At 40.3% G+C, this 120293-nt stretch overlaps 2 protein-coding genes across 3 annotated transcripts; one reads left to right on the top strand and one right to left on the bottom strand.

The window, feature by feature from the left end:
- The first annotated feature begins 22102 nt into the window (after nucleotides 1-22102).
- LOC310988322 (TOX high mobility group box family member 2-like) lies at nucleotides 22103-98280 on the top strand. Of its 2 annotated transcripts, XM_083974871.1 has the most exons (9): nucleotides 22103-22694; nucleotides 50587-50679; nucleotides 59367-59426; nucleotides 74172-74432; nucleotides 90197-90427; nucleotides 92915-92995; nucleotides 94655-95041; nucleotides 95526-95665; nucleotides 96582-98280. In XM_083974871.1, the coding sequence occupies exons 1-9, from the start codon at nucleotides 22590-22592 to the stop codon at nucleotides 96622-96624; spliced, it is 1401 nt and encodes a 466-aa protein (XP_083830997.1). In that variant the 5' UTR covers nucleotides 22103-22589; the 3' UTR covers nucleotides 96625-98280. The 2 variants fall into 2 exon arrangements, with proteins under 2 accessions (XP_083830997.1, XP_083830998.1); XM_083974872.1 differs by lacking the exon at nucleotides 50587-50679.
- Nucleotides 98281-102574: 4294 nt separating this feature from the next.
- On the bottom strand, nucleotides 102575-109058 carry LOC310989076 (large neutral amino acids transporter small subunit 1-like; the record flags this gene model as incomplete). The annotated part of the gene is made up of 11 exons (XM_083975968.1): nucleotides 102575-102651; nucleotides 102905-103079; nucleotides 104056-104205; nucleotides 104403-104499; nucleotides 104793-104896; nucleotides 104978-105101; nucleotides 105618-105662; nucleotides 105774-105879; nucleotides 107618-107743; nucleotides 107876-108409; nucleotides 108986-109058. The coding sequence occupies 11 exons, from the start codon at nucleotides 109056-109058 to the stop codon at nucleotides 102575-102577; spliced, it is 1611 nt and encodes a 536-aa protein (XP_083832094.1).
- Nucleotides 109059-120293: the final 11235 nt, after the last annotated feature.

Raw genomic sequence — 120293 nt, 5'->3', positions numbered from 1 at the left:
CGCTGCAGAGCGCGAGCCTGGCACAGAGGTGCGCGCTCTGGCGCATCTGGCACAATCTGTTAACGGCGCAGAAAGGAAACTGGCTCCACTGCGCCGCTATTTCACTTCCGACGTCTATGTTAAACTCACGTTTTTATTGACATTGTCGTGTCCGATCCGACGTAACTATAACAACATAACACACATTTATCTGACAGCTCTCACTTCGTCATCTGCTCCTCCTCACTAACTCACCTACACACACACAGGACTCTGTCTCCCTCACCCCGGCCCCTCATCCAACCATACCCTACCTGCCCGTACTGTACCGTACACATTCACAGTCAGTCAGAAATCACAGAACTTAAACATAACAAGAACGTTACTGCGGGGTCGCTACAATATTTACAGTTTTTCAGTTGTGCAATAGGCTCTTATTAATAATCCAATCCCATTGCTACGTGGCATGATGCGCACCAGTGTTTGTAGAGCCCGGTTCAGGGGAGCACAACCCCCCCAACCCCCTCGCAAAAAAGACCTAAAATGACAGTAATTTTGTGTTGTGTTTTGTGTGTTGCCCGGTGTTGTTATGTGCGTAATGGGAAGAGCGCCTTTGCGCGCACACTGTTTGCATGTGTAGGCAGGGGCCCGTGGCGAGTTTGTGTCCAGGGCCCGTGGTCATGATAATCCGTCTATGGGTAGCTGATGTGTTTTGCATAATGTACAGTAGTAGCCTATACGAGCCAGAAATGTGGCGACTGGGTCCACACAGATGTGCTTCATGAAGTTTGATGTTTAGTTGTTTGAGTAGTTTTGGGCTGTGTTTGGGTCATATAAACATGGTTTTTACACGTTGTGGGCCAGCTTCTGCTGTTTAATTTGACATAGTCTAATCTTTCATAATTAGTGCAGTGGTGGTGGCTCTGTGATTAACGTTATTCTGCATGTCTTCAAGTCCTCCAAATGAGGGACTTTGGGGTATAGCAGGTAGCTTGCTGCTGCTTGCTTTGTAGTTCAACTCTTCAAACTCAGCTCATGTTTATTATTAGTCTTTGTAGCTATTTTCATGGTAATTGTCAGTTTAGCTATAAGCTAGTGACTAGTCCATGGTTGCAAGACCATTTCACTTCTATTATGTTGAAACATCTTGTCACTGTTTTAACAAACAGTAGCCTAACTAGGATGTCATAAAACACACCCGGACTATGGGCTGAAATTCAGCATTTCACTCCTTGTGTCAGAGACTAAACTTAAATGTCATGTTTGTGTTGCAGAGATAACAGCTACACCATTTACAGTTTTTTTTTTTTTTTTTTTTTACAATCACTATGACCCATTTTTCAATACTTGTTTGTAATTTATTTATTTAAAAGTCAGGACAATGCACATTAATAAAACATGTACCGTAGTACGTGCAAATGTGCCAGATTGTAGCCCGTGGGCTAATTTCCATCTGGAGTCCTCTAGGCAGGTTGGTGTTACAATACAAAAGGTTAAAATACATTTTAAGTAGAAAATAGACAATATTACAACACATTACTAGTACTAATATATGTTAGGACAGGTCAGTACATTAGAGACAGACAGATCAGTACATTAGAAGCATGCAGTTAGAACATTAAAGGTGATTACATGTTTGGTTGGCTCTAAGCCATACCTTCAGGTGGCTCTTAAAAGTAGTCAGAGTAGGGCATTCCTTTATGGGTAAGGGTAGTGTGTTCCAGATTGCAGTTCCTTTAGTAGACAGGGCATTTTGACTGAAAGAGGTTTTCCTGTATGGAACCACACAGTCCCTATTAGTAATTGATCTGGTGGTCCTCGTTTGTTTAAATGCAATAAACTCTTTAAGTGGAGATGGCGCCAGGCCATTAAGTACTTTATATATTAAGCATACAGAGGAGAATTTACAAAAATTAGGAAAACTCAGCAAATTATATTTCACTAGAATGTTACAATGATGGTAAGAAAACGTTTTTTTGTCTAAGATTTTGAGTGCTTTTTTATACAGAAGCTCTACTGGTTTCACGATAGTAGAGCCGGTCATGGACCAGCTGGTAATACAGTAGCTGTATTAGCTACAGTATTTGCAAACGAAAATTACTTTGGAGTAAAGAGAGAAAATTCAACATAGCTTTATGGAAAGCCGTTTTAGTCATAATGAAATAAAATAATAAATGCATAAATAAATAAATATAGCCATGAAATGAGTCCCGAATTAAATAAATAGAATGATAAATGAAATATAAATACATATATTTTTATTTTAAAAACAACATTTTTATTTTTTCAGGAGACTTTTATTTTTTTTACGCCTCATTTATTTATTTCCAGATACTTTTATTTCCTAATGTCACATTTATTTATTTCCGGCGACTTTTATTTCATAACGTCGCATTTATTTATTTCTGGGGACTTTTATTTCATAACATCACATTTATTTATTTCTGGCGACTTTTATTTCATAACATCACATTTATTTCACTCCTCTTTTATTTCATGCTGCAATATTCAAATGAGGGGGCGGGGTTATCTGGACCCTTTCAGAGTAAAACATCACACGACGGCCTATTCACCTTATTTTGCGCTGGATCTAGTGTGCGGAAGTGCTGTGGTTGTGAATTGTTGAACAATCCACTTCGCTATGTGTTAGTACTGGTACTCTGGTTGAGAAGAACAAGTACTACGTTTACGTGTCTGCTCTGCTCTTTCCCAGAGAAGCAGTAGCTTACATGAATTTGTCATACCGGTCCTGTTGCTGTCGGACCGCAGTAGCCGTCATTGTTGCCGCCGGTAGCGGTGCGTAGCAGCTCCAGAGCTCGGGTGATTGATAGCGTCATCACTGGTGGATATAGGCTATCGACGATCGATATCAACTATCGATATTAGGGGTGTCAACGTTTACAATTTTTTCTACACGTGTAACCTGGGCTTCTAACAGACGTGTACACAGTTACACGGGAGATTATGGTCTCTTTCTATCGCGGGGGGGGGGGGGGGGGGGGGGGGGGGGTCGCTGTCTGGACTGTGTCAAAGATTGTCAGCGACTCTGTTAGATCTCTGCTACGACCGTCACTGGGTTAGCGAGGTATGTAGAGTCTAAAGCCAGGCTCTCCTGTACTACAAAGGTGGCTCTCTTTTAACCCGGCTAGATCACCATGGTAACTTCTGCTAGCTCATAACCTGGTCCCGACCAGGTTATGTTCAGAGTTTAATCATAAAATCGGCTATAAAAGCGCCGCTGTTTCACTATTTAACTCATTTTCAGCTGGCGTCATCTTTAGGCTACTTTGTGGATCTGGATCAGAACGGAGCGTTTGTACGGAGGGAGAGATCGCGCTGATCCGCTGCTGTTGACTTTCTCTCTGAGCGTCTCCGCCTGCAGATGTTCACACACACACACACAAAATACTGCTGCGACGGGTATCACACCGGAGCGGTTCGTCTCCCCCTTCAATCTGGGCTCTGGTGTCAATACAATACAATATTCCTGCCTCCACTTTGTGTTCAAGACATACTACCGTCTGCTCTTTACCCAGTTGCTGTGGCAGGGACATAATGCTAGACATAGCTAGCTGGTTAGCTACGCAGCACATAACATTAGCCGTTAAACGACATGACCTCATAAGGCAGAGAGATGGTGTAACAACCATAGACTGTATAAAAAACAACAACAGAAACTAGAAAAAACGAAATATGTTTAAAACACTATTCTCCTCCCCAAGTTATTGATCAAGTTGCTGAGTAGCGGTCAACAACAGCACTTTCGCATGTGATGTTTTACTCTGAAAGGGTCCAGATAACCCCGCCCCCTCATTTGAATATTGCAGCATGAAATAAAAGAGCAGTGAAATAAATGTGACGTTATGAAATAAAAGTCCCCAGAAATAAATAAATGTGACGTTATGAAATAAAAGTCGCCGGAAATAAATAAATGTGACATTAGGAAATAAAAGTAGGCTATCTGGAAATAAATAAATGAGGCGTTAGAAAATAAAAGTCTCCTGAAAAAATAAAAATGTTGTTTTTAAAATAGAAATATATGTATTTATATTTCATTTATATCTATTTATCATCCTATTTATTTAATTTGGGACTCATTTCATGGCTATATTTAGGCTATTTATTTATTTATGCATTTATTAATTTATTAATTTATTTCATTATGACTAAAACGGCTTTCCATAGTCATTCACTATTGTCAAAAAGAAAAAGGAGCAGAAGAAATTACTGTTACTGAAAAACACCTTGTTTGTTTTTTCAAAAGCAATGAAATAAAATACAGGAATGCATTTGTTTCAGTCTACAATGTGAACTGCTGTTCACTGTGGCCTTTAGGTTTGGCTTTGAACATGAGGTTTTCTGTTTTGACAGTGTGAAAGCAATTGAAAATGTACTAGTTAACATACTGTTTTGGTCTTAGTTGAGCTTGCGTGTGTACAGTAAAAGGAGTTTAAACCAATTGTAAATGTGTTAAATCTATGTATTTGTGTCAAAAGGACAAGAAATGTGTTAATTGTATAGCCCACGGGCTGATGTTGTGCCAACTGTGTGAAGAGTTTAGAAAAAGTGTTTTAAGTATTGAAAAACGGGTCATAACGATCGTAAAAAACTGTAATCGCAAACATGTAGCCTAACTAGTTTGTGTTAAATTTTGAAAGCACTATCTTATAAGATACGAAGAGCTGCTAACATAGCCTCATTCTCTTAGTTTTACTTAGTGACAGCTAAATTTCAGTTAAATGTTCTGTGTTCATCTACAAAGAAATCCACTTAAAAGATGTTGGTTTCACCTTCAGCTGGCTGTGCTTGTTAACGTTTGCTCACACCTCTGGCTGAAATGCAACAAATGAATAGAACTATTAGATGGAAAAATAGCAGGCGGCAGACATTAACAAAACTTTCCCTTTGACCGCCCTCTCTGACATTGTTTCTCGGTAAGAAATGGGGAAAACCACACAAGGCGGTTTCATTCATCCTACAGTATATATGCAGGACTCTCTCCGCGTGGGTGTTCACCCAACAGATGGACATCCTGATCTAAATTATAATCAGGTTATCCAGTGAGAAGAGGGACAGCTCATCATTGATGGGCATGTAATTTGCATAAAAGTACACAATGCAGTAAACCCCCACCATTGCTTGTGACATGTACCTTCAGTTCACTTTATGTAGGAATGCAGTGTGTCATAATCAAAAGACAAGACATGGCCAAAAGACAACAGGCTTCTTTTTTTTTTAAAAGAAATTCATGAGCATTGTAGAGTCACTCCTCTTGTGCCATTCGTTTTTGAAGAACTGCAGCTCTGAGTGCTGTTAATACTTTGTGTATCAGTTTGTTCTTGTTTTCCAGACAGTGTTCAGCAGGAGCCTCTGGGGCTTGTCTACAGTCAAACAGGCTTCCTCCTCTCTTTCTCTGTTTTCTGTCAGTTTTAAGTGATAGAAGACAAGGGTGAGGGATGTCAGCAACAAGCAGCTGTACAGGAGTGTTGTCTGTTGACGCCGGTCTATCCTGGCACATGTGAGAGCTGTCACATTTCCTCTCAATCACAAAATCTCGAGTGTCAAAACACAGAGGCAGAAATGTTATTCAAAATCTCTGACCGACCATCTGCATGAATTTCAATTTGTTAATATTTTTTCAGATCTAAAGGAAAATAAATAATACAAAAAAAAATAATGCCAGAACTTGTTAGTTGCATGTACTTCATTAATACCATGTACCAGAATTAAAATGTAAAAACAAAAAAAGAGGGATAAAAAAAGAAAAATCTTGCAGTATTTATTTTCTCAGTTTTCTGTGCTTACTCTTTTGTATCGTAATGGCAATATTTTCACAATGTTCCCCACCATCTGTGGGAATGTGATACCTTTCTATGGCTGAGTGAAAGAAGGGGTGGGGGGAGGAAGTGGTGTTCTCTAATCCCAGAATCCCTCACATCGAATCATGCAAATTTGGTGCACTTTGAAGCGAATCCAGCTCCTACCATATGCAGAGTGAAAACAACAATCTATTATGCATGCATTGCACCAAGCTTATGGTAATGTTTTTTCACTGCTATTCCTATAAAGTCAAATTTGCAGATGCACAACATATCTAAAGTTTCTTTCAAAATAATATTTGTCTCATTGTTGTGTGTATTTGTGAATAACAAGCAAAGCGTTTGGAGGTAGTGGCTGAGATCTGTTTGTGTCTCGCTATGGAAGTGATGCTTGAAACATTGGATGGGTGATATTTTCTTCTTCCAATCTGTGTTTGAGAGGTTGTATTTTTCCTGTATTCACACTGAGTATGTTCTCATGATTCAAGTTCTGCTCTTCAAACACAGCAACACAATCGAAAAACGTCCTGTGGTACAATGCTATTTGTTTTCCATGGTGTATGGCTCTACTCAGCACCAAGGAGCTTAGCATTCATGATGTCTTTGTCATATTATTCAGTAACAGACTACGTTATCTCACCAGAGAAACATGACGCACCAGCCACAAATAACCTTTTAATGACCAGGTACGTGTTTGAGCACTCAGGCTGCTCTTCATAACAAAACTGCTGGTTTCTCTCACATCATATTTCTCAAGCCAAAAAGCTGTCAGTGCGCTTTGTTGCTCTTCGTCTATGGGTGGATTAAGAACACAACATCAACGATATTTCCATTTGTTCAATGGATAATTAGGGCCCACGACATGCCAAGAATCATTTTCCATCTTGGCTCATCCTAATTTGGGGGAGGAATCATGCAAAGTGTAATTGGCAAGACGAGATGTGACTGGTGTCTCCCAAGCGGATCTGTGCTTTTGTTACAACAGGCAGTTTTTAATGAAAAGACGGGCAGATTACTTTATTATGTTGTGTTGTGATATAAAATCATATGTGTAAGCAAGTGCACAAGTAAACTAAACTAACTGATCTATCTATCTATCTATCTATCTATCTATCTATCTATCTATCTATCTATCTATCTATCTATCTATCTATCTATCTATCTATCTATCTATCTATCTATCTATCTATCTATCTATCTATCTATCTATCTATCTATCTATCTATCTATTTCTCTGCTTATGAGCTAAGAAGAAACTTTACTGAAAGCAACCTCAGCAGGTTTGAAACTGTCTGGGTCAGTGTGGGTGGTGTTGAAGAAGGGATGGCAAACCATTGAAATGGTACACACACACACACACACACATGCAGACAAGCACACACACACACACACACAGACACACACACATGCAGACAAGCACAAGCACACTTTGTGGTGTACCTGTGACAGTACTGTTATGAAAGATGACAGTGTGTCAACCAGTTTCTTGTTGATTATGAAACCTATTTCACACACTGAAGTACTGTTTTCCTGCAATGCTGCATGTGCCTAAACCTTGAACATACATACTGTTTACTTTTTCTGCCTCCTTGTGTCTAGGTGTCAGTCTACACCCATGATGGTGGATTCTGATATGGGTTATTTCAGTTAGATACACTGAGAATCCTTTCGATGACCCTTGACACCTTGAACACTCCGTGTCCTTTATTTTCCTTTGAGTTTATTTACAGCAAGACTGAAAAATGTCTGCATACAGTATAGCACACTCCTGACTCTCACTGTCTGACATGCTGGCTTGTTTTAGCTTTTTATATCCATATGCAGAGAGAAATATTCAAACCTCAAACGTATTATAATGTTGTTGTTTTTTTTTATTTGCACCACTCCATGAAATGGAAATATTCTTAATATTTTGTGCATCATTTTATCCAAATTCCTCAAAAGTCTGACCCACTTGGCATCTCTGGAAACTGGAATTTAAAATAAAGCTCAGTGCTGAACAATGCTTGACTGCACATCATGACTGGGTCACCCACAGGTCAGAGTGGTTTACATGTCAGAAGTTTTTTTGTGTGGTGCATACATACAGTACAGCGGGCCTACATATGCAGTTCAGATTAATGCACCCATTATGCATGTGAAGCCACTAGCACGAACCTGCACCTTATAAATCCACAGGATTTGGGGAATTAAACTGTTGAGCTACTGTTGCGAGTGAGTGTGGCACTGTAGGGGCAGCTGCATATCATGCAGGATGAGAGATGGGAAGTGGGGTGGCTTTATCACTCAAACTGGCCTCATGGAGCCCAGTGCTCTCTGCCAGCCAGACTCCAAGTTATTCTGTGCCAGTGGAGCATTGATTTTCCACACTGTTAGCTCACATTATTCCCCCTTTCCTCAGAGGAAAATTGCTGGGATGAAAAAAAAGGACTCCCTGTGATCGATTGGTCCACTGCACTACTGAATTCAGGTTACAAGCTGAGGGAGATGAGGAGAGAGGGAGAGCAGTGATGGAGGGAGAGTGAGGATGAAGACAGTGCACAGCAGGGGGGGTTGCATGTTGCAAGTCTCATTGAGGTAAATGGACTTGTAAAACTGGGGCTGAGGAGAAACAGGCATTGTTGTAAAACAACAGTGACGCAGTAGTCCATATGTATTTTACACCCATTTAACATCTCAACAGAAATCACTACTTTGCACATTCATATGTGATAATTAACTTCTTGCTGTGTGTTTTGCCACAATTCTTTCAGAGGCCTTGCACAAGACTAGCAATACAACAGTGTTTTCACTGATATATAGGCCTATATATATTGTTGTTGTTTTTTTTTAATTGTGGCCTATTAATCTTTATATAAAAAAATCAAATATTGCCAGGCTACTCAGATAATGATTCTAAAGTATATATAATGTGTGATAAAAACCTACTCATCATTTTGTGTTGATCACTTTTGTTGATGCAACGGCATTTATAGTCTCTAGACTTTCTTCTCACATCAGGCTAAATAATTAGTTATTATCCAGAAGTACTGGGTACGAAGGCAACAGCAGCAACGAAATACATTGTTGTACAAAATATATTGTTTTGTCTCAGGAAAAAAACCGGCAACAAAAAGAGAACATCAAGTATGAGGACGGTATGAAAATAGCCCATGCCATCAACAGCCAGTCACTTAGCCATTTACTATTAATAAATAATGCTCCATCTTCCTCTCAGCCACTGCTTCAACTAGTTTTGAATGGTATACGTTTTCATTAATGTCAGTGGGTTCTTCTTTATTGTGCCATCCTGCATGTTAGGTGAGCCTCTCCCTGAGCCTCTTAAGACCATTATGTTAGCAGTGATGCATATGAACTCATTTTCACATGATGGATGTGGAGGACGAGGAGAGGCACAATGGCTCATACAGCTGCTCATTTCTGAGTGTGAAAACAGCAGCTTCCTGTGTCTTTTACTCTGAAACACCAGTTCATTGCGTTCACTGTATTAGACATTAAGGGTACGACTTTCAGCTATGCTATTGGCCAGATACAGTTTGTTGGTTGGACCCGAATGAAATATCTTTACAAATATTGGAAGGATTGTCATGAAATGCACAATGCTCAGAGAATGACTCATAATCACACATTCACCATGACAATACATCCCTCAAGGGATGTTTCTGTTTGATTTTTTAAAATATAAATGTTGAATGCAGTGAGCACCACAAATAAAACTCCACTCACTTTTAGTGTATAGACATATATGAGTAAAACATGTTTTACTCATATATGTCTATCCATATAAATAAGGCATACATTTGTATGGATAGACAGCACTCTAGTCAAATAGACTGTACATTTTTAGCTCTGTAACAGTTAGGCTACCTATTTGTGTTTCCACACAGTAGCCCAGCAGGTAAACATTAGTTCCCATGAGTAAGGCCCATAAGTGTGTACTTTCATACAACAGAAAATAATTTTTAATGGAAATGTGTCCTTCATATTTCTTATTTTAATACTATGGTGTTGCCTACATTTGCATATGTAGAGATGAACCGGCCATACACTGCTGAGGGTCTTGTTTGGGTTAAGAGACTTACATAAACCTTTGATGTTGTTTGATTGAGTTTCCCTGTTGCCATGAATAAATCAAATCACACTATTTCTGACAATGATAAGGCAGCCCCTCCATTTCTGACTGAGCAGGAGGTCAAGATAATTACAGTTATAATATTAAATACTGCTTTTATTCACTTCTGAAAATTTGATTCACCTCTCAGAAAATATAGTACTGTTCATTGTTGCATGATGGTTATAAATGAATGGGACTGTATAGAGTTCTGATATTTACATACAGGTTATCAAAGGGTTTAACATTATAATGAGCATTTTGTATGGGTTTAATTGAAGATCAAGTTTTTACAATCCTTACTGATAAAACAAACATTGAAGAGCGCAAAAAAAGTAAATTAGTTAGGTTTGACTGTTATTTTGCAAAGTTTGTGTTTGTGTTTTCTTATTCGTGTGATTTGGACGAGATTCATTTATTTTAGATTTAAATTTAAATAGTTAAATACATTTAAAATAAAAATATGTTTATGTGTCACAAACTGTGCAAACTGATAAAGTTCCTCACAAAGCAAGAAAATTAAAAAAGAATTGTTCTAATTAAGTTATTTAGATATCATTTAGTTTACTAGTAGTTTGCCTAATTAAGTGGTATAGGTTCATAAAACAATAGTTTGCCTTAACTCCGTAAGTAACCTTGTAATTTCTTTGTGTATATAAAAGTTCAAAATTAGCACTTATCATAACACTATTGTCATCATACCCTGATATAACCAGCACTAAATGTACATCTCATCCTAAAGGGCCAACGATCCATGTTTTCATATTTATCTAAACAGGGCAATTCCTTTTTTAGAGGAGGGGGCAAAACGGGTGATAAGCATTGTCACTTTAATTACATCAAAGTAAATATTTCATATTGGCCAAATCAGATCTTGTGGCTGCAACATTCTTGTAAATGGAATTTTATCTGTAGCTCGGGACCATTAGTGGCACTGAGTTCTGTGGCAGCCTAGAGGACGGTAATTAAGTCCACTCAGCCGTGACTAAACATTTTTGACATTTTTCCTAGTCTGGAATGAACTGTCAGTGTGCAGAGAGAGTAACCATCTTGTCACTTTGTGTTTGTGTAAGAAAAGCTGAAAGCTGGGTGCTGCGCTGCAAGTCCAGAGTTTCATATCAGACATTTTTCATTATCCAAAAAAAAGGGGGAAAAAAGAAAGAAAATGAAAATGCAGAAAAAGTGAAAACGGTGGTGGCTTAAACATGTGTTTTTCTGTCTATCATGCAGCATGATGTGTGAGTGTGTGAAACTGTGTGTGTGTGTGTGTGTGTGTGATGGAGTGAGAGGAAGAAAGACACAGACTGTAACCCATTTCTAATTCTAAGTTATTTCATTTCACCACAGAACTGAGAGGAGGGAGGCCCAAAATACAGTATGTGTGTAAAAATACAGAAGATGTTTTTCGAGCTCAGTTAATGCAAAGAAAAGTAGGACACATTTGACTTTGCTCTGCATTATGGTTTGCTGATGGATCAAAGCTGTCAGAATAGCCCAGTTTCTCATGGGTGCTTTTGTTAGATTTTCTCTGTATTTGTTTGGACCTTCAACCAAGGTGTGTGTGTTTGTGCATAATGTCTGCACATGTGTGTGTGCGTGCACATTCATTAGTAAAAACTAAGGTCGATTTCAGCAAAGTTGCTGCATATTGTGATACATTTTGCATCTCATTCCAGTGAGGCACCAGGGTACTAATATGTTTCTCCTCTTGTGTGCGCAGATATAATGAGTTACAGTGGTATCGAAGACAAAATCCAGAGATAACAAGGTGACTTTGAACTTGCCTCTGAAGATATTCCACTGGCATCCTTAAGAAGAAGAAAACAACCAATGCTTTAATAGCCAATACAAGCATTCCATCAACTTTGGTATGCTTGAGTAAATTGAATACCCCTGCTTTGCCTTTTGTTCTAGAAAATGCATCAAATTGATTGAAAGAAGCAATTACGGTACCAGGGAGCAGTATTGATTTTATGAAAGTGTGCAATTACTTTAATTGGAATAACCGAGTCTCGATTAGATGTTCGTAGTAGACGATGTTCAAAAAAAAAGAGAAAAAAAGTCTGCATTTTACATAGTTGTTTTGATTTTGAGCAAATTCCATTTCCAGTGCAGCCCAACCTTTGTAGCTGATTAGCCTGTTCATTTTCTTCTGTAACCATTTTCTCTTGGGATTCAAAAGACATTCAATCAACCTGGGTCTATAGGTACTGAAAAAACGTCAATGGGAACATTACTGAAAATTCTTTTCAGTGCAATGTGTTTCAACAATTCTTGTGCACAATACTGGATTGGATTTGTGCATCTCTGCAGAAGGACACAGTGCCGTGAAAGCCCCATTATGAGCAAATGAGACCTCTGTTTTAGCCCTGAATGTGTTGGTTGCCAGGTACGATTGAAATGCATCTTCTGTTCCAGCAATACTGAGTTAGAACCAGTAAGAAAAAAAAAAGATGGGGTTGGGGAGGGGGGGACAGTGAAGTCAAGCTTTAAATCTGGCAGCATACCATGTGACTTGACATGGAGCAACCAAATGAAAGAGAGAGAGAGATAGAAAGAGAGGAGAGAGTGAGAGAGAAGAGAGAGTGAGAGAGAGGAGGGAGAGAGAGAGAGAGCAATACCCCCATAAAACCATCTCTGCTTTCAGTTCAAATAGGTCCTATCATCTCCATGACAACAGTCGTAATGGTAACATGGAAATATATTAATGTAAAACCATGGCAACGTTCTCCAATTGAATTAAGCAGCACCTGTGCACATTACAGAAGAAGATAAAAGACAAAAGGAGCCAGCTTCTGCTTGCCAAGCAGCTGTGGCTTTCAGACCTTAAAAACCCATCTACATTTCCTGAACGCATTTGTTTTCCAATGTTTCTGTGCGGCAAATTACCGTAGCGTTGAGCGGTTTTTGAGGGGTTTTCTGTCGTATTTGTGCAAACAGATGAGAAGCTGGTTAATTATGTTCTTTTTTCCCCCCTGACGACTATAAGCCCAGCTCCTCTGCTGGAGCAGTGTAGCCGGATTAAGAGTATGTGTGTTTTACCATTAAATCACATAATGGTGGGGCAATCATTCTGATCGGTAAAAGGGCACAGTGTTTGTGCACAAAGAGACATGTTAGACACACAAACTCGGTACATTGTGCTCCCGTTCATTCAAAACAGAGGATGTGAGAGAGTGAAAGTGGTTGTGTTCTGCCTTCTTTTCTCTGAGCTGAGCTGAAAAGAGAAAACATTATCTACATCACCATGCCATCAAATCTGATGGATTTTATCCCATCCCTCTCCACTCCCTCTTTCTTCTCTCTCCCCCCAGCCTCTGTGTTCACTGGTAATGGCAATATAGCATTCTCTCACCCTTGAAAATGTGAGTCTGTGTGTGTTTGTTTGTGTCTGCAAAAGAGAAAGAAAGAAGGGGCTTGGGCTGGCGAGGACACACAGCCTAAGTGAAATTACTCTTAAAAGGATATTGTTGTTCCCAAAGAGTGTTGAACAGCATGTTCAACTGCCATATTTTATTCATGCGGGCAGTCATGTCCAACACAAAGACCCATACAGTACATCTACTTCAGCTCAACTCTGCCTGTCTCTGGGAGAAAATCCTCATCCTGTTGCAAGGTAGCGTCGATAAAACTCTAATCTTCAATCTCTCAAGGGATCCGATGAGAAACTATTTTCTCCATCTTGCAACAATGCCACTCCTCCCAGGCTGATACAGGTCCAAACCATCAGTGCTAAGTGTGCTTATGCCACTCAGACCTCCCTACAGGCACCATCTCTACAATAGGTCAAAATTGCATAAAAATTGCATCCCTTTCAACTCTTCTGCCCGGTTAATGCCAGGAAAGAGGGAAGGTGGAGATTAGCAAGAAACCTGTAGTGAGGGAAAATATAAAGATTGGCTCTCTATTGAAAATAGGCTTCTTGTACTGCACAGGAAGAGTGTGCACTACACAGATCCTTGTTTGACTTAACTTGATGCACAATGACATTGATGTTAACTATAGTGAAAATTTGCAGCAACAAAAAAATGTCCAACATATCACAAGCTCCAGAAAGAGCAGTTAAGTTTTCATAGAAATTTGACCATGAAAGACATTTTTTCACATTTCTCATATCAAAGATATTTTTCACCAAATGAATCCACTTGTAGAGTGAGATGGCACTTTGTCCCTTTATAGAGGTCAGATGAGATCGCACAAAGAACATAACCTTGACTTGTGAGTTCATTCATGCCACATTCATTCTGTATACTGCCTGTGGGACGAAAGGTTTAATTCGCTTCACGTCAGTGAAGAAAAAAAATTGAAATATTTACAGTGGCGTTTTAGCTTTTGGTCTTTACTTTTACTGGTTTTTTTTGACAAACTAATGATTTGTTCCCGGAACAAGGCCTTGTGACATTTAATTTTTCAGACCAGGGAATATTTCATGCAAGAATTGAATCATTTTTTTTTATCAGTTTCTCAGTGCATTCAATATCCTGTACAGCCAGTATGACAATTGATCACATTTAATGGAACTGTTTCTTTATTAATTTGGTGTGACGTCCATAAATGGTGGTATCTGGTGGCTCTGTTGCTGGCACAATTTATTAGCTTTAACTAGCTACCTGGAGCCAACTTGTTAGCTTTAAAGAGGAACTAAACAGAATTTCTCCCGTGGCTATGCTACATTTTTACCTTACTGTAATTAAAAAGCTCTGGAGTAATTGTGATCATTAACTACATGACTTGTGACTTGTTACGAGTGAGAACGGTGGCTCTCTGTCTTCACATCTCACAGCTGAAAACCAACCTTGCAATATCAGTGTAGTATCTGGCCGCCGCCCCGGTGTCCCAGCACTCGTCTCTGCACACCGCAACACAAACGCGCTCCGTAACCCGTAATCTTTTGTTCATGACGGTTAAGACTACACAAACACACGCGCCATAACATTGTATATGTTATGTAACGTTATCCACTGCTCCATTTATTGATTTTTCGCAGGCTTCGTTGTAAACAGATGCACATGGGCGAGAGGAGCGTAACCAAAAGTTCCCCTTTAAAAGTATGATTTGACCTTTTTCCGTACATCATTTATAGGCTAAACCTGTTTGGATGTTTAACACAAGGCAAAACAGAGGATACATTTTTACTTTCATACCCAGGTAGTCAGTATCTTTAAGTTTTAACAATACAAAAATAATTTTATGGTAACTGTGTACAGAGAGCAGGGCTGGGCAGGACTCTGCCATGTCTGTTGCAGTTGTTAAAGGGGTATGTAATCAATAATTCACTGATTTTCTACTCACCGTCATGCTAAGGAAGGGTTCAGAGAACTTTCTGATTTATCAAAACACTTTTGGAGTTCCAGGGGGGTCTGGCTGGCAACGGATTTTCATATAATGGCAGCGGATAGTGCTAATTTTTGAATCGTATCAAATGTTCCGTCATTCTGACCAATTGTCGGAATGACGGTATTTTTTTAAATTTTTTAAACATCCTGCCTTTCCGACAAATAGTGTATTTTTTCCCCAAAATATTTTGCACTGGTTGGGCTTAGGCAATGAAGAAAGGAGTTGGTTAAGTTTAGTAAAAAGACTGGGGTGGTGCGTGGCGCAGTGGTTGGAGCGGCCGCCCCGTGTCGAGGCTGCAGTCCTCGGCGCAGGCGTCCCCGGTTCGAGTCCCGCGTCGGGCAGACCTTTCCTGCGTGTCGTTCCCCCTCTCTCTGCCTCCCCCTTTCCTGTCTATCTCACTGTGCTATCGAATAAAGGCAAAAAAGCCTAAAAATATACTAAAAAAAAAAAAAAAGTTTAGTAAAAAGACCAGGTAGAGCCTACACAGGCAGACCAGTCCCTGTCTGCACTCTGCTGCGTAATTACGCACAACCATGTGGGTATTCAACTATCAGCAGGGAGTCACCTGTTGAGTAATGCACATTGCCTTATATTGAAAGCCTTGTCGGAATGGTGGGACGTTCGCATGTCGAAATAGCGGTATGTCGGAATGGTGGTATGTCTAAATTGTGGTATGTCGGAATGACAACGTGTAACCCTGCTCGTCCGTACTGACCCAAGTGTCCTGAAGCTGCGACATGAAAAAGTTGTTTTGGAAAAAATTAATTTTATCTCTGTTTTTTGCCTTCATAGTGTGTGTTTTGGACAATCCAAAAATGAGCACTATCCGCCGCTGGAGTGCCAGCCGGACCCCCGCTGGAACTCCAAAAGCACACCGAATGTTCTCCGAACCCTTTCTTGGCATGGCGGTGAGTAGAAAATTGGTGAATTATCGATTTTGGGTGAAATATCCCTTTAAGCTATGATTGGTCAGTTGCTGCTAGCAGTGGGTTTAACTAGATATTGATATTATCTGTGAGGTATGAGGTCACATGATGTTTGTTAAGTGATCATATGATGATGAAATTTGTCTTTATTGAACAGTAAATAATATATATATATATATATAATTTTTTTTTTTAAACTTTATTATTACTTTATTTGAAAGATATAATCCTTCGTACCCCAATAAGAATATGTATAATGTCCAGAATGTTTTGATTAAATACAACTTTCAAAGTTCATCTCCAGATTTGAGGCCAAATCATTTCAATGTCTCTAATAAATTTATCGTGTTTGTCTTCTTTCTTCACAGCCTACAGGACTTGGATAGAGGCCAGTGCAGGAATCATCCTTCAGCCCAGATAAAGATCAAGTATGCTTCATTTAATCAGTGGATGGAACATGAGAAGCAAAAGCATTGTTTCACCACCATGCATGATAGAGATTACATAGAATCTGCATGTCTTGACTTCAGCAGAGAGTGAAAAGGAAGAGTTTTTACAGAGAATAATGCTCCAATCATATCTGCAGAAGTTCAGATCTGCATAAACATAGGAATTTAGGATCAGTTTTCTGCAAGGCTGCGAAGGTTAACAGCTCCTGAAAAATAAAAGCAATAAAATGTTGACATTTGACCGAATAAATTCCAAAAATGTGCAGCCACTGGAAAATAAAATGTATTTAATGGTTGTTATTGCCGTAATGTCAAATTAAAAAAGATGCCTGCATTGAAATTAGCCTCCTTTTTTTTCTTTTCTTTTTTCCTCACTCGGTAAAAATCATCTATAATTTGAGCTACTCAAAAAGAATCCTAATTGCTCATCTGAAAGGGACCATGATTGGATGCTTGAATATCTCTATATAGGAATGACTCCCCCGCTTGAATGACAATTTTCACCAACAAATGATGCCATGTGCCTCGCCAAGTAGAAATAAGAATAGCTCCTGTTTTCCTACACGTGCACAAAACATGCACTCCGTCATATCCATGAGACAAACTGTGTCTAAAATAAGTTGAAAAAAAAGAAGCATAAAAGAAAAACGGAGCAAATGTCACAGACTTGTTTTGATCACCCACCAAACACTGGCTATCAAAACACAACTCTTTCTTTCTTTGGTTTTACACAAACAGTCCACAAAAACAAAACTTTAACTCACTTGACATTATCACCATGTGCAAATGTTGGCCTTTTTAATGATATGAAAACACTAAGTGAAGCTCCTGCAGACTCCAATACATTCCTCCCCAAATGAGAGCAGAAATGCTATAGGCAATTAGAAGAGTCTCTTGAATTTCCTTGAAATGAAGTGCTAAATGAAACGTGGTCAGACTGACAAGCCTGCTCTCTTTTTCACTGAGCTTCTCTGTCTTTCCTCAGCCCGTCATGCAGAGGGGAAAGGTATACACGTCTCTTTTACCAAATCAAGAGTCAATGCATGTAAGCCCTGTGGTGATTTTCCTTAATTATGCTTCAGGGTGATTTGCTAGGTGGATGACACAATGAGGACATGATGTCAGTCATATAATATCCTGGCAGTTTTCTTCAGTGCTTGCTCGGATTCACAGGCACACTATACCCTTCTGTCGGGGAGTCAGCATTTTCCATGTATGGAATAAATCAAGAAAAAAACACACATGAACATAATCTTTCAGTGGTTCAGATGTCAGAGGCTTAAAGTCCTGCAACAGAGTGTGGGAGTTGACCTGTGGGGAAACTAGGTCGTGACCTCCTTGTCTGCAGAGCTGCACTGAGGGTATTCTACATCTACTCCAACAGGGATCTGGACAGAACAAGTGACTGGATTATGTTTTATACTCTGCATTACCACAGTTATAATTACAGGCACAACAGATGGAATGGAAAGTTACAACTCCTTCGTTTGTCCTCGAGTAAATGAATGATCCCAGAAATATTATCTTAATTGCTGTTTGTGGTCTTGGTCCAGACTGTTGACACACTCAGGACACACTGCAGGTTCCCATGCCCTGCTCAAACAAGTAGGGTCACTGCAACCGGGTCCAGGGGTCAAAGGTCAGCAAGCTAGGCCAGAATGCTGTCCTTAGGCTTTCCTCAGGTGATTTATTTATTTATTGTTTTTTGTCTCTGTTTTTGTTTTTAACTCGCCTACTTAAGCTATAAATACGTAATTTTTTTTTTTTTTTAATGATTCCCAAAATTTTACAGTTGTATCTTGGCCCGGTGACAAATGTTGCTCCTAATTGCCTGGGGTCTCTGGATGTATAGCCATAATGTAGCACTCATTATTGGTAGACAGGTACAGGTAGCATGTGATTAGTCATAAAGAGAACTCGCTGACTGTGTAATGGTGAAACATTTTGCCTTGTGTGTGCTTCTGAGCTAAACAGCAAACAAATATATAAGTAAATGTGGCACTGCAGTCTCATACAGTATATTGTCGCATACGTGGACAAATAGATGACAGAATAATCCTGCTGTGTTTACATGCTGTGATGTGTTCTGAGAACTTGTGTGAGAGCAACATAGACAGAGTAAGTTAACCATAATGGTATGATTTGCATGTACCTCACCACAGCTGCCCTTAGGAATACAGTTTGCATGAACAGATCATATTATGCTAAATGCCAGACGGTAAAAAGCACAACATTGCCTGCACCTCTGTGGGTGTGTCAAGTGTACATGGAGAATAAAAACTTGTTTGGCAGAATTTGAGAAAGATTGTGTTTATGTTTCGTGAGTGAGGACAAAGGAAGTGAACTACTGTTGTTTAAATTTATCATCAACAACATAATTCACAGTATAGAATGTACATTTTCTTTAAATCCTCTTCATCCTATAGTCCTTTAAGCACAATAATTCACTCAGTAACATTGAACTGGATATCCTAACCATTTAACGCTGGCAACCAGAAACTAGAAAGATGAATAAGTTCAGCCCAACCGTTAGACAGGAGAAACTTGTTGGAGGTTTTTCATAGGAAGAAATTATATAATTATAACACTTTCTTTTAAATGTGACATAGACAGTACATTTCAGCCACTTTCTGCCAGACAATATGATGCAATTTCCTTCTTTCTTTCTTTTTTTGTGTTTTGTGTGCAGTGGTAGACTAAGAAGTCTCGATATTTAAAATAAATAAATAAAGTATTGAAGCTGTAGAGTCACTTTCCACTTCCACTTGAACTATTAATAAAGTATGTCATGTAATTGTTTAACCATAAACAAGTGAAGGGGGTGAAGATAAACACATCAAAAATAGTCTTTCATTCACATTTGCTTAATGCATTTCATTATTATTTTCTGTGTTCTTTATTGCTGAGCTGCTGCCACTAGGTTCTTGTTTTGAAATGTCTTCATCAAGACAAACTTTGCCTCCCACAAACAAATATATATGTTACAAGCACACATTAAAAACATGTCAAACATTTCAATTTATTTCACTCATACACTGTGTAACTGTAAACACCGAGGCTGAAATGAAAATGACTGATACTGATAATGAAAGCAAACCTGTAACTTAATCCCCAAAACACGTTAATGGACACACGTAACTCAAAGCCACTGTAGCCTATGGTTGTTTTGAAGAATATTTAATACAGTAATACATAAATCATGACTGATGCTGTTTTATAAAGGTCATGATACTTTTAAAGCGGTGAAAAGTTTGAAGTGAAAACAGACGCTGCTCTGACAGGATGCTAACAAAGGAAGGAAGGCTGTGCTTTGTTGTTGTCTGTATGGCAGATATTACTATCCTGTACTGTTACCTCAGTTGTTAAATATCAGTGCACCTAAGAATCGATCAGTGTAGCACAGGCGAACATAAAATGTACATTTGTAAGCCTCACTGACAATAGATACTGTGTATGTAATAGCATTCATTTCCCCGTCTACACCATACGAAACCTCATGCAGGTGTCAAACAGTCACACTATTTGTCAACACAATCACTGTAAAGTCATCACTAAAAGATATCACAAACTGCAGGCTGGGACAACAGTTTTTAATTTTTTTTTGGTGGTGGTGGGTGGGGGGGGTTATTGGCTACCCAAGGTCAGAGAAATATCACGTGCCAATTCTGTTTTGAGATGATTTTCAGTTTAAATTAGCAGAACCCTTAGCAGTCCTTTTGTTCTCCCACGCTTTACTCAAATCAGCCTTCATTTCTGCAGAACAAACCGAAAGCCAAATTATCTTATCTACCTTTCATCTTCCAAATTTTTTCATCTGCATCACATTTTATTTCAGATTAAAGTAGGGCTGCATCTTTGTGCGGCACTAATTGCCATAGAGCTTCAGTAATTAAAGGACAATAAAGCCTTAGTAGTAATTAGTTTCTCTTGTTTGGTTGCTAGCCCATCAATTGTGCTTCAATAATACTGATCATTAGCATGCGCCTGGGCAGTGAGGGATGCTGGGAAAGGAGCCCTGCACACACAGCACTCCACATTCCATTCCCATGAAGCCATGGCACTGAGCCATGCGGTTAACCCTCTGTGAGCTGTGCCGGGGGAGAGTGGCAGGACGTGCCTACCGGTGAAGGCCTGCATTGTAAAGTACAGAGGTTGCGCTGTAACATAATAGACCTGCTGAAATAATGACCAGCTTTTTACATTTTCTGAAGGTTGGGAACATCAGAGCTGCAGCAGTGGGCAGATGCTGCTGTCACGGTTTGAGTAAAAACAATTGTACCCTTCTCAAGAGTTACAAGCTCCTCTATTCACACCCAGGTTCACCTAATGAAAGCCTGTCTGCAACACTGTTGAGGAGTGATAAAGAGGTAATATTATCACTGTTTTAATGACGATGCATCCAAAAAAAGCTGTTTAAATTAGGTCTCTCTTAAACAAAACGGCTTCAAGAGAATGAAGAACATTTCTTTGCAGGCACGGTGTATGGATTGTGCTGTAAACTGTGGCATAGTAATAACGCCAGGCAGCAGAAAATGTGCTCTGTTCTGTACTTTGCCTTGACATGATTGAAAGACAATGGTCCCATGGATAGGCCATTTCAACATCAAATGTGCATGCACATCACAGGGCAAGGGTGTGCTATCCATCACATTCAGTGAGCTGTCAGAGGCAGCTCTCACAGCCCCTGTCCCCCCCTCACACACACACAGGCACACATTTGCAACTGTATAGCAATACAAGATTAAACCGCCTTGTACATATTCCTCCCTGAGCCCACTATACACACACTTTGAAAAGTGTGCCGGCCTGCATTGTTGTGTGAGGTTAATATCAGGGCTTTGGTTTTACATTTTCTGGTATTTTTGCTCTATTTTTAAATAATGAAAATAACACTGAAGTAAAAGTACCACAGGACACAACAACAACTTTGAGATAACTGTCATTGGATTTAGTAAAAATCATCAACAACGCTATAAATTAATGGGCTTTTATTGTAAATAGAATCTGAGAGTGGTGTCCTTTGTTTTTAACCTGTTCACAAACATAATTAAAATGGGAAGAGTGCAGAGGCCTTTCCACGTGAATTTGGCTCATTGCTTCAGACTGTTAGACTATGGTAGATTTTGTATTATCAGGAGGTATCGACATAATACTGCAAGTTCAGGTTGTAGTCATGTAAATACAAAACAAAATACATTTTAAAAAACAAAAACATTGTGGAACTACAGAGACAGACTCTGTGCAACCTCCTCCCATCCGCCTTGGCACAATAACCCAAATGGAAGCCTTTATGAAGCACTGATGGAAGCAGAGTGCGCTTTATAATGCACAGCCGTGCACACTACTACATTTCCAGCTAATCAGAAGCGCGCAGTTGCAGAAAGGAGAGCGGTTGCCAAGGCAGCCACCAATCTCCCCTCCCCCTTCTCCCTCCGTTCCCCTTTTTTTCCCGTTTATTATCGGCAGAGGTCGCATGGCAGAGGAAAGTCCAACCACTTCTGTACTGGAACCAATGCAAGAATATGCACCTCCATAACAAAGCCTGTATGGAGTCCTGAGAGCAGTGGGAAAGCAGTGGGGGAAAGCACGTTTGTGAAGCTGCTGTTCAGTTGCTCTAATATATTCTTAAATAAGAGAGGATCTAAGTTGGAGGTTTTGCTTTTATTTGTTCGGGAACAAGGGGATAGTTTTGCCAACACGTGCGTATCCATGAAATTTCTACTCTTCGCTTTGAGAGAGTGAGTGAGTGAGTGTTTCGCATCCTGGTGCGGGGCTCTGAGGAGGACTGCGCATCACCAGAGTTGGTGCCGAAGTTCGGCCGCGAACGGATGTGAGGGAAGAGTGTACCGAGTAAAACTCCCCCACTTCTTCTCTGTCTCTCCTGCTTTGGCGTTGTGTGTTTGCTGAGACAATAGTGAGTCAAAGACGCTGAAAGTGATTTCATGCCTTCAGTCTCGCACAACCAGAGATGGACGTGAGATTTTATCCTGCGCCCCCGGCAAATGTGGGTTCATGCTCCCTACCGACTGATCCAAGTTGTCTGAGCTCGTTGGACTATTACCACTCGAACAAGGTAAATAACACACCGCGTAGCCTCGTGCAATGAAATGCTTAATGTCTCACCTGTGTCTCTAGGCTATAGGAGCTACCGTCTGTCCACGCAGTGCTAACGCATGCGTTTTTTGTTTTTTTTATCCACGGACTCTCACTTGCTCCAAACACAGTTACACACTTGACAAAAAAATGTCAAGTGTCAGCAAGTAAAGTGACCTGTGCTCGGATGGGCTGGTTTTAATTTAGTCACAGAGAATCAGAGAGAGAATCACAATGGGCTATTACTTTACAGTGAAGGGTGCAATCTTTGTATTTTGTTGAAGGCAATTGTGTAGTCCAACTTTTTTTTCTTTTTCTTCTGTAAACCGACATGGTGTTATTGTGTTATTTCCACTGTGAGATTGTGCAGTTGTGTTTTTGCACAAAGCTGGCATTAAGTGTCCCACCCGATGTGGAATACCAGGGGCTGTATAGAATCCATACTGTCCCACTCTGCTCTCTGCTCCAACACGAGCTTCCCTCTCTATGATTTCTTTAAGCTTACATGGTCCTCCGCTGGGAGCTGAACGATTGAATGGATGTGTGCCAGTAATGTACTGTTAATTGCTTTGTAACGAGAAACCACAGAGTGTGTCTGGTACAAGTATCACTCTTTTCTCCCCCTCAGCTTTGACACCCCGCGGCTTTTGCCTTGTGACCTGCACCGACTCCTTTTTTTTTTTTTTTGCGCAGACATTCAGAGCATTCAGAGCAACATCATGAATATTGTGTAGTTTGACATTTTCCAATATAAAAAAAAACACATATAGCCTAATAAATGGTGAATCCTCGCGAAAAACACCCAGTTTCTGCCCTGTTCTAAATAGCTTATAGCAGAAGGATGGGGCAACATTTGAAATCTAACACTGAAAACCTGTCACAAGCGTTCAGCACAGTACAAAGTAAGATAAGATGACAGAAAAAGTACTAATGAGTACCACAAACACTGCATACACCCTGTGGAAATACTAGGAAACCTATTTTAAACTGTTTAATTAACAGTCTTGCAGCTTCCACCAGTGTTTCCAGCATCTCAGCCATCTGTATACCCTAAATGAGACTTTGTTGTTGTCACCTACCGGAGATACATCAACAGGCTCTGGGTTGTTGACCTGCTGCCGTGGTTAGATGAAGCTGTCCTCATAAAGCGATGGCGTGGAGTTCTTTGGCTTGCTTTCTTAGACAATGAGGACTTTCAGGTATGACAGTGAGGGAAATGATACAAAACACTGTTGGGGATGTTTGTCTTTCACTGTGTGGGCAATGGAAAATCTTTGTAACTGAGGAGAAAATTCCAGTAATTAAAAGAGACGATAATTTCCCACTCTCAAAATGAGTGTTATACATATATGATCTTTGCTCAGGTTTGCACATAGCTTGCTCAAAGCAGGAAAGACAGTAAAAAAAAAAGGACATATACTCCTATTCGATCGCAGATGAAATCATGTCCGTATAAAACATTTACCGATAAGACAGGGTTTACTCTTGTGACACAAATGGGCTCATATAACTGTCCGGCTATCTGTCTTGTAGGTCAGATGAATTAGGCCCATCCACCATCCACATAATCCCAAGAATATGCTGATATCCAGGCGCTGCATGAATCCCGGAAACAAAGCCACGAGATATGAATTGATATGGTGCTTTCACAAGAAAGAAAGTAACACTAACTAACTGTCTTAAGTGCGGCTCCCCTCAAAATTACAAGTGTTCATTTGAATTATTGAAATGCCTCCAGTCCCTTCACTCTGGGTTTCTTTCCACAAGGGGACATATAATTTACTATCATCACGTATGTAACACTAACTACCTTCACTAGCGATGCAAATGAGGCCGGACCAGCGGGGATCACTGGGTGTCCTGTTAACACACTGCACGAGGTCAAGTTCCTCTCCTCAAATGCATGTCAAAACGCCGGTGGCATTAGAGAGACATCTGATTTGTTATGTTGGTTGTGTATCTACAGATCAAATCGGCCTGCTGCTAATCACCTCTGGCAGCCCTGGTTGGCCAATTTCAAATTCAGCCCAGGTCTCTTACTTAAGCGGAGTGGAGGCAAAAGGCTAATCATACCATTAAGGTCAATTGTTTTTTTATAGGCTACTTTGCATATTCATCTAGATATGTTTCTGCTTGTAGCAGAATTTGTTGGCTTCCTGTTTAGCTTGAGAATATTCTTTTGGGATAATGCTATTGGAAAACATTCAAATATTTTGAATAAAAAGAAGCTCTTGCTTAGATAGTTGCAATTTGGCAACCATATTGAGATTCAGCGCTATTACTGGCAGCTCTTGTAATCTTTTTTTTTTTTATAGAAACAAATAGAAAAAGACAAATTGCAGCATTAGAAAACATTACTCCTTTTATTGCTGTGAAATTAGTAGTGTTAATCTGAGTCACACACCAGCTGAATTGGGTAAAATGAGCATGTGCTTGTATTGTAGCTTTATAGTCTGTTTATTGGCAAACTTGTTCTGTGTGTGCCACTGACTCACTCTGGATGCTGTGAGCAGACATGAGCCTAGTTTGAGTAATTAGCAAGTTTATGCGACTACCAGGGAGCATGTGCAGCAGTCATGCTTTCAGCCTTTGTCACACACTGCTCATTTGGAGCTGCAGCTCATTTCATTCATAATATTTCACGTGTGCAAAAGCTTCGGGATGCATTCTCTCTTTAACCTTAGTCAGTGCGCTGATCATTTATGTTGTCGTCGAGTTACAAAAAGATGTGCGAAAGGAGGATGTGCGAATCCTCTGTCATCGGCTGGTCTTTAAGAAACCTGCAGTAACAAGAACGCAGAGGAGGAGATGCATAAAATGAGCAGAAGAGGAGGTTCAAGTGCAGACCGAGATGAATCAGAAAGATCCATAAATAACCCTGAAGATGTTCACTTCAATACTTTCAGTGCTCACTTTGTTTCACTGTGACTGTGTGTGTCTTTTATTACTGTGGTCCTCTCCCACAGCTGAGGAGATATTGCACAGAATAATACCATTACAACAGCTTTGTGCGCTGATGGTAATATGAAACTGTGCTGTGTTCTGATGCTGCCAAGGCTACACACATTACTTATACGTAGTATACAGATACAGTGTAAATTTGCACTTCATGGTTTTCATAAACTATAAAGATGCACCTTGTCTTATACAAGTGAGCTGTAAAAATTACATCGTGGCTGTTTGTTTGTCTTGCACTTTTAGTTTACTCTGTGAAATGGGAACACAGTGTCTGCTCCTTTATTTGAATAACTTAATCAAACAGTGCTGACTGCTGCTGCTGAGGTGAGGTGCTGCCTACAGTATAACACCAGCATGGAGGGCAGAGAGAGAGAGGGAGAGAGAGAGAGAGAGAGAGAGAGAGAGAGAGAGAGAGAGAGAGAGAGTAGGCCCTGTGTTTATACACCCAGGCCCCACCCAGCTCATATATCCTCCAACAACTGATATCTGCTTAGATAGGCCATGATTGAAGAGCTGGCTATGTTAGCTGGTGGTCTCTTCTGCCTCAGATAAGCTGGGGAATGATGCGCTCCATTTGAATGCACTTATCTCAGTTTTATTTTTTAATACAGGACTGCCTTGTGTATGCCGGGCAAAGGTTTGAGTTCTCTGGATTAACATATTCAGTCATTTTCCAACAACTCATCATTCTCAAGTGAAATAAGCTCTTGAATAAACACAGACGTATTTATTGTTGGTTCTGGCTTAGCGTACAAGTGTTATTTTTAACTCCTTTAATACTTAGACACGGCCGACAAGTGAACCATCCCTTGTAAACCAGGCTGTGGTATATGTTTATGTTGAGTGATGCTGCTGCTATTAGCTAATGACACACTCTGTGCAATGTGACAGAGAGGCAGAGAGGGAGAATCAAAAGATGAGTGAGAGTCAAATGGGTTGAAGTAATCACTGGCCCAGTATGGGAACACAGTGAATGTGTGCGTGTGTGTGGCAGCGCATGCTAACTCGAGGCCATTCAAGCATTTTGCTGACTACGGAATCACAATCACAATTGCTTTCATAGTCCCGTGCAGAGGAAGGCCATGCATACCACAGTAAGGGCTGGTGACACACAGTGAGCAGGGCCACAGCAAAAACAGCCACTAAATCATATTATCTGTGCGCTGACACACACACACACGCACACACAGGAGATTTCTAATAGGGATTCCGACCATTTAAAATAATTTCAATAAAACTGAAATAGGCTCTGACAGTGGAGTCTGCATATGGCACACAGATTTCTTGCTTAAAATATTTTTTTACCCAGGTGACACTATGTGAGAAGTTCTTCTCCCAGCCATTTTTATTTTTTACTTTGTTTTGGAGCATTTTTACATGTGGACAGGTATGAATATTTAAGTCAGGACTCAGGAAGTAAGACAACATGATGCTGTAATAACATTTAGGATTTTTAAAAAATCTGTGTGTTTTTGCTTGGTGACAGTGTGGCAGTATGAATGTGTGTGTGGTAGTGTTATAGTGGTGGTGGTGGTGGAGGGGGCTCTGCAAGTGCTGAGCTATTTGCTCGTTGGTGGGTATAGTGCATCCCCCTCAGCGTCTGTTACCATAATGAAGACCCCACCGCCCCACTGTAGTGTGCTTACATTAGTCAGCCCCGGCCTTCCCATGGGGCAGTGCGATGGCATCCTCATTCTTATTGCAGAAGAAGACAGAAAGAAACAGAGGCAGCAGCTGCCACAGACTAGGGCCCCGAGTGTTCAGTTAAATTTTGATTACATTTGTTAATGAGGGTAAACACTCAGAGAATACAGTTTGTCTGTCTATCTGTCTATCTATCTATCTATCTATCTATCTATCTATCTATCTATCTATCTATCTATCTATCTATCTATCTATCTATCTATCTATCTATCTATCTATCTATCTATCTATCTATCTATCTATCTATCTATCTATTTCTCTGCTTATGAGCTAAGAAGAAACTTTACTGAAAGCAACCTCAGCAGGTTTGAAACTGTCTGGGTCAGTGTGGGTGGTGTTGAAGATGGGATGGCAAACAATTGAATCAACCATCTATCTATCTATCTATCTATTGTTTTGTTTTTTGTAGCTTTGAGTTGTCTAGTTGTATTTTGTTTAGAAGCAGAATACAGAGGTAAAGCCTCCAGAGGATGATTGAGAGGGCTACAATATACAATTTACCTCAGATGTCATACAGTTAAGCTCAGGAAGAACTCAGAAGGCAGAAGGTAAACAAAAGTACAAGACAAATGGGAAGAAGTGCATGGGTGCCAAGAGTGACTGTATCTATAGGCCTCTATAGAAACGAATCCCAGTTACTCAGTTATTTAAATTCAAATTGATTTACAAACAAATTTTCTTATTTCCTGTTAAATATCTGTAAATTGTTAACTCCAGTCTCATCTGTCCACATGTCCAGTGTCCTTGGACAAAGAATCCCGTATTGCTCCATCATCAATTCGGACACCTCACCTCGGTCTCTTAATTGTGACTTCTTTTTTTTCTAACTATTTTCCGATATCACATAGAGGACCCAGTGCATTGATTTATATGCATAGTACATTCGTACAGTAGATACAGTATTCATCTATATGTATGATTGTGTGTGCATATGTGCTGTATGCATGCACTATGCTGTATGTACTGCATGTATGTATGCATGGAAGAGGCTGGAAGCTGGACAAACATTCCCAGTTGTCTCAGCTTCCTGTGGTATGTCCTGTGCAAACACCATGGGCCATGGTATAAGCTCCTTGCCAGGGATTTAAGGCTCTTTCCCACCCTTGTTTTCACTGAATATCCTTTACAAATATTATCGGCCTGGTGTCAGTGCCATGTTTGCGCTGCAGCCTGAAGGGACAGTACCCATATGAAATTTCAGTTAATGGTCCGAGCGCAGACTAACATAGATGCATGTACATAGATGGTACAATGATCTAAGATCTTCCAGATTGGAAAAAAACCCTGAACATTTGGTGCCTCATCTGTATAGATTCATCTCCTTCTTTTGGGATGTAAAATTGTCAATCACTGTTTTTAGGATGCCATTCTTCATCAGATTGTTTGACTTCTAATTTTGGTTCATTCACTGAGATGCATTGATTCAGACAGCGAGAGGTTTCCTTTTGAGGAAGATAGAGTTGATAAATCCATACGACCGTGGATTTGCTCTCTTTCCTTTTTTCCCCAACTGTGACTGTCTCGCCTCGTCCCTTGTCTGTCAAGAGCATGTGTTTATTATGTGTGACATATTTAGCAGGCAGATATAATTGCCTGTGCAAGGCTGTAATCGTCTGCATCCAATTCAGTCAGCAGAGACTGCGTGAGCCCGCAGAGCCACCGAGGTAATCAAACTCGCTCATTCTTCCTCTTTGATAGCTAATGATGAGCTCCATGATCGTTTACAGTGGGCAGAAAGAGAAGTGTGACAGAAAGTACAGTGGTAATAACCTTGGTTTTACTTCTCGTAATGCTACTGCCTTTGGTTCAAGACCAATCAGTTAAAGAAGAGAAAAGGGAAAAGTTTCTGCAGAGTTTAGAAGAACTGAGATAGATGTTAAAGAAAAGGGGAGGTAGAGAGGTCAGAAGAGGCTTGTGGGTTGAGAAGAGGGAGGGAAAGCGAAAGAAAGAGGCCCTCTCTTTGTGTTGTCGACCTATTTAGTCTCAAGCTGGCTATGAGCCATGCTGATGAGTGATGTCGCTAAGAAAAACAAACAGAGGAAAGAGAAGAAGGATTTTGGAAATTATGACATACGGTCAATGGTGTTATGTTATCGAAGACTCTGTCTCTCTCCTATAACTAGACTTCTACGATCTCGTAGCAGCTTGGTCGGGTTGTTAACACACAGGAAAGGGAAACTTGAGCAGATCTTTTTATAGAATTGTTAATAACACAGTAGACAGTAGTGAAAAACCGTAGCCTAAAGCAGCACTTACTGGCACAACCCACGTGAACCAAGAGAGCATATGTGTATGCATGTGTGTGTGTGTGTGTGTGTGTGTGTGTGTAGCTGGCACCTTTGCAGTGGTTGAAGAAGTTTTCAGATCCTTTATTTAAGTAAAACTATTCCACAGTGAAAATAAATAATCTTTTAGGTAAAAGTCCTCAACTTTTAGCGTAGCAATATGTACAAAACATACTTTCAGTGTCAACAGAAAAAATACTCCGAGCTCCTGTTACACCACAACTCACCAAATCAAAGTTGTGAATAACCACCTCAGTGCTTTAAAAGAGTAGCAGGAGCTATGAGAGGTTCTGTTTGTGAAATGGAGGGACACTTGGAGAGTTTGAGGTTTTTCTTAAAATTGAAAGCAGTGACTGAAAGTGTCAGGTCACCGAAAATTAAAAAAGGGGGGGGGGGGGTGTTGTCACTTATCAGTAATCCATCTCTGACAAGTTTTCCTGCAAGAGCAAAGCAGTGGAGATGTATGGGATCAGCACTGAAAAATGATACTGAAAAAGAAGACTCAGCAACATGTCTTTCTTAGAAACATTGTTCTCTGGATAATGTAACACGCTAACAGCTGTGGAACTCTAATGAAAACTGTTCACAGATAACTCAAAGTAATGGGGGCATTGTTTCTGATAGTTTAAATGCTGTGAGTATGTCAAATAAAATGACATACACCTCTACAGTAATTTGGTAAAAGCAAATCTCTAAAAGGCAAAATGTCCTCATAGAGAATTCTCTTTATATTCTATAAGCTGACCCTTTAGTCTGAATGTTGTTAACCAGGACATGCTAATACCTTGTATTGTCCTGTACCTGTAGCTGCAGTTTCACAGTGACAGGTGTAATTTTAGACCTGTCAAGACATTGCAAGTGTCATAACCAGAGAAAAAAATGTTTGTGGCAGCAGGGCAGGGAGAGGGAGTGAAACTGAGAGATGGTCATGTTTTATTAAGCCTGATAATGCAGCCTAATCTGTGGCTTGGGTTACACAGTGCTTTGTGGGTAATTAGAGATCACGTCGTATGCCTGGCCTACTGAAAAATTGCACTCCGCCCTAATCCCCGCCTATCCGCCTTTCACCCGCCACCTCCCTTCTTCTCTCCCCTTCACCCTATCCCTCGCTCACTAAAAACAACAACAACAACAAAAGTCCTACATGCTTCCAAATGAGCCAGCTTCCTGTCAGGGACCTATGCAAATAAATAAACATGGCAGCCATCCTCCAGGTGGCTAGTGATCAGAAAGTTTATACCTTGCTGTAAGATACTTGGAAATGTGCTTATGTGCTCAGAATTCAATAAGAGGAAGTCGACAGTGGAGCACTTTGTGGTTTGCTTTGTGGAGCTTGTTAGATGAATGACTAATGCCTCCTGGCAAGTGCCCCAGGTTTACTATTACCAAAACAATGGCACTTGATACAGAGCACCGTAGCCTTGGTTTTCACACAGACAGGAGCTCAAGCTGCTGTTTTCTTTTGAACCCTAAATGCTGACTGCCCATTCATGCAACATCCCCCGAACACAGAGACACACACAAAGGAAATTCTCAACTGACACGGTGACTTGTTGAAAAAAAACCAACAGTTTCTTTCATCACTCATTGTCCCCAATTTTTCCATTGTTAAGAATCAAGAAATGTTTCCCTTTTTTCCTGTATGTTCATTTGTTTAAAACACTTTCCATGTTTACACATTGAGTTGTATAATTAGCGGCCTCTCTACAGATTTTGATGGAAACTCCATTAAACTGTATACATTTCAGAGGGAGAGTAATGATGCACTCTGGTATAGTCTGGTATAGTATAATCTGCATAAGCATCAGCTGCTTCACACTGTGGTCTTAGGAAACTGGAAAGGTGCAATCGCTGGATAAAAAAGTGGTTTAAACTGTAACTCATTCAGTTTAATGCCTTGCAGTGTTTCCCCTAGAATTTTTTTTTTCACGCCTTGTGGTTTGAGCCAAAAATCCCCTTTACATAAAAGGAAACATGAAAGCAACAATAAAGCCAACCATATAGAAATGGTATCTCCTCTGTATCTTAATGACAACTCATAAAACCTCAACCTACAGTATGCGCCATATGAGTCACCGAAGAAAGTGCACTAATAAACTGTTTGAATCTTATCACTGTGAATGCACATGATAACGGTATGTCATAGACACCAACCACAAATAACAAACAGAACCTCTGTAATGTGTGGTTATTCACACGTGGCACCGAACTCATTAGCCGCTTCAACCTCTTCACATGCAGCCACCAGTCGGGGGCTTATGAATTATCATTTATTCAGACACAGAGGAGATAAAGGCACAGTATTATAGGGGTAGGTGTGTTCATATTACTGCTATGCAGGAAACAAGGATTCAGACCGCTCACATACCATCAGGCGCTGACTACATTTGCATAGAAATGTGTCAAAATGCAAAACTGAGCTATATTCAAAGTGTTTAAGTAGCATGCTGATTATTGGCAGAACTAGAAGGCTTTTGAGAGCTGAGGTCGCTTATACTGTAGCTACCAGTGGCACACACTATCTCACTCTGCTGTCTGGTGTTTTTGTGGCCACGGGTGAGTTAGAAACCATGAAACAAAGGAAGAACGAAACAATAGCACTTTTGAAATCAACTCTATCTTCTCATGTTTCTGCTGGTCTCATTGGCTGCAAATTGTTGTCAAACAGATGTTTTTTAGCCACTGTCAAATCTGTTCATCACCAAACACAACTAGTTCAATTTAAGTATAGAAAGGCTTTAAACCCTGAACTACATTTGCAAGGTGATCCGCACTCTCACTTGCAGACTCTCACTTGTTAAAAGAGAAACACTGGCCCTGTGGACGACTTGTGCAGATGCATGGGTGTAACAATTCTCCAAATCCATTGTTCGGTTCAGACCTTGGTCCGTGTCACGGTTCAGTTCATTTTGTTTTGTTTATGGGGGGAGGGGGTCAGTGGGTGGTGGTAGGGAAATAACCACAATGTTCCCACACTGCTGACTTCAATGTGCCCGTTGGGTCTTCACTCTAAGGGTTGTTATCCATCTTGAGCTAATTAAACTAGACAAAGTTTTACCTCAGGCATGATCACTTGATCGTCATTGGACGAATATAGTCATGTGACAATGCAATAGGTTGAATGACTAATATTTAGAAAATAAAAATCAATCTTTAAATAGAATAAAAATGTTGCGATTTATACTATTGTTACACCCACGCTGGATACATTCATACCATCAAGACTGTATTCTCATCATTGCATGAAGGTGACATTGTTCAAATCGACGTTGTAAATGTAATTTATTGTCAGGCTAACAGTTTAAAATGTGGGTTACATGTGGCAGGCTCAGAGTGGGATTGCACAGTTGTGTTATACTGCAGAAATATTTGGTCATGTTTGTTCTTAGTCATTTTTTCGCATTGAACAAACAGTGTATCCACAAAGGCGAGGCAACTCTTTGAACCACTAGGTGCAATGATTAGACAGAGATAATAACAAATAAATCCCAAGTTGACCAATTAGAAACTCATGAGGTTTTGGACAAATTTTGAACTCTACAGGGCTACACACACACACACACACACACACACACACACACACACACACACACACACACACACACACACACACACACACACACACAGGGTCATATACATTCACTCTGTTTTACACCTCCCCATCATCTAACCACATACACACACACACACACACACACATATATCCATACACATCCCATATAGCTTCAAGGCATTTCATTTCCTCTCCTCCTATGACAACATCACAATATAATGGGACATGGTGTCACGTGACAAGAGCTAGTACATGGAACGATCAAATCACTCTTTCTGCCTCTCTCTAGCTTGAAGGGCAGAACGGTCAGTCGTTACATAAACTAGAGTTGGTTCAATTACAGAAAAATGTGCTTTGTGTCCTTGTCATAAGTTGAGTGATGAAGCAGATAAAAAATAAGTTATTTGTCCATGTACATTCAGGATTTTGATAAAAAGCTTTGCTTTGTGTGGTCATCATGTCCATGGAGAGGCGCCTGAGATACTTCATTCAGCTTTAAGTTCACCACTTAAGACCTTGGGTAAAGGAAAAATATGTACACCTGCATCTATAGCTTAAAGAGCCCATTTCTGACCAGCAGAAACAGATTTAGAGATTGTGCACAGATAAAAGACTTAACAGGTTCATAAAAGACTTTATCCAACCAACAAGTGCTTTCTCCAGAGAGATCTGAACATGCCAACATTTGACCTTTGACCTCTCCCATTCTCTTTGGTATTCTTTTGTTGAAATTATCAGTAGTAGTGTCATGTAGCTTCTAATTTCTCAGGACTGAAGTTTTCATTTACTAAAGTTACTTCTATGAAGAACAAGAAAGGCTGAGAGTATAGTCTGGCAGGTTTTTTTTCTTCTTCTTTTCCTCAGTATTTGGAGCTATTTCTGGCTGTTAATTCTTCATCTGTTCAGTTTAATGTGGCTGCCCCCTGCTCCAGGTATTCACTGTGTGCTCCAGCACAGTACCATCACACAGTTTTCAGATGAGCCTGTAATTAAGTCATCTTGGTGCCTTGAGAGCGCGACTATAGCGCACTGAGCTGAGACCAATCTGCCACTAATTGTCCCGAGTTTTAATTTCTAATGGAATAAGGGCCAGAGGGAATGTAGTTTAATGAGATGCAGTGTGTGAAAGTGTGTGTTTGAGCGTGTGTGTGTGTGCTCTTTTATCTGTTTACTGTAACTGCTATTGCCCCTGAGAGTAGCTAAACAAGAGAGAGAGTAAAGCAAGATGTTCCGTTTTGATTTCGTTACCTAGTTTTGGTTTATTCTACAAAGCACTTAAAGATGTCTCTTTAATTCCAGACTGTGACTGCACACATTATGAATGGTAAACGTACCTTAAAATAAGAAACATAATTGATTGTGCAGTGACAGTAGAATCAAAATAAGCCTTTTACTGATACCTACTCCCTTTTACACAAACTGAGGAGCACCCTTTCTTATTAATAACTCTGTGACAGTGGAGACCTTTCCAAAAGTGAGAAGTGCTTTTACCCTTGGCACTCAACTTACTGCTCAGAAAGCGTGGTTGTAGACTGGAACTTAAAATCTTGTTTACATAGCCTTGGGAGTGTTTGTGTCATGATTTAGATTCCAGGCTTTTCAACATCCAAATAAATCAGTTTAGACTTCTGAGGATAAGTAAACCTCCAAAGGAAAAAATGGACCAGCTGTGCTTAACATCTGTAAGGTAGTGTTATCTCTATAGCTTGAGCAATTTTGTTTATAATTAATACAAGCAGAGGAAGTTGAAGTCAGTGTTTACAGACGATAAAGATGTTTATCTTTTATTTACAGTCTAAGATTGATTTGACCAATAATTCATGTGTTGCATTACTAGTATTTTTTTTCCTAAGATATGTTTTCCATCGGGTCTGTGATTTTAAAGACAGAGAACACACACACATACAAGTGACAACTCTGGCACCATGAAGATAACAAAACACTACATGAGCACCCCTGACGACACATGACTACATGAATCTTTGGTGACTTCTCTGTAATTTCTCTACCTTATCGCTTTTGAGTGGAGTTTGCTTTTGCAACTGACTCAAGGCCCTTCCTCTTATTGTTTCAATATGTCAAAGCATTGTTTGAATGAGGTCACCCATTACCGATCTGGCCTGGGGCCAGGTTGACTTCAGCTGATTTAATTGAATCTACGACATGAGTCAAACTCAAACAAGCAGAGACTGCTTTGCCATGACAGCCTCATTACTCCACATTAAGAACTCATTTCACAATGCATTGTGACTTCGAGCTTGACAAATGGTGAAAAGGGATGAAATCAAATAAGTGAGTACATTTTGGAAGACTATTCTTGAAATGCTGTGGCTGAAAATACTCAAGACTGTACATATACGTATTTTAGCCAAAAGACACCAAAAACTGTCTTTCTGCTGTTTTTTATGGAAGTTAATATGAATGCCTTCTGGGTTAAAGTGTTCCCATGTTTGCCGTCTGCAGTAATGGAATGACATTCACTGCCATTTTCCCTCTTAAATGGAATTTTTGTCAAAGCGTTATGAATTCAACCTGCCTTGTCACTCAAGCCACAGACAGAGCAGAGAGGGGAGATAATATGCGAATGAAACCTTTCACTGCAGTTTTTTACTGTTAGCTGTGAGCAGAGCAAATAATGATGCCTTTATCACATTAGCGGCACAACAAACAAAGAGGGCTTTCTTGTGACATACCACAAGATGTGATATCAGGCAGTATAATGACATACATTATGTATGTAACACATACACAACATTCACAGCATCTCAGCAGTGTGCGAGCTGCATTTCATCAGCTCAAACCACAACTAAATTTCTCAATTAAGCACGCATTCTTTGAGAGCCACTGGCAGCTCGGCCAGAGCTTGCGGGAGAAAAAACGTACGGCAGGTTCAACATGCCAGTGCTTCTCTCCACAATAGGGAAGGAAATGTTGAGTCTGTGAGGGCTGTGGAGTGGAGATATGGTGGTGTTTGCTTAGGGCTAGGTATCGGGCACAAAAACAAACATGGCCGCCCTTAATGAGCCTGTTTGCCTGCCAAAGGTAAAGACAGCTGTTGTCTCTCGCCACAGTGGAGCAGGCCTCAGTGCCACAGAGCACAGAGGAGCACTCAACATCCCCATAGTAACGCTCACCTTGTGTGTACTCAAGAGAGAACTTATTAAGTCCCCCTTACAGATAAATAGTGAGTAAAATGTAAATTGTGAGGCTATACGGCACTTTCATGAGGCCTGACTGAAAAATGAAAAGGTTTATTAAGTCTTGTCGGTAGAGTGCTAAAAGAGAAATTGCTTGTGGGAGTGTGAAATGGCTGTGCACTGAGGGTAGACATCTGACTTACTCATAACATTAGCGAGTGAGAGTTGAGAAACTGTGGCTTTCTCTGTTTGACAAAGCAGAACACATGTTATTGGGCTGTTTGAGAGGCTGTACTTACTTTGCTTTTTTGCATCTGTCTTTTGGGAAAGAAAAATCTCTCAAAAAATCTCTTCTGCTAAAAAAAAAGTGGCTTCTCAAAACGACTAATGCACAGGAACACAGGTAAAGTGACTGGAAGTGAAACCTCAAAAAGCACTTTTCCCCTGTATGAGAAAATTAATACATTTTAGCTGTAGCTGTCCAAGTGAATCAGCACTGACAGCTTGCTGCACTCCACAGCTAATTTTAGAGTTAAGATGATGAGTGAGATGAATGCACAGGGATTTTGTTGAGAGTGGAACAGCCAGTAAGAAAATATGAACATTAAAGTCCAACTCGTCAATTGCGTAGGGTGGAAACAAACCCTCCCAGACCCCGCCGCTTTCCTGGCATTGTTTACAGTACATTTTGAGCCACTGAATGGATGACATATTTTTCCATTATTATCCTGGCTTATAACCAAAGGATAGTGTCATAGATATATCTATAAGTTTCGTATTTCCTATTTATGTCAAGAAAATAGAAACAAAAATAACAGCTTTGTCAATTATAATACATTATTTCTACTGTCTGTGGTTGTATTTACAATCATAAATGTCTGACATTTACTTTTGGGGAAAAAAAAGCCTAAATAATGCTGGTATTTATGACAAATCTTATTAAATATGCTAGGCAATACTACATTTCTTTGTTACTTCACTGTTTGATTTATTTGGATTGAATGTGCATTATACTGTTGAGAATTGACACTATACAAATAAGATAAATTAAATTGAATTCTCTGATAATGCATTACCAAATACTGTAAATCATGCTCTTGAATTATGTGTTAATCTTTAAACAAAACTAAAACGTTTATCATTCATCACTAAGATGTAGTGAGATATTATAATTTTTCCAGGTGATTTGCACACAGGCCCACCGTGTATTTATATCTTCCTCTGAGAAAAAACATTTACATTACATGTAGATTGCGGTTGCCAGATAAGTCTCATTGTGGTGCTATAAAAGCTGAAAAATACATTTCCTGTGTGACTGTTTCAAAGAAATGCTGCATAACTTAACCGCTGCAGTATTGTGACTGGTTTGAAAATGTCCCTGACCACATGTTTGACACCAAGTGGTTCCCACATTGTGAAGGGACCATTTTGGCATATTTGTCCTTGCATGGCAGCACATGTTGCATGTGACCACACATCGCTGGCAAAGGTGCTGATTCAGATATCAGGTGACACAATCGACATTTGCTGCTCTGCAAGGCAGCATCACATACCTTCTTTGACAAGGTTTGATACTAGATAATAGAGTAAATTTTACTGTAACAATAGCTTTTAAATCCAGAGATAGATATGTAAATGAGTGTTATTTCAGCAGAAACAATACTTTGGTAATTTAACCCTCCTCAGGTGGAGCTGAGAAACCTCTAAGACTTGGATATGAAATTCAGAGAGGTAAGAGATTGTTAATGGGTTATCACAGATCTTGGTGTTGCAGGTTTGGTGGTTGCCATTGATGATTTCCCAAACATAAACAAAAGGTGCTAACATAAGATACTAAAGCAATCTGTATAGCTTCATAAATTCTGCGTTGAATTTTTGTTTTAGATAATACTGTGGAGCTAACCTTCAAAGCTGCTCTGCCTCTAAGAAACATCAGTATAACTCGGTGATTTTTGCAGATGTGGTTAGTTTTGTAGGACCGTGCATGGTTAAGATTATGTCGGCTATTTTCACTCACAACATCATCATCTTTTTGTCAGAGATGTCGGGCTAACTGCATGCCTCTTCTGACTGTCATTTGTAAGCACTTCCCCTATTTGTTTGCAGCAGTGTCTTTCAATTAAACAGCAGGGCCGGTTTCTTCAGAGGTTTCGTTTGTAAAGTGACTCCCCAGAGAGGGAGAAGAGGAAATGGCTGAACACATCGGACACATTCGTCTTCTCTGCTTAGTTACCTTGCAGGGGGAAGATGGTGATACCCATTTCCTCCGTCTAATGTGTTTGCTGTACACCCTATGCCAAGTGTCAACATGCAGCTTCTTAACAGTCATTTTTCATTTGGAGCAAGCAGCCAGGTTGAATCAGCCAGTGCTTTTTTTCCTTTTCTTTTTTTGTATTTTCCCATCTTTCATCAGCTCGTTGTTTATTTTAAGGTTGTAAACTTCTAACATGTTTAAGGTTAAAAGTACACTAGTCAGAGATTATTACTTAATAGCCATGTCTGGTTGTTGATTGAGAATAAAAAGCCAATTATCATAATAGGATATGGGACATAATGACAGAATTAAATGAGTGTGACAGACACACAATAGGCCTGCTCTGTCATCGCCTTAGCCCAGCTCGCTCATTAGAATTAATCTTGCCTGATTAAAAATGCAAATGGCTCAAAGTCATTGATGGAGTTTACATGTTTTTATACTATTTAACTGATTTAATTACATGAAAAATGAAATGGTGGGATGTGCGATTAAATTTTTCCCTTTTTTTTGTGATCATGCTGTTGCCGGTTGCCACATAGAAAAGAATATTCTCTCATGCCAGGAAGAGAAGGTAATGAGATTAGTGCTCTCCCTCTCTCTCTTTCTCTCCATCTTTGCCTTTCAGAGGCTGATGGTTTGGTTCATCGAACCAAGAAGAGTAGAAGAGCTGTTTTATTGTTATCACTGAAAACACTTTATCTTGGTCTAGAAGTACCTACTGTATTGTGTGGGCTGAGAGCTTCACAAAATTTTAAGAGTTTCCTCCTACAATGTATCTTTAAAAAAAGACCGCCACAGGATTTATAGCTGAAAAAACAATATTCTGATTCTTCCTGGTGTTGTTTTTCATACATTCATGCAGAGGAAGAGGTCTTAATGGACTGATTTAATCAATTAGTTAATAAAAAAGTTGTTTTGACATGCTGTATCGCCTGCAGCATGTTGTCACGACGTACACAGCATGCTTTGACATTTTTCTTGTGAAATCCAGGAAGATGTTTCTACCTTAATAGAATAAGAAAAGCAAAAATAGCTCTGACTTGTTTCTAAAATTACATCTGTTGTGCATTTTCTGCAGCCTTAAGCATTAGCATTAAAACTGTCCCTTAAATCAGTGATCTCTCATTAGGTAGTCACATGGTATGTTGCACCCAATGACCTGTTTGAATAAGACCAGCCAGTTCCTGTTTTTGGCCTTCATGCCCATAAAGGTTTCAAACTATAACTTGTGAGCTTGTTAGGCGTGCAGATTGACAGTTTTGCTTACTTGAAACCTGCTTGGTGTTTTTGCACTTTTCAATCATGGTCATGAAACCTGCTAGTATGTGGTGGACATCCTGTGGGGGAGGAAATTGATTTTGCTGGGTTTGTTTGTTCTGGGCTGACAGGGCCAACATGCATTGTTATGTTTTTGTTTTTTCTTACATTTCAAACCAATCATTTCATTGGTGTATTAACATGTTTTATGGTTGTTATGACTTTACAGCTGTTTCAGAATAGTTTCATTTTAGGCCATGTGTGATTTTTCTTCTAATCATATCTACAATGTGCAAGAGAAGGCATTAGGAAGTGACACAATGTTTTTAAATTGATTCATGTGAACGGGCCAGATGTTCTGTAGATGTGTAGTGTCTATTTCTTTGTTGCAATGTTTCCCACCCACCTTGCCTTGCATCATCATCAGTAAAGCAGCTATTCAGAGTGTAATATAGAGATGTCAGCATCGAGCCATACACAGTGGAAGTTGTTTTTTTTTATTTAAAGCCCATTTATTTTGCAGTGGGGAGAAAAGATGTGCAGACCTAAAACTTTGTGTTGACAGGACAGGATCAATTCCAACTGTGTCCGCACATCAGCTCAATGTGTTGAAATGGAAAGTATGCTATCGATCTGTGTGCATTAGTGCTCTACAGTAACATAAGCAATGAGTGGCAGAACAAAAGAGGTACTGTGTGTCACGCTAGAGGAGAGGTGCAGTGCAAAGAGGACGGTTAACTTCATGCAGTCCATAGGCATTCCATTGTTTATCATTTTAACTCCAAACGTATATTTGTCTTTCATAAAAGAATTTGACTCACTCATATACATCTGGAACGGATTTAGGTTAGTTTGAAATGTATAGGCCTAATATACTGTTTAGCCCTGCAGAGAGGAAAGGTTATTGAAGTTTATTGTAGTAAAGAGCCACAAAAAAAAACATGATACAGCCTGGAATTAAAAAGCTCAAAAACTCACCAAAGCCTGTTATATAGAGGTCAGGCAACACGGTTACATCCTAGAAATCAAGTTGCTCATTTATTTCTACATGAGATGCCCTCACTCACTTCTGGATTGTCTTATGAGGCTGGAGAACATACATCCTGCACTGATGTTTCTCCTCTCCCAACTCATACTTTCCCTCAAGGGCTAAAAAACAATTACTCCATTGTGCCACACAGTACAGTATATCACATTCTGCACATTTCAACCAGAGAAAAGACGCAGTGTTGGGTCAGGGCATATGGCATCATGATGAATATGCTTTAGAGAAGGAGGGTCTGAGCTGGAGGAGGGGGGTTGCTGTCAGGGCACGAATTGAATGATGGTAAGCGTGGCGATTGGATTAGTCTATTGAAAACAAAGTGGTATTTCTGTAAATATTCTAAAGCCGGGCGTCTTTGACTAAAGGCAGATAAAACTGAAGAAAATGAAGCATAAAGCGTTTCCATTACTTACTGTATATACAATATTGCCACTTCACCCGATGTACCAAACGCACCTTAGAGGTGAAATTATGTTTTAATTTATGACCTGTAAGGTGTAAAAGGCAAGGCTTCACTTCTTTGGATCTGTGACCACATCTGAGAGAGACAGTTAGAGGTAGTGTCAGGGCCTTTTCAGTAACTGCACTGTTCAACTGTACGTACACACTGATGACAGGAAACGTGGTGGTGACAAGGAAAACCCTGACATTGCCACACAGAGAGGTAAAAATAGGCCACTTGGCACGAGAGACAGCAAAAGAGGAGGAGGAGGAGAAGAATGAGAAGGAGGGGAAAATTGGTGCACAGTGTCTTCTTGTAGGGGCTTTCTTCTGCAGGCCTGAGATAAGAAACTTCACTCTTTAATGTTGGCAAGTTGTTAGATCAATCTCATTTTCGCTTGCTCGTTGTCTGAGAGAGGCAGAGGAAGAAAAAAACATTAGGGTTTTTTTCCCCCTCGTTAAACAACAAAGGAACAATGTAGGCCCCTCACTTTAGAGTTTACGGTCTGCACCTCCTACACGTTCACATTTAGAAAAGCTGCACACTTTAACACAGCACAACCTTAAATCCTCAACAGTGGCAGTAATGTTTCTTCTGAATGTTCGATCAGGAGAAATCCACATCTGTTTTGTCTGCCAGGATCATCACATCCTGTTTGACTCAAGTCCGTGACAGGTTAGGTGTGTCACAAACTACAGTCTCTGTGCACTGTGGTGCTCTGATATAGCAAACAATATTGGACATGGCTTGTGTGAGTTAACTATCACATGACATTTTCATACCGTTACCAAACTGCAGCTTTAGATGTGTTCAGTGCATTTAAGCAGCAAACCACTATTATTGACCAATCCTGTTGATTTCACATAATGTTCAACAGTGAAACTAAAATGAAACTATTCTAAAGCACTGTTTAGCTACAGAAATATAGATTCACTTTTAGACTTTTCTAATCATTTTTGTTGTTGTGGCAGCTTAAAAATGGCAGGGAAACAATCTGAGAAGTTCTTGCAACCTCCCAGTCAAATACCGGCTGAGAGCAGACTGTTTTACATGAAGTAACGTCTGTCAAGAACAGCTGACATACAGGGTCTTCTATATTTCAGTGGCTGGTTGTTGCTTATTTTATAAAGAGCTGAAGTTGCTGGCCCAGGCTCTGTTCAAATAAAGACATTTCAGTACACACCTGTCTGGTTCAAATGGTAAAATAACCCATATTTAGTCGGTCTACCTTCCATCATATAGGAGAAGTTTCAGAGTTGCTCCAAAACAGAATTCAGTCTTTCTACTATATTGGAAATCAAGTGGAAATAAAGTGCGCTTATAAGTGATGTGGAAGCCGGCAGAGTGAAAGGCTGGCCATCAGCAGTGGAGACATGATATTGTTTTAATACAGTGAGACATTGTTGCATTCAGCACTTCTCATAAAAAGAATATTTAGAGAAGTTCAAACTGCCCCTTCCCTGCACAGGTGATCAACCATGGCGTGAAATGGAAGGTTTACAGGAATGGTCAAACCCACCCCCACCTGAGATGTGACCGGCATTTTTGGAGCTATTTGACTGTCTGACAGACACTTCTGGAAAAACCTGCATTCTGCACAGAGCCTATTGCAGCTCAGCCATCATACGGTATATAATGGTCAGCTGTAAGGCTGGGTCAGTGTCCGCTCGTGCCCCTTGAGGAATGAAAAACGTCGTGTCCTCAGGCCTAACCTCTCCTCGGCGTATCTGCTCATTCATCTGGGCTGCTCATTAAAGGGTAATTACCTGCAATTAGTGAATCATGTCGCTTTAATGAAGATGTTGAAAGCTGTTGGAGCCAGAAGGGCTGGCCTTAATTCTGAGTGATGTTCAAGATTAGTGGCAGACAGGAATTCAATAAAGGCAGACAGATTAATGAAGTATTAGCATTATTTTTGTCGGTGCTAAAGTTAGCTTGTATTATGTTTATATTTTGTGTTAATTTTCAATTCTAGCAGCGTCAACACCTTGCCCTGGGGGGCAGGTACTTGTTACTGTATCAGAGAAGCTAACAGATACAATGATGATAAAACTGTGTGTGTCTGAGTACATCTGTGTGAACGTGGTGCCTGTGCGAGTGAGTCTGATGCTTTCTCTAGTGTGTGTGTGTGTGTACGTGCGTGCATGTGTGTGTACGTGCGTGCGTGTGTGTGTGTCTGTGTTCCCTGGCGGCGTGGTGAGTGTTTAATCTGGCCCGGTGGCGTGCCGTTGGCCCGGCTAATCACAGTGTGTCTGTAGGAGTGCGCCGAGCCAGGGGAGCACGCCGTCGCTAACAGCGCCTGACAGACTCATTAGAGAGACCTGGCACTGAGCTAGCAAGGCACACACACACAGACACACACACACACACACACACACACACACACACTCAAACACTTTGAAACACACAGTGGGAAAGGCACGCAGGCTCAACTGCACAGACATTGGGAAAAATTCACACACTTACGCAGTTCTTTTTTTGACATTATTACACGTGCACACAAACTCATTCATATAATCATCTCTTGATGAGTGTGTGCTGTCTCTCTCTCTCTTTCACACACACACACACACACAAACACAAACACACCCAGTGTTCCACGTGTGAGAACAAGGCAGGCGGTGACCCCTCACAGTCGCAGCCCAAACACAGACAAGAGCCGAGAGAGCATCTGGGAAAAGAGGAGGGAGGAGGGGAACAGAGGGTGAGAAAAGAACCAGAGGAGGCAAAGAGGAGGAGTGGAACAGAGAGAGGGGGAAGCATATGACACAGCAGTACTTTCTGCCATTCAAATGTGTGTTTAGACAGGCAAATGCCATTTTCAGAGGCTAATTATCTGCAGTCAGATTACCTGCTCTGAAAGTTTATGAAAAAAGTATATTATGCTTTGTGAATGTGGACTGTATTTACAGCTACTGTAAATGTGAGAAGGGTTACTTACAAGTCTGTCTTCATGCAAATTCTCAAAGAGTGAAAATTAAAGTTAAAATCTATTGATTTGGGAGAGTGACATTTAACAAAGTTCGACAAACTACTTTGACAAATTACTTAAGACTTGCTTGCCTTGCACTCACAGCGAGGTTAATTGCAGCTCAGCTGCTGCAGAGCCGAGTGGAAACATTAGGTTCGGCTGAATAACAGGTGAATGCAAAGCAGGTCAATACGTAGTCAAGTGTGGGCCTGCCAGCTGTTCACTCCCTCTGCTCTGTGACCACACAATGGTGACACACACACACACACACACACACACACACACACACACACACACACACACACACACACCCGCTCATGCTTTGCACACAACAAATAACAGGGGCAGAGTTAAACATATAAACAAACCAAGTAGCAATCTTTTCTATTTTTATGCGTTTTTCTTGTTAAAACTCAGTTCAGTGACGTGTGCTAGGAAGGGAAGTAAATAATGCATAGAGATGCGATCCAAACGATGTTGGGATAGTAACTGTATAACGCTGGTAACTGGCTGGATGAGTTGTTTTATATTTACCCTACTGTCAACAAAAGCCTGTTAAAGCTTATTCCTCTGTGCCATCGAGCTCCGCTGCTGTCCAAAAACTGTTTAAACTGTTAATCCACATCGTCTTAGTGCTGAAAGTCAAATTTTCATTCACTTTGGGATTTTTTCCCTCGTTTATGCTCTCCACTAACCTCTGAGAAAAATACTCATCTATTTAGATGCTAAGCACTCAACATTGTTCACCAGCTACCTGCTAACTTTGGCTTCTGGCAGTTTTATTTTTTATCTTTTTTTTTTTTTTTTTGCTGCCTGCTGAAGCCGAAAATGAGGCTGAGGAGAGGAGTAAGATTGAATAGTTGAGCCAAAACAGTGAGCTAAAGCGGGCTAAATGACCACAGATCTGTTGGGTAATAATTCTCAGTTGGGGTAAGTGACAGTGACTAAGCCCTTTCATACCCAAGATGTTGAGCACTTAAACAATAAAACTACACATTTTCCCTTAAGAATGAATGAGTGGTTGTGTCGTCATGAGATTTGTTTGCAGTCAAATAGTGCCAGCCTGATCCTTTATCACTTGTTCACAATGATGACAGTTCTGAAAAGATAAAGAAAAGAAAGAGAGGTCCTTCTCAGAGGAACACTCTGCTCTCTAACCAAAAGTTATATCTTCCTGCCAATTCTGCTAGCTCTCTCTCCCTCAATGTCTCTCTCTCTTTGTCTCTGTCTGTTATACTGTTACTCTCTCGCTCAGTCACTGTTATCCTTTACTTTCATTAACTCCTTGTCTGGGCTTCTAATCTAGCCTGGTAGCTGTAACTGGAACACGTTTTGCTGACAACCCGGTTTCACCTAAAAGCCAAATCAAACTGTCTTTAATTTCCCCTACCACTGTACCATGTAACACACCAGCTCTCTCCTCTCTCTCTCTCTTTCTCTCCGTCTGTCTCTTCAGAATACAATAGATGTTTTGCTCTGCGCGATCCTCCATTCTCTCTCTCTCACTCCTCTCCAGCACAAGGCTATGACATTGAGGGAATGTGATGTGATGTATTGTAGTGAATAATGTATTCTGCGAGGATTGTACAGAGCGCGTGGAGCAGATGGCAGCAGGCTGATCTCGATGTGTGTGTGTGTGTGTGTGTGTGTGCGTGTGTGTGTGTTTAATGATGACAGTGTGTATATGTGTGACATGCGTATGAGCGTGTGCCTGTGTGTGTGGGTGTGTGCTCACCCAGAATGGGGGAGGGGAAGGAGAAGAAGAAGGGAGGGAGAGTGGGGGTTGGTGTGTATGTGTGTCTATGTGAGCTTCCTTTGTGAGATAAAACATGCAAATGGTGGATTATTTTAATGCAGTTTTTTCTAGAGCCCCGAGCCTTAATCCCTAAAGCAGTTGAAATGAAAATAGTATATGTTTTCTTTCAAACTCTTTCCCTCCCTCCCTGCTTTTTTATTCCCTGATAGGAACTTACAACTACCAGCTGTCTAGGAATGGGATCCTTTGCACTTTAATTTCTCTCTGGTCTAGTTACAGCCAAAGACTGATGATTACATCCAGAGAGCATGGAATTGACTAAAGCTAGTCAGGCCTTAACTGCTCTGTTAAGCAGACGAAGGATCATTCATGTGAATTTTTTTTGTGATTGAATGGCGATAACAGTGTTCACTCTTAGAATAAAGCTCAAAGATTAGTATTTTCTGGACTATAAAGTGCATTACGTTTAAGCATTGGGCTGACTGTTTACCGATTGTTAATATAGCTTTAGAATAACATACATAACATGTTTACATTACAAAAACATAATTCCACCAACTCTTAAAAAAGTGAGTTTGCTATATTTTCACAAAAAACACACGTGCCTGTTGTGTAACCCACATATGATGCAGTTAATATGTGAAATTCTATGGTGACCACCTGATAAATTCTTTCTTTCTTCCATTTTCTTTCTCTTTTTTATATTTATATCTTTTTAAGCTATGAGTGCATGATGTGTCTAAGGCACACTTAGTAAACTAAAGCACACAACCACACAGATGCACACCTCTCCCCTAGTATGAAGTTGTCCCCTATAGATGAAGGTAACAGATGGTAGAATCTATTTACATTCACTCAGGTGATGAGTTTAGACACCGAAGGTTATCCTACAGTTACTACAGCGACTGCACTCACTCTGTTAGATGTATAAAGTAGAGGATAGTAATCTTCATCACTTGCTCAGTTATGCCTCAGTGATATTGAGTAACTTGACTGTAATACCATACTGTGCTTATTCACATCCTCTTTCTACCTGTTGGTTACCTGTGGTGGCTTTATGCCCCCCACTCTGCTCTAATGCGCCCTCAGACCCCCTGGAGACTCATCAGCTATGTGGCACCAGCAAGATATTTCAGGTGGCATGTTGGGCTGCAAAGTGCAAAGTCTGGTGGATGCCTGGCAACTGGCTAACATCCTTTTATTGTATCCTCCCACACCACAGATGCAGCAACAGAGAAAAAGCCATTGCTTTTTCAATGAAAACATTTTTATCAATTAATAATTTTGTTGTGAATATAAGGGATTTTCCTGAACTATCAAGGCTGAATCTCAGCATGTGGAAACAGAGGGAAGAAGAAAGCTTGCAGATCCTTGTCTGCTTCATATTAGGCACATTGAGCATAATTGAGTAAATGTATTTAAGTATTTGAGCGAGCTGATTCAGCCTCTCTGGGATGGTTGATATTGTACTTAAGAGGAATATTGCTTGAGGCAATTCATTAGTGGTAAATAATTGAGAGGCTCAGATAGTGCTAAGGTGAAATGCCTGTTATTATTTTATGGAGTTTGTGTTCTTAGGGCTCTTCAGTTTAAGAATATTAAAAATGTACAAGGCTGCTAACAAATTACTCACCCAAAAGATTCACAATGGGCCCTAATGACTAACTATCCATCTTCCATTGTTTTCAAGCTGTGTGAAAGTGTTTTTCTGCATCATTATCAATTCTGTTTCTGCTTTTAGTTAATGTTCTTTTATTTTATGAAGAATGTGATTTTACCCTCATGCTTCTTACATTATTTACTTATTTTAATAGGGGTAATTAGGGCCCATCAGCTATTACAGCAGGATGATTGTTGGTACTACACAAACTGGTTTAAGTATTTCTGAAACTGTAGATTTTAGGGCACCTTATCCTACAACAGTCTCTAGAGTTTACATAGAACGGAATGAAAAACAAACAAAAAGAAAGAAACAATCAATGAGAAGCAACTCTGTGAAAAGTGTGTTGGAACTAAAAAAAAAAAAGGCTATGCTAACTCAGATGCTAAGATGCTATTCTAACTCTTTGTGACTGCAGTGAGTAGAAACACATCAAATTACACATTATAACACCACCTTAAGGCCAGTGGGGCACAACAAGCAGATAATAGGACCGTGGACCCAACCTGCATTGTGCCGTCAGTCCAGGCCTCTGGTGGTTTAATAGTGAGAAGAAAGTTTTCTTGGCACACTTGTCACCTAAAACCAATAAATCGTGCTTTGTATGCCACAGCCTATCAAGCTTCTTCCAGGATGGTAATGCATCATGTCACAGAGTTGTCTCAAACTGGTTTCATGAGCATGACAATGACTTCAGCGACTTCACTGGCCTCCCCAGTCACCAAATCTGAATCCAGTAGAACACCTCTGGGATGTGGCAGAACAGGGGTTTCGCAGCCTAAATGTGTAGCCGACAAATCTGCAGAAATGATGATGCAATCATGTCAACATGGAGCAGAATCTCTGAGGAAAGTTTCTAACATCTCATGAAATTTGTGCCAAGAATAGAGGCTGTTTTGAAAGCAAAGAGAGGCCTCAAGTACTTGCATAGTGTGCCCATTAAAGTGCTTAGTGAGTGCATATAGAGCAGCCTTGGAACTAATGAATATACCTCATGTTAGTGAGTCCTCTGGATCTGATTATTTAATTTCAAATAGGCTCATGCAAAGGTAACTTGGTTATATGAACTTACTCTAAACCCGTTTCTTCCATATATGTCTGTTCATACTTCAGCTCAGATGAGCCCTTATATGTTAAAAACTGTCACCTTTACATGTCGGTTTTCCGGTGATGCAACTTAAAGGCCATTGAGGTTTTATTTAACATCTTGTACACCCACACATCACCACGTGAGAACCAAGAAATGGGGGAACATTTGAAGGTCTAGTTGGTTATTCACAGCTATATAGACTAAAACAGCATCTTCTGTGTGGTCTGTGGTATGGAGACAATAGTTGTTTGTCCCCAGTTGTGTATACTTGTGTAGTGTTTGGTCAACTGCTGATACGCGTGGTTAAACTGTTTTTAGTCATGCTAGTAGCTTAGTGTTAGCTGGTTCTCTTTGTCAGTCCATCTGCCACTTGTGCATACAAGTTGTCCCTGTGTAAAATATTAAATGGATACACATATTTGTGGTCCCCAGAAGATTAATCCAAATATTTTGGAGATTCTCAAATGTGTCAACTCGGGCCAGCAGCATGTTAATAGTTCCACTGATGTTTTAATTGTTGACAAAAAAATCATTCAGCCAAGGCAATGACCTGAAAATGCCTATTTCGTCTCATCAAGTAAATTATACTTCCGTTGGTGGTAGAAGACATTATTGGAGGCTGGGTGTGTTGTGGGGACTGGTTTATCGCATAGCCTTACAAAGTACAGTTTTCTAATTAGGGATGTCCTACCCAAACCACATGCATTCAGAAAAGGTATTCTTTCTTTTTAGATATAGCTACTTGCTTGGAGTCCCTCTCCTGTTTGGAATTGTCCCATCCTGTGTCGCTTTCACTCACCTTGGTCTTTGTTTGTGGTGTCGTCAATGCAAATTTCCTCCCTGCATCCATGCCAAGTGGGACAATGTAAAGGGTCATCCAGTTGACAAAAAGATGTTGCAGTAAAAAGTATGATTTGCAACAAAATTAAATGAGCAATATAGAGCAGTACATGTTTTCCTGTAATCATGATTTATTGTCATGTCCCACAACCCTAATTCATGTGTAGCATCCTAAAATCCCTGAGCCAAGGTAATAACATGGTGCCCCCCCCAGGCCTTGTTAGGCACGTTTTCAAACTATCGAAAAGTCAGATTTTCTTTGTTGAATGAGCTTCGCAGCCTCACTGGACTGTAGTCCTGTAGTCCTGTAGTCATTGACATTAACCACATAATGCACCTTTAATCACATTAGCTGATGTTTGCTAGTCATGTTTATAATGCATGTCCTATTAGATTACTCTGACAGTTGTTCATAACCCAGAGCTGCATTGTACATGGAGAAAAAGCAAACCCACTCGTTGCTCCATGATACTCCTTTAGTCTCCAGATCCTTGGCTCTTTGCCAGTGTTCAGCCCCACCTTCTTGTGGGGGGTTTGTGTATATGCTTGTCAGTGTGTGAGAGAAGAGAGAAGGGAGGTGGGCATGGGGAGGAGGCGTGTTCAGGGTGGAGGCAATGTCAGCTCATTAACCTCCATTCTTCCCCATGCAGGGTGCTGCGTAGAGTCACTGTGTAAGTCTCATGTCATTACTCCACCCCCTGCACGTGTGTGCTGGGCATAAGGGGGAAGAGGAGAGCAATAAGAGGAAGGGAGAAGGAGGGAAAGGTTCACTAGGGAGGGGGGCCCTTGACATGTTCCTTTACAAATGCCCTGCTTGTACCTCGCAAACTAAAGCCCCGCCATCTCGTTTCCTTCCCCACTTTTGTCTTCTCTGTCTCTTCTCTTTCTCTCCCCGCTGTCTCTCTCTCTAACCACAGGCCCGGTACAGTGTGGGTGAACGAGCGGTTAGGCTCCACACTGCCCCCCCTCCAGGCATCAATCCAGCTAGGAAAAGACTGCCCACTGCTGTGGTGAGATACAGTAGCCAAGCCCCCCATTTCTTAAACCTCCTCTATTGAACCTCTGTTTGTTCTAGATAATTTAATTGAAAAGGTGTACCACAAGGTACTGACCTGGGCCCAGGGTTGTGTAGAGGCTCTAAACTGAGGATAATTTAAATTGTGATGAAATTACTTGTCATAGAGAGACTTAATCTCTCCCTGCAAGAAAACACGCATGCACACCATATTTCACATATAGGTGAACAAATGTTACATCTATTTCCAGTCAGAAACAGACATACTTACTTGAAATTACAGATGATTTCAGGAGTGTTATATTTACAGTAATAAATGTGTGAAAATATGCAAAGGCGTGAAATACGCCCTATAGTTGGGTCACACTACGTGGGAATCCATGTCTGACTCTTAATGCACCATAGACATATTTAGGTTTAACTATAAATTATTATTATTAAGGTATAATATTTGATTCATTGACTGAAAAAAGTTCCTTATTTTACAAAGAGGAAACACATAAAGCTCTAAATATGAAACACAAGCCCTTCTTTGGGCAGCCTGTTATCAGAATAAGATGTTGCAATTTTGCTTCCTGTGAATTTTATATCTTTTGTTGAAACTGCATTGATAATCTTTTGGATGGTGAGATATTGCCTGTGTGTTTGTGTTAATATTTGTGCATGTTTAACTTGTGATATAATTACATACTGTTAGAGAGTGAACACACCACAACCTGATTATCAGCATCAGTTGTTCAACAATTGCATCACTTCCTCCCCATCTTCTTTAACTCTATACTCTATGCTGTCCATCTCTTGTTGGTTTATAAAGGACCCCCATAATAAACGTACAGCCGAAACCTTTTGTGTTTCTCCTGACAAAGCCATGGAAATATCTTTATGTGTATTGATGTGTGCTCATAATGATTTATTTTAGTCACTGCCAGAACAGTCAAACTTTAGCCTATTTTTCTTCCTCTCCCTTTGCTCTTTCATACTTTATTCTGTGCAGAGGCAAGAGAGCAGTAGATTGCAATAAGATAACCAATTATATGCTAGAGGAAACCAGACTTTTTTTCCTGCTGCAGTTATCTGATTCTGCGGTGAGCAGAGGCAAAGGGCTGGGGTAATGTGACATTCACTCTGCCCTTTATCTTCTCTCATTGCTGTTCACCCCAGTCAGTTAAAAGTGGCTTGTACTCTGCATCCTCTCCTGCTGCCAGAGAAACCTCATTGACATAGACGTAGAGACATGCACACGCTATATGGACACACGTGCTGTGCACGCAGACACACATTTGAGCGAGTACACACACGGAGGCGCACATACATATCGTCACCTACGACACTGTGTCAGGTAGACACGTGGGATAACTCTTCTCCTCTTAGTAGCACCTTTATTAAGAATAGCGCCAACACAACTACTGGTGCTACCTCTTAATTGCATGTGATGTTACTGGGCCTGATGTGAAGAACGTATTTCCCTGCGCTGGTTAGCAGGTGGCCGTTGAAGGCCAGCATGGCAGGATGAGGAAGGCCATGTGGGTGGCACTTTGGTCTGACACATTTTTTTTCTGTTATACCTTTGTACATATGGCACACGTGGCACACTGTGGTTTTGACCTGTTTTTCAAACTGCTCTACTTAACTGCCCGAGCAGACAGATTTTTGTGATGACAATCAAACTACAACTACATGTAAACCTACCTGCATGGTTTGACACTGCAGTCATATTTTATCCAACAAGTCCAATGAGCTTTTACCTAAAACTGTATTCATAGTCTATACAAAAGTACGTTGGACTGCTGAACTAAACATTTTTTTGGTTTTGTACAGTATAAACAAGCTAAAACCTCAATTATTACCTATACCAACATATCCGCATCAATGAAATTCATTTGTGAGTCATGTTTCTGTCCACCTAATGAATGTCAAAGGGATAGTTCAGGTTATCTTTCATGGGGTTGTGAGATGTAGTCATGCATAGACAGTGTTTTACCTGCAGTAGATTTGAATCAGTGCGCTGCCAGTTAGTAGAGGCAGCAGCAAAAAAAAAAAAAATCCAGTGCACTCTACGTATATGTGCACTTAAGTAGTTTAGTGGATAGAAAAACGTAGTGCCAAAGGAAAATGCTGTTTTGACGTGAAGATGAACCACCGAAGATATTTGACATGAGGTGACCATTTAAACAGACATTGGATTGTTTCAGTGTGTTTCTTTTACAAGAGTCTAAAACACTTATTTTTTCTGCTGGTCCCATTGACAGTAACATAGCCTATAGCTTTGCTAGTGTGCCTTGTTCCCTGTTGCCTCCACTAACACACTAACAGGCAACACACTGATCAGAATCTACAGCAGGTAACACACTGGCTAAGCCTGACTACCTCACACAACTCCACATCAAATGATCCAAACTATTAAACCTAATATTTATACTTCTGTTAGGTCTGTTTTTGTCTTTACCAACTCCAGAGGGAAATATGTGGCTCTTTAGCGGCTAAATGCTCCACTATGTTGCTGCAGCCTGTCAACAGTGTGTAATGCAGTTTGAAGTTGAGGACTGCCAGACCATAGCTGAGTATTCCCCCATATCCCAGTCTTTTATGCTTTATCATAATATCCAACTATTGGATGATGGATATTCTTTCATCTGCCACAATGTCATTTGGTATGAAACAATCATAGACTTGGCAGATTTGGTAAACATGAGTCAACTGTCTGCTGTTTACTGTGATTTTTGTGTTTGAGTTCTAATTTTTGGGGCCATTGTTTGTTTCTGCCTTTTGCAACCACAATATGAAGTTATGATAAGCTTATGATAAGTTTTGGTGGTCTGTGTTTGCTTTGACTGCAGAAATTATTCCATTGTAAGACATGTTTTTTTGAAATGATGTAAATGAAAGATACATCAAAAGCTAAATCAGACTGGAACATAAATATTAGAACTAATGTAAGACATGCTCGAAACTACAAAGCAGTGGTTGCTGTAAAAACGTGTGACCTGACGCGTGTCACCAATTCACTCGCTGTGAATTTACGAACTTGCAGTGAACCTGTATTCACAGTGGAAACAAAGCCTTATTTAGCACAACCCCACCTGGCCTCTACACACACGCACACACAAACACAGTCTTTCTCCTAAATCTCTCCTCCCATCTCTCACCACCTCTGCTGTTGACTGTTGGTTCTGTTTTGTGGTTTCTCCTGTGCAACAGAAAGTGGATGAATGAGAGCGTCAGCCTGCCTTGTTCATATTTACACGTCACAAGGTATAGGTGGAGCCGGAAGCGGTTGGAACCTATATTATGCCTTTTGTGAAATAGTTTTTTTTTCTTTTCAAGCTGCTGCTCATAGGAAGGGCGCTGTGTGTTTGTGTGTTTCTATTGTTTCTCCGTGGAATGCTTCAGAGCAAATCACAACAAACAGAGCTGATGCTCATTAGATGTGAGGTGATGGATCGCAACGTCTCTGACGATATAACAGAATACTTCAAACAAAATTGTTTCTTTAAAATCAGCAGCTGCAGAGGTAATGCAAACTGTCTGTTAACACTTTTGAACCAAACCTTAGAGGAAACATGGCACCAAACAGATTCATGTATCTAAATCCTAAGTAGAAAATACTTTCTAGGATGGCAAGAGGCCAGCTGATTCCCAACTGAATTCCATCAAAATCCCACTGAGAGATACAGGAAGCTGCTCCGTGTATCTTGTCAGTATCTGATCGTCTATAAGGTCCGCTGACCGGAGCACAGTGTGTCCAAGTAAACATGGCCCGGGTTTTGCATATGAAAATGAACCATGCAGTCGATAAAGGTGAGGATACATAAGATGCTGGGTGTTTGTGGATGTGACCCCAGTGCTGCTGCAGCTGTGTGGTGTGTGCAGTTTGTGTGTGTGCAGGATCAAACTCTCACACCCAGGAAGAGGCCCTGTTTCCCTTATCTAACGACAACAGAGCATGTGTCGCCATGGCCACAGGCTGCGCTTTTTATGGGCTTTGTGTGCGTGTGTGTCTGTGTGTGTGTGTGTGTTTCATGTTCATTGTTTGCCCATGTTCATTGTTTGCTTGGGGCGTGGTGCAACACCAGAATTTTTACTATAGACTCTCTTCTCTCCCTCTTTCTCTCTCCTCCTCTCATACAACTCTGGAAATCTATCTACTGTAGATGGATCTTTTTCCCCTCACTTTCTTTCTGACTGTCTGTCTGTCTGTCTGTCTCATCCTCTCGTCTGTCTTTGAACCAGCAGTGACAAGTTGAGCAGCATCAGGATTCAGTGGCACATTGTCTCAGGTTCAGGTTTGTTAGGTTGCTCCTACAGCTTAATTGAACAGAGGGCAAGGGAGAGAGGGAGAGAGAGAGAGAGAGATGTAAAGAGAGAAATAAAGAGAAGAGGGGGAAGATGAGGAAGAAGGGTGCTCAAACAGGCATACATATTGCATGAGCACCCCACCACCACCACCACCACCACCACACCCCTTTCTTCACAGAATGGCTGTGTACTGTTCTGGGCTTATTAATTCCGCTTGGTGAGAGAATTATTTTTAGAGACTTGGTGTACTGGCAAAGGCTTTTAAAGTCACAAGTATTATACATTCTGCTTATAGGTTCCCCTTTTATACATTGAAAAGTTAGAAAAGTTTTTTTTGTGGTTGTTCTTCAGTCTGCTACTGTATGGTTTTTCTTTCTTTTTCTTTTTTACTTTAAAAGACGTTGCAATGGTCTACTTGAATGTTGATGGAGTAAAAGTACAATTGTTGCCTTTTTTAATTGCCAGCTTCTCAAATCATGTGTGATACTACAGTTTGTGTGTATTGTAAAGGCTGTACCTGCAGTAAAGGATTTTCCCTTTTTCATAGCATGTATTATTTATCTTTTTTTTTTTCAAGATAGACTATTCACCAGTATTTTAATCTTAAGTAGTGCATCATAATCTATGATCATATACTTCCATGTAAAACCTTAACCTGCAATAAGTGACCCCTTTTTGAGTACTTGCTTTTAAATACTGTGAAGTAAAATTAAACTTTACTTGAAGTATAAGTACTTGAGGAAATGTACTTGTTTACTTTAAAGCCCTGACAAACTTCAGTGTACAGTTGATCTTCCACGGTCTGATTCAATGTTTGTGTGTGTCATTAGTTTACATCACATACTAAGTCACATGTTTCCTACATAATTGGTTCCTTTGCTTTCAAGAAGAAGTTTTTTTTAATTCATCATCACCAGATCATTCTTCTCTCTAATGACTGGACAGTTATGACATTACACAGGCAAACAAGCAGTTTATCTCCCCCCAACCCCCTCCACAAACAGATGTTGCCTTGAAGGCTTTATGAGGAGCTTATACGAAGTGTCCATCAATCAAAAACTATCTTCAATGGAGTCTGTAATTTTGCCTCCAATGCTGCCATCAACTGTCTCCCTGGAACACTGCAAAGATGAAAAGATTCAAGCATTGTATTGCACCATTAGCACTGTGTAAATATTACATGTTTTCCCTGGATATGCTAGTTAGCATTACTTCCACCTTGTGGCTTCATTATTTTTGAAACGCTCAGCTTTGTCGATGATTGCAAGGCATGACCTAGTTCTGGGAATGAGTCTCCCCCTCTCCTTCTCTCTCTCTCTCTCTCTCTCTCTCTCTCTCTCTCTCTCTCTGTCACTGTCTTTACTTTCTAACTCCTCTTCCTCATATCCTCACTCTGCGTCTTTTTCATTCTCTCTCAACCTCATTTTTATCTCATCCGGAGTCGATCCTCTTCGGTCTTTGTCATTTATTCATTCTCTGTCTCTGTTTACTACACAGCATAGTCTTCATCATTTTAGTCTCTCTTCTATGCCTCTCTCATGTATGCATTCTTTATTTCTCAATTTGTCTCTTTATCACCCTCATGCCTTTCTCTCTGCCCCTCCATCTCTTTCCTATCCTGCTTTCCCATGTTTTTATTCCTTCTCTCAGCACCACGTGTGTCACGGAGGGAAACATCGCGAGCAGTGGTCCCTGCTGAACAATTACCATGCAAAGCAATCCAAATAGAGATGTTTGCCGAAAACAACATGTGTGTAATTACTGCTTAATGAGGCCCTTGTCTCAGGCAGAATGCCCAATTAGACTGCCGATGAGAAAGCGATGCCAAGGCCCACTAAAGAAAGAGAGGAAAGAGGGGGAAAAGATGGGTTGGGAGGGAGGTGGAGAAGTAGAGGGAGGTTGTAACACAGAAAGAGGTGGGGAAGATGAGAACATAGAAAAGGGAGCAAAGGAGATGGAAGAGGCAAGGTGGGGGTGAGAAAGAGTGCAGAGAAGGAGAGATGGAGAGAGTGAGAGAAAAGAGTAAGAGGGAGAAAATGAAGAGAGAGGGAACAACAGAGAAAGAGAAGATGATTTCTGCAGTAAATGTGGAGTAATGGCAGAGCTGATAGCATTGAGCCGAGGATAAATTGGCATTTTAAGTGGGAGAGCGAGAGCAGTGCAAAGGAGAGCTATGGAGAGAAGAGCAGGGGAAAACAGCTTTACATTGCAATATATGGGCAGCCATGTTGAAGCACAAAATGGCTGACCTTTCTAAGCTGTCTTTGGCCTTTATGCTGAATATTATATTACAGATGTAATTGGTGAAAATGAGCATTGTCTGACTTCATTTCTTCCTGCAGTGCTGAAAGAAACATAATAAGGCTTTGCGCTGCACTCAAAGAATTCAGTATTCAAAATGAGCTAAGATCTGGCAGCTTTTTGTGGCTAAAAATGGCATTTCCCAGTGACTGTGGTCTCTTTTCACACGAGTGAATCTTATCCTAAAGAAGCTCTCACAATGGCTTTACGTCACTGGTGGTATCAAAGTGGATTTCAATAGAATGAAATTGCTCAGTTAGGAGTGGACAAGAGGCTTTCATGTGAGGAGCAAAGAGTTTATTACAGATATGTCACCGAGGTCAACATCACTTTGGCCCTCTATGTGCGCCACAGTCACTTCTCACCGCAGATTAGTCAGGTGATAGATGCTGCATTGCTTCATTAAGTGCATTAGCATCTCTATCTCCAGCATATAGCATCAAACAATTAGTCAGCATTCAGTTTCACTGGACGTCATCACCGCTGCTCTGTTGGTTGGCTTTGGTGTGATCATGTGAGGTGTGAATGGGGCTTAAATGCAGTGCAAATGCAGCACTTGTCTCAGTTTCGTGTTTGCGCATGAGCTTGAATGTAAATGTAATCATTAGAATAACCAAGTGAATCCTCACAAGGGCTTCCATGATATGCACCGTTAACCAACCGTTGCCCCAAGGCAGGAGCTCATTCCCCCGGCCTTTCTCCTGCAATAATGAACAGTAATTTCTCTTTCTCAACACTCACACGCTCATTTAGGCACTTCGACTTTTTTTTCCTGTCTACCAGTGTAGATATTAGATTTCACCCCCCAGGAATCCTGCCCATTTCCGTCCATTAGTCTCCCTTAGTTGGGCATTGTTTTGAGCAGGTAGATCTTATGATCCACTCCGCTCACATACAGCGTATGTTTATCTCTCAAGTCTTTGGTCGCTTTCTACATAGGCTCAAAGCAGATCACCCTAAATGAAAAGTCCCCTCCCCCCCTCCTCACCACCACCATCACTACCACCCCCTATATCTTCACATCTGAGGAATTTGACAAGGAATGCTGTCTAGTTTGATCATGTTGTGTCTGCTGTCTGTTCTCGAGGTTTGAGAGCATTGATATCACAAAGAATGACCTCAGTCAACAAACAAAGAGGAGGCTTTAGTGACACGTTTCAGTGTGTGTGTGTGTGTGTGTGTGTGTGCGCGCGTGCGCTGTGTTTATGACTGTTATTATCCAGTCCAGTCAAGGTTTGTTCCATTTGCTTCAAGTGTGGTATGACAAAGCTTGATGCCTTTGGAAACCAAGGGCGTTTCACAATACAGCTCCTCTTAACGTGGTAGCAATTTCTCAGTCACCTTGACATTGCACAGGTTTAGTTACTGAGCTGTTAGTGGGCCAATATCTAATTTTCTGTAGAGCTACAGTAGAAGCAGAATCTGTGTTTTTTTTTTTCTTCTTCATTTGTAGTCCATTCAGCGCTGATCTCAGTGGGGAATTCCACAGGGATTTAGCTTACCAGCGCACGAGACATCAGAGCTAGCATGTTGCATGTAGCGCTCAACTGGTGACCCGGAGTTGTTACCCAGCACACAAGAGGGTCAGGGGTGTTGTGTCATTACATGAATCCTAACCCAGTGTCAAACATTGTTTTGGCACCTGCAGCAAGTGATCTTTCAATGTCTGATTAGCTCAGTCCTGAAGACACGGCACATCCTTGCTGAGTGGCACACACACACACTGCCACAGCTTCAAAGACAAGCACACACTACTGTATGCACTCGCAGATTCATTCAAATTCATTCTCTCTCTCTGTCACACACACACACACACACACTCTCACATACAGAGCAGAGCCTACAGGGAAAAGCCCATCTCTCGTCACTTTGCTCATGTAGCCTAATTACCGACCCGCTGACGAACAGTAATTACCCACGCTGCCATGCCACCACGAGGTTTAACCAAAGTGACAAAGTCATTAGTCTCACACTTCAGGCCACCCGTAAAGAGCTTTTCCTCTTTGCACCTCCTCTTAGACAACCAATTTTTTTAAAACCGCCTTAAATAAAATATTTATTTCTTCCTTCTCTTTCTGTCCACAGTTTGATGGTGACAACATGTACATGAATGACAATAACCAAGAGTTTCGGTCGCCAAACCAGGTAAGGCACACACCTACATTATCTTATTAACAAATGTCATGTTAGCAACTTCAGCAAGTGTCAGCATTTGGCAACATTAGTTTACATAATTATCATGGTTTAAGCGTTGGAAAATTACTAGTAAACATTAATTGAAGCTGGTTTTGGTTGTTAAAGATGACAGTGCCAGTTAAACTGAGGTATGTGAACATCTCAGATTACATCACTCGCACACTGGCATTTATGAAATTTCTTCTTGCTTCTACAAACTAAATTGTTACATTTTGATGTACAAATGTAAACGCATCACCAAAATGTGGTGATTAACTATTAAATGGACCCTTATAGCAATTCCTGGTCTGCGGACTTTGTTTGATTAGATATGTGAAATTAATTGCTATATGAATATTTGAATCAACAACATATGTTTAAAGATCCTCCATCAGGTGCAATGTTGTCTTTATCCACATTAGAAAACATGTGAGGAGCTACAGAAAGAAATACCCATTAACCGCCAAACAATAGAGTGGAACTGCAGCATGCTAATCCCTCAATTCGACTTACCTTTAAACTGCAAAACTTTATTGATTTTATAATGACAAAAAATGGCTCTGTAGTGGTCTGCAAATGTACGGGAAAAAAATTCACATAATTGAAAACGTGCTTTCACTACCTGATCCATCATGGTAGCCTCCATGCTACTGAGGCTGTTTGTGTCAGAGTCTAGCTAGACATGTGGGATCGACAGAAGATTTTTAGCCATGCTACCAGCATGGTTCTAGGCATGACAGTGTCGTCCTGTCAGTCTGGATTTGGGTCAGTTTGTCAGACCACTACTTTGGTTGAGATGAAAGATCTCAACAACTGAATGGATTGCATTGACACTGACATTCGTCGTCCCCAGAGGATGAAGCCTACAGATTTTGGTGGTCCTCTGGCTTTAGTGCCACTTCTAGGTTGACATTTTTGTTTACAGTACCACCACCAAGTCAAAAACTTTATTTATCCTGCACTAGGATTTAAAACATAGCATCCCAACATGTCAAACAAAATGTTAAACATGCTAGAAATGAGCAAGATAGCGTGCTGACCTTTTCCTGAAGCTGAAAGCACCACTATGCATAAGTACACACTAACAGAGTCGCTAACATGTCTGTGGACACTTAGTCTTGTGTTTTTAATGTATCACTTTCACAAATCCACAGATTAAGTCAGTATGTTAGAATCGGTTTAAAACAGCTGTCTTGTTGCCTCACAGCATCCAATCCAGTTTTACAGTCCACTATAATGAAGTATAGCCAGATGTATTTATGGTAGTTTCACCTGGTGTCTGAAATGTGTGAGAAAATGGCAGTGTGTCCTTGGATCTCCGAAGCTTTATGCAAGTTAATGGTAAACATTTGAAAAGAAAAACTTGGCTGTTGGAGCAAATTGAAGTCTTTATAACAGCAATCAACTGATTTAAAGGCCATGAGATCAAACCCTGATCACAGCATTACTCTAAATAAAAAGCATCCATGGATATGACCCTCTCTCACTAAGTAGGAAAACACATTTAATTCCTCATAAGCTGAAGTATCCCTTTAACCTCCACAATACAAGTGCTGTTTGATAGATGATTTTCATCCAAAGTACATTGACTTAACATATATCTTTAACATCAGAGGGATTAAACCATCCACCGTGACAGTGTTAGTGCCATGTGAACCCACAGGGTGAGACAGGTCACTCAGAGTTAGACTAGCAGGCAACATTTCACCGTTCCAGACTCATTGAAGTACTGGTCTCAGACTGGAGCGCTGTGCTGTCCAAGTCACAGTCAATGAGTTAGACAGGCGCAATGCTGAGTGCTCCCAGCTGGTACATGGGAACACATGGCTGGACATATGGCAGAATTTGGAGCTCCAGGTTTTGTCGATCCAGCAGCGAGGCCTTCATGTTCTGACAAAACAGGACGAAGTGGAGGCTCCTCATCAATTAGTTCCCCGCCAAATACTGACAGAGAGTCACAGGACAAGGCCAGCAGGCCAAGGACACACACACACACACACACACACTGATTCACACCAAACACACACACTGGCACATTGCTGTATAAAGAAGTGACACAAAGTTATGCGTGTGTAGCGTGTGTAAGTAGATGTCCTCACTTTCAGCATACACACACACACACACACACACACACACACACACACACACACACACACACTGTGTTGATACCTCTTTACTTAATGTCCACACTGACATAATGCATGCTGTAAACAATGGCCTTCAATATAACAAGTCCTAATACCTGACCGCAATTGCAATATTTAAGGGTAATTTCACTCATTTTGACAAAAAAACAACAACGTTTGTTTCCAGAAACAGTTGACTGGTTGCTCTTGATAATCTACAGATCCCACAACTGTTTCTACTGGAGCTACATTCTACCAGCGTGGATTGTCTTTTCAATCTGCCTAAACTGACGCTTTAAAATACATTTTGTTATGACATTAACCCCAAAAGTATGTCTTAACTCTCACACCACCCAAGCCAAAATGTCCTCACTTTCCAAAAATGTGCTTACTCACAGGTGTGTAAAACTTAAATAGGCCCCCACAAAAACTGATTAACAAGAACATATGTGCACATAAACACACACAAACTCAAACATGCATACATATGCTCATAAACGCGCTTGAACACACACACACTTGCCTTCCTAATAGCTGAAAGGTTTTTTTTCCTTTGATGTTGGGATAGAATGACTACAACTAGGGGTCGAGCGGGAGCTTTAGCAGCTTATTGTCTACTTATAGCACATATCACAGACTATGAGGTCCATCATTGTTGCCCTAATTATGTCACTTTGAATGCATACACAGGTGTGTTCTAATTGGGATGAATGCACAGCCCTTGTAGTTTCTCTGCTGTAGCGGTCATGTGTCAATCATCAACACCCACTCCAGGTTTGCTGTGTTGTGTCAACAAATACCGTCTTAGTGGATAAGGCAATTTGGGCTTTTCAAAACACGTCAGCTGCAGTTGATGCTCTGTCAGTGCCGTCAAATAGCAGCTTACACACCAGTTGTGAAGGGAACACACTTCACCACACAGTTCACTGTTTGGCTTTCAACCCTTTAATACAGCAGATTTAATTTGAAATTTGAAAGAGGGACGGTGTGTGCCTTCGTTCTAAAGTTGAAGGTTACATAAAGTGTTGAGCACAAGTTTGAGTCATGAAGAAAATATGAATATACAGGAATTGGCCAACGGATTAAAATGAAATCAATGAGCGACTATGCCAGATTTTAAAAAATTGAATGACTTAATACAATGATTGACTGGAAAAAAAATCTCTAGCCACAGCTTCAGTGGTTTGTGTCTCAATAACCAAGGACTTCTTCTTGTTACGTTTGACAACAGCACAATGACAAACCAGCTGTGGGCTATGAAGGGGTTAATTTGTAAATACCTTCAAAGCCACCACATCCAAGCATGTCTGCATTTTCTGTGTGCATCATACAAAATTCATAACACTGACTTCTTGCAGTACATGTGAGTCAATCATTTCTTAATTGGCATTTAATTGTATGCATTAGCTGTGCAGTGGTTTGATACATATGGGTTGCTTTTGACATTACAGTGAATCAGACAAATTAGAGGTTCAAATATGGAATCATTTTCTGCATCAATTTGAGATGGTGATTACTGTCTCATGAATATGCTGAGTACATGACTACGTGCAGCAATTCCCCTGTATATATATTTATAAAAGAAAATATCATAAACGTATACATATATTTGAGTGTGTTTCTGTTTTTTCTCCCAGCATTCCCCAGCTGTGTTTGTAAAACATGTTAAGATGCAAGGCAATAATATTTTTACTGTGTCTCGTCTGTCTATCCTGTTTAAATACCGCTTGGGTCAGATTTTTATTCTCTGGTTCTGAAAGAAAATGCTCAAAGGCAAAATGAGGAAGGAGCCTTGATTTAACACTGCGTTAATATGCCCACCCAAGCCTTTACATGATGTGTGCCTGTTAAAATGGTGCATGCAGCCAGAACAGAGACTCCTTTGTTTGCATGTCTGGGGTCTTCCACTGCGTACGCACTGAGGTAGCAGTTTGACACTGCCAGGAGATTGCATTACACATAACATCTCTGAGCTTTTAAAAAGAGAAAACCGCTAATAAGAAACAGCTTTAAAGGAGAACGTTTACTGTATGCTTGGACACAATCTGTCCATTCAAACAAGATGTTTTCAAGGCTTTGAATACTGTATGGTTTCTGTACAAGATATGCACATATGGAACTACCAGACATTTTGGTGATATTGATGTTTTCCATTCGGTTCATCTGTTGAGTTTTCAGCCTATATGAACAGGCGTTAGTGGGTTATTTTGTCGAACAGCCTTGTTTATATCAGCCCACACACAAAGATGCTGAGGGGTTACTTTGTCAAATTAAAGATTATTAAACATCTCAATTATCCAGATTGACAAAAAATGTTCCTTGGATGCCTGAAACGCTGCCGGCATGCAGATATTTTTTTTCAGCAGTTCAATTACATGCAGGTCTGAGGTTGGTCTCACTGGCTGCCGATTCCCCTGATGCAAAAGCACCTGAGGAAATCAGGGCCATCTCTCCGCTGGATTGAGAATAGAGTATAAATCTTTCTGTGATGTTGTAATTCCACTAAAATAAGAATCAACATCTCTTAATAACATTTTGCATTTTTCTACCAAAAATGTTAACAAGAAATTTTAACTGCAGCTTTTGTGTTGACTGGAATAGACGGATGGGATGGGATGTCAACCACTACTGAAGGCAAAATAAACTCTCCTCCCAAAGAGACTGCTCATTTAAACATGGTTTCAGATTGAATAATACAGTGAAAATGGCAGTTGAGTCTGATCCTATCAAGCTATCACTCACATGCATGCCAAATAATGCTGACTGCGGTTGATATTTTTTACGGCACCGTTATAGCCGCATGAGAATGATCACAGCCAAACCAAATGGCTGCCTCCAACCACGCCCACGCAAATTCTAATTTTGTGTAATCGACAATGAGTGTTCTTCATTTGGATTCATATCAGGCCCGAACTGTTTAAGTGGTCGTGCAGACTTGTACGTCCATATATACTTTGGCTCAGTTCTCCTCAACCTATAATCAGTCTATGTGGATGCATGACCATGTGTGGACATGTGTATACGTTAGATTAAGGAAAATTAGAGACAAAAATGTGAAGATTTAGAGAAATAACTGGTTAGAGATGGAGTTTCAAAGAGAAAACAAGCCTGTGGCAGGAAGAGGGAGGGTCATTTTGTGCGTCTCTTCCTCTCTTGTGTTGTACTTGTTGCGTTGTGTTCCTGTGCACAATGGGAGGAACGAGGGCCAATGGTCGCCGGAGAAGCAGTGAATTTCAGCCTGTTTGTGCCTCTGTGTTTTCTGCTTCCAGATGTCTTGCTGAGCCATGTGTCTCTATCGATTTGGCCGGCTGCAAGAGAACAGTGGCTGATGGTTGAGATTAGAATAGAAACCTCACTTGTTGGATACATATGCTCTCTCTCTCTCTCTCTCTCTCTCTCTCTCTCTCTCTCTCTCTCTCTCTCTCTCTCTCTCTCTCTCTCTCTCTTTCTTTATTTTTCCATCTTTCTGTTCCTGTCTCTTTCAGTCTGCAGCTCTGTCTGTTTATTTTTGTGTATGTCTTAACTCTGGCACTCTCATTCTCTGTCTTTCTCCTTCTTTCGGTGCTTTTTCACCCACGTTCATCAACCAGCTCCATTCTCATAAGAAATCAGTCAAACTTCATACACACATACACTTTCCCTCTTACTCACACACTTCACATCGAGCATTCATGGTTTTATGTTTTATCAAAAAAGATATTATCATAGTATACAAACAAACAAGTAATGATGTGCAGTAACACTTTACAAATATGAGTGACTATTTTTCCATTTTATCAATTCATATGTCATTTTATGCAACTGAATCAGGTCACCTAAACTTAAGAAATTTAATTAATTCAACAACTTTCAAGTTATACAGGTTTGATATCCAGTCATGTTGATTTTTATCAGTTTAAAATCATCAAAGTCTTATCCACCGCATCTGTTTTCTTATTGCAGCAGCCACAAACATATCTAGATCAATGCTGATCAATGATAATCTGTGGCTGAAGTAAAAGAGAGAGTATGTGGGGAGTGGTTGAGGTGGACATTTTTTACAATTATGATTAGTTGAGACTTTTCTGAGATGTATGCATTAATTTGATTGAAATACTTTATTGTCATTCACATTGCACATTGAATGAAATTTTGTTGTATATGTTTCTCTCACGGCAGTTTGAAATAGAGTAAAACGCTATAACTGTCAGAGGAATGTTTCCATATAATTAGCCCAAATAATTAATGAGAGCTTGTAAGTATGCTACGGAATTAACATTTTTCAACAGCTCAAAGTAGTAGTTAAATGTTATGGAGATGACACCACTGTAATGTCTGTAAGGTAAATATTAACCTAAAGGCCAGGGATGATTAGTTGGGTATAAATAATCGAATAACACTATTCTATACATACAATTTTAATTGATCTAATGTTAAATAAAAATTTTAAAAAATGATAAAAGATGTCCCAAATTTTGTGGTTAAATAAATTGTGGTTATGTGTAGAGAAAATGAGAAATAAGTAAAGGCACGAGGGCTGCCCCCAAATATTCGACGGGTCAACTATTCGACTAATCGCCACAAATGACGACTACTGGTCGACCAAGAAAATCTTTGGTCGGAGGCAGCCCTAAAAGGCACTTTGGCATTCTGGGTAATATGCTTGTTTATATTCTTGCCAAGAGAGTTGAATGAGAAAACTGATACCACTCTCATCTGTGTTTAAAAATGCAGCCAGAGCCAGGAGACAGTTGGCTCAGTGTAGCTTAGCTTAGCATACAGACTGGAGGCTAAGCTAACCCTGTTGGCTGTTAAAGAAAAACAATTAAATCAGTTACAAGCAGCTGACATGATGATGTTCTGTAAAGTAATCATTAACAGAAGTCCAGATGTTGTTTGGCCAGCATGACCAGCCACTTCTCTCCGTCTCCCTCTCCCTCTCCCTCTCTCTGACTCAGAGACACCTCAGTACACCCTGGCACCGCACACCCGACGTGGGCGATGCTGATGTGAAAAGGCACCGTTACTTAATAGTGACTCACAGCGTACCATCATACCCCCACCACCACAACTGCAACACTCTCTTCACTTCACAACACTCCCTCTCCTCACCCCCCATCTCTTACCCACTCATCCCCCCCATGCCTCAGTGAATGTGTTTCTTTTTCTTTCCTCTATCCTTCCTTGCATCCTTATCCTGTAAGAAATGTTAGGGGGACTTTTGAGACAATGGATGAAAAATGAAAATTGAGGGTCTGAAAACGCCAACACACAGCTCACTCTCTCTTTGAGGCTGCACAGAGCCACTGGCAAGGTCGCTAGAATGAAGTAGAGATACATATTGTACGCCATGTATTTAAATTTCAAGAGGGCGTACAGTTGCGAATTCAGGCTGGAATCAGTTTTTTCAGCCCCAAACCAGCACAGGAACATCGATATTTGAAAACAATGCTGGAGCAACATCAGAGGAACATCCACACCCAGGCTACGAGGGATGGTAAGTTACAGTTGTAACCAGGGATCGGTAGTTCTTAATGTAGGTCAGTCCATGTCAGCCAATAAGTCCAATTACCATCAACCTCTGAAATAGAACAAGCGTCGACCTCTGCTCTGTTTTCATGGCAGTGAGATGGATGGAGATCCTACTGTGCTGCAGAGTAAGGATTTTTATACAAAAAAAAATATACAACATTTACAAGGACTTGAGGAATATTGGTGAGTCAGGATAAACAGCAGGATGAGAAAATGTTAAAGGGAAATGTTCAAAGACAGGGATCCGTGGTAGTGAGAAGTCAACGTTTTCCTCGTTCAAAGAGGATGAACAGATTCATCTTTCTGTTGATATCTGAAGCTTTTAAGAACATCAAACAGTCCACTGTCCCTCTTCTTTTGACACACTCCCCTGGTCCCTCCCGAGATACATACCCCGCAGAAAAGCAGCACTCCCCCAAAAACAGAAAAAAATCCAACTTATCAGCAGTGAGAGTGCACTCAATGATTCATACACTCTTTTAAGAGAACTTGAAACCTTTGCTCTATTTTGGTCCCAGCTTCTCTCTGTATATGCTGCACGACGAAGCAGAGGGATTTAGTGAGACTAAGTAGTTTGATATTTCTATTGGTTTTTTGCATGTATTTTCACTCCCTCTTTCCCTCTCTCCAAGTGATCTTTCTCATCATATGGAGACCAAGGTCATGGCTGATTGAAATATAATAGAAGTGTAGACATCTGGCCTAATACTGTGGGAAGTTAAATCTATTTTAATGGCCCCTGCCGCAGTGGATTCTCTCTGATGCACTCTTGCGCTTCACTGACAGTAAATCACAATGTTCTCTTATTACCCTGACTGGAATGAGGGCATAGAGAAAGAACAATGAGGGATCCACATCATTTGTTTTCACCCCTCCCTTGGTTTTTCCTCTCCTCACTGCTCCTCCTCTCCTCCCCTCACCACTCCGTTTGCGACTCATAAAGCAAGGGGCTTAAAGAGAGTGACATCATGAAAATAAAAATAAAGGGGATTATGGGCGAGCTATTGTGCCATATGTGATTACTGGGGCTTCCATGTTCCCTTGGGGGGGATGAGTGACTACGAGACAACATATTTTATTTATTTATACGATTCTCCCTAATGAATAAGAATAGGAAATGTGGCTGAGACCACAGTATTACACCCCTTGTCAAAAAAAAAAAGTAAAAACAGCCTTTGGCCGAAGCATTAAAGAAGTTTCTATTTCTCTCTATTTTGGTGCAGAGATCACAGATATTTTTCACCCTTCATCTTTGATCTATAACTGTGATGTTTTTCTTTTTCTTTTTTTTTTAATTGAACTGACATAAATGTTTGGCACATGGATCTTTTTCCACACCTTTTCAAAATACCTCCTTTGCAGCAGTGTTTTCAGAGTTCAGGTGCAATCCACCGTAGGTCCACCCACATCTGCAATGGAGAGTCAGGTTCTTTTTTACCCACCTAAATGAGATCCATTTTGATGTGACATTTGAGAGAATTACCAGTGCATGGGGGAGCAGGGAAGAGGTTAGCTCCCTGCTTCGCTATTGGCTGACGCTCACCACAGCCCACCTGTCCTTTAGTGACGGACGCTAGCTATGACCCTGAGCTACTATCAGACCCCACCCGCCCCCCACCCTTACGCACTTCACTTATCCTAGTTCTGTCTTGCTGTCAGTCAGCCTGGTGGTGCTGCTTTTCCATTCTCCTTCTATTGTACTACACTCTCTGCTTCTCTTGATACATCGCCCAAATGGAGTTCCTTGTCGTTTCAAAGCCAGGTCAGATAACCTTTGTGGACCCTGCAGACCGTTGCTGTAATGGTCACTTTTGCAGCACACATCAGCAACGTCCAACACGCGCTAAGTGATGAGTTTGATTTTTGCCCTTCCTCTGCTCTGGCAAGGTTGATCTGTGAAGGTGAATTTTGAAATTCCTCATAAGATGTTTTAAAGATTTACTGTTGCTGTCCGTCTCTCTGGAATACACAGAGTGGACCTTTATATATGCATGGCCAGCTGTTGTTTGTCTCCAAAACCATGCTGCTCTGTCATTTTTTTTCACAAAGTAGCATATGGCTGGATGACTTTTCATAGGACACTGTACACTCATTCAAAGTTATGTGATTTTATGACGCAGAAGAGTTGTTGTTGTTTTTTTCTGATTAGTTATTTTAAAGTCTTATCAGTGTAATGTATCACCAGAAACAGTGTGACAGTCACTGAAGCGGTTATAACCAAATGCATCAAAGACGGCTCTTGTCTTTGGACAATTTGCCTTTCATCAGCCATGACAGGCTCTCTGGTGTGCTGTGCAACATTTTCATTTTGCTCCCTTTGACGAACACATCATTGTTCCCAGATGTGCTGTCTTCCACTTAACACCTCATAGGCCACAGATGACTCCATCACCAAGCTAACGACTTCATCTCATCATTTGTGTCAAGAAAGCTCTTAACTAAGCTGATTCATTTGTTCCCATAAAAAAAAAAAAACTCCTGTCACTGATGAACTTTACATCTGAGGATGGGTGTTGTCAGAGGTGCACCTGTAAACACACATTTGCATCAGCAAGGCAAAAGGAGTGAAATGAGTGGAGGTTCTTGCACTTCAAAGTTAACAATTATGTGCTCTATAGTGAATTGACAAGTTAAGTTTTAGTAACAAGTATCAATTAACAAGATTAAGAATCTTACAAAGCATTGGTGCCAACTTAATTGCTGCTACCATGCAGGTAGTGGATATAAATTCACAATGTGAATTTGGTACTCATCGATAAGTTATTATTGTGGAGGAAACACACAGATTTACAAATAGATGGAAAGTGTCTGACCATTTTGTTGCCAAATGTCACAAACTCAAACAAAATGTTCTAATGTTTTGAAATATTATGAGCCTGTTATGAGACAGCTACATCTAGTTAGCTACTTTCCTATGTCATGTCTGTATGACAGTGAACAACTGTTCATTAGATCAGCTTCACCTGCATAGTTTCACATTTCAACTGTGCAAATTTAATCCTAAACTCAAATCAAACAAAAATATGTTTCAACTTGATCTTAAGATCTTAAATGTGGAACATCAGATGCCATGCACACTTTGTCAGACTGGATCTTCCATAGATAAAAATCTCAACACTCTTCCCATGGGGTGAATCATCTTCCCATTTTTTTCAAAGACACAGTGGCTGCTTTGTGTAAGATAATAGACAATATGCCTGGGAGCAACATCTCACATCTATAAAGAATGTTTAAGATTGTGAGCAATATGGAGTTTTCATGTGGAAATAACAACAGATGTACAAAAGAGGGTTGGTGCCACTGTGTTAAGGTGAGAGAGAGAAAATAAGCAGAATTGATATGTAGATATAAGGTCCAAAGCGTTGTCCTTGTCCAGGAAAAATGACAGATTTGCTGAAATTTCACCTCTGGGGTAGCGGGGTGAAGGTTATAGCACGAGAAGGCTGAATCAACATTTGGCATTTCTTTCTGACCCCTCTCTCTTTTATCCACTCTCCTCCATGTCTGTAAAAGACAGGATATTTATGAATTATTTATCTATGTTTGAAAATATTAAACTTGTGATGTCCTTGTCCTGTGTCTTATCTCCAAGGGCATCATGAGAGGCTGTAACGGAAAAAAGAAAAAGAAAAACATAGACAAAAACGATGGGAGCTGCGGCCGTAAAATTGCCTCTGACAGCATTTAAATCTTAGTACATATGTATGACAACAGTTATGTTTCATCTTGGTTAGAAGAGGTGTCCAAAATACATCATGTGTGTCTTCCTGTATCACTGGATAAATTCTAAATTGTTTACATACCACAAAAACCGTCATTGAGGCTGTAAGAGATGTATCAGCATTGTTACAATTGAAGGACAACTCTGCATCAACTCATCATCCAACACGACTTAGGTAGATTTTTATTTTTAAATGAGGTCCTGTGCAAATGTTGCACATTTTTATTCTAAAATGTGATCCAGGGTCAGATGAATCCTCAGGTCAATTTCTGCCCTCGCAGTGCATTCATTGGTGGATTACATTTTCTCTCCCTGCCTCTCATACCCACTTTTTCATTCCTTTTTTTGATCCCGGTGTTTAATTACTCATGCTTATCAAATAAGATACTCTTCAGTGTTCATTTCCTCCTCATTTCCTCTTACTTGCTCCGTTCACAAAGGATTGTACCATAACCTACTTATTCTGGCTGGTGACCATTTCATAACCAAGCAATGCCTCTGGTATGTCTGTAAATTGTGAGCAGTTCGACCACAGTGTGTTCATGGTCTCCAGAGTGCTGCAAAGGTAAACCTTACCAACACACAGGGGAAAACTAAAGGATTAGTTATTTGATCAAATGCTTAAAATCAGACTTCTGTTAAAGTTTCACTTGTTTCTTGTAACTGACTGAAACAGTATACAGCGTTTGCACCAGATTTTGTTTTCAGAGTAGTTTCAGCTAAATGTTGGGAAACACTGCAGAAATATGATGTTGAGTTACAGCCACTTATGCTGAGACCGGTCTGTTTTATCCTCTCAGTTATCTGTAGACTTATTCTTAGCATTTAGCTGCTCTTTTCTTTGGCGTCTTTCAGCAGGAGATGACTATTAAGAGGACACAAGCTGCTGATCAAGAGAAAAACTGTCACTTTCCAGTTACCCGTCTCAGCTCAGTAATATTTAATGTTTGAATATGCCTGGGAAACAGCCATACTTTCTGTAGCTAAGAAAAGCATGCACAAACCAGCAAGATTTAAAAAAAAAAATTCTTATTAAATTTAATCTGTAGTGCATGCTTGTTAACATAAATGACAACAATAATAAATGTCAGACAACAAGGAATCAAACATTTGCAAAACCTTTACCATGGGAAAAAGAATTGTCAGTGATAATATTTCTCAGCGAGCACCAAGCGAGGAAGAGTGAGTGTTATGGGAAAAGAAAATAGCACATCACACCCTGATAGTAAACATACTCCCTTTTATTATTATTATTTTTTCCCTAATGATAGTGCACATTATGATACTTTTATCCTATCTTTCAAGCACCAGTTCTGCTTGTGGGGACGTTGTAGCTGTTCCTCCACGTTTCTTGCCATTTGTTTGCTAAAAGTATTTGTTTGCAAGATGAATTGCTGCACTGGCAGGCGAGATGACAGCCTACGAAGATGATATTGAATTGATTTCTGAAATGTTGCAGAACGGACTAGTTGATGTGTACCACGAGACATGAATAATAAAAATTCTATTAAAACGCTCTTGAATGGCTGACACTGGAATATTATTTGTGATGATTAATTTTCTTCAGTCATTATAAAGGGGAGTTGGCATCAGATTGCCTCTGACAAAATTGCTTTTCATTCCCTGGTGAATACCCTCAGTATGCTTTTTGAGAGCACAAAACCATATTTCTCAGTGTAATATTATGTCAAGATAGTCGCTGGAAAAGACAACCACAGGCTCTGCTTATGTATCATGTTATTAGTGCCATCAAATCTCTGTTGTCTTAGTGGTAGCCATCTGAACACACTGGATACATTTCATAATGAGGAATGTGAGGTTTGTTTGGTCCGGTTTTACTATTCCTTAACAAAGAGGATTGGCGTTACAGCGGTGACATTATAAAACAGACTGTCAGTGTTTTTTTCCATGGAATGAATTTGATTATCTTCATTTTATAGGTGTGCAGGCTGACAGTGTGTTGCTTTAAAGCTGTCAAGATTTCTGAAGCAAATTATTCTGTACAGCAGCTGTTGTTGTCTAACTCTAATTAATTTGCTGTGTATGAATGAATTCTTTACACTTTTTTTTAAGCACAGCAATTTACATTTCTAATTATTTTTATTTTTCAGCAAAACTGTCTGAATTGACTGCTGCAGTTCTGTGTCTGCTACAAACACAAATCCTCCCCCCAAAAAACAAACAAACAAACAAACATCACAACAGGTGCATTTAAAAGCCAGTTATGAAGCAGTTTAATTACCCTGGAACATCCTTTGTTAGCTGTTTCTCTCCTGGATTGTTACTGAAGTCAGTTTGCCATGAAAATGTTGAACACAGGTTCAGCTCTAGGCCTGGGCACATGCAGGGAAGGAGGGGTGTCAATGTCTGCACCAAATGCTCCAACTGTCTCCCCAAATCACCCTACTTCATACCAAAAATAGTATAGCATTTTATATTCTCAGTTTGACCAATCATAAACATGCCACATTCAATCTATCAGAGTTTATTTATAACTGATTTGTTGATGTGGCCATAGGAAACTTAATATAGCGAAGAGCTTTTTCTTTTACTACCTTCTACTACTTATGGTTTTATTTTTAGTTAATTTGATCCCCAGATCAGATGAATAAATTTATTTTGCTACTTTCAAATTGTGATTTTAGTAATCGCCTTGTAGTGTAGCAATTAACTGGTTAGCTATTAGCTATATTCAGTTTTACACAGCATAGTAGTGGCACATTTGCTATCAAAGACAATACAGTTTTCAGTTGTTCACTCAAAAATATCTCTCTCTTTGGTTCACCCTCTCTTTCTACTCGTCTCTTTCTGTGTCACCATGCACCGATCTCTGGTTGATAACCTGGCAACACGGCTGTTACTACTTGACCCAACGCCGACCCAGTTGCACAAGTACTGCACCCCCAGACAGCACTCCTGGGTGCAGCAGTGGGTGATAATCACCAGAAAATCTGAAATTGCCAATTACATTGTAGTAGTCTAATTTAAATAGAAAATACATTAGATAAGGACAGATATAAATAAATTGTCTCCCAATGAGTGGGAGTTGAGGTGGGTTTAAGATTGAATAATAATTGAGTTGTGTATTTTTGGATTCTGTGACTTTAGTTTTATATAAAACAGCACATACAGTATTATAGCTCACAGTCCAAAGAGAAGAGTGTCAGTCTAATGCCAGGCCGGGTTGTGCAGCAGTGTCCCCATAGGGATTCAAATGTTGAACATAAGAGTGTTGCCATCATTGACGTTCTCCTTTGTTTTTCTAATAAACAGTGACAAATTATCCTCTTGAAAATCTGAATATGAAGCAGAAATGAATAAATATAATGTATTCCTTATTTTTCTCTGTCTCTCCAGAGCTACTCCAGTCAGGGCAGAGGCAGCAATGGTGGTGGCGGAGGAGGAGGTGATGAAGACTATGAGATTCCTCCCATCACACCACCGAACCACGCTGACCCATCTCTGCTGCACCTCATGGAGCACGAGTCTGGTTACCCCTTCCATTCCCTGCCTCACAACGGCCTGCTCAACGCCTACTCCTACCCCGAGCTGCCCACACTCATGATGTCCAACATGCTGGGTCAGGACACCCACCTCCTCTCAGGGCCTATGCACTCAGTAAGTACACTTTTTTTTTTTTTTTTTGTCTGCGTCCATTTTGCTGCAGCCCTTTGCGATAGAAGTCAAACGCTTTGGTGGGTTATTAGTGTTCAAGTCAGAGAGCATTTCCTTCTCCCTCCTTCCTGCTTCATTCTTTAATGTCATAATATGGCATCAGAGCTCAGGGTAAAAAAAAAAAAAAAAAAGAGCAACGAAACAGTAAAATGACTAGTTCCTCTGTCTGCTATTCTTGATATTCTCAGATCTGTTTTCTCATAATGGTTGTTACACTGATAATTAGCCCAGAGAGAGGTCAAGGAGAGTGCAGTCTAAGCGAGGCCTGATTCTATGCATGCAACATTTATAAACACAGATAGCCGTGTCTTCTTATAATGCAGACCTTTGCCACAGAGCTCATTTAATATCTATTCAACTGCACAACTCAATGATTTAATCGCCTCACAGTGAGCCAAGACAGAGAGCAAGAAACTTAGTGCTGCACATTTTCATTCCTTATAATCGGCAAAAAAAAAATTGCAGAAAAAATGCAAAAAAGGGACGGTGGAGGGATGGAGGTATGGAGGGTCATGCAGGAAAGGTTCTGAATCGAAATCTTGAATGTAAGGGGGGATATCCCGTGTCAGCTGCTTTTTTCTTTTCAGAAGGATTTTGAGGACCCCACTCGCTCCTTCAGCAAAGGGACTTTTTCTTGTGTTAAACATGCTTCAGACTGAACCTGTAAACACCCCTGGCGAACGCATTCAGATGCTTTAATCATAGGATCGAACCAGATGAATTATAGATGGGCTGTGTGGTGAATTATTCAACGTTATATACTTTCATCTGACATAAATATTACTTTTTTCTCTCTGCCCTCCATCATGAATATTTATGCTTTAATGTGAGCATCCGTGGCGTTTATCCTCCGTTAATCAGGTCTTATGTGATTTTCAGAATCAAACTGCATAAGTTGCAGGCTCCATTTTTTCCGTGGGTGGTAGCTAAGGCCTCCATTAAAGCCAGTTTTCAGGATTAGGTCACAATCCACTGGCTATTCTGCTGAATATGCTCAGTGCCGAAGAAAGATGCAGTTGACTGGAACGTTCACAATCTGCTTTTTGGTGTTGACAAAAGCTATGTAATCATCTCTAATCATATAATCATTATCATAGCAAGTTAATTTTAGTAGATTGAACATATAAAGTGTGTCTTGCTCTGTCTGCATGTAGGCTACTATGCAGTATTTATGTATATGTTAATACACACATTTATGATGTGATGTCTATTCAGGAGTATGTGTAACAAAGCAGCCCTATTTGGCCAATAGCATTTTAGAAGGAAGCAGAGAGGGAGTGCCTGCTCCTTAAACAGCTTTTGTTTCACCTTTGCAATTATTTATTTTCAAATACCCCTTCAGGGTAATGTTCCATTTTCTTATTTCACACCCCCTTTTCTCATAAATGAGCCGTCATTGCAATAAATCACTGTAAAAACAGAGACTTGCACACACTGTGAAAGGTCCAGAGATTTATGTAACACATTCATGTTTCCCACTTCCACATTTTAGTACTACTCTAGCAGAGCCTGGCTAATAATAGCCACTATTAATATTTCTTGTTGCCTAGCAACCCTAGCAAGTAATAGCTTACTCTGGAAAAATAGATGACCGATAAGGAAGAGGGAGGGGGGGTGGGTGTAGTTGGAGTGGGGGGATTCAATTCATTTATTATCTCCTGGGACAAGAGGAGCTTATTTCTGAGGCTGAGGAATAGGAAAGCAGGCTGTATATTGAGAAATATTTTAAAGCAATTGAAGATGACGCTATTTTCATTTTGGATCCATTAGGGATGTTTCATTTGATGTTTCCCCAACAAAGTCAATTAACCTTAATTTCATACTGATAAAGGTATAATGAGCAGGATTGAATTTATGTCTACTGAATGCTTAAAGAATAGTAAGGGTGGGGAGAGGCTCTCAGTGTAACCAGGGTTGGAAATGAAGAGACAAGCCTTAACCTTTGTTGTATAGTATTGACAAAAGCCTTCCAGTAAGGCCACAGAATTGGAGGAGATAGCTGGAAAACCAAACTGCTAATCGTTCAACAGTCTTCTTACACCATCGCTGAAGAGGCAAATAAAAAGTCGACAGTTACCTTAAGGATACGCTTCTCTTGAATAAAAGCTATCCTTCAGTGCACATATAAACCTCCTACAAGTACAAGCTCAGCTGGAGCAACAGATACGCGTCATCTCAAGGGATGTTGTTGCTGGTTTTTGTACAGCATTTAGCCCAAGGCTAAAGCTCTGTAAACTTCTCCCTGCTTTGGGATCCTCTTTTTCAGCACACATCGATCCTACAGCAAACACAGTTAAATCATTAGGTCTACAGGATTTAGAGCAGTGGATTGACCATCATCATCAGGCTATATAGGCTGCATAATTTTGCATTGATTCATCCTCAAGGCTTTTAAGTCTGTAATTTCTCTTTATTAAGAGTTGACAAAATAATAAGGTTGAAATTTCTGACCTGCAGAAAGGCATATGTGTCTGCCAGAGCCCTGTTCTTCCTGTTAAATGTATTCTTTCTGACAAACTGCTCTATTCCATCTAATTACGACTCCACAGGCTGCCGAAAATTATTAGCTGGTAAATCAAAAAGGTTTGCAGCAGGTGGGAGAACCAGGTGTCAATTGAGTGATAGGAAAATCAAAATTAAGAGCTTGTACATTTAAAGTACATACAATAAGGGCTGTTTTTTTGTGATATTTAGATTTTCAATTCCAGTATTTTGTTCAAGCAAAAGGTAGCGGTTGATCTTTTCTGCTGCTGTCACGTGTTGTTCCTAATAGCCTTAACTGCTAGTTTTGAGCCATCTCTTAGATATTAAATTGTGCCGTGTACAAAGACAGCAGCAGGATCAACATCAGCCCTAAATGACTGAGCTGTCCATCAGAAATGCTCTTAAATTTTCTTAACTCTTCCCAACAATTCTGACCTTCCCTGTCAGCTTCTTTGAATTGAGGCAGAAAGAGCCACGTCTTGGATGACTGGATGCTGTGAGATGCAGCATACTGTCGTGTGAACGCTCACTGCTGAGGGAGAATCCCTTTCTCAACCTTAGCTGTCAGCATCTCCGCCACCTCGGCACTCGGGGAAGGAATGGCACCCAGGGGTCTCATGTTCAACAAGACCCCTGATCGCTTAGGTCTGGCTGAGGCTACGGCGGAGAGACATGCCAGCAAGAACGGATCTCTTTGAAAAAATAAAGGAGGAGGGATGCTCGACAGCAGACGGTAATGAGGGGTCACGGAGGAGTTTGCAGAACGGCCCAACACGGAGCCTTGAGGGGCACCAGCACGTTTAAATATTGAAACAGAGCACCAGCCCCTGTCTCATTACTGGTGTAATGAGGCTGGTTAGAAAGGAGGAAAGCCTCTGCCGCCAAAAAAAGCAGCTGCCAGTTTTAGCAGTTTGTGTCACACATTCTGTCAGATAACTCTGGATGAGGATTTTATTGAGTTTCAGTTCCACATGTGGTGTTAGATTAATATTTTTTTGGCAGGATGTGTGATGTGTGAATAAGTGGCAATCTTAGATGATTTGCTTATTAGATTGGTTTCTTGTGCACAGAAGAACTCAACAGACCATGCTGCCATAACATTACCTTACACAGTTGTTATTGCTCTCCTGTGCATGTAGCAATTTCTGAGTTAATTTAGCCATGTAGTTTTTTACGTGGTCACCTGGTGCAATTAAATCCAATTCTTACCCTCTATTTGTCTCTTTTTTCCTTAGCTATATCCTGAGGAGAGTGCCAGTGTCTTTGGCAGATAGAGTTTTGTTTTTAATTCGAATTGTTTAATGAAGATTACTGCTGCTGAGGTTGCTATACAGTAACATGGTGACAGGGTGATTGTGACATGATACATAGGCAATCAGATAATCTGTAAAAGGGAAAATATTAATTTTAGTGATGAAAATATTAATATTTAACTTTGGAAAACATAGCTCACATCGTTACTGCCTGTCTTAAAATATATGAAAGAGAAATGCTGGGTGCATTAGTACAGTTTGCACTGAATGCTCAACCATGGGGCGGTAGAGTGTTTACTGCATTTGAGTGTGTGTGTGTGTATGTGCCTTTATTTCCAGGAACAGTCTTTGTCGGAGTCACTGATTGCTACAAGGTTATGTGAGCTTGACTTAATTTGACTTCATTTAATCTGCAATAGGAAATTTATTTTGCATCACTTGGCATTTAGGACATAGACAGTGAGGGAAAAAAACATAACTACTTTAAAGCAGTGACATAAAAACGGTATTGACAGCTGTGGTTATTGATGGTGCAGGGATAGTTAGATAGAGGCCCAATCAAGCCATTAAAAAGGGCAAAGTACGACTATTGACGTACACTAATCTTTTTTTGTGGAGCACGTTAGTGAAGTGAGAAACACACTTGTACATGAGGAAGCAGAAGTGTGAATATACAGTAAATAGAGAGTGAACAGTAAAATCTGTTGGACTGTGCACACACAGAAATCCACTCAGTGACCTGAGTTGTGCACCTTTTCCATTTGCAGGTCCTGTCCACTACCTACTATTTAATGACAACCACTCTGACATAAACTTTATCAACAACAAAAGAAAATGTAGTTTGATTTGACTTGAGTTGTTCAGTGCAGCTGGATTATTGTGTTTTTTAAAATTGAAACAGCAAGCGTTCCCCCCCCTTTTTTTTTTGTCGCAGTGAAGGTTTAAGACATATCTCATATGACCCGCTTGCTCGGCTGCGTTTCACAGGGATAGATATGACATCTTGGTGACATTCCCAGATAAATCACTTTTTGTAAGAGTAGAAATGTTTTCTGTTGTGGCTTTTCATTTCACAAAAAGACAGATGCCCCTCAGTGCTACACTCCACAAGAGGGGCGAACAATGTGTCTTGTAGTTGTCAAGAGAAATGACAACGGGATAATTGGTAGGGCACTCCCGTTTCATTTAAACTGAAACAAATAGGCTTCCAACGAGAACCGTGCTTTAAGAAAAAAAAGTAAAGCTTTGTTTTGTGCAGCTTTTTGTGCAGCTTATTATGCAGCGTTCGGAGTGAAATAATGAAGAGGAGTATTAACGGATTGAGCATTAAAAACAAATGCACATTCATTGCAGTTCATGAATATTCATGGGACTAATTCAAATAACCTTAGGCGACTGTTACGACTAATGAATATTTAAAACAGCTTGGTCACAGAGATTTGAACATTGCATTACAGTTGACTTTCTGAGATCATCATGTACAAGGGTAAACAATTAGGAAAGGCAAAAACAGATTTCAGTAGTGATCAAAATACATCTGGAAAACAATATCTCATGTTGTCCTATTAGTTACGGGCCATTGGCGAGAACGTGATGACATACAAGAGGACAGCAGGGTGAGGAGTTGGCAATAATCATAACTATTGCTGAAATGATTAGCTGCTTAATCAGTGCATCTGTCATAGGAATAATATAATCAATAGTAATTTCAAAAACATGTCATTTATTATGTGAAAATGTAAAACATTTGCTTGTTCCAGCTTTAGGAATAAGTTTAAATTTGCTGGTATTGTACAACACAAGAGGAGAAGATTTGACTTTGGGAAACACCAGTGGCTATTTATCACTAATCTATAGCCCCAATTAGTAACTGATTATCTGAAGAAAATAATCTACTCTCATCAATAAAGAAATTCATCTTATGTTGCATCCCTGATCAATTATCAACACTTGTTGTGACTTCAAACCTTTTGGGCTGGCTGGGAAGCCAAAGGGTTGAAGGGCAGGATAAGGAAAGCCACCACAGCGCAGCGCCTGACAGAGCGGGATTCATCCTCAGACAGAACTGCAGGGTGACCAAACGTGTTTACATTTTGGCACGCTGGTTTTGAAAAAGCCCGGCACCCTCACACGCTGCGAGTAGGAGAATCCCGTACTGCCCGCTTAAAAGGGGGGCCTCGGCTGCCTCCTTTGAGGGATCAGCGTGGTGACTCGTCCTCCTCGCCGCCACCGCAACGCTAATTAGGCCCACCACAAAGCCAGCCTGTGGGGATAATGTCCCATTATTAGAGTCATTTGTTTCAATTAACCGCTCTGTGATTCTACAATAGCACTGCGCAGCCCAGCGCAAAGAAGCCATTACTCTCGCCCAAGGAACCACTGAGGTTTGGGATGAGAGTGTTTGTAAGAAGGTTACGGATACCAGCTCCTGCCAGCGGTGGTGCTGCCAGGCTCAGCGTTCTGCCCCGTCACCAGTCAGCTGTTTCAACAGCGAAGAAAGGGAGAGAGCCAAAAGTCCTCGTTTGTTTTCTATAGTATTAAAGATTGCTACTGACTTGTTGGGATTTCTGCTATACTCTCTGATTTCACCGAGAACTTTGAGAAGATTAGTGTAAGGGTTTGTTGACTTGAGTGTGGACTACTGAGAACAAAACACTGCTCTATTCCCTCTCTACATGCTGAGAGCGCTGTGGTTTAACCGCTGTGTTACTGTACAGCGCTCTCATCATTTTTAGACTGCAGTAAGGTTACTTTCTGAGGCGCACTCTTTCTCTTCAGCTGTTGTACCTTGTCAAGAATAGAGGCAGTTCACTTTCATCACATCAGTGGACTAAGAAAGCAAATTCTTTCAACTTAAGTACCACCCCTCCACCCCCCTCCCCACCTGAGAATTGCAAAATGACAATTAGTCCAGTCCTTTTATGGCCACCAACAAGGCACCCCTGATAATGTTTGTTTGTACTGCTTGTGTCCTTGCATACTGCCTGCTGTTGGTCACAGTTGGAGGCTGAACAAGCCTACTGACTGCAGGTTGCATAAGGCATGAGTATGAGAGATTATGACTGCGATATGTAGTGTGATGTAAGAGGAATAATGTCTTGAAATAAGGTTTGTTTTAATGGTTTTGAGGTCAATTCAGCATAAATGTCAGCGTGAAGCAGGCGAATAATGTCCACAAAAATGAAATTATTTCTTCAAACACCTCTCTGTCCTGTTCTTTTGCCTGAAATTTCTTGTCAATCACAAGCTTCATAGAAAACCACCTCAGTGTTTTTGAACACAAAACAAAGACACTTATCAACTCCAAATGCTCCCCAACAATATTTCAGAGCACTTTTCAGTCCTTTCAACACTAGATAATGGAAATTTCGATTGATACCAAGAGGTTGCTGCCCTGTGATGCCTCTGTTGCCAGGCTCTCTCATTGGCTTTCTCCCCCCGCTGCGCAGATGTTTACAAAGAGACATCACCAGCTCACATTAAAGGGTTCAAGTTGTCCCCTTGGGCTGTTGCTATGGAAATAACCCTGCTATGGTCGCTCATTCATGTTTGATTAATTGTTTTTTCCTTTCTGTGCTGCTGCCTCTACAAAGACCTCATCATGGGAACATTTCATCTTGAAAACAAATAGTAGAGAAGATGAATATGTCAAAATGTGTTTTATTTAGACACTGAGCTATTCGTTCTTCCTGCTTTGTAGACACTTTGTGGATGTTCTGTGGTGATAAAAGTCTGAGAAATCGTATTAGTGTTGTATTCATGTTGATAAAGCCTTGCCTGTGAAGCCATACAGTCATAAAGACTACTTTTTTCTTCGTTTCCCAGACTCACCTGTACTGAAGATAAGCATTTTGCCTTTTTTCCCTTCTAAATTGCACTGTGTAGTGCTGAGCTACAGCAACCCACTGGGGCCAATTAGGATGCCAGCAGAGCCAGGAAGTGCAGAGCAGATGCTTTTGCCACTATTTATTAAAATCCAATCTGTGGGGGCCCCTCCAACAGCTCGTTAAACTACCGTTAATCTAATTAGCTCTCACTTGCCACTGTTTTCACCACATTACCAAATACAAGGGCCTCGAGTTTGCAATTTAGGCTGATTAAGGAGGTCCAGTGCTGTTAGGCAAAGCTTGTAGGGAGGAGCTCCTCAGAGCTGTCAGTCATTTTCCACAGTCAAATAAATCATGCAGCTTAGTTCAGCTATGGCTGTGGGCTTGAGTTTGAATTAAAATATCTGCAATGGGAATATTGGTTGAAATAAAATCCACATTGCAAGCTCAGTACTGCAGTGGTGCATGTCTGAAAGCACAAAATACTCCACATCATAAAGACTGTGTGTATTTGTAATGTCATGGTACCAAAACTGGATACAAATTCTATAATGGGTTCTTTATGGATCAGGTCGGTACAATTCTCGCTGATGTCCTTTCATGTCTCTTAGATCACGGCCATGAATCGGCACTTCCGGTTCATTATTGTTTGGGCCGGGCTGTATTTTTATTTGATGAGTGCTGCTCTCTGGGCGCGTGCCTGGTTCTACTCAGAGATCTGTGCAGCGGCTTTGACATGCAGTCTCGCTCATTGCTTACAGATGGGCAGTCTGACATGAAGCTGTAATAGCTTCCAGATGAGGAGGGGCTCGGTATATATTTTAAGACATATTTCAATCCATCAAGTTTTCATGGTGAATGATGAGAAGAGGGGGGGGGGGTGTAAAATAATTAATAGGTAGTATAAGATATTATGGATTTATAGGAACTTGGCTGAAGTTGACAATCACACATTGTATAATATTCAAACAGGATATAAGAAACTATTTTAACAAGCGTCTTGTATTTTGGATTCCATTTATGGTAGCAACAGGCAGTCTTTCTGTAGAGAGGGCTGAATCATTTAGATCTCAAACAGCTTTGTTTACATTCTCATCCTGCCTGCCAACTTTCTGTAAGGCAACAATCCTGACAGCATTACATACAGGTGCACTTTGAAATGCTAGCTGAAACTGATATCTAAATAATGACTGAATACATGTAATAAAAAACAAAATGTAAGCCTACATGATCCCTTCCCCAATTATAGTAAGTTAACAAGAACTTACTTCTTTTCTGCTTCAAAACCATCTGACGAGCAGAAAAGACTGACATCATTTTGTAATGCAGTTTAAATACATAATGATGCCTGGAAAAACTTCTAGATTCCTCATTCATCATACACTTCTGTGCTGCATGCGTCTTTACAAGTTGCAGGTAACAACCGGATGGATGATTCGGTTGATAAACATGTTGTTACATTTTGAAACCTGCTGACTTTGTAGCCACTCATGAAAGACGAGTGCAACGATAACTTCGTCTTTGGATATTTTTGGGGCACTACACAACCTTCAGGAACCCGCTTTTTCCTTAAGGCTGCAAATTACAGCTGGTGGTGAAAATTGCAGAAAAATTATATATGGCATCTTGAAATTACATTATTCTCACTGCTGCTACTCCAACCATGGCCATTTATCTATTTATAAACCCACAAAGGCTTACAGTCTGTAACAGCTGCACTAAGCTCTGCTTCTTTCCAATATGCTGGTGTGTAGAGGCTGGTGATTGTACTGTTGAGGAGATCTCTTCCATTGTAGCACATAAATATATATATTTTACAAATATCAATCACATTATGAGATACGATGTACATGTGTATATGTCTTTGTATCTGTACATGTTTCGCTCTCGTTTTAGATGTGAAAATGATGAGCTTGTGACCATACCACTGAGTTTTAGCCTCCTTCAGCCATTGTTTTGGTTATTTCAGTCCCCAGCTTTATTATATTGGTTCCCTCTACCTGTTTTTATCAGTGTTATTTTCAGACAGAGCAGACAGCTAAGACGCCCAATGTGCACCTCCTGCTCAGTGCCAAACAGAAGCCACATAAAGTTAGCCACAAAGCTAAAAGGAAAGTCAACATTGGAGTTCAACACATCATGATGGTGACAAATCAGCACCAAATTTGACATATTTGACATACATATGTCAGTCTGGTGATTACATCTCGCCTCTGCTGCACCCAAGTGGACAAAAAATCAATCGCTCAGAGTTCCTGAAGGTTTTGGGACGATGACTAGAACACATTCTTCCTCCCATCAGTTAAGTTTAAGTTAATGCTACAATCACACAGTCATTTTGACTCCTTCTTTACTTGGGTGACATCAGTCGTGCTGCTAAATGTTGATGCTCTTTAAAGCAATTAATCGAGAGGCATGAGGGAACAAAGGAAATTAAATGTGCTTTTATGCTGCATTCACATGGAATCAGGCAGAAGGCAGAAGGACTGTAGCCACAGGATGGGACGCAAAAATGAAACAAGCGGTCCAACAGAATGACACACCAGCAAAACGATACACGTGACAATATGTTGCTGTGCTGATGGCATATTGTTTACAACACATCCTTGTGTATTAGTAACATAGTTACACATATGTGGCTATAAACGTATGATTTATCTTGATATTGCATTGCAAACTTCTAACTTTTAACTTTTAAACTTTTAAATTCCTTCCAAAACATTAGATCCGGTTATGGTTTGAATGCCGTTTACCGTTGCTGTCTCTGCCGGCCCCGCCCAAGTTTACCATCCTTCTCTCATCCACTAAAATGACATCCGGTTTGCCGTCTGCCTGATTCCATGTGAATGCAGCGTTAAAGTTCCACTCAGCAAAAGTTGCATTGTGTGTTTGGATCCAGGCATATCTCATAAGCTTCATTCCTGCCTAACAAATTATTTTTACAAGTTTAGTCTTAAAATAATAACATAGCAGTCCTAAGAAAAACAATGCTGAATGTGCTCTCATCATAGAAAAATCTACTTGCTAAATCTGTATTAGATATTAGATTGATGTAGTTGAACCACTGTTTGTAAAGAGCCTCATTTATAGTGCTTGTATTTTAGCTCATTCTTTAGGCGAGTACACATTCACACAACATTTTCCAGCAAGAAATGGCAAGTGGAAATGGGTTTGCTATGTATTCTCTGTTGATGCTTACACACTAACACAACAAAGCTGTGTAATAACTGAGAGCTAGTGCTGTGTGTGTGTGTTTCATTTTACAGTTGTTTGGTTTGAAATCCATGTAACAATGTGTATAGACTTTGGAGGTGGGTGGCATTCAGATTTGATGTAGTGCTGCGTTCAGTATCTGCATCATGCTTTGGTGTAATGACCATCACTGTAAAGAGAAAGTGTATCTGTGTATCACCTCGGAGTACTTTGTTTGTTTTTATGGTCTTTTGAAATCGATGCACCATGCAGCACTCACCACTTTGCTGCTCACTGTATATGAGGATGATGATGATGATGATGATGATGATGATGTATATATTCACAGGGCTATGATTGAACGAACGCTTCCACATAGTGCCATACTATTACTGGTCTCTACGTCCCTGCATCTCTCTACATCGCTCCCACCAAAAATGCCCCCTACCCCACCCCAACCTCTCTCTCTTACTTTCAATCTCTCACATTTGTTGCTCTCCTTACATCAACTTTCTCTCTCTCTCTCTCTCTCTCTCTCTCTCTCTCTCTCTCTCTCTCTCTCTCTCTCTCTCTCTCTCTCTCTCTCTCTCTCTCTCTCTCTCTCTTCTCTGCATCTCACTCTCTCCACTCCTCTCTCACCCTCTTCTCTCATCCCCTCCTATTTCTCCCTTTTCTGCTGTTTTGATAGTGACGCAGTTATCAGGCTGTCAATTCTAATCTTGTCTTGCCAGTGCAGTGCCGTCCATTCAGAATTACAGCTGTACCCCCCACCCACCCACCCCTCTCTCTCTCTTTCTATGTCCCTCTCTCTCTCCCTGACAACAGAAATGCTGATGAGATGAACAAGCTAAGGCTGACACTACAGTTCAGTCTTTTGCTAGTTAACCAGAGAACTGCGTACAAAATGTATTTAGGCTCCGTTGCTCTGTACAGGATATGTTGGTCATACATAGCGACACTCCTGGGCTACTTTCAGCTTGCAGTCTAGAGAAATAGAAATACAAGTTACATTTTGCTTTATAAATATGCACCATGACCTCTTTTTTACATCCAGAAATCAGTGTTTAGTCTCGTTATGGCTAAAGTAAGTAAAACTCAAACCCTCAAATAAGGATCTTGTCTCTTAAGTCCTCTCTTTGTGAATGGAAAATATTTCAGTATTATTTTCATCATAGCAAATATCAGGTATTGCATTAACATTAGTTTTGAAGTTTCTCCAACAGTCCGTCAAGCATGTGACAGTTTGTGTGGTGTTAGTTATCCATCTAGGACAGTGACCCAGAGCAGACCTCTGCACCACCGCAGTTTATATTACTGTAGTGACACACTATCTCCCTTATCATCTGACACTCAATATTATAACTGTTGTAGTGAATATTAATCAGGCAATGGGTTTTGTTATGTAGTGAACTAGGCTGAGTTTTTGGCTGATTCTAGCTTGACCCCCCCCCCCCTCCTCTCAGTGCACAGGGATAGGAATTTTAAATTGACAGAAAATTGCAATAAGACAACAGCGCTGCAGGACAGCTGAGAGATGTCCAACAGTCCAAAATACAAATGGTAAACATCAGGATCCAATGTCAGCGCATCATAGCGAAAGAGCTACTTTACAGACTTACCATTTTGCATTGACAGTCACACAGGGAGAAATCTATCGTAGAAGAGGACAAGATACCAATCTCTCCACTGACAGTATCAGAAAATAGACCAGAATGTAGTGCAGCCACAAGACACTGTGTTATGAATAAGGGATGTGAATCTTTCTCTTTTTCTCATACCGACAACAACAGCTGTCATAATCATTACTGCTCTATGTACCTGCATGAGAGAACCAAGAAGAATAGGCGTGATATTGTACAGTGGATGATGCATGGTGGGTATTTTGTTTAGCCACTATCAATAATTTGTAAAGCCAGCAAGTAAAACCACATTGATGAAAATGTGTGTGATTAAGAGGAAGAAACAAAAGCAACCACTGTTTTCAACATTGGAGTAGTTTCATACACAAGAACCAAACGTGAGCAAACTGGTCACATACTGTAAAATAAAAAAAATAAAAAAAGACAACAAAAGAGATTTTGTAACAAGATAATTTGTTATTTAAATGCAACAAAAGTTAAAAGTGAATTATTGATTATTACTATAAATGTGTAGTTTCTGCAGTGAAAGTTATGCCTATGTTTCCTGTACTTCTGAGTGGTCAGCTTCTTGAAATAAACTGTTTTTCTCCTAATAGATGACTGGGATATGATATAAGTAACAACTACAGTTTTTTGTCATTTCTAGCCAAAACTAAATCATTGATCTTACAGAGTGCCAAATGGTGCTTGGCAAGATTTTATTAGATATGAATAAGAGACATTATCGTCCTAAAATAAGACATTGTGGCTTCTTTGATTTGGCCTCTTTTTTTTCCTCTGCAGTTAAGTTAACACCACAGGTTTCTTTTTCTGAAGGTGTTCTGTGAAATACTGGAAATCCAAAATAGATGTAGATGAAAGAGACAGACAGAAAATGAGAATAAATAATTAAATCCTGGATTGATTATGTGTCTAAGGTAGGATTTTTTTTTTCCTGTAGAATTGGTACTGAGGGAAAATTACACAGTGAGCAGAGTTGTGTTTTATTGTTCCCTCTTTTGAGATATGTTGAGCCATCTTCATCTTCTTTTCAGTCTTTCAGTTTCATTGATATTTTATCTTCCTCTGTCAGCCTTCCTCTGTATAAGTTCAGGAACATGATTCTCGCACAATATGAGTGGAAAATACAGAAAGAAATGAAAAATATGCCCCTTGTTCTCCTGGTTGATTGCATGCTGCTGCGAGCTGTTGTGTGTCATCACTCTTTCGTCTGTATGAATACATGTGAATTTTCCTGGAGATTATTTAGCCTTCTTTTTTTTCTATTTTGTCATTCCATTAGCTCTACCTTCAGTTTATTCTATTTTCACTTCAAAGGCTTGGGTGGAACAGATGTCGTTTCAAATGCCTGTCTTCTGCCTCATTGCCTAAAAGTGAAGGATGATTATTTTTTAATGAAACCAGGCGTACTCACATACACAAAAAATGAATATTACCTGTAAGCTGTGAAATAGACAAGCAATACTTTCACATCAGCCTGAATGGGAACATCCATTCATTTCCGCACACCACAAAAGGCATTTTGAAGTTTTTTCTTTAGCTGCCAAATGTGCTCCTGGACCTTGAATTTTGATTAGTTAATTTCATGCTGTGTGGAATACAGTGTTGTTTGGCAAATGCTTAGCTGAAACAATGCAATTTTCAAAGGCAGTCATTTCCTGTTCTCCAATTGACAGTTGAAGGGGGGAAAACATGTCTGTTTCTTAATCCTGTGATAAGTATGCATTAGATGGATGTGAACGTCTTTAAATGTCCTCAAGTTGCTTTTTGATACTCGCGCAGGGACAAATCTTTTTCATGGTTTGTTCTCCCTCCTGCTGAGTTTTAACACTGAAACCGAGGATCAGTGGATTATGAAAGAGAACATTCAAAGCTGTTTAAAATTTTCCAAATATGCAACCTGATGAAACAGGAACTTGACCTTGAAGATGGACTTTCTTTGCCAAAAAGAAAAAAAGAAAGAGGTTAGAGGTTGATTCTTACTTCACTCAAAGCCCATAACAACATTTAGTTAACTCCGTAACTCCTCCACCATAAACAGGCCACAGAAAAATCCTCCATTTCACATAACGCCAGTGTATATCATTACATATTCGGGTTGTCATTATCTCTTCTATTATATGGATGGAAATTGAATTGTTTTTTCCTGCCTTTATAGCAACCAAGGAATCAGGTTAACTGTTGTTCCACTGATACTAATGGCAACCACAAGCCGTCACTTCTTCCTCACCGTCCTCCCTCAGCTGCACCTCTTACCTCTCTTTCTTCTTATCTCTCTCTCCCTCTCTCTCCCTCTCTCTCTCTCTCTCTCTCTCTCTCTCTCTCTCTCTCTCTCTCTCTCTCTCTCTCTCTCTCTCTCTCTCTCTCTCTCTCTCTTTCTCTCTCTCCCTCTCTCCCTCACTCCCCACTCCCTTCCTCTCCCTCTTCCCCGTGTGCTTGATGTGTTCTCTCTTCAGCAAAGAAGGCAATTTCCATATAGAATCACAACCAGGATCAGGTGACCTGGATTTGACTCCCCGTCAAAGCCCTGCACGGAAAATGAAAATGTATTCATGTGTATTGGATTGCGTACATGGCAGAGATGTGAGCAGTGTTAGCCTCCTGAAAATGTAGTGAGGTTGCAGTGTGTTGTTGTTGTTGATGTTGTTGACAAACCAACTGAGCACACCCTATGAAAAATATAGATTTAATCCTTTTTTCGTCTTCTCAGAAGGTGGAATTGAATTCTTTGTGAGCTACATGAAAGAGACTAAATAAAGACTTAAAGAAAAACACAGGAAAAAATAGGGCCGATGTGAAAGCAAGTGAAACTGCTACACGGAGATTTTAATTAGCGCAGGACTCTTTACCTCCTAACCCATGTTTGGCCAGTTTCTCCTGAACCACACCTCCCTACCCCCTGACTGACGTTCTGTTAGTCTTCATTCACCCATGTCTGTAAATTGATCTGTTTTCTCTTCTCAGAACAAGCTGTGGCTGCTCTTCGCAGAACTCTGCTGCTCTCACTCTCTCTCCACCGTCCTTTGAATGTTCTGTTTGCCTATTTTATTGATGTTGAGCATCACATGCGCAGTGGTTAATGCTCAATGTTTTTTGTTTTCTATTATACAGTATATTTTACATGTTAACCTAAAAAATGCAGAGTATTTTATCCATCCAGTGTATATGTGCGTGTAAATGCATAGCATACTGAAGCACTCTTCAGGCTTCTTTCTGTTGTAGGCTATCTGCAGCAAAATTCATCAACTGATTTATGACCAGCGATGTCTTTCTCTTTCTCATCTTCTCCATCTCTCTCTCTCTGCCTCCAGATAAGCAGTGAGAAGCGGCCCTCAGCAGAAATGATGAAGCCCAAACCCAAACCTCAAAAGAAGAAGAAGAAGAAGGACCCCAACGAGCCACAGAAGCCCGTGTCAGCCTACGCGCTCTTCTTCAGAGACACCCAGGCGGCCATCAAGGGCCAAAACCCCAACGCCACCTTCGGGGATGTCTCCAAGATTGTGGCCTCCATGTGGGACAGCCTAGGAGAGGAGCAGAAGCAGGTACAAAATATACCAGTGGGGAAGATGTGAAACAAAAAGACAGAAGCTCACAGGAGGAGATACAGCCGATAAATGTTGTCGAATGGGGGAAAAAATGGTTGAATGTTCACAAATATAGAACTGTGTGTAAATCTTTATATATACATCCAGGCAGTATTTGCCTCACACAAAGAAACAAGTGCACATGCACCTACACAAACAGCTCTTCGACACAAATACACCCGCCCATACAGTTCAGTCACATTTTGTTCCCACCAGTAGATGGCACCTGTGCTGCAGCAGGCAAACAGCCTTTCACTGGCATTATGTGCTGTGTAATTACCAGAACATTGCTGTGAGATACAGCTCACCTTAATGAGCTAGTTCTTCTCTTTCTAAAGATAATCCATCCGTTTATCCCCACTCCCCTGACTCTCATTAAAATGATTTTCTTTCTAAATTTAATTCTAGCTAAAGGAAGGAGGGAAAGGGTGGGGGAGTATTCAGTGCAACAATGGCTGTAAAACACTCTGAGACTAACAAAGTTGGACGTAATACAGGCAAGGAATGGTCAATATGGGAAAAATATAAACACACCTGGGGAGATTTCAGGAGTCGAGGACTGATTTGTTATGCAGTGGGTAAATACACTCTTACCCTTGTGCGGCTAGAGCAAACAATCAGATGTGAGTACACACACAGACGCACAAACCCTGGCTGTTGCTCTACTTATTTCCAACTCACAAAATCGCAAAAATGAGGGCATCTCCTTAGTTCTTCTTGGTGCTGCAGTGTCCATCAAAACCAAAAAATAGAAGAAGAAAAAAAGGTTTTCTAAAAATGTAGCAGAAAAAGTGAAAGTCATTTGATTTGTCAAAACAAAACTCCCACAATTCTCCAGGCCTAGTTACAGTCCACACCTCCTGTGTCCCTCCAGCCTCCATAGATGATGCCTCCACACCATGCATCTTCATTGGCCTTCTGACAAGTAGAGATGTGTGAAGTTCTCATTTCCACTCTCTTTATTTATATCTCTCGCCCGCTATTTTGATCCTGCCTAGAATACAGAATTAGTGACCCCCCCCTCTCCTCCCTCCTCCTCACTATCATCTTGTCCTTGGATTTGGCTGAAGGGCATCTTGGCTATCCAGGAAATACAGTCCATTGTTTTTGTTGCTATTTAATGTCATCTCCAGCTCTGTGGCAATAGTTAAGAGATGCCAATGATGACAGACTTATAGGAGGTCATGATGTTTTGCCTTATGGGTATTCAGCACTAAGAAAAATCACACTGTTCTCGCACTATTAGCACCTCTGTTGAGATAAGTAAGGTTTACTGGTACATAAGTGACAATCTTTTTTCCCCATATGGTTTAAAAGACATAATTCCAAATCCAAAATTGATATATCTTTCAAACTCTATTCGTTTTGCACCTTTCATGCAGGTTAGTGCAGTTCAAAGTGGTTCTTCTTGTGGAGTTTCAGTGTTGAAGCATGTGCATAAAGCACATACAAGCACTTGTAATTGAAGCTCAGTGCCTTTTTGAAATAGGTATATAGCACCAAACTTTCACATAAAACAAGCAAAAGCACTGACAAGCCACAAACCTTGTTTAGTCTTTGAAAAGCTATTTCTTTATTTCAATTCAAATTTTTCCACTTTTATATGTGTTTTATTTCTATTAAGTGTTATGCTTCTTTTTTTGTTTTTGGGTGGAAAATAGTTCACAGAAAAAATGATACTGATTGATCCATACCAATGCACACATCAGCACTAGTATTGAAAAAAAATGCATAAATACATGATTTTACTTTTTGATTTGCATAATAGACACGATCGTGCCTATAGCATAGGCGCTCTGCCACATCCTACACACTCACATTTGTATATGTACCTTATAGACTAAAAATACCTGCGTGCAAACACGCACAGTCAAATATCTGTATGCAATCATAAACCCACATTCTTTCGCATAAGTCAAACACAGCAGCAGCAGTTAGTTGTCTGATATAAGAAGTTTATACGTACATCCCTGCAAAAAAAATTCAGACAGTTTCAAACAAAACTCATACATCGGCAGGGAGCACATCCTAATGTGCCAAATGACAACAACCATTCTGGTGTAACACTAATGTCAGTATGCTGATAGGAGTGTTATTGTGGAGCTAAAGGGAGATGGGGGGTGGGCAGTTCCAGTTCATTTCTCTAGGTGGATTGGAATGGAAATGATGTGTTGCTACAACAGAGGGAGACACATTGAGATGAGTGAGTATTAGTGCTGTGATGAGGAAATAGAGGTGTTCTGTACCATTGGCTCTGATGGAAAAGGAAACATTAAGGACATGTGTATATGGATGCACATGTGTGTGGATGTGTTTAAGAAAGTGTTGGAGTGAGATTAGAAAAAAATGCATATTGAGAGATTTGTGTCTGCACATTTATGAGCATGTCAACCTCTCCTCTCACCCAGAGCATCTTGTTTTGATTTTCTTTTTTCTTCTTCACAGGCCTACAAGAGGAAAACCGAGGCAGCTAAGAAAGAGTACCTGAAAGCCTTGGCCGCGTACCGAGCCAGTCTGGTTTCCAAGGTAACGCTTATGACACACAGGCCCTTGCTAAGACTGATGAGAGATTGGATGGAAAATCCCTGCTAATGGGCTGGGTGGGGCTTCCTCGGGACTTGGTGATGTTCATGGTGGCAGTGGTAGTGGCCATATTTGGAACAATAATACCTGATTTCCATAGAGTGTAGATGTTGGGGGTTGGGGACTGTAGTTGGTATGGTGATAGAGTGTTGGGGGAGGGGTCAGCCAATCAGCGCAGACAAGCATATGGCCATAACATCTATGCTAGAGATTGAGGGATATGTGTGCTGCACATGTTATCAGGACCGAGTCTGTTTTGTGTACCTTTTAGAAAATAGAAAGAACAGGAAATGCATCTTACATCAACAGACACCTGTGTCATCACACAATAAATCACCAATTTCCTCCGCCTCATCTACAACAGAGAGTACATCCAAATCAGACAATCATCGGCTTTGCTGCTGTTTCCACCGCTGACACCTTCCTGCTAATTCAGATCCATGACGTCCTTTTTTTACCCGGTGAATGATTGTGTCTTGTACACACCCAACATAGTAGCACAGAGAATACAGAAAGGCAAGAAGGAGGGCTGTGGATTGCATTGTTTAGTGCCGTCTTACATTAACAACACACAATGTAGTGTGGGGAAGATTCCTTTTGTCATTCCATTTGTTCTGCAGGCAAACAGCCTCATTTCTCTGCCTGAGGTCCTGCATACGTGTGTGAGTGTGAGAGTGTGTGTGTGCGTGTGTGTGTCCCTCTGCTTTTTCCATCTATCTGTCAAGGTGTCTATTGATCATTACCTCGGCTCCAGCTCTATTCATACAAATGGGCTCCATTACCTTCTAATCAACACTGATGGCTGGAGATGAGCAATCTGACAGTTCATCATAGAAGCCTAGAGAGGGTGGGGCAGGGTGGAGTTGGAGGTGGGGTATTTCATTGGTGCTGCACCTGTTAAGAGTGATATCATCCAGAATGACAAAAGTCAACTTTGCTTGATTTCGGCGTTTTCCTTTAAAGCACTGCAGTCCCGTTTCAACCTCAAGCCTGTCTCCCCGTCTGTCAGCCTGTCTATCTGTGTGTGTGTGTGTGTGTGTGTATGAAGTGGTGCCAAATGAATAGTGAGAGCTGTCAGGCCACGGATAGACAGAAAATTAAATATAGAGAGTCTCATTACACAGTGGGCATCAATATGCTGCAAAGGATTTGCAGTTGGGATCTTTGAGTGTCAACTGCCCTGTTAAAATAACATTGGACCAGAATTTGGACAGATTGAACCACTAGAAAGGTTTAAATGTTTTAAAAAGAAATGGGGAAACAGGAAGCTTGTTTTTGTCACTCTTCTCATCTAACAATCAGCAAGAAAAAAGTGATTGAGTGAGGGAAGTAGTTTTCTGAACGTCCCCATAACTTCCAGCCATGTAATGAGGCTCAGGTTGACAAATGACACAGAGATTGTATGACAAAGGGCTGAGGTCTTGTCTTAACTGTAATGGATGCTGCTATTTCAATGATGAGAGGGGAAATGTCTTCTGATCAGAGCTTGATGAATGATGATAAATGGGCTGTTGTGATGTTTTGATGGTTTCAGGTTGCAGATTACATGTCATTAATAGAGAGCTTGTTGTCTTATTAAAATGATGCATTTTTCATCCACAGACATACAATGACCCTGAACCAAAAAGTGCCCAGCAGACCAGCCAGCCCTCCCACATGCTTCCCCCTAAGCAGCCCCTGTACAGTGTGCCCCCCCAGCCCTCCTCACCCTACCCGGGCTTCCCCCTGTCGGACCTCCAGAGCTACGCTGGGCCGCCCCGTCACACCCTGGCCCAGACCCTCAGCCAATCCCAGATGCTGCCGCCCAGCATGAGTGCCTCTCCCCCAGCTCCCTTCCAGATTAGCCCGCCTCTGCACCCCCATGCCCAGCTCTCCCTGCACCAGAGCTCCCTGCTCAACCAGCCAATCCGCATGCAGCAGTCGCAGCCAATCATCTCACACCAAATGGGGCTCCAGGCACCTCTGCATTCCCCTCCTCTCAGCCAACAGGTCAGTCTAACTACTGTTAAAGTCTATGAAATGTAGAAACAAGAGCTTTGGAGAAATTATCACCTTTAATTGCTTGCTTAATTTCCACATGGGAGAAATCTCAAATTACTCTTATAGATATATTGTTAGAAAAGGCCTCATTGTAACATATAATAGAAAAACAAAAATACTTTACCTTTTTAAATCTCTTAATGTCAAACCAGCTATTTTCTCCCCTCCCTCTGAGACAGCAGTGTCTCCAGTCCAAGAGAGGGGTGTCATGTCATCATGAGAAGTGTGATCTTGAGATCCACTTTAACCAAGCAATGAGAGTAAATGGAGAGAGAAAAAAGTGTTATCCGTGTTCTCCACTCTCAGTAGCAACTGATAAAGACCACTGACGGCATTTTGCCTCATACAGTATCATGGCCCAGCGAACTATAATGCCTGGCCATTGTAAAACTACCTCAGTGTAACCTCTTCTCCTCTCTCATCTCCTCTGCAGGGATTCTCCCACATTCAGGCTGATTACCAGAACAGTGTCGGGAGCTCACAGTCCCCAGGGGCCCCTAACCCAGTGCACGGCCAGAACCCTGACTGGGACAGCGAGTACTGCAACAGGGACTGTGGACCCAACCACTGCGGGTGAGCTCAACACATTAATCACTGTATTGTGTTATGGTTGGCAGTGGATGATGTGTGATAGAACACAACAAGAGGAAATTAACCATGGAAACACGCTGAAAACGACATGCGTTCTGGGGCATGTCATTATTGAGTAGTTGTCTGACAGTTTCTTATTTTCTAAATGAGCTGCCCTGAACCACTTCACTCTCACACTCTTACACTCAGACTGTATTAATCATAAACTGTGATTTCCCTGCGAAAGAAAAGCATCTCCTTGAAATTGAAATGAGTAATGCAGCGGTAGAACAATGCTATTACCGAGCTCGGAAAAAGTGTGACATCCAATTAAGTTTCTCTGTGTTGTGTCTAGCGCACATTGCCTTATTGAATCAAGTTATTCAAGCAGGTACAAGAGGAACATTGTTTAGTCTCACACCTGAAACGCGGTGTTGCTATTCAAGACGCAGCAGAGCTGAAAGTTAGTATCTTCTCTATTTAGAGCTGATTCATCTGTACGTCAAATAGGATCATGCCTGGGTCAAATCATGTTTGACGCTCTTTGAAGTAGACTGAGTCTTTGCTTAAGCCCTCTCCCTCAGTGTCAGATAATTGTAGTTTGGTGTTTTTGAGGGTACTGAATTGTTTCCAGTGTGCCAGGAAAGATAACTGGAGAGCAGACTTTGTATTTGACATTTCAAGTACCAAGTGATCTGCAAATTCTGACTTTTGTATTTGTCGTAGAGCTTGCTGATTCATGTTGTCTGATGGCAGCTGTAATGTTTGCTTTGGAGCCAGGCCATCTTTGAAAAAAAGATTTCATTGTCTCCCCGGGATTTCATGCTGAAACATAGAAAAAAGTTTATTTAGCATAACGGGGTGTTCACTTGTTTCCATACATTCAAACATGCATTAATACATGTTTCTCCTTCTTCAGCAGTGGCATGGGAGCCCGGGACAAGCCTCTCTACCTCACTTGAAGTTGAAAGACCTCCAAATGTCAGACTCCAGGGAGCTTTCCAACATAACAACAATGTCATTGATGTATCTGCTTCAACATCATTTTTGTTTTTCTTTTTTTTCTGATGGATTTTGAAAATCCCAAAGACTGCTACAGTAACTTCACCTATTTGCCAAGCACTTAGATCGGCCAGAAGCTTGAGGCACTTCTCTTGCTTTTTTTTTTTTTCCTTATCAGTGAACTTTCCATTTTTTTTGCGGGGGCAGTGAGCTTTAAGCTCATGCCAACATACTGGAAATGAAGACCAAAAGAAAATGTCTTCTCATCTTGTTTTGAATTTTTTAAAGATGCTTTTTCCCCCTCTTCACTCCATTACTCTGTTTGCCATGGACTGCCCTCATTGGGGAGACGAAATGCTCTAAGCATACTCAAAGTGTAGGGGTCTTGGGTAGAAAAGCTATTGCAGGAAACTAGAATATAGTCACCTCAGCAGGGGTGGATATACTTCAGGACAGACTGGAGCACCCTGACTGAGTAAAAAGCAAAGTTACATTTTAATGAAGATAGTCAAGAACACATAAGACATTTGTAAATCATCCTTGCCCATAGTAAAGGACTCCCTCATTTCCTTTATTTGTCACAGAGTGATTGTAAATATCACCAGAATGGATCCCTCTTGTGTGTATTTAGCTGCAGTCCCTTGCTGTCATTTTTTTTTTCTTTTGGTTAAACATCCTTTTTCTTTGGTTTTGTGATTTTTGTGCAGGCGGATTCAGTGAGGGAATACACACACTAAAACTTGTGTTGAAACTGTGTTCACTGGTCTCGTTTCTCTTCGGTCGAGAGAGAAATGCAAAGACTGAAAAATGCTCCATTTCCTCCTTAAAGTGGTGGAGCTCTGATAGAGAGTGTCACTCTCTACACATGGCCTCAGGACGTTACAAAACTGTAGAGGTCAAAGATTGAAACCTCTCCTTTTAGCTCCGCCTCCTCCTGGTCAATAAGGACCACCCCTCCCCACCTCTAACCCCACCCACCATCCCTTAGTCCTCACACCACTTGTACAGGTGAATAAAAAAAAAAGTTGCTAAATGTGAAATGTTACTAAAGAGAAAAAAAAACATAACAGTGGGTTTTAAAGTTTTTGACTAGTTTTATTAGGTGTTTTAGAATTGTGTTGAACTCATCTTTATCATTTTTTGTGAAGAAAAAAATCTTAAAATATTTTGTTTTTTCACTGTAGCAGGATTTGCGTTTCAGAGGAACGGTGATGGGGGTAGATATTATAATTTTTTTGTGTATAAACCTGCCAAATGTACTTCTTTAATTTGTAAAGCCAGTGATAAGAGAACCCATTTTGTTTTTTGAATATCATGTTTTACAATATGGTCATTCTATTTAATTTGGTTGCAGGTTTCACATCTATTTATGAATGATATGAAGTAACATTTTGGCTTAATTTCATCAGGGTGCATTATTATTATTATTATTATTATTATTATTATTATTATTATTATTATTATTATTATTGCTCAAACATGATTATTAGAATAATAAATATTTTTTCAGAAATTGTTGTTGGTGCAATACCAGTGTACCAGCATTAGATTCATTTTGTGTCACAGATACTTCTTTTGTTTTCTTTTGTCTGTAATAAAATGTTTAAAGTGGAGAAGTAGACGTCTCGACTTATTTGGATCGTGTGGCTGTGGTTTACATTACTGAGTCTCAACACATTCATTAGTAATTTGATGCGTAGCACCTGATAGCTGCAGGAGCCTACAAACACAGCTTTGCATTCCTCCTGCATGTGTCGGAGGTTAATTAGGAGAATTATCTTTGATGTTGCAGAAGTTAATGTGACTGTGGTCACATTGCTCATTAGGTTAGAAGTTTAGGCTTCCTGCTGCACCCCCACTCAGTGAACTTTAACCTTTTAACAGATTTTTTTCTTTTTATTTCTGTTTTTTATATATCTTTGGTTCATCAAAACATGATTAATATAGTAAATCGAGCAATATTTTTCTGCCTGCTGGCCGTGTTTTTTGGCAGTGGTGATGATGAAACTGGGTTGATGCAGCAGTACAGTCTTTCAGAGAACTACCTGAGGAGAAAAAGAGGACTGCCTTTTACTTATGAATTTCACAGTTGGATTAAAGGTAGAATAGAAATGGAATCTATCAACCCTCCCCCTCAGCTCGCTCGCTCGCTCGCTCTCTCTCTCTCTCTCTCTCTCTCTCTCTCTCTCTCTCTCTCCATGATGATGATGATGATGCTGACGCAGTGCCCCCTAGAGATGATTCATAAAACTCACCAAACTCTTTTTCAGTTCCCCTCTATTCACCGACTGAAAGACCTCAGTTCATTACAGTTTAATGACCTCAGTCAGTCAGTGTGAAGCGTTTTAATGATCATTGCCAGATTGAAAATACCCATGAGCAAAGCTCTCAACCCAAAACAATGTGGTTCCAGGGCGGCTGAGATTTAAAATGTGAATGAGTGAATGGAGCTGTCTGGAAAAATTGTATGTAAGGGTTTGAATTGGTAAAAATTTAAATAACTAGCTAGAGAAGGAGTCACAAGCTCTGGAGAAGTTACGTTAAGTGAGCAGGTTTTCCTTTAAATGCCAACAAATATAATATATAAATTAGAGTGTAAACTATAGCTCTATAGACAGGTGTTGTATAATATTTTTCATACAAGCAATAATTTGTTCAATTATAATTGAATGTCAACAGTGAAGTGTTGGACAGGACTTCTGTTTTCTCATATACATGTTCCTCTATCTCCACCTGCTGGTTATGTCTGGTAGGTCTCTTAGTAGAAGAGTAGAGTGCTGTAGCATGTACTGTAGTAATAGATTTTTTTTTTTTCAGAGTAATTATTTTCCTAATGGAAGACTACATCTCACATCTCCCAAATCTGAACATTAATGACTTTTCAAAGTCTTTTATCAATCTAAGGAATTGTGATAATGTTTTATCCCAAAAGAAGCCAAACAATTTTGCCAAAGGACACCCGTGCCTAAGAAAAATATTTGAAAATCAAGTGTCTATTACTTCAGCCTATACTTTTATTTTGAGAACATCATGCAAAATGCTCAGGGGACAAGTCGATTTATTTCACAGCACTTGCAGAATTCTTCTTGTTATATGAAAAATAGATTGTGAAGGCTCAATACAAACAACTAAATTATGTGTACAGATTGATGTTGATGATGTGTTTCGCTGTGAAGTTGAGTCAGTTTCACCTCAGCTAGATATAAATTATTGAAACTCCATGTTTCATTTATAGTTTTGCCCAAGGGTTATTTCACAAAGCAGATAGCTTACTTAAGAAAACATTTCATGGTGTGTTTCAGTGTGATCTGACTGACTGACTCCTGATTTAAGGTTTTGTATGGGTACTCTCCGTGACAAAAAACAAAACTTAAATATTACATTTGACTCTAAAAACAGTTGAGAGCACTGAAGCTGTGCTTTACCTTTACTTTTGTACCAATTAAATGAAAATTCAAGTCCCTATTCAGCCCCTCATCCCTTTTTCTAGAAGGTATCAAAACATTCCATACGTCACTTGTGTAATATTGGCCCCAATCTCTGATCACTAATATTGTCTCCATGAGCTCTGATACTGGTTCTTCCATCAGTAGCCATCAGACCCTCTCATTTCCTCTTCAGGCGGATATGAACTCTCCTGACAGTAGAGGCGTCATTGTCTGACAGCCAACAAACAAGACAAGACAAACAAGGAGAGACAGAGCATTTCATACAGATCACGGCTCAGGCACTTTATGGCTGAAACGATAACGCCGTCGGACGACATTTTGAGAAGATTGTGCTTGTGAAACATCCTCATTTGGAAAGGAGCTACAGTGTGTTTTGGGATTGCTTGTTCCATTTGAATCTGTTATCTCCAGACTGGCCTTTTGTCAACAGATGCAAGTGTAATGGGCCAGTGCATTTGTAGGAGTCTGATTTTAGGCTCACAGAACAAAATTACCTTTGTTGGTCTATTATCTTTACAAAACACAAACCAACTTTGAACAAAAATATGTTTTATTACATGTACCTGCCATGGTCACTGACAGACAACAGTTATAACAGCTGACAGAGGTACTTTCAGGTTTTAAGATTAAAAATATGCCATCAAGAGTTTTGTTTTTCTCCATAACATTTCACTAGGCAAAAACCATTAAAGGCATTATCAATTCACACATATAGCAATGCTTTGTACATAGACCAAGTATGTTCATAACATAAAATATACGATGAGGCCAACAGAAACCATGTGTCTTCATCATCTAGTCTCAATCAATCATTAATGTGTGTTTGTAGCATTATTTGATGATGGATTGTGCAACATTGTGCTATTTGTTGATTCACTCATATCTGACTATGATGAGGATTTTAAAAGTTATGGAATGAAAATGGTGCTTTATGTTGAAAAGCTTTAATAACCCGATATTAACTTCTTTCTCTTGAACTCTTCTGTAAACATCAGCTGTTCCCTCTCTAATTTACACATTAATGAAATTCTAGGTTAGTGTTTTTAACATTTGATTGATCATTGTCCAATTTCCAGAACAAAGAAGTTGGACATTGTTTCCAATCAGTATTTCCCATTCATGGTGGCAGAAAGTTTCTGTGTTACCACAGTTGATGTTTAAAGGGACTGTCACTCTATTCTGTGCAGAGACCTTTGCTAACCTACACAAACTCCACTGTACTTCATTTTCCTCAGAGACTTTTTTTTTTTCCTCTGGGAGCTTGAGTGGGCTGGCAAAGTGCTTACAATAACTTTGGGGAAAACCTCAGATATTCAGTTTAAAACTTGTACAGTTCCTATTTAGAAAAAAAACACCAACATTCAATTTGGTCTTAGAGTGACAATAAAAAAAATTTAAAAAAATTGGGATATCAGCATTGACACGGCCGGCACAGATAATACATACACGCAATACAAAATACTAACACTACAATGGAATTTACTAAATACAGCCACTAGAATGACACCTATACAGTTCCTCAGTTTCTTATAAAAACGGCTCACAAACAGGTGCTGGTATCCACTGTTTTTTTCATGTACTGTATCATCACATATAGATTGTTGACACTGAGCATATTGATATAGGAAACAGATCTGCTTCACAGCAACACATCTTACGGAAATATTACACATGTTGTTTTATCTCATTTTAGTTTGTGCTTCAAGGTGGTGCTGTGGGTTCAATTTAAAAATGAATACAAAAAATACAAATATAGAAATCAATATTCAATTAAGACAAATATTAGTAGCCTATCTGTATAGTGTTATCATTGTTATACTTTGTAACCACTCCTTCTTCCAACCCATTGTGCGACTTATTGATGAATTAATTCATCATCAACTATCTCAAGAGTTCACTCTATTAAACTATAATAAACTATGTGTAGTTTTGATTGCTAGTGTTAAGTTAAAGTAAATAAAATTAATAATGTCTTTTCTGCCTCATTTAACAACCCATTTGTACAATTCAGGCAAACAATTACAAGAACTTGCTGCTTTAGGCCATTAGAATATATTGTCTGGAGCTTGTGTTTTCAGTATACAATTAATCACGTGCCTTGCATTAGTATCCGAGCATGACTCCCCATTAACTAAATAACATGCAGCTTATATGCATGTCGTAAATAAAAGGAGATTGAAACAGATGCAGAATAAAAGCAGGATGAAATGTCTGCAATTTGAATCCTGACTAATGTTTCGACAACCACTCTGTATGAAATAAGCCTACACTCTTTGTTCACAAAATAACATAAATCTTCAATCTGCTCTTGTTGAGTAGATGGGTTCCACAGTTACCTGTACGGTTTGATAAAGGTTACAAAAAGAAAAGCTGGTGTGGACAGTTACAAGTGAATGGATGTAAACATGTCAAGAATGTTCAGACAAAAATTTTGACTCAGTCCTTCATCTTGCTCAGTCCGTTACTCAGCCGCCTCACGTTGCCCCCTCTCCTCAGGAACAGACATGAAGATCTTCTGACAGAACATGGTGAAGATTTCTGAGGAGAAACAACTCATAATATTATGCATGTTTATTTTCCTTAGCTAGGTCACTGCAGATCAAATGCCGTCAGATCAACACGTTGGTTCGAGTCTCTCATGCTGACTTTATAAACAAATGAAATGTACCATTGCCCGCGGCAGCATACACATACACATTCTCACATAACACACTGTAATGAAAGTGTCTCTCGCCTGGCCTAGACAAACAGACAGAGACACTATGAAAAAAAACTTAAATGTCACACTCACCCAGCATCTTCCTGACCACATGGGGTTTCTTCCACTTGTAGCCCAGTAGGTATGCTGGGATGCCTGTGAGAATAATGCTGCTGCCTACCAGGCACTCAAATGGAGCCGCCCAGAAAGACACGACAATCATGAAGACACAGCCCAGAACGAAAGTCACAGGGATGAATAAATACACCTGCAGTGAGAGAGCACAGAAGATGAAGGTGTCCTACTTAAAATGATGGGCAGTTAATAAAATACCATTGTTATCACTAGTATTTTGCTGCAAAGTGACATCATATAGGAACTGAAAGGTATTATGTCTTTTCATATAAAATATCAACGTCTGCCAATTCTCTGTACGAGTGATGCAGTGATCTATGGGGATAACTAATGATGTTGAGAGAATTGATAATGATACAGAAGTGGTTGAAGTTGCTTCATGGTCTTGTTTAGTTGTTTGTGTACTGTATATTATGATATCCTCAGTTAAAACCAGTAGAATATAACTAAGTACTTTGCTGATTCATATTAACAATACAAAACGCAAAAACAAAAAACAAAAAAAAATCAATGATTTACTAATAAAAATTCTTGGTAAGTTTCTAACAGTAACATTTAAAGTTATCAAAATTATCCCAGACTTTATCATTATGCATTATTAAATTGGCAGTACCTAAAATATTGATCATGATGAGATAAAGAAAAGACTGTTGTTCGGACAGAAGCTAAATTTAGATGAAAAAGATTGTTTTGTCTCATGAAGATAACCGCTTCATTTTATTCTTATAAAACAATTGTGCTGAGAGCACTCAGGTTCAAAGGAGAGATGAAAGACTCCAGTCAACTAAAGAAATATCCCACTGATGAACCAGAAACAAAGAGCTGTGTATTCATGCAAGTACCACTCCCATCCTGAAATCACAGTACGGTTCCACATCCAAACAATAACAAGAGCAGTGATACAATAGCTGTTTCATAAAAAAGTGAAAGGTTTTATGAAACCAGGAGACATGTTTGTGTTATAGGCAGACTGACCGAGGCTCACTTTGAGTCAAGGTCTTGCATCATTTGTCTCAACTTCTTAAAGATGTACTTTTCATCCATCTGCAATTCAATTCTACAAGTTTTTACCACCTGTAAATACAACTTTTCAGACATGGGTGCTCTACCTTGATGGGCCTTCTGAGGTCAGGCTTGGTAAGGCGCAGCCAGACCATACCCGCAATGGCCATACCGACACACAACCATGTGAAGAAGCTGAAAAGATTGATGACAGAGAAGATGTCCTGGGAGATGGCGTACAACATGGACAGCAAACACTGGTATAAGGGAAAAGGAATAAAAGACAATATCAGTCTCCCATACACCGGCAACAACACACACAGTGAATTTCTTAAAGATATTTTTTGTGGACATTGCTTTTTTACTTGCAGGATTCTAAGTGTCAGAGTTTAATGGTGATGGTTTTTAAAAACGCAAAAGTAACTGAATCTCTGTGTAGTAGCTGGAGTCTTACTGTGAAGATTAGGGACGGCACTGGTGTGAAAAGGTCTGTGTGAACCAATCCCAGAGCAGCAGGGAGTTGACCCTCTCGAGCTCCAGCATAGAACAACCTAGAAGAAAGAAAGCTCTTTCATAGCTTTTTTGTGATGAAATAGTTGGCCTAGATAAAGTGTCCAACCAATAACAGCTTCAGATTTTGGAATAAGCTCCTTTTGCCCACCTGAAACTTGACATTCCTCCAACATTTTTGAGCATTCACCCCTTAAGGTTGTGTATCCTGTTCTCAAACATCATGACTCCAGTTTAATCATTGCAAAAGAAAGCTTGGTTTCCAACCCTAAGTTCAGAACATGTCTTGTGTTGTGTAAAATGCTATTGATATTCAATAATTATCCTCACACACCTTGCAGAGGTGAAGAGGGATCCATTGACAGCTCCAAAGCAGGACAGTCCCACAAAGACAGGAATCAACCAGGACATCACACCAAGGTGGTACTCCCCAAAACTCTGCAAAACATTACACTCTGTAGCATAATATATGAAGGCAGCTGTTTTGTCTCATAACCGTATGACAGAGGTAATGCTCACCACGGCAACAGCCTCAGACTCGACCATAACTTCAGGTGAGATGGTGGTGAAGTAGGCCAGGTTGGTCAGGACATACACCACTGTCACTATAGGCATGGATATAATGATAGCCAAGGGCAGGTTCCTACAGGGGAAAAGTTCACAATTCATTTAAAAGACAAACCCATTAACAACATATTTGTTTTCTGTTCCACTATTTATGAGATTGGTGATTGAGTTTGTGTTCGGTTTCGTGCAATTCAACTGCAAATTTGATCATACAGTTTCATGTATTTTTTGGAGGGTTAGTTGTGCTCAGTGATACATGCAGCTCAGCAAAATGCAGTATTTGAAACAGCATAAAAAAGATAGACAAAACAACTGGAATATCTAATCATGCAATCCAGTCCAATGTGAGTTTATAATGTTCAATGTTTGTTGCAACTGCTGAGGATTCATCTCTACAGACTTTTTGAAGTTGATATTATATTGTATTAGTTTACATGTATGGTCCTGTTGCTTTGTCTAGCCCCTCTATATTGAATTCCCATGCAACCAGCTGAGAGCAAACAAGCTCAGACATGGATAAGGGTATTGGTGGCAAATATTTACAGGAGGGTCTGTACAATCCTCAAAACAACCTTCATCACATTTAAGTCACCTCTCTGGATCGATCATCTCCTCGGTTACGTAATTCAGGTAATTCCTAGGAAAAAATAAAACAAATAGTTCTATTTTAGGGTTGTGGAAAACATGAAAAATCATGTGTATTACGAAATAAATGCACAATTCATGAAACAGGTCACAAATGCCTCACCAGCCTCCAAAAGCAAAGAGTCCACTGTATAAAGCCAAGACAATGTTGTCAACTCCAAATTTGCTACCTTCAAAAGCCTTGTCTGGTGCCAGGTACGGCACATCACCTGCACACATAGAAAAAATGAGCAGTTACACTATATGTATTTCTTTTTACACTTGTCCATTAAATTTTTATGCGGTTTCATAGATATTAAATGGATTCTCATTAGGGCTTCTGTCACTGTTTGACTTCTTGCGCACAGTCTGTCTGTTGCTGCTTGACATTTTCAACCAGCAGCCAGTTCAGGATTTTATCTCCAGCGTTTCAACTCTGGGTTTGAGCATTTCCTTTGATGTAGGGAAAATATAATTTTTAAATGCCATCTGCATCTAGAAATTAGCAAAAAAAATAGGTTTTGAGGCACAAACCTCAGTAAACCCATTTGCTCGCACAGCAGTTACCAAAACAGGTAGGCTACATCATCAGCGAGGGCAGCTTAAAGTCTTGCTTCTGCGTGATTCCCTCCTCTACCTGTCGTTTTCAGATGGTAATGACTTTTCTTTCCGTGAGGCCTGTTATACACACATTATTTTCTCACTCAGTCCTCTGAAAGACAGCCGGCAAGCCTTTGCCGCCCTGTTTCCATGGCAACACAGTGTAGAGCACAATGGTGGTGGGCATGGCTTTGCAAAAGAGGGGGAGAGCAGCAGATGTAGCATGGAGCAAACACTCTTTCCTCTCTTCGCGCTCTTTCATTTTGAACTGCATGACTGGAGCAGAATCAGTCACTTGGCTATTTTAGAAATGCAAAGCATACATACGGAGGAGTACGGAGCAGACATTTCACATGTGAACCACATCATCAGCCCAACTGTCTTTCTCTCTGTATGGAAGAAAATCTATTGCACTGATGTTTCATAATAGTCCACATTTTCCTTTATATTTAAATCTATTCTACCGTATGTGATACATTTTGCACAAATGCGTGATATATCAAACCAATTATTCTCAGTAATGTTCAAATTCAATTTACACCCACACTGACACACGTGCACATGGCTGCACAGTGTGCACACTCACTCGGACTCAATTACATGGCTGAAGACAGAAAAGCCTTGTGTTCGGACTCGGCAAACTGTGCAAACAAACTGAAAGGAGGGCAGTCTGCTTGGTTGAGCACATTAGTGTTGGTCAACAATTAGTTGATCATTAGAGACCAAAAAATAAATAAATAAAGCCCACCTCAGTGCAAGGAGGTTTTGTTGTACGTAAAGATGAAAGACTGATGTGAATAATTAGGCTATATGAAATCTTAAAATTGGAATCCTACTGTCTATAATTTAATTATTACACTAACAAAAGTGAAAAGAAGGGGAATGGAAGGTAAGGGAAGCAATGTTTGTTGAGAGACTACTGTGAGTGTATAAAACATTCACATCATGTGGTGTTATTTACTGATCGTTAACATATACTTTTATACTGTTTGATAAATTGGTAAATCATTAAAAAATATGTTTGGTATAATTATGCATAATATACCAAAACACACTGTTATACTACTATTAAATTTCACAAAAGTTGCTTTTTTTATATACATATTAAATTATCTAACCTGTCTGTTTAACATCAAATAAGGGGAGGTTGAAGAAATGTATACTGAACAGAAATAATGTGGATAAAGGAGACTGGATTAAAACCCAGATGTTGGTAAGGCAGTTTATCCAAAGCTGAGTAAGGACTACCTTACAGATGTACTACTTTACAGATTCACAAAGATCCCTGAAAATGAAGTTCATGTGGTTCTGTTGTCAGTGTCTGTGAGGATCTGTCTGTCAGTCAGTCTGTGAGTGAAGAGGACTCACCTGTGGAAATCTGAATGAAGCCAAAGAGGATGATGATGACCAAAGCTACCAACTTGGAGGCCGTGAACAAGTCCTGTACCTTGGTGGCCGCTCTGACGCTGATACAGTTGACAAACGTCAGGGATGCTGCAGAGGGTGGGAGATAACAACAGTAAACACAGAGGAGAATCAGGGATGAGAGGAATAAAGAAATGGGATGAAATGCATCCAACATATGTTTTAAATTGTTTGTCTGTAGAGGTAAAGTAACCCACTCACTAAGACACAGGCAGGCAATGAGCTTGGCAGCACTGTCCGGCACAGGACAGTGTGGGTAGAGAGGTTTCAGGAGATAGGTTGCAAACACCAGTGACACCACATACTGTGACGACGGCCGAATGATGAGCATCTCCACCCACAGTTTCAGAAAGGCCGCTAGTTCGCCGTACACTTCTAAGATGTACGTGTAGTCTCCTCCTGACTTAGCGATGGTTGTGCCCAGCTCGGCGTAGCATAGGGCACCCATGGTAGATACCACTCCACAAGCAGACCAGATGATCAGGGAGAGCCCGGCTGAGCCCGTCTCTTTGATAACACCTGTTGGAGTGACGAAAATGCCCGAGCCGATGATGGTGCCTATGATCATTCCCACACCGTTGAAGAGGGTGATGCTGCGTTTGAGTTCAATCTTCTCCGCTTTGGCAGGTGAGCCATCGGTGGGGCTGGTGGCAGTGGGAGCAGAGACCATGGGGGTAGATGGAGAGGCTGGCTGCTCCACAATCAGACCATCTTGGTCTGGGTCAGCCACAGCTGCTGAGGGAAAGAGGACAGCAGACTATGTGACAAGAGTTTTGCATTTGATTTTGCCAATAATCTTTCTGTGTAGAGTTTTTTCTAACATAAATCCAGGTTGTACATTCTCAATACTGAATTTCACGTGATCCCTGGTAAAGACAGTATAAGATGAGGTCTTACAGACTCATCGGGACTAAATATAAAACCAGTTTCTGATGAATGACACCTCTTTTCCCTGATTTACCCCTCCTTCTGTTTCTGTAAACACAGACCACATCATGTCGAACTGTGTTAAGGCCCAGTGAAGGGTGAGGCAGAACAAGATCGGCTTTTTATTAAACATGTCACTTTCCTCCACAGTCACCTGTCATCATCATCATCATCATCATCATCATCATCATCATCATCATCATCATCATCATCATCATCATCATCATCACACACACCTAACTAAATCAGCAAGATGTATCTCCATAGCTACATGAGCCTGAATGCACTCTTGCATCAGGCATTGTTGCCTCAGAGCGCATGGTGGATTAATGCAGCACTGCACCATGTGGTATCTACAGGAGTGTGAGCGTGCACTGTACCTACCCCCCATCTTCTCCTGGCTTGCCGCCTTAGCAACGCTCTCCCTGCTCCGTGATTTCAGCTCTGGTTCAGCCATCTTCCCTCTCAGTCTGGGTCCCCTTGTCTTGTCTTTTTCCTCTTGCCCCCCTCTTCCTTCCTCTCTTTATGTCCCCTTCCTCCTCCTGTCTGAATTTCCTCCTATCTCTCTCTCACACATGCACACACATGCACACACATGCGCGCGTGCAAACCCCCCCCTCTCCCCTCACTCTCTAACCCTCCCTGATTCGTCCACTCTCACACACATGCACACACACTCTTCCCTTCATTTGCACACACCGCCTTCGTCACTCAGACTTCATCTGACCCTGATCCTCTCTCTATCTCTCCCTCCCCTCCGTCTCCCCAGGATACAGCAGGGAGGAGCTGAACCATTGTGATGCTGCTGCTGCGTGAGCCTACGCCCACTCCAAATGAATGATGGGATATCTCAAAGGGGGGAGTAGGTTACCGACAGGCACCATTTGCAGGGGCCACCATGTGACGCAATAATCTTTTTGTTTACTGCCTAATCCAGTTGGCGTACAGTGTGCCCGTGTCTGTGTGTAATCTCATGCTAGTGTAGCCTATTAGAGAGGGATGCTGAATGGGTGCTCCTCCCTCTAGTGGTATCAACATGGAAAAACAAGTGTCTTTGTTCTCCCCCTGTCATGCAGAAAGGTGACACCACAGAGCTACTGGTTCTATAGCAGAGTAATAATGATGGGGTGCATGATATTTCTGTATCATCTTACACCTTTTCTACCCTTTTACTTGCACCATATCATCTAATTACATGCTGACATGGTTAGATAGGAACTCAGTAAGGTCCTGATCTACCCACCACTAGAGGGCTCAGTCTGCTCCATAATGAGGAGCTGCTGACTGCTGACTGTCCATGTGGTAGGCCTATATCACCACTAAGAGAATGTATTCGCCACTAGGCTAATAACTTCTAATCTCATATTAGAAATTCTAATTGGTTACTGAAATACTGATTCTCTCAAAATGGATGTGTAAGGGATTGAAGCACTACACAAATAATATTTATTTATTATTTATCCTGAGCTTTCTGCTTTATGTTCCAAATTGTAGTCTGGGTTGGTTAGTGCATGCAGAGCAACTGCTCGTGTATGTAGTTGTAGGGTTGCACATCACATTTCTAACCACGAGATGGCGACCTAAACACATTTTTAAGTCTGTGGTACCTCGCCTAATTCTTATGAATTGTCAGTCTTGCTATTGTAATACAATAACCCTGGTGTGTGTCATTCATTTGCTATGACACAGCGTGCACACCCTTGACCCCCGCATGTAAAATTCAAAATGTCAAGTGACATGGTTTGGATTTGGTTAGATTACATAGGCTACCCTACACCTGATGAGCTGTCACTCATGGTTCCACAGTTTTGATAAAACTAACCTATTAAATTTTGTGTTTGTCAAGAATAAAAGCTTTTGTATTTAGAAGTAGGATACCCCATCCTTTCCAGATGTATTCATTTTAATTTAGAATTTGTTGAAATAGCCCACGTGAAATACATCCATGTTAAAAACTAATAAAAGCAGGGGAAGTGAGGGATAATGGGCTATTTTGACGGAAGCAAAGCCAGGCTGTAAGAAAAGAGCATTCTGAGAATGAGCCCCGTTCTGTTCACGCGTCGTGTGAGCGTACTTGCATTACTACAGCACTGACGATGTCGAACAGCGAACACCAAGCTCAGTTCAGTGAACGTCTCAGCTTGTTCACGGTGCGTCGCTGAACGACGCTGGTATCAACCAGAGCACTTTCTGCCGTTGGTCCGGGGACTTTCCCCTGAGCATTATGGGAGAAACCAGGTCCTCTGTGGGTAGCTCAGAGAGCAAGCCTTCGGAATGCCCGGATGTAAACAGGAGAGATGGCGTATATGAAGGAGAACAAAGGGAGGTCATTTACAGTGACGGTGTCAAAAATTAAAACCTCTTAGTGTAATCTTTCTGTGATTACACGTGGCCGAAAGTTTACGATGCTCGTGTTTGTCTTTCAAAGAATGTTTTTGTTGTTTGCGAGAAAACGGTTCTTGAGTTAACGCTTTCAAACACAGCGAGGCATGACGGGAAAATTTAAAGGTATAGTAACCAAATAAATGTCTACAATGTAGATTTGTTTGTAGCTTGTGGTTACAACCAGAGACGTTCGTTACAACTACGGTCACTTGTAGCTAAAAATCTGACAGTTTTTAGAAATTTCTTTAGGCATCACAGTAATTTGTTGACTGTCAGTTGATAATGATGTTTCCACTTAATAATTATCACTGAGTGCACTACATAATAGGCTACTAGCCTGCACTTAATTTTATAGAGAGTTACAGTTTGTTGTATGAGATTTGCAATTTTATTTTACTTTTCCTTGAAGGCAACATGGGTCCCAGCAGACTTGAGTCGTGCCCTCCGAACAAGAGTAACAGTCTGTGAATGCTGTCTCTGTGGTAGGTGTATATCAGCTCCATAAATATAGCCTATAGCCTAGGCTATAGCCTATAATATTAATATAGCCTAATATTGATCTTGCTTTAATAAGTTGCTTACCGTAGTTAACTTTTGTGACGACTTTAGCCTCCGATCAAGAGCAAAAAATTCAGCAGTGGAGAGATTGGGGACAGTTTTTGCAAAAGCCTAGCCTACTTGAAAATACATTTTCAGTTTTCTACGAAGTGCTTCTTTTTTTTCTTTTTTTTTAAGGGTCACGCTGATGTGACCCCTCCATGTGTTAGGCTTTCTCAAAAACTGAATCGAAATGCAGACCAGGACATGGAAGACAGACTTATACTGGTCAAGCACCGCTTGCCTTGCCTGACTGTGGCACAGTTCCATAGCTCATAACATAACATTATCAGTGGAGATATTTTTCATGTTATTTATCAGTGCTAATGTTTCAGCTGTATGTTAAGCCAGTTCACACAAGAATCAAGCAGAAAAACATTTAGTTGTTGAAGCTGCTGCACATTTGCACATTTTGCTGGGTTGTATTATAATATTTCTTTATTTCAGACTCTGGGTCCATAGCAAAAAAACACAACACAAGACATAATGCAACACAACAACAGACAACACAACACAGACAATAAAAAAAAGCTAAAACATAGAAGTGTTATGTTCATGTTGAATAAAAGGCTTCTCTCAAGTTTCATAGTCCCTATGTCATAATGTTACATTAACATTACAGTCTGACCCTGGCTATGTGCCAAATTACAGCATTTCACTCATGGTCTTTGACACTAAACTTACATCCTCTGTAAGTTTAAAAATAAAAGCTAGACAATAAAATAGCAGACAAAAAAAGGTTACCACCATCCCTTTTGGCCCAACTGCTTAAAAAATATACCTAGCATGATGGCACTGATAGGAAAATTATACTCAAGATGTTGCACCAACATGATGGCACATTAATTACTGTGTGTGCAGACAGTGATGACAGCTGCTGATGGAAAGACAGGCTGTGCTGCAGCCCACACAGGAGTGTCAGCAGTGTGGGGTTTTTTTTTCAGGCAGCACAGTGACAGGCACCGTCTAACGGAGAGACCTTCTGTGAGACAAATCCATAATTTTACACATCTTTTACTCTTCAGTTAACTAATCAGAGACAAGTGTCACATGAGAACATGCAGTATACAGTAATAATATTTTAAGGGACAGTTTAAACTAAAGATAGGCTAGATCAACCCCACGCCAAGGGGTGGAGGAAAAATTAAAACCCTGATGTTATATAACGACGGCCGCAAGAATGTTTTATTATTCATAAGTATTTTAATGTTTGCCTACAGTTGCCCCCTTGTGGAGCTGAGCCCAATCATATACATTAAGTTAAGAATGGATACAGTAGGCCTACTTCATTCATCTCCTATAGGAATAATTCAGGCTAACAGTAATACTAGTAATAATATCCAGTTCCAGCTTTTATAACCAGCTTGTCCAGTCTTCTTGTGTTCAGGTTAGACATGCTGCTGCCCCAGTAGACTGCAGCATAAAACAGTAGGGTCTACATTGGTCACAACTGACTGATAAAACATTTGCAGGATTTGAGCCTCCATAGGAAAAAGAGACAGCTCTATCCCTTCCAGTGGATGGTCCGTCCAGTCCCGTTCACTTTGCAACAGCTGAAAAAATATTCCTCCACAACAACAGCCACATAATAGGCTACAGAATTATATTTTACTTCAATCAAGATATGTTAAATTATGTATTGGCTGTTCACATGACATCTACTCCCATCTCACCCCACATATTCATTTTTTAGGTTTCCAATGCCTCTTTATATATATATATATATATATATATATATATATATATATATATATATCATCATTTTCCTCTTTCCCCACTTTTTTTTCTGTATTTCTTGGTGCCAATTTACCATCTCTCCCCTCTTCAAAGAACATCCACCTCCTGCTTCCATCACCCACCAACATTGGACTCTGTTTCATATTTCTTTTCATCAGTCTTTTCATCTGGCCTCCTCCACTGAAACATCATGCATATCCCTCTGATAAATCCACTCTGCCTCATGCAAGACGGGGCTGTTGCTTACATATCCTTATTTCTATAGGCTGCTGTATTTTGCCTTCCCTTTTCATCATCTTCTGTCTTCTGCCCTTTTTTCAATGTGGTGCTTTTGGTTTCAGATCCACTTGAACCTCTATTACTCTGTGGTTGGTCAAATGTTTTTTGTTTGTTTGTTTCTGTCTAATGTTCTTCTTTACCATAGGAGTGACAAGTTCCCACTTAACAAGCTCCATTAAATGAAGCAGACATGCAGTCTTGTACTTAAGTTCTAGCCTTTTATTTGGTCTGTCTTAAGTTACAAAGTCTTTCAGTGACCTAGTAAAATAGCACCCACTTCAAATAGCAATGAGATGATATTATTTTTACTTATTCATTATGTATTTCATAGAAATATTTTCTTGTCTGCACTGAAACCCCAGAATCTCTCTCTGTTTGTTAACAAGAGCATGGGCTTGGTTGTAAATGTTTTATTCCCATCTAGACCATTAAAGAGAAAATGTCTCAGAGAGCTGTGCAGTTATTGTTTGTTGGCTGATGCACTCCTCCACTCGTATTTGTGTCATCTGCTGCTAATACGAATGTGTGGCCAATGTAAGTAGGCAGTAGAGCCCATCTGATAAGACAGATCAAACACCATCTAAATCTGGAAATTCATGCCGTAGGGCTGTCAGTAATCCATGCCTGATCAGTTGGCACTAAACTAGACTGGAAAATATAAGACATGTTGCTGTAGCCTCGTTGCACTCTCTGAATGTTCATCTCCAAACTCCCACTTCCTCCTCCTCCTCTCTCCATCCGCCCTTCTGTTACCCTATAGCATACTACATATCTATCCTCTGGCTTCAGGAAATCAGAGCTCAGGCTTTCTGCTTGGGTTTGCTTCTCTTCAGTGTCAATGCGCTCTGACAGTTGACCCTGATTTTCCTCTTCCATTGTGTCTCTTCATGCACACCACTTCTTCTATTTCCTCCTCTTCTCATTTTTATGGGAACCACTTTGCTCTGTAGTCCATCCATTTTCCTTCCTCTAACATCTTAATCTTAATCACACACATACACAAACCATCGAGCAAATAATTGAGTGCACCAACAATCAGGTGCATCAGCATTGAAAACAGAAAAGCCTTGTCTGCTAATGGGAGTCAAATGTCACAAATGGCATCCACTTATTGGCAATTAATCCACACCACACTGACTCATTCCCTCTACTTTGCCTCCACCTCATATTAGTGCATGCAGAGGCGGATTAAGGTAGTCATGGGCCCCTAGGCTATTCTTTCTGTGGGGCCCCCTTATGCAGCAGCAGCGGCATATAAAGCTAATAAAGGCCAATAAAGCTAATAAAGTTGTATAAATCCATACAAATACATCTGCAAATACCTTAACCTAGAAGGCTATGGTACTTGCGCCAAAGTCGCATTATTGCGACAGGCAGCATTCCTGGTTAAAACAGCCCATATCTTTAAATCTTCCCTATATTGTTACTGCTTGGTACCATTAGTTGGTGAACACACTCAGTTTCAATCCTGACGTCATTTGTGGGTATGTTTTTAAGCAAAATATCTGAGAAAAAAAGAGTTTGACTGGAGCGCAGCCACTCCTCTTTCAGGGGCTCCCGCAGCTCGAAGCTGAACAGGAAGGGATCTTCAGGTGTTGAGAAACACTGTGTGTGTGTGTGTCCCCGTGTGGCAGACTGTAAATGTACAGAAAGAAATATTTTTTCTGTGTAAATAGGCTATGTTTCAAATTCAGTTTTACTGAAAGTCACGTAATCCAATGTGGCTGCTACCTGGTGATGTCACAATATGCAAATTAGAATGGCTTTTAACACCTTGCCAGGAGCAGAGGCGGATTAAGGTAGTCATGGGCCCCTAGGCTATTCTTTCTGTGGGGCCCCCTTATGCAGCAGCAGCGGCATATAAAGCTAATAAAGGCCAATAAAGCTAATAAAGTTGTATAAATCCATACAAATACATCTGCAAATACCTTAACCTAGAAGGCTATGGTACTTGCGCCAAAGTCGCATTATTGCGACAGGCAGCATTCCTGGTTAAAACAGCCCATATCTTTAAATCTTCCCTATATTGTTACTGCTTGGTACCATTAGTTGGTGAACACACTCAGTTTCAATCCTGACGTCATTTGTGGGTATGTTTTTAAGCAAAATATCTGAGAAAAAAAGAGTTTGACTGGAGCGCAGCCACTCCTCTTTCAGGGGCTCCCGCAGCTCGAAGCTGAACAGGAAGGGATCTTCAGGTGTTGAGAAACACTGTGTGTGTGTGTGTCCCCGTGTGGCAGACTGTAAATGTACAGAAAGAAATATTTTTTCTGTGTAAATAGGCTATGTTTCAAATTCAGTTTTACTGAAAGTCACGTAATCCAATGTGGCTGCTACCTGGTGATGTCACAATATGCAAATTAGAATGGCTTTTAACACCTTGCCAGGAGGACTACAGTCGGAAACTAGCCGTTGGCTAACACTGGCACCTTTACATTTTATTATGTTCATTAATGTGCATTGTCCTTGTCCATTGTCCTTAAATAAAATAAATAAAAATAAATAAATAAATAAAAATAGATGAGTAAATGTACTCCTAGCCATCACAAACTTTAGGTCATTATGAATATTTTTCTCATTTACACCATAGATTTATCCCTCACCACTTGCAATCTACAGCCTTGTGAAATCTTGATATCCAAACTTAATATTTTCCTAAATAAACTCTGGGGCCTAGAGGGTTAAAAAGATGAATTTAAGAAAATAAGTAAAAGTCAAGAAATTGGTCTCAGACATTAACATGTCTGTGTGTGTCTGTTCATTCAGTTGTAAGCAGTGTGTGTGATTTGGTGTTTGCACTTGGAGTGTTTTGGGGGCCACAAACAAGATCATGTTTAGGGCCCCCAAAATCCTAGGGCCGGCCCTGTATGAAGGACGCGTGTGTGAATAACTGAACCAATAGCCTAATAGCTGGACTACAGAACAAGAAGGCACTGCAAACGGATTTGATTGGGATAAGTTTCTCTGGAGACTTTATATTCTTGCACATTTCTCTTCTCTATTGTTTAGAGACAGCAGGCCTATACGGTTGTTCATAAAGGGTTACAAAAAAAAACATGTGACGGTGGGATTTAAACATTAGCGCGAGTAAGGACGGCAGCTGGAAAAAAAAAAGGACGACAGCGGGAGCAGCGCTACAACAAAGGTAGAACAAGTTCTCTGGGAACATGAGGAGCAAAAACACATCCTTCACATCATAACTCTGAGGTGCACCGTGTTTCTGCCCCCCGCCCTGCCGAATGAACGGGCAATTGAAGAAAAAAAACCCAGCTCTTTACAACAACAACAACAACAACAACAACAACAACAATATCCTTCTACAAATGAACGATCGCCCCGTATAATCGTGTAACTTCGGCTATCATGATGTAAAGTTCTCACTCTCAGTGGCCATCAGAGAGGTGATTGAGTTGTTTTGGCCCATGTTGGTCTCTCTTTTTTCTTTCTCCCACCTTGCGCTCTGATGTCGGGCCTCCGCTGTTTTTTCTCTAACATTGCGGCTCCGTGACCACATAATCTGACCAATCCCGGGGCCCTTCCACACGCGGGGCCCCTAGGCTGCAGCCTAGGTCAGCCTGTGCATTAATCCGCGCCTGGCCAGGAGGACTACAGTCGGAAACTAGCCGTTGGCTAACACTGGCACCTTTACATTTTATTATGTTCATTAATGTGCATTGTCCTTGTCCATTGTCCTTAAATAAAATAAATAAAAATAAATAAATAAATAAAAATAGATGAGTAAATGTACTCCTAGCCATCACAAACTTTAGGTCATTATGAATATTTTTCTCATTTACACCATAGATTTATCCCTCACCACTTGCAATCTACAGCCTTGTGAAATCTTGATATCCAAACTTAATATTTTCCTAAATAAACTCTGGGGCCTAGAGGGTTAAAAAGATGAATTTAAGAAAATAAGTAAAAGTCAAGAAATTGGTCTCAGACATTAACATGTCTGTGTGTGTCTGTTCATTCAGTTGTAAGCAGTGTGTGTGATTTGGTGTTTGCACTTGGAGTGTTTTGGGGGCCACAAACAAGATCATGTTTAGGGCCCCCAAAATCCTAGGGCCGGCCCTGTATGAAGGACGCGTGTGTGAATAACTGAACCAATAGCCTAATAGCTGGACTACAGAACAAGAAGGCACTGCAAACGGATTTGATTGGGATAAGTTTCTCTGGAGACTTTATATTCTTGCACATTTCTCTTCTCTATTGTTTAGAGACAGCAGGCCTATACGGTTGTTCATAAAGGGTTACAAAAAAAAACATGTGACGGTGGGATTTAAACATTAGCGCGAGTAAGGACGGCAGCTGGAAAAAAAAAAGGACGACAGCGGGAGCAGCGCTACAACAAAGGTAGAACAAGTTCTCTGGGAACATGAGGAGCAAAAACACATCCTTCACATCATAACTCTGAGGTGCACCGTGTTTCTGCCCCCCGCCCTGCCGAATGAACGGGCAATTGAAGAAAAAAAACCCAGCTCTTTACAACAACAACAACAACAACAACAACAACAACAATATCCTTCTACAAATGAACGATCGCCCCGTATAATCGTGTAACTTCGGCTATCATGATGTAAAGTTCTCACTCTCAGTGGCCATCAGAGAGGTGATTGAGTTGTTTTGGCCCATGTTGGTCTCTCTTTTTTCTTTCTCCCACCTTGCGCTCTGATGTCGGGCCTCCGCTGTTTTTTCTCTAACATTGCGGCTCCGTGACCACATAATCTGACCAATCCCGGGGCCCTTCCACACGCGGGGCCCCTAGGCTGCAGCCTAGGTCAGCCTGTGCATTAATCCGCGCCTGAGTGCATGTTATGCAGAGAGGGTCTGGAAATTGCATAGAAAGACATGATGGCATCAACGTATCAGTCCCATTCACAGATAGATTAATTTTGGCCCTAACGTCCCCAAATGGCAGCATGGAGGGATCAGGATGTGAGATGTGCAGCAGGAGAAATTCTCTCCATGAGGGGCTGCAGCTGTTAAAAGTGTTCCTGCCTCAGTATCCTCATTCCCCACGGCCTGCGTCATGGGAAACTCTGGCCTTCAAATCTGACCTTTGAAGAGACCTGAGGGATTGGATTTCTGTCTACCTGCTGGAACAAGAGGATTATATTTTCAAGATGTTTAGGTATTATATATGTAAATATAATCCATAACAGCTTCTTCTCAGACTGATCTGAGAAATACTTTCATCTACTGCAGTGTGAGTTTATACACATTAAACTGACCTAGTTTTCGAGTCTGAATATACACTCATGAATAAAAAGTGTAAGAACACAACATCACAGTGTTAGTGCTTAAACAAATTCCATGTGAGTTATATCGTATAGAGATTATGTATTAGGAAAGATTTTTAAATTCCACATCTTAATCTGCTTATTTTTGCAAGATGCTGTGAAGTCCCCGATCTAATAAGACCAATATTTAGATTGTGACTGTGATTCTCAGCTGCTGGTGCAATGAAAACTTTGACAATTATGTTTCTGGGTAAGAAGTGTTTCATGTTGTGTATGCTAACTGTCTCTGAAGAGCGAAAACCAGCTACAGTAATTGCCCCAGATTAAATTCCTTTTCTTATTTTTACAAGGTATATATTTGGTAAAGAGAAAGGAAAATCATTTCCTCCAGTTTCTTTGACATTAATGTCACAGTGAATCTAATACAATTTAAAATTTAAATAAAAAACAGGCCAAAACTATACAAGGAAAATGTTCAACATTGCTAGACGTTTTTCATTATCACAATTCATTAATTTCATTCAATTTAGGCAAAGAGACAAGTAATGCATTTTTTCATGCCATCAACATGTCATGAATTTTTATTTCATGCCAGAAAACAACCATAACATCCACATAACATTTGTATATTCTTCATAAAAGAAACAATAAACACTTCAAATAAAGAGTGAGCACACTCATTCCTCTCTTTATCAGAGCATCCGAGGCTCAGTAGACTGTCATAGTGTACATTTACCAATTTTCTACAACAATTACACACATCTTACAGCTTCCAGGAACTACTGTACACAATCTTATATGTCTTATGTCATCACACAAAACTGCTTAATTTCTGTACTCAAAATATAAATTTCTATTTGTGTGCACTGTACCATTAAAATCTTCTGATCACACACTGGAAATGTAAAATAATGGCTTTTGAGTTTTATTTATAAAGTAACCGTACAGGCAAACTGCACAATTATTTGGTGAATTGTTATTGGTTTGCTAATGTTTAACTACACTTCAGTGCAGGTCTTGGCTTGTTAAAACAGCTGTTAATTATACTATACGTTCAATAGACAGACTACAATGAATGTCCTTTCCTAACAACAAGGTCCATGTTTCATAATTTTTCTAAAGTGCAAAAGTGACACACGGATGATAAAGGTTTACATATGGACCGTTATTGTTTGTTAACTTTTTTCTATCTATTGGCTCTCTAACCCCTCAGCAGAAAACACCTGGTAGCAAAGCTTTGAAGAAGACAACAAAGCACAATACCACAGAGAGAACAAGGGAAAATGCAGGTTAACCCTATCACTATTTTTGTTTTTGTCTGCACTGAAGAATGAGTGACGGATAGCAATGGATGTACAGATCAGTTGTTTTTCTATATTTCTGTGGCATCTTTGACATTATATCTACTCTACAATGTTGTTTTGATTGAAATAAACTAGCACAGAGGA

This window comes from Trachurus trachurus (genome assembly GCF_905171665.1).
Source record: "Trachurus trachurus genome assembly, chromosome: 7".
NCBI lineage: Eukaryota > Metazoa > Chordata > Actinopteri > Carangiformes > Carangidae > Trachurus > Trachurus trachurus.
Note: the sequence above shows the minus strand (reverse complement) of the source record. Positions and strands in the feature narration are given on the sequence as shown.

What these genes read in the sequence shown, in the direction of transcription:
- LOC310988322 (XM_083974871.1), top strand. Translation starts at nt 22,590, where the DNA reads ATGGACGTGAGATTTTATCCTGCGCCCCCGGCAAATGTGGGTTCATGC. An exon ending in TAGGAGAGGAGCAGAAGCAG is followed by an intron (nt 90,428 to 92,914) that starts GTACAAAATATA and finishes TCTTCTTCACAG; the next exon opens with GCCTACAAGAGGAAAACCGA. An exon ending in TGTGGACCCAACCACTGCGG is followed by an intron (nt 95,666 to 96,581) that starts GTGAGCTCAACA and finishes CTCCTTCTTCAG; the next exon opens with CAGTGGCATGGGAGCCCGGG.